The 144,179-nt window shown below is 38.4% G+C and overlaps 1 protein-coding gene across 1 annotated transcript; it reads right to left on the bottom strand.

The window, feature by feature from the left end:
• Positions 1-47,148: 47,148 nt before the first annotated feature.
• CDH11 (cadherin 11) lies at positions 47,149-91,151 on the bottom strand. Its single transcript, XM_069868542.1, has 12 exons — positions 91,021-91,151; positions 69,082-69,477; positions 67,160-67,454; positions 66,270-66,389; positions 65,621-65,788; positions 62,330-62,517; positions 60,553-60,806; positions 59,327-59,463; positions 59,004-59,125; positions 58,131-58,248; positions 51,044-51,295; positions 47,149-50,057 (listed from the first exon to the last, which is right to left on the bottom strand). The coding sequence occupies exons 2-12, from the start codon at positions 69,307-69,309 to the stop codon at positions 49,561-49,563; spliced, it is 2,379 nt and encodes a 792-aa protein (XP_069724643.1). The 5' UTR covers positions 69,310-69,477; positions 91,021-91,151; the 3' UTR covers positions 47,149-49,560.
• Positions 91,152-144,179: the final 53,028 nt, after the last annotated feature.

Raw genomic sequence — 144,179 nt, forward strand, 5'->3', positions numbered from 1 at the left:
TTACGTGGAGGAGAACAAATTCTCAAGCAAGTTTTCCAAAATTGTGAAAGCTTCCTGATAGCAGTATTTTTAAAGGATGACAGTATAGGTGGAATCTTCCTGTCTTTTTTCATGTCTTTTTCCATTTCTTTCTAGCCATGTGTTGCATAATGTCTTTTTATTGTATTCAAATCTTTCATTTTTGAAACTAACTGCACATAAAACCCTAGGCTTCTCAAGCTACTTTTACCACCTGGACTCAAAGTGAAGCAATTTTTCCTGCATCATTTCTCCTTTGTTATCTTGTCTTTCCATCAGATTCTCCATTAGCTCAATTATAGAACTGCTACAATTTTTACTGCTACTATTATGTAGGGACTATTAAATAATTTACTATTCTCCCAAACATATTTGTGTCTAAAGGTCTAATTTTGAAAGGTTGAAAACTCATCTCAACATTATCACACTGGTAATCAAAGAAGCAATTGCACAAAATAATCCAGAATAAGATGCACAGTAATTTAGCTTTAGGGATGCAATCTATTTGCAGCTATAAAAGATAATATTTGTTTATGTGGATGGTTATTTTTCTTCCTGTGATTACCTTGAGGTCTGCAATATGGAAATAAAGAGAACTCGTAGAAAAATATGAGATGTTACTATAAAATTCACATCATATTGGTCGTCAGGTAATTTAATTGATACACTTTAATAAATTGTATCTTCACCAAACGATGAGTATTTGAGCTGTGTTTGATGCAATTCTCCTGTTCCTCAGTCCACAGGGTAGGAACAAATTAATAACTGCTGCAAATCCTTCCCTGAGCAGAGGGAGCTGTGGTGCAGATCCAGCAGAGCTCTCTTCCCTCCTTGCCTCAGCACTCTTGCAAATGTCCGCAAGGAATCAGTGGAAATCTGAATTTCCTCAGCTCAGAAAGGAGATAGAAGAGACCTTTTCTTTCCCATCTGCTGCAATGTGCAGCATTCCTAATCATGCTGTTAACTGCTGAAATCTGTCAGGTGCTTCATGCTTGGCAAAAGGCTTTGTGCAAACAACAAGGTGTGTCATTATCACAAATATTAATTGCTCTGCTGTGGTACAAATACAATGCTGTTCACTTTTTTAGTCTTCCAAAGGAGACATGAAGTGGGTGGAATTGACTCTAAGCAGAAAATTTCCCAATGAGGCCAAAAATTCTTGAAGGACTGAGAAGTTGTGAAATATGTTTGAGCCAAACTGATGCACAGGAAAAGTGACTCCGGTTACATTCTGCAAGTGAAAAAAAAAATCAATTTGTACCCTAGTAAGCTTGCATAGCAGATGATTTGTAAAATTTGGTACAATGTGACTGTGGATATGCACGACACAGGCAATATTCATTGTAAAATGTATGTATGATTCTTTCATGAATTGACTTATTTTATTCTTTTTCAAGTGGAGGTGTTCAAGGCCAGGTTGGATGGGGCTTGGGCAGCCTGATCTAGTGCGAGGTGTCCCTGCCCATGGCAGGGGGTGGAACAGGATCATCTTTAAGGTCCCTTCCAACTCCAGCTATTGTATGATTCTATGATATATTCCTGTCTGCTTCAAGAGCAGCAAAGAGCAGAAAAGTATTGCAGTTCTTTGTTACTTTATAACACAATGAAAATTAAAGAATATATTTTAATGGAATATAAACATTATCAGTATAGGGCAAGATATAATGTGTTGCATTGCAGTAAGCTGCTAAGTATAATTCAAGGTAATATATTTTTATCTGTAAGAGTTTATTTGGACTTGTTATACCATAGCAAATAAAACAAAGGAGCTCTGCGAACCAGGGTATATTGGCTTAATGCTTCATATAGGTTCGACCTAGATTATTAAGTAAAGTAAAATACTAATTATTATGGTTTTTATACATGGGGAAGAAAACATCTTCTTCCATATCTTTGCAGGGTGATGTACCCCAGCTGCTCACATGCACAGTGTTTTAGAAACAATTGGGCCCTACTTTCACAACATACTTATGTTGACATAGTGTCGCTTTTCAGTTGTTCCCTTAAAGAAATTCTTCTACATCAATTGTAGAATTAGATACTTTGCAATTTTGTTCTTGACTTCATAAAAGTCACAGGTAATTTTTTTGCATGTAAAGACAATGTAAAAGATGGTCAAATTTTGCTCTTGGATATCTATACATTTTTACTTTCTATTGTGTGAGTAGTGTGGAAAGCATATAAATGTTATGAGACCCTCTAGGAAACACACTGAAGTCATTGGTCGAAAATGGATGAACAGAAATATTTGCTTATATCTAAATGCATTTGTTGGGTTAAAGCATAAATGTAGCTTTACTGCTTGTAAACCTCTGATTGCATAATCCGGAATCCATATTTCAAGGGTAAAATTTTGTCCTTTATGCCATTGATTTCCATATGCTTGTGGTTTCTCCAAAGAGGAATACTCTTGGAAAAAAAGGGTGGTGTTAAGCAGTAAAGTGCCATCACTAAGAGGGTTTGCTCATAAAGGTCAAATAACGATATCTGACCCCTCTCTGATTAATAGGCTGTGGTGTTAGTAGATATTGATTATATTTAAGAGCCTGTGGGTAAAAGGCAATTTAAATTATCTTCAAGCAACCGTACAAGAAATAAGAAATAAGGTTAATTTGAAAGTAGATGCTAACAGGTGCCATTGCTGTTAATCCAGTTTGAGGAAGGGGGGACAGTTTGAGGACATTTAGCCATTTTGTAGAAACTGATTGTAATCACTGGTGCAGGTATCATGAAGACAACAGTTGCCAACCATAACCTTTATTCTGCCTGTGGTATCCGTTACAGCAGGATGTCTGTCCAGCATTTTTTCCATTTCACCACCCACATTCAAATCAAAGAGTGGTCCTCAGCTTTTGACATCTGAATGAAAAATACTTTTGCTTCAAGTACTACGGGGAAAAAAACAGCAAACAGAATACCTGCATCGCCCTCTCAAATGCTTATTCAAACTCTTTTATGTAATTTATTGCTCATTTACGTTTTATTTATGGCAACAGAAATTTATCCTTCTGGAGCTGATGTACGATAATGATCTGCGCTCATCAGATTTTGTGTTACTCATCTAACTGCATCAGTTTCAAAGTTAGGTTTTTCTTTGCATAAGGTTTGCAGATGTTTAGCAAATATTGTATAGCATAATTGAGCAGGAGGACCCTGGATCTTTGTTTACAGAAGGCAAAGCTGTGATGTTAAAACTGTGGTGAAATATTGGCTCCCAATCCTAACAATCTATAATTGCAATTCCATGCTAGTAAGTATATAATTCAAGTGAAAAGCTATTTTTGTAGCAGGAAAGTCTTACATAGTTTTAACACTTACTTCTATTTGCAGACAGCTATCCAAACTCTGCTGTTCTGTCAATATAGAGAGATCTGCTATTGCTAAACATCTGTATATGGCGTGTTAAACTTATTACTGTATTTTAATGAAGATATTCTTTTTTTCAATGTTTATTTCCATTGAGAATCATACATAGTCTCTATTATTACAACTTTCAAAAGCAAACTCTCGCAGTCTTTCTGTTTTATAACATCATGATTTTTTGCAACTACAGGACTAATGTGTCGCTGTTTGGAAGTTGTTAAATAAATAAACCAACCTGCATAGGGATTAAGTATGGGATTGTCTGAATGGAAAGAGGAGTATGTGAACACGATACGTGTGAAGACATCTACGGACACGTATATCTGAAACATTCGTCTGCATACACCATTTCTCAAATATGCATGTTATTATATGGTAGCACTGTTTTGACTGTTAAGCATATTAAAACGTAGCTTTTATGCCAGTAATGCTGTCTTTGTGGTCATAATCAGCTTATTTAATTAACTAGAGTTGCCTTACCCCAAAACAATCATTCACATGAGCAGAATCAGTAAGATTTTTTTCTTTTCAGAATGTTGAACTTAAACTGGCTGGTACAATTTGTTACATTATTTTACAGATTACTTCCAATGTTCTGAAGATATGCATACTTATATGTAGATGTCGCTTCTCTGATATTTTAAGATAGTATTTGGGCAAGGAAATCACACTTCACATCTTACTTCAATAATAAATTTTATGTCTTATTTAGAGTTCCTCTACGACCAAAATTATGCTCCAAGACTGTAAATTGATTTTACAGTAGTAAGTTTAGTGCAAAGGGCATTTTGAAAGCTTCTCAGTGCTATGTTGTTTGTTCTTTCACAGTAACAGCTGAGTTCCTATTCAGTTTTGTCAAATCCATCAATCAGTAATTGTCCACACACAAAAAGTCTTCTAATAAAATTTAGGCAGCAGCTGGATACATTTTGGGGTTTTACTTATTTTTTAAATGAAATACAAATGTGTCCACATACAAGCTAAACAAAGGGGAGGGTATACAATTTGTTCCTGATGCAGCTTAGTATTATTTATTAAAACGAACAATAGGGCACTGGATTGAAAACCAGCAACTTTTGGAAATTGTTCATATTAATTATGTAAAACAAATGGCAGACAGTCTGAAAGTGCAGCAGTATTCTTATGCTTTCATAAAAATAACAAACTCATGATTTATTTTGTGTGTTATTTCTTAAATATTCCCCACATCTGGCTGAGACAGACAGTGAGTGACTTACAATGATAATATGATAAGACACTGGATTTCTATTAATTACTAAAACTGTTTTGTGTGTTTGTCTCATGAATTAAGCATTTTTGGTTAGATTCTGATTATTTTTTCCACTTCTCATTTCTAATGCAACATCGAATCATTCTCTCTAAAAAAAAAACCCAAGACTGATAACCATTTAACATCAAGAAGGTGTGTTTCTTTACTTACGAATATTTTTGAGCATGGGGATAATGAAAGTACCGACAAATTTCGTGTTTCATTGACAAGTTACTTTGAATTTCAGAATATGCAAGTATTTAAAACAACAACTTACTCCAAAGTGTTTTGGCATGCCAAAGAAAAATTAATCCCGTATAACTATTAATAATGTTTCTGATCTGTCAGATCTGCTTTATCTGCTGCTCCAGTGTTTCAAGTTGAAATAGACTGGATTTGTTTTAATTTTTAAGTATTTCTTTGAAGTAATAAATCACATCCATGTGTACTAATACCTATTCACAGTCTCCAGTCAAAGATGATAAACTGAGCAAACTGATCCGTTTGAAGATGTTCCTGCTCATTGCTGGAAGGTTGGACCCAGTGACTTTTGGAGGTCCCTTCCAACCCAAATTATTATATGATTCTATGATTCAATAACACATCATATAATAAAGCCTCACAGTGATATTTACCTAAGGATATTTTAACAGAGAATGGTAGATTTTCTTTTTCCGGTTCATTAAGAGAAAAGGCTGTAAATGTGCTGTGCTTTTTTAACATAGGTCCTAAATCATCACTGTTTTCCCACGCCATGCTCCAGCCTGGTGCATTTCACAATCGAGGGATGATGGTGATGATCTCCTAATCAAATACAGTTTATTCATTAAACTCTATCCCATAATCACACTGAAGATATATGTGTAAATATCAACAAAGTTATTAATGCTTTGATTAGTAGAAGCCAGTTAAATTCCATTGGGAAAAATTGACAATGAGACTTTTTTTCTTTTTTGCCTATGAGTCACTTAAGATAATAACTCACAAGTTTCTCACAAAGGATCGCTTCACTTACCAAGCTGCTGAAGAGCCAGAAGAATTGCAGAGATTATATGGAAAGATAATTAGACATTTCACACAAGAAAATTAATACTGAAAACCAGAAAATGGCAGTAGGTGGCAAGGCAACTGGAATGCACTTGAGACACTTAAATAGAGCTGGTTCAGCCTTGCTGAATATCTTAGGTTGTAGAATTTTGCAATAATCCAGAAGTTTTATTGATTTACCATCCACTGTTACAGATATGAAGCTTCAGGAATTTATTATTATTAATTGAAAATGTGAATTTTCTTCTGACCTTAAGTGGAGGTGGAATGCTTCTGTTCCCTGATGATTATCAAAAGTCATATTGGGAAACTTGCTTGGTTAATTTGTATGTTTCCAGTGAGGCAATGTGGGACCATTTGTGCAGAGGAAAGTGACGTCAAGTGACACAAACAAGAGGATGATGAAATGGGAAATTATTGGATTTAAAATATGAAAACCTGGATAGCTCTTGTCCAGGATTGTAGGTTAACTCAATATTTTATCTCTTCATTTACACTGTGGGTAATAATGGAAAATAATAGGAAACATTTTGGGGAGTTCATAGTCAGGGAAATATACAAGTTAAAAAATAAATCTAGATTTTCATTTTATTAGTTATACCTCCTCTCCATCTACCGTCTAGTCAAAGTTACTGTACAAATCTTTCTTTTCCATCTGTGTAGTGTTAGGATCATGCCTCAAGCACAGTTTCTCCAAAGGAAACAAAGGAGTACTGCATAAGATTAGCAACCTTGCCTACTAATGGTTATTTATGTTCCATATGGTCACAGATAATGTTTAACAGTCACTGTGTTACAAGGCACTTTTGATTCCAATCTTAAAGTAGAAAGTTTCATAGACGAAACAATTCTGGTTTGTTCTCCCCAGATGAAGAGCCTCAGTTCTCAGGAAGTGCCACGGGGCCTTGTGGAGGTGCTGGTGTAGAAGTGGGAATCATTTCAGCTACTTTTCGTCTGTAGTTGGGGTGTATTTCTAAATGAGTCGTGATACTTAAAAAGTAGATTTAGCTGATGGTAAAGAAACACTTGGCATTTCAAAGCACACACACAAAGATTCAACTTCTAAGTAACAGCTGCAAACTTCTAAACCTGCAAAGCTGATACAAACCTGAATGATGGGAGATCAAACTTCAAACTGAGTAGGTTTTTTCTTGTTATTTGTCTTAGTAGGGCATTAGCTATAACTTCTGTCTAAAGCAAGCAGTTTGAGGAGAAGAGGTAATCCACCTGCTGAGAGGTTGAGATATCTCAATTAGACCAACGTGTATGGAAGTATGCTTAACAGTGTATTTATCGTATGAATTTGTTAAACTGAGTTTGTCTTTAGGAATACTAGGGTTGCAAAGATGATCGGAGGGCTGGAGCACTTCTCATATAAGGACAGGCTGAGAAAGCTGAGATTATTCAGTCTGGAGAAGAGAAGGCTCCAAGGAGACCTTAGAGCAGCTTCCAGTACTTAAAGCAGCTACAGGGAAGATGAGGACAGACTTTTTAACAGGGCTTGTTGTGACAGGACAAGGAGTAATGACTGTACACTAAGGGAGGGGACATTGAGGCTGGATATCAGGAAGACATTTTTTGTGGTGAGGGTGGTGAAACGCTGGAGCAGATTGCCCAGGGGAGTAGGGGAAACTTCATCCTTGGAAACATTCACAGTCAGGCTGGATGAGGCTTTGAACAACGTGTTCTTGTTGAAAAAGTTCCTCCTCCTGAAGCAGACATGGACTAGATAGCCTCTAAAAGTCCCATCTAACCTAAGCATTCTATGATTCTATATTATAATACTCCAATGAGTGTAAACTATGGCATTAGGACTGTGGAAGAGCCATTGCTATCAATTTTCCAAACTTTCTTTCAAAAGTGTTCATTTCTTTGCTGTTTTATGCTATCCCCTAAATAGTGTAGAATTTTCCTTTCTAAATTCTAATTCTGTCTCCTTCCAATGTCACCTTCTGAGAAAAAGTTTTTCTATTTATGTTAAGCACAAAGTTAACTGTAGCTTTGATGTGATGTTGTAAGTCATCATGTATGAAGACATTTTGCCAGCAATGCTTAAGGATGACGTTTCATTACAAGGCCTTTAAAGTAGCAGAGGTACCACAAACGGCTGTTATGGAAAATTTTCCTTGATTATTATTTTTCTGCCAGGCTTTTAAACCATACAATATCAGCTTTCTTTCGACTTTGCTTCTTAGTTCCTTTTATGGTAAAGCTTAATACAAGTGAGCATATGGAGCAACTGAAAGACTGCCAAATGTTTAAATGACAAGGTTATAAATATAGAGACAGCATGGCTTTTTCCCCCCCTTTAATGCATAGACCTGTTGGCTTGAGCCAAAGCAGACAATAAATCAGAACGTATAACTTGTTTTGCCACTGATTTTATAGATTTATAATACGTGGGCAGTGCCTTAGTCTAATAGAATGGCACAGTCACACAGAGTTTACATAACTGCGATGGAATGCCAAGCTAACTTCCATGGAGGACACCTCGGATAGTCAAAGAAAAAGTTAGTATTTGAGTTTCATTTTACAAAAAGTTCCTAACAAAACTCAGTGGCTAGGAATGTCCCTTCTTCCTCCTGCTTTGGTCCTCAGCCACAGGCTGTGCTCATTTACTGATCTGCTCCTTTAGGTGGAGAAAAACTGCCTTCTGCTTTGCCTTTTTTTCCCTGCTTTCTGCTATGCATTTTTTTCAGCCAGTGAGAAAGAGTCTCTCAGAGCCTGAAAACAGACTTCTTCACCGTGCCTTGTATTTTCATCTGAGCAGGCAATCCCTCCTTCCTCTACTTCAGTGTTTCGTTGCAGCTATTGTTATTTCCCATGGCACGCGAGGAGACACGATCAGCATCTCCTACACCACTTGGACACTAGCATTTTGTTTTGGAAGGAATTAAATTGTTGTTTGTGTGAGTGTCAGAGAAAGCAAGACTGTGTAAGGTACCTTGCATGTGAAGGGGAAGGGATGCTTCTTATGAAAGCCACTTTTCTTTTGCAGTAATTCATAGTATCATAGAATCACCAGGTTGGAAAACACCCACCAGATTATTGAGTCCAACCATTCCCATCAATCACTAAACCATGTTCCTCAGCTCCTCGTCCACCTGTCCCTTAAAACCCTCCAGGGAAGGTGACTCAACCACCCTCCTGGGCAGCCTGTTCCAGTGCCCAATTCCAGTAAGCAATTCCAGTAAGGGATATTTAAAAATTAGAAAGCAAAAGCTTCTGCATACTAAAATCTTGTATATGTTATCTGCACCTTTGCTCTCTTAATCTGCTATGTTATTTTTTGTTGTCCAGATTTTCTGGTTCCATTTAATAAGAAACGTGCGAATGTAAAGCTCTTGTATTTTATCAGCAGGATGCATTAGAAGTATATAAAGTTTTGTGTTTGTTTTCTACCAGAAGGAAAATCTTGTTCTCAGCCATCCACTACTAGAAGAGAGCTACCCTACACCAGAAATATAGCTATGACAAAATCAACACTCCTAAAAATAATAATTTGGATTATTTGCAAACAGATGGCTAGAAACACAAACACTTTATCTTACAATCATCACTTATCCCTTTGGCTGCCAATACTCAACTGCACATGTCTTTGTTGCTGTATGTTAATAATATCAATTGAAAGGACTTGGAATGTCAGCTCTTACCTGCTACACTCAGCAAGGGAAGTGCCAGCTGGACTATTCAAGCAAAAAAGAATAGCTTTGCGGTTAAAGCATTTGGTTTGGGCTCTGGAGAGTTGTGTTCAAACCAGGGTTCTGCCATAGATTTCCTGTGTGACCTTGAGCAAATAACACTCTCGTAATCTCAGCTGCCCATCTGTTAACATAGAGATGGTAATTATGATGATAATGAATTTTGCTTTGTGACAGTTCTTAAGGTTGCAGACCCTTCATCAAAAGTGTAGCTCAAACCATAGCCCTGAAGACAGATTCCATCTGAGAACTGGTAGTAAAGGACAAGGTGTTTTCCATGGTGTGACCTTCTTGTTAAACTGATAAGTAAGTAGTGACAGGAACATAGTAACCTTAAGGCCGAGCTCGTTTCTCAGAAGGCCCACACTGGGCATCTCTGTTCTGTCTCTTGGCATCGTCATTGTACTGTTGCTTCCCTCTGGAGAACCGATATTTCTTTTTCTTCAGTAAGTTCATCCCAGCTCAGGCTTTGTGACTTCCCTTGCAGAAGGCAGTGGTATCTTCACTCTTTCCTCTGTCCATTCTTCACTTTCTAGTTTGTGAGGATTGTCTACGTCTATAGCTGCAGCTGTTTACATCACAAAATTAGCTTTTTTTAGCTGTTTAATGTGTCTGAGTACTTTTGGGTGATGTGCAATCATTGTTGCAAGAGCTGCTGCTTCATAAGATCAGGACTGTGGGGGACAGAGCAAAGAACACAAGGGATCATTGTTAATAAGTGAATATTCTATCAGATACAGCAAAACACAGCCTCCAAGCAGCTAATCGCACTTGTTAATTTGCCTGAATTAAGCAGTCATTGGCCAGATGTCCTCTTAGGTGTGAGACACAGACTGAAGGTCCTCCCCCTCTTCCCAACTGGAGCGCTGTCTTCTATAGTTTTAGAACTGTGCTGCCTGTGAGTTAACTCTCCTCAGCTTCTGTGTGAGTGTGGCCAGTGTAGCCTGGGCTTATCAGACCTTGTATTACTGACAAAGCACAATGAAACCATCCTAATCTCAAGTCACTTTTTTCCACTTTCCTATGAAAGACTTCCATTATAAACATCATTTTGTTTTCTAAGGAGGGCTTCGACAGCATTACAGCACTTTTGGGTGTGCTTATAGCTGAGGCATCACCATTGAAGTAAAGGGCCTGGCAGCCAAAAGTGGAAGGAGGATTGTCATTATACCCTTTACCTAAGATTTCTGTAAAACTGAGTCATCTGGAGCACCTCCCATACGAGGAAAGGCTGAGAGAGTTGGGGTTGTTCAGCCTGGAGAAGAGAAGGCTCTGAGGAGATCTTACAGTGACCTTCTAGTACCTGAAGGAGGCCTACAAGAAATCTGGGGAGGGACAGTTTACAAAGGCTTGCAGTGAGAGAACTAGAGGGAATGGCTTTAAACTGGAGAGGGGCAGATTTAAACTAGACATAATGAAGAATTTCTTCGCTATGAGAGTGGTGAGGCACTAGGACAGGCTGCCCAGGGAGGTTGTGTCTGCCCCATCCCTGGAGGGGTTCAAGGCCAGGTTGGATGGCCCTTGGGCAGCCTGATCTAGTGGGAGGTGTCCCTGCCCATGGCAGGGGGTTGGAACTAGATGAAATTTAAGGTTCCTTCCAACCCAAACTATTCTATGGTTCTATGATTCTAAGTATGAAGGATGGAGTTTGACTGTTCAGTGATTCTGGGCAGATTCTGGTTTTCAGAGCCATCCTGCTGGTGAAATCACAGCTTGTAGAGATGTTCAAGGGGACTATATGACACCCTATATCAAAGTGTATAGTGGGGAGGACAGAGACTTCCTCATTGTTTTCTAAATATACTTTTGTGTGGTTGGATGCTGTGTTGGATTTCGTCTTCGTTTTATGTATTTAAGTGAATAAAGAATTGTTCTGAGCTGAATGTTAGCCTGCTGGATTTTAAATAGACCAGAGTTCAATTGGGTTTTGGTTCACAAGTCAGTTAGCACTTCAGGGGAAAACTGTCTGCTTATGTTTGCGTCTCCTGAGTTTTGCTTAGAGTTTCAGATTCAAAGAAAATGGAAAGCTCAAAGGAGAACGCAGCCTGAATTGCCGACACCACCTAACTTGGAGTTGGAACTATGCAAAATCTCTATATTTAGCTTAGTTTCAAATAGCTGCCACAAATCTTTATGCAGATCTCAGGAGGTGCTTTAAAGTTAGCTCAGTACTTACCCAAGTTCCCTTGGAATATTTGGTAATTTTGGATTTTTTTCACTGTCTGCCAAAATTTTAAGTTTATAAGAAAACCTGATATAAGCATCTCTTGCTTTTTCTCTCCCTGTCTCTCTCTCCACTCCTCCACACCCCCAAACAATCATTCCACTCAAGCAATGCACAAAGAGCTAAGATTGACTGTGAGTTGTATCTTTAGTATAAAGACAGATGTGGAGTGAAACCCTGAGAGACTACTGCCCCTGTTCCTCCTTCCCCCTCCCATGCCAGTTTTCATCCACTTCAACAATATTTTCTTAAGTAATAACCAGCATGGTCTTGGCACGAAGTCCTTTGGAGGCTTTTCTTTGGATCTCTTTGCAGAAAAGTATCACAAAATAGACTGTGATGTGAATAACCATGGAATGTTTTTCTTGAGCTGGGCTTACCACATACAGAGCTATAGCAAGACACATATATTACTAAAAATAATAGCCTAAAACTATTCCAGTGTCATTTGCTCATTATTAAGTCTATTACCTCTGAAATGAGGCTGCAGTACTCAGTCCTTTCTTGTTCTGCACAGAGCAGTTTATTAATGATCCCTTTGTTTGAGAGGGATGACACAGGGAGCTGAGCGGAAGGCTTGAAGCTGCTCAGCAGTTATGAAGCAGCTACTAGGGACTGTTTAATATCTTAAATGATTCCATGCCCATAAATCAGCCAGCTGTAAATTATATTTAATACTGAAAAATAACCACCCACCAAACAGACCTTTAACCTGTAAATGTTAATTCTGTTTGTTAATACTTAGTGGCTCCAGCAGTGCTCTGAGGCTACACAAGTTATTATTCATTTTGACTTCACTCCAGCCCTTTGCAGAAAAGCCTCTCTGAGAGCTTCCTAAAAAAGGGAGCTGCCGCAAGGCACCCACCATCGGGCAGAAGCACTGTGGGAATTGTAGAGTCAAAAATTTAGTTCATACCTCTACAGCACAAAACACCATTTAGAAACCCTGAAAGGTGTGTGGATGGAGTATTTCGTATCCTAGAAGAAATATTAGATGGAAGCTGAATTAGAGCAAACCCTCTGCTTGAGCTGTCCACTGTTGGGTGGCTTTGCAGCTGTTTGGCCGTGTGATACAGCAGCTACTTGCCCCAAGCAGCTTGAGCCAACTGAGATGATTGTGCTGCCCCATGGTGTGCACTCTCACCCCACTCCACTGAGCATGGCCAGGGCTGGTCACGGCTGGGATGGGGTTAAGAGGGTTGCGCTTGCACTTGTGAGTGTTCTGAAGTGGAAAGTAGGATAAAATTTCAGGCTGAAAAGAGAAGGATTATTCCCTTCCTTCCCTGTCCCATTTAATCTCAGCTCTACGCCCCTCCCCTTCTCCAGTGCACTGTATCTAGCCAGCACTACAGCTACTAATCCCCAAGAGTTTCTTTGGTTCTGGCTTTGAGAGGAGCGTGTTAATTTTCCTGTATGTCAGCAACATGATTTTGGTCACTCTAGCATGGACGTAGGAGAGAGCTCTTGATTGGTTGGTGGAGCAGAATATCCTGGGAGAATAGCCAAGGAGTCCTTCCTTGCCATCAGTGACACTTAATATGTGACTAGGGCCCATTTTGCTTTGATGAGGCACAAATTATTCTGTGGATAAAATCCTATACATCTGATGCTCTTTTAAATGTTTCATTGTTGTTTAAGTCAGTGAGAGCAGATGATTCAAAAACTTCAAGCCCTTATCATTAGGTGTCTATTTATCTTTATAAGACTGCTGTTGAAATTCTTAATCTATATTGTTTGTAATATTTTTTGCTTCCAGTTTTGTCTATTGAAATCAGTATCTCCTTGAGTAAAACTAATCCTGTCTGTGAAGACTGGGTTTCTTTGTTTTTCTTGGCAATGTAAAGATCAAAGATTTTATAATGCAAAATAATTTGGTACATCAGTATACCAGATGGACATTAAATCTCTTTTGATTTGATTATATTTTATTATTTTGTCCCTGCATTTCACCAACTATAAATGTTTTGAAGAAAAATTAGTTCAAAGATGAACAGGTAGTGAGCTTTGTAATGAAATATTTTACCCACATTTGAAAAAATTTAAAAATCAATAGCTAATTTTGCATGTGAATACATATGTGCACTTTATTCTCATGTTGGTGAAGTACCACTGTCTTGGGGTAAAGGTCTTCTTCCTATTTGGAATCACAGACTCATAGAATGGTTGGGGCCAGAAGAGGCGTCAAAGCCCATCCAGTTCCACCCCTTGCCCTTGTCAGGGACACCTTCCACTGGATCTAGTTGCTCAAAGCTCTATCCAACCTGGGTCCAAACTATGAAGCTGAGGTTTGTCCTTTATTTAGCTGTAGACAGTATTATCTACATAGTTTCTTATTCAGTTTAATTTTATTTGTGATGACAATTAACACTATATATATGAAATTAAAGAGGCATTTTATTTCTGAAAGTCGAAATATTTGCATTAGAAATAGATTTATCACTAAAGTTACATTTCATTGCATAACATAAAATGATGTTGAAATAGATACTAGGCTGGATCCGAGCTGCTGTCCAGCAACAAGAAAAACACATTCATTTTTCTCTTTTCTGAAAATATGGCAGCTCAAAAAATAACAGTAGAATGAATAATACAGAAACTGGGCAGACAATAAAGTGTAAGTGGGAAACAAGTGTTAGCATTCTACTTATCAAGCTCTTACAAGCAGAAGAGAGCATGTAGAATGGTAATTAACACCCACTCATCCCATTCTTTTGGAAGATTAAAGAACGGGTCCTAGCCTCAGTACTTACCTTTGCAAATATAATCTCATCAATTAATCTAATTCAGAAGAGAATGAGCTTTTTATTTTAGCTCACTTAGCCAGGTTCTTTTCTCATTAGACTGTTTTTCTTATTTACCACACAAGAATCCATATCTCACTTAGAGGTGAAAATTCCTTGACCTTTAAAGGCACTCGGTTAAGTCTTTGCAAAAATAGATGAGATATCACAGATGTAGGAATTATGAGAACAGGGTTTATGACGTATGATAAAGCTGAATTTTAGCTCCTGCAGAATGTGCTAGTTGCATACAAAAATCTAACCATGGAAGCAGAGCTTTCCACTTTCAGGGAGTCACATCATTAACAGTGCTAGATCAACAGCTGTTTCCATTGAGAGACCACAACTTGATGTCCCAAGGAAATGGCACGTAACATTATTTTTAATTTGAATAATTTAAAAAAATGTATTTAGTTAGTTGTTCAAAATGCAGGAGTTACCTAATAGCATGGTTGCTTGGCTGCCCAATTTATGAGAAGTTACTTGCACAGCCAGCAGATAAATATAGATAAAAGTTTTATCTGTGTATATATAGAAAGAGGATGTACATGTTCTAGACTTCAAGAATATAAAAATTTATCCTAAGGAAGAGCCCTTACTAGCTTTAATATCTTTTTAGTTTTTGTTTTCTAAGCATATTTCTTTAAGGGTTTTCAGGTTTGCTGGTTTCGGCTATGCTCTGCGACTCTAGTGTAACTGGTTTTATTAGCTAGAAATCACAATCCTTTAATATACAGTTCATTTACATCTGGCAGCATCCAGCACTGCAAGCATCCTCTCAGTCACGAACCTTTTCTCAGTGTTATCATGCAAATACGCAATCTTGCTTAGACTTCAGCAGCTGCAGATATTGTGGTTTTGGTTTATAAACCTTCCTTTATACGCCTTCCATGTGAGCCCAACAGTGAGAGCATCTACTTTGAACTGGAATTGCCAGTTCTTGGCCAGGAGGTATTAGTTGAGCACTGGTAGAAACAGATGTAAAAAGGCAATGAAGGTGATCATTAATGAATTTGTATATGTTTGCTGGAGCAAAAATGAAAATTTCAATTTCCACATCACTGGGAGCCTGAAGAAGTATAAAAATGCATTTTGCAATCTTCACTCAGATAAATTATTGCTGCTCTCAAACCATTGAATAGTTTTAACAAATGATTACTGGCTAGATTCCACCATTTGACCGTCGCTTCAGAAAAACTGTGCTATTTAAATACATAAACACAGATTGTTAATGAAACCATTGTTTATATCCCTTCCACAGATCCTGGTAGAAAACATTTAGTTACATATGAATGGAAAATTGAACTGATACTTCTCTAATCTCTATATTCTGTTGAATTTATAGATATGCTCATATTGATTTATTGCTGAATTTTCTTTTCCTAAAAGCAATGGTATCACGGAGCTAGAATGACGCATGAAATGTAGCCCAAGGTAAATTAAAGCACTTAAACACAGTAGTTATCATCTGATTATAACTAAGTACATTAGACAGCTGAGTATCCTTGCAAACACTTAATATATTAAGATGATCAGTCATCAGCACAGTTCTCTTCGTCTTGCTGCTATTATGAATCACTTTTAAAAGAAAATGAGCTCTTGATTTCTATCTAGGTAGGGAGAGTTCTAAAAATATGAACAGTCAGTGCAGTTATACCAAGAAACTTATTGCATTATTTCTTCACTGAATTGGTGGATACTACCGTGGTGTGGAATAATAAGGATGCATTAACCTGACCTTTGCAAATTTGAGTGTGCAACACAGATACCTGTAAAAAATAGTAGGGCAATATGGAACCACTAGTTTGAAAATGGCATAGCTGCCAGCTGCACACACAGAAATATCTTTCTTCACCTGTCAGGAAGAATGAATATCTTGTTCACCATCAAATGGTAAGGCAACAGGATGTATCCTATCTTAAAAGTGTGAAAAACACCAGGCACATTTCCATAAGCATTGTAATTCCACTACACATATGCATTTGGTACTAAAAGACAGAGAGAAACTTCCTAGGAACGTACCAGGTCCTGTGTCTTTTCAAGTTGTTCATCAAACACTACTGTTATTTGGTTTCCAAATATGTTAATCCCAGAAAAGCGCAAAGAGAATTTATATTCTATTTATTTCTGTTTATATATAATATTAATATTATATTAATTATAAACGTGGTATAATGTTTTATATATTGTATTATAATAACAACACACATCTTCAGAAATTGTAGTTTGAACAGATACGATGCCACTCAAGCAAGTTTTATACCTGCTAAACTTTTCAGATGAGAGAAGAGCAGACTGGGAACTGCTAGTTTGTTGGTGAACATACTATTCATTGCAACAAAGTCATGTATGCTTTAGAACATAAGAAAAGATTGAGTCATCAAGGTTACTTTCTTTTCTCCACATCATTTTTAGAAGCTGAAGGACAGACCTTCTTCTTGGTCTATTTTTATCTGAGCAACAGCACAGCCATCATAAATGGTTAAACTAATGTTATGATGAGTTGGAAAATTAAGAATGGGGGAGGAGAGATCAGAAGGGCATAAAATTGAACTTGGAGTCTGAAAAGATACTTAACATTAAGAATAGTGTAGCACTGTGGATACTTCCGAAGCAACGGGAGTTAAGAAAATATCGTTCAGTATGTAGAAAACCCTTTTGGATTTATATTCTGGGATGACAATTCTGAGAAAGAAACAAGACTCCATCTCTCAGGAAATACTAATTAGAGGTGAAATAAGTATAGACAGTGGCAGACCAAGGAACTATTTATATCCAAATCTTGTTTGCACTGTCCAGCACCGTATTATCTGTGTTTCTTGCCTGCAAATGAGAGTATATTGGAAACCACTGTGCAAACCGCAATGAGCTCCCTTAATGACACATTCCTGTCAGCCTGCTCTGAACTCAGAGTTGGAAGCTGAGTCACGGCTGCATCACAGCACATAGCACATGTGTGGTTTAAATGAATGCTCTCTTTGTTCAGATCGTTATTATCTTCCATGTTTTCTCAGAGGTTAAGTACAGGCTAGGGGCAGGGGAAGAAAAACTTTTCTTCCACAGCACATTTTTACAGTGTCACAGTAATTGGCTGGGCTGCGTTTGAGGGTGTTAAAGTGGAGGAGGTATCACACACAGTGTGCCTGAGAAGCCAAACTGGCAAAATACTTGAATTTTTTTAACATTAACCACAAAAATAATCCCATCTCTATTCATAAATACATCACCATATTGAAGCAGAACCAAAACTAAACTGCTTTCCCCAAATGAACAGTAAGATTTGGTGTTTGTTATTCACTGACAGAGATGGTCTCTCTCTTTCTCTCTCAATGTGTTTGAATAATATTTCTATTCTGGGATGGATATGTACGATACTCCTGGTAAACGGCTTTCTAAAAAGTACAAGGTGACATATCTTCTTTTAATTCACTATTTGCACTGTGTTCTGCTTTTAATTAATTTAATACTTTAAGTTTGCTGTTGGTTTGCACTTTAAATTGCGGTTCAATAAGAAGCGTATTTCTTGTATTGATTTAATTATTGTTTTAGGGTACAGACAGGAGTTGTTGGCTGTGAAGCAGAAAAGACTGAGGAACAGGAACAGAAGAATTCCAGTTTTATAAAACCATTTCTTCCCTTATCGATAGTTCATCACAGATAAACCTAACTGATATTACACTTCAATAATGCAAAAGTATACATTGCCTTCTTTTGCTTCTGAAGAGAAAAAGCTTGATAACAGAGCCATCAGAAAACCTCAAAAAGTAAGTTGGGTTTGCAAGATACAAGAGTTTGTTTACAAGTCTGTTATCAATAATTTAAACTTCACCTGTCAGAACAGAAGATGGATCTGGATGCTGTTGTGCATTTTTCTTATGTGTTGCATGCGCTAATCCACCAGCAGTCTGCCAACCAGGTATAAAAGGTATTTTCGTTTCTGAAGGAAAGTTGCCTCAAACTTTCAAGGTTCAAAGATCTTTAGAAATTGTGATTATTTTTTTTTTTATATTAACTTATGCTGAATAGCACACTAACAGAGAAACTAAAATGTTCGTTGTTTTTCAATGGCTACAAAAGGCTCCATTGTTGTTTTCCTGCTGACTGGAACAGACAAAAGTGAATCTGTTGCAGCGAGTGCTCTCCCTGTACTGTTTAATCTGTCTGACGTTGGAGAAGGCTTCCAGAAAAAGTTCTCTGCAGGCTGCTTTTGAGCCCTGCATCTTTTTTGAATGAATTCCAATGAAAGTGCTTTGTTACAGAAATTTCAAGAGAGGACATGTTGCAGTTCTTCTGTGCATAAAAATTCTCTTCTGTGAGTCAAAGGTGATTGATATGTCTGTCAAATCCATAGAGAGAGCACACGGTACTGCAAAATTAACAGCTTAGTCTGGAAAGCTGTGAAAGGAGTGTGGGGAGATATTTCAGAAGGTGTGTTTTTTAAGCATTATTTTCAAGGAATAAAAAGTACATGAGTGAAATTCCCTCTCCTAGTGGTTTATTGATGTCTGATCCAAAGGGACTGCACAGCTGGGAATTACCACAGCTCTGCTTGCATTTCTGCAGTGCCCAGTAATATACCCAATTGCTTTTAAGTTGATAAGAATTGATTTTGACTGTTATTTTCCCTTATATTATTACAGGAGAAGGAAATCATTCTAAACACCGGTCTTAGTAGATGTTACCCTCCTGACTAGTGAAGAACACAGGAAACCAGAGTGTCATGGGGAACATGAGACATTTTTGGTCTATCACCTCCCTACTCATATCTGACTAAGATGTGGTATTAGTCATGGAAGGAAAAAGTAGTGGGATCAGCAGGTCACCCTCTGACTTACATGCTTGACCCAGTAATGGTTTAGCAGAAGGAGCTTACATTGACTACTAAGCATTAGCTGCATAAAGAGCTACAAAGGGAGTCTCAGCTACTTTCTGTCTCTCACACTTCCAGGCTATGGAAACCATTCTGTTTTATCATCAAGCAGACAAAAACACATACTACAAGCTCTCTCTTTTTCTTTTTTCCCCAAACTGAGTAGTCTGCTTTTAACTGACAAGGCTTACAGGTAATCCGCGACAGGGATATGCATTGGTTCCTCGCTGAGAAACAAGCAGCCTTTATTCTTATTATTGAGAATAAGAGACACAAGATTTGAAAGAGGCAGCATCAGCCCATAGATCATGGTGGCGGGGGCAGAGCAATGTGCATGCCCTTTCTCACTGTGCTCTCTTCTGCAGGGAGATGCTCTGTGTCCCAGTCAGGCAGATTGCTTGTAATTTACAGATCCCTCTGTCCTAGGTTTGACCCTTTCTTTGAATGGCTACAAGATGAATATTAATTGTCCAAACGACTACAAGCTAAGAACATCAGATGAATTTAAGCAGTCAGCCGTCTGACAAAGAGATTTTCATCAATATTCACGGTACTTAGAGTGCAACAGAGCAGATATGCAATGTGGTACTGATCTTATTCTGGCAAAGATGTAGCACACACACTTTTAGAAGAGAGGACTCTTCATATCAACCATGCTTTCCGTCTCAGGGTAAGGAAGTGCATGTTGATGTAAGTACAGTATATGTACATACTTATTTGTATGTACCAAGCCTAACCTTGGTAAGGATGTAAACAGTTGTTAAATATAGTTCTCCATGGAAGATGGAAAGACCAGAGGCTGTTTGGTTACCTTTTTGAATGAAGATAAAATTTCAAGATGAAAGATTTTCTAGGTTGGTCCTGGTTGGTGACTGTCATTTTGAAGGAATGTTTTTTACACGTCTGAATTTGCTCCGTAAATTAAAAGGCAGAAGAGAAGCATAAAACTAAGACAAAGGCTTCAATATTGTGTCCTGGTATATCTTTTTAACCCTTAGGCTATTGGAGATGCCCTCTTTCAAGAAGATAATGAAGAAAAAGATGGTGCAAAAAATACCAAATAAGGATTGGCTGAGCATTGAAAATCAAATGGCATCTGCAAAAAAGAAATATGCTCAATCATCTTGTACCTGCCACAGATCAACCTGTCTCATTAAATCTCTGTTGCTTAGCAAGTGACCAGAAAAAGTAATCAGGAAAGGGTACTTGGTAGAGGGCTTTTCTTTTGCCCTGTATTTTTAAATATTTAAGGGTTTTTTTTTTCATTTGAGTTGCTTTATATTTGGACCTTGCTGCAAATTTAACACTGTTTCAATTAAGAAAGAGGCAAGTTTTCCAGACTGTTCAATGTTCCTTAGGTGGATTTCTCCAAGATGTAACATACTTATTGGTGTTCTCAAGTGAGCTTTCAGCAGGTCTGAATCATTTAAGGGTTCACCCTCATCTAGTTAAAAATCAGTGTTTGAATATCTATCAGTATGCAAAACATTCATTTGCTAGTAGAGTTTGAGCTCCTTATTATACCAGGAAGAATTTAAGTTTTAATTAGCATTTCCTCTGGTGTATTAAACCCACTGAGATTACTACACTTAGTAAAATTTAATTAACTTGACAAAAGATCCTAATTGTTTTCATGCCACTAGTCCTTAGTGGGACTAAAAATAATACCCTTCAAATTAAGTGTCTACAACCAACCTTCCTTTTGGTTGTCCTATATACAGAAAATTCGTTGGCCTACATATAATTATAGTCGGTAGAAAGTCTTGCCCAATATGGAGTCAAGAATGTTTGCTTGAGGATGGAGGTGTTTATGGCAATGCACAATGGTAAAAGCTTGTTAGTCAAAAGACCTCAGCTAATATTAATTCTTCCCATCATCTTATTGTGTTTTACAAGGGAGATGTTTATTGATTTATCTAGGTGAACAGACTAATCAACGAGATTCATTTAAATCAATATAGTAACGTAATATTGGCAAGAGAAAAGAAGATAAATGTACCAATAACATAACTACGTGTATATATTGCAATATGCCTAGGAGAAATTTGGGAATAAAATACTGCCTGTTCAAGACTCTTTTTGTACCTTTACTTCTTTCTCAAACAGAGCTGCTCACAGAGTTCCAAAGCTTTAATCACCTTGAGACACAGATCTGGAAACAAATATGTGTGGAATGTGTTAGCGTGAAGACAGTCTTAAGAGCACTAGGGATAGTTTTCAGCTCAAGAGATTTGTTAAAGAAGTTTATAAGCAGAAGACAAGAAGACGTGGAGTCCAGTGAATCCTTTGGCTCTCGGTGTCTACAGAAGAGATTTTAAGTAGAAGGCATCATAAGAAAATACATAAGTTCTTCTGCCAAGGTCTGGATTTCCTCGCTCACATCCCCACATTACAAGGATCAGATATGTTTGTCTAATAATTATCTCCAAAATTTAAGGAATTAATCAGCTTATCACCCTAGGAAATCAAATCAATCAGTTGTTATTTCTGTACTGAGCTTTATTGGGACTGAATACCCTTGATCATCTTAGAAACTGCTGCTAATACAGCTATGTTTTTGGCAACATAATCCATTATGTGAATGCTCTTTTTTTAAAGAAACTGAGTCTTCGGTAAAGCTTTAACTCCCTCCCCTCCTCAAATAAGACAGTTTAAACTGAGGTTTTACTACTAAGAGTCCAAGAGAATATTAACTATATGCATTGTTAGATCCTTATAGTGCTGGGAGGGGGAAAATGTGTAAATCTCTCTGCATCTAGAGTCTTCAACTTCTTTTTTTTGCCCAGACATCTGGCTGCTTTATAACATTTGAATACTAAGAAGATTATCTTGGCTGATGATCCCTCCAGATTGGCTGTTAAACACCTCTTATCTGCTTTCCTTGCCAAGTTCCTCCTTTGTTTCCTTCCCTCTCAATTTAAACCAGGAGGTGCTCTTACAGGCCTCAATCACCATCAAGATTTATTGATGCGAGCTCAAGATATCCATCTATTCTAGTTAAATTATTAGAAATCTTCTGAATTTATGTATGTAAACAAACCATTTTCTATGAACAATTCTATAAGGAATTCACATTGATAACTTTTGCCCTGATCAACAGAACATGTATTATAAGCCTTACACTCAAAACTACCTAGTGTGTGTGTTTAATGTAGAAAAATATATAAAATTACAGTCCGATTAACTTGTATTAAATTGTTAACTCTGAAGAATTGTCAAAGGCTTAAGTTGAGTACATAAAAAGCAAAGCGAGCCAGGTATACAGTAGATAAAATGGAGACTATGGGAAAAGCAGTCCACAAAATATTTGCCACTTCATGCATTTGGAAGAAATCATGTTCATGTTTCTAGGAAAATGGAAATACAGTTCATCTTTGTTCCTGTTGATGATATATTTAGAGAATTAAAAATCTTAAGTAAACAGTTGTATCTTTGGCTTTTTTTTTTGTTCGTATGTCTTATGAATCATTGGCAACAATAGATAAAACATAGGAACTTTATCTCTCTGGTTTAACAAAATGTGAATAACAGCTTGCAAGACTCTCGTATGCTCATCATCACTTATTAGAATGCATTGACTTTTAAAACTACTGTTTTCAGCAGTTTTTCATGACCTGACCTGCTGTTCACCTCAAGTATTTAGATACTTAATATCTGTAATGAAAAAGAAGGATTTTTTATAAAACAATTAATTAAGATACAGCTTTCTGATCCAGCATTTTCACACAACTTTGTAGTTTTACGTTACACCGTAACAATTTATGCATTTAGAAATTTGAAGCATAATTGAAAATTATAATGTGTAAAAGCAATTCTGATTAACATAACGTAGAGGCATGTTGTAGGAACATTAAATACTCGAGAAAGAAAATAAAGCATTTCGAGTCTCTGAATTTCTAAGTGTCTCTGTCCACAATACAGCCTATTAATAACAATACATTTTTGTGAATGCTAAGGACACTTACAAAATCCTCTCATTATTTTTTGTAGAGAACATTGATAATTGCATTTGGATCTAGTCTTGCTCTGCTCTAATAGGCTTTGGTTTATTATGTAAATATATATTTTTAATAGTGTATTTTTAATATTTTATTTTAATGTTACTTTCAATTCTAATGGAAAAATAACTCCTCGAAGAAACCTGTAGTAGATTCAGAATGGTCCTTTTAAAAAAAAACCTTTCAAAAGAATTTGAAATGAGCCTGAGTGTTCTTAAGTGCACTGCTGTTTCTACTTTTCTGTTGCAAATTTAAGGCTTGACTCTATCTAACTCAAGCAAAAGAACAATTTATCACGGAGTAATTTGTCAGAAATATTTTTTTTGCTGCCATTTGTTGATGAAAGATATGTCTGGTACAATTCCCCTAAATAAATGGAGAAGAGAATAGTGTTAGAAAAATCTGAGCTTTGGTTTGGGGTTAGATTTTAAGGAGGTAAAAAGAAATCCTGGTGGGATGAATCTCTGATATTTTTCCATGAAAAGATTTTGTATAAGATGCTGTTAACAAATTTTAAATGTCAGTATCATGAATATTCATCTCCTGCTGGTTACAACAAAAGCATTTTCAAGAAAAACCTGAAGAAGGTAAAGCCTTAGCAAGTGGTAACATTTCCCTCCTGAAATCAATTGAGCTCTACTGATTTATATAACGAGGTCTAAAACACAAAAAACATACACTTTTGAAAGAAAACTAACTTTTACTTTCTTTAACTATACTTTGGAATGCTGCAGTGATGGATCTTTCTGGGAATGAAACACAGCATCAGGCTGGATGAACATCAGCGCCATGAGGAAGGAAAAGCTATTTTGTAAAGCTTTACCAGGCATAAGCATCATATACAAGACAGAAAAGACAAGTTAATATTTTGGTAAGAAAAATCCCAAACTGATGGAAAAACATCTGCTCCATTTAAAAACTAATGGAAAATATCAGTGCAATAAAAAGAAACAGTGCAATTTGAAAAAAGGAGAATGCTGAGGGAATGTAATTTGTGGAAAATGTTTAACAGCTTTGTACATCTATTGAGAATTGCTTAAGCACTTCTCTCCAATCAAAAGAAATCCAATAATGCTCTAGTACATGCAAACAAACTGTACCATTTTTAAAGCAGATCTACAACTCGATGAAGTCAGCATTAAGTCATAGCAAACATCACAGCCCCAGTGTTTCTGCACTATTCCTCTTGGATTTTGCAGTAAGTAGGAGGGACAGACTGTATCTGTACATAAAAAGTAGTAGTAATGTGACTTTATATAGTAGCAACAACTATGAAGCAATGATATTTTTCTGACTATGTTGGCAAAAATTGTAGGATTCTTTTAAAGACTTTGTAGAATTCACTGTGTTTTGTATATGCACAGCCTAGTTTCAGTTACAATGTGATTTAGGATTGAAGAGAACTCATTCCACACTGATTGTACCACTCTTTGTACAACTGTAATTCTATAGACTTTATCGGGGAGTGTAGTGATAGGACAAAGGGTAATGGTTTTAAGCTGAAAGAGTGGAGATTGAGATGAGATTTCAGGAAGAAATATTTTCCTATGAGGGTGAGGAGACCATGGCCCAAGTTGTCCAGCGAAGCTGGAGGTGTTCAAGGCGAGGTTGGATGGGGCTGGGAGCCCCTGATCCAGTGGGAGGTGTCACTGCCCATGGCAGGGGGTTTGGAAGTAGATGATCTTTAAGGTTTCCTCCAACCCAAACTATTCTATATAACAAAGGTTACAGAGCTGTAATATGAAAATGAACTAAGGAAAATCCATTTAGAAACAGACATGATTATTGACCCCAGGTTATCTATAATTAGTTTGGAAGCTGATAACAGAGTTAAGGCTGCTTTTTGTCTCCCTGTCTTCTTTCAGAGCTTGGAAGTCCTGAAGACTTTGATCTTTCTGTGATCTAAGCCCAGGGCTGGTCTGGAGTCCATGATGGGACCTCACCACTTGTCTCTGGCTGAACCATCCAGTTTCTGATCTGTGATGCACAATGTGGATCAAAACTCAACTAAACAATATACAGCTTTATATTCTTAGTAAATACGTGGGCCTAAATCCAGAACATATCAATTCCCAATGATTTAAACTTGCTTGACTTGAGTCAATTCACTAGTCAGTGATGAGAGTCAGTGTTTCTGACTAAAACCCTGACACTAACTGGTTCAAAACAGTACTTGAAAATCAGCTTCAGGGGTTATTGAAATATCCTTAATCTAATCTCTAATTAGGTTTTACAGGAATCCTTAACCATACAAAAACCCAAATAGTAGTCTAATCATCATAACTCAAGGCTTCTATGTGACCATGAATACTGTAGTAAATATCTAAATATTTTGATAATGACCATTTTGTGTGAGAATAAAATACTTTATTTGCATACTCTAACCTGCAGGGAAAGTTTTAGATGAGATTTTTTCCAAATTAATGTCACATCATATGTCCTATTCAAACCTTTAATTGCACTAGATAAGAATATTAATTAATTCAAGAAATTGCTTAGTTAGGAATGCATTCTTCTATTTGTACGACCTAATTAGATTTCAGTATTAACATCCGATCACCACAAATCAGAAAAATCTCTGATTTGTGTTCAAATATTTGTTTTAGTCTTGCTTTTGCATGAACATTTCTCCATGATGGGGATGTCAGGGTGAGGCTTAAATTGAGATCATGTATACACTACAGAGGCTTTTCCATAATTGTCACTAGTGCATAAAAGCTTTACATTATCTGTGGGTTTAAGGCACTTTCAAGGTCCTAAGTGCCTTTACACCAACTCAAATGTAATTGGTGAGGAAAGAGGAAAAACTGGTTTTTTGGGTTTTTTTTACAATAGGAAATAGTAAAGAAAATCTTGTACCTGGAGAGGAAATTTTAGCGTTTTATTCTTATGATTTTTAATGTGTTTGCACAGTGCTTTCAGTGTTAAGAGAGAGATTTGTTAGTATTCTGGCTTCTTTGTATCAGTGCCTTATGTCAGATATTTCCTAGAGAATAATTCCTTCTATAGTGTCAGATATTTCCTAAAGAATAATTCCTTCTATAGTCATTCCACACATTAAATTGTCAGAAATACGTGATACACGGACTAAACAAGATTTTCCATATAATTTTCATCCACTCTGCTTTTCCACCTCCCTGCAAGTGTATTAAATTGCAACAATAAAGTCTTTGGAAGACTTCTTTGCATTAGGTGGGCACATGCTGACCTTCTTGAAATATTGATTAAAAAATGCTGGGATCTATAGACTCTAATTCAGATAATAACATGACTCGATAGGCAGAACCGTGATAGATATATCCAACCCAAATGAGTATTATAACAGAATTTATGGGCAGAGCTAGAACAATAGGATGTATGAATCCAGGTTCTTTGTCCTGTCTTTGTCACCTGATGGTATGTGATGTTACCCACATCTCTTTGGACCTCAGTATTTCTAAGCCAGCCACAGTCCTGCATTCCCTTTTGTCTCCATTTTACTCCGGTTTTACTAGCTCTGGAAATAATTTCTTTTGTGATTGATCCCTCAACCAAACACAAAGGGTTTTCTGACTCTCAGCGCTGATTTCCAGGGGGATGGTGGCTCAGTGTTCTCTTGTCACCCAAGACCCAGGCCCATAAAACAGTTAGACATGATGCTAACTCAAATTCCAATTTTATGTATTTTGCTGAAAGACTAAATATGGAACATAGCTGTTCCCAAGAAGATAAAACTGGCCCTGCACTCCTTGTTATAACATTGTTAAGTTTATCATGCTGTCTATCTGTCTATATTAAAACCAGACTTCCCCAGTGGAATGTTGAAGTTAGAAAATGAGCTCAGCAGAGTCAGGAAAAACACAGATAATGCTCCACTTTACTTGTCACAATCTAAGCTGATCCTACCATTTGCCACTTCGTAAAAGATACAGATCTCACAATGAGCTGTTGTAGGGGCCAGATGGGCAAATCTTTCTCTGTAGATAAGTGGGTTCTCCAAGTCTTCTGCCAAAACAATGTCTGGAATGCTGGAAAAGGAGAGCTCTACACTGACCGGGAATGAGACCCAACAGGCTCTGCAGGGCCCTTGGAGCTGGAGAACTCACTCAGAACTGTGAAATTGTGGTTTTGTTATGCAGAAAGCCTGGTCAAGATTCCCTTACAGGAAGGTCAAATATTGTGGAGGGAAATGCAGTTTGAACCAAAATAGAAGGGAGGGTGCTATCTTCAAAGCAATGAAGCCCTCAGTTGAGAGTTTATGTTAGTTTATGTTAGTTTATGTAGCTCATTTTCAGACATCCCAGAAAGGCATCGGGGTGCTATCAGATCTCAGGTCAGATTCTGGGCTTCTGTTTTCTGGGCTCACTTTTTGAAGTTTAATGATAGATCAGGGAAAGGGGTAGACAAGGATAGTAATGGTACAAAAGGAAGCAATTAATTCTTATACTTGGAATTTTGTATCTAAAGTCTTGTTTCTACATGAAATCAGCCTTTCTGAACAGTTACTCAGAACATTTATGTAGGGCAGAGACTTTATATTGGCCTACACAAAAGAAAATTCTTACATTTAGTGGTGTTTCTTTGTTTAGTTTATGCAGATCACGTAGCCAAATACTTCATATTTTTAGCTGAGTTGAAAAGACTTTCTCAGTACAATGTGGTTTAGAAAAATCCATTCAGTCGGAAAAAAAAAAATAAAGGTTGTGATGAAACATTCCTTAAAACCCAGCAGTTTAATTTAAAAATGTCTTGTTTCTTCAGTCTGTTAATCCTAAACAAGCCCTGGACATTTTTGAACTATGCAACTAATCCTGAGAATGCTTGCTTATGCAAATTGTTGCTTAGAATGGGAATAAAAGATTATGCTGTCAGGTTTCCTATCTAGGATATGTAGGACTTCACATTTTAGATTATAGAAATGTCACTACTCTTATGAGGTAATGAAACATCCTTTAACTTTACACAAGAACAGCTTTACTATCATTAAGGTCAATGGAAGGAATCATAATCGCAGTATTTGACCTGTTTAGGATGGAAGGCAGTATTTGTACCAAAATGGAGTTTGTAAAACTGATATTGGCCTACAAGAAAGCTGGAGAGGGACCTTTTTAAAAGGGCATGTAGTGATAGGAAGAAGGGGAATGGCTTTAAATTGGAAGGGGGAAGATTTAGATTAGACATTAGGAAGAATTTCTTCACTCTGAGGGTAGGGAGGCCCCGGCGCAGGTTGCCCAGGGAAGTTGTGGCTGCCCCATCCCTGGAGGTGTTCAAGGCCACTTTAGATGGAGCACTGAGCACCCTGATCCAGTGGGAGGTGTCTCTGTTTGGAAGGGGGTTTGAAACTGGATGTGCTTCAAAGTCCCTTCCAAACCATTCTGTGATTCTGTGATTCTATTTGATTTAAAAATCTTTAAAGTGTATTAGCATTCCAAAAGCTATGAAGAACTCATGGGACTTTTAAAAAGGCATGAGACTAAAACTTCCTCCAGCATGTTTGACATTTGTGTGAGTAGAGGATGCCTTACGATGGAAAAGAGCAGGATTGATCTGCTAATAGAATTTTTCCCATTTCTTCTTCCTCTGTATATATGGGTCTTCCAGCCACAAGCTCTCAGACATGGTGGGTACATTACATTTTTTGTGGGAAGAGGAAAAAGGAGATAGATCATAGCCCTAGATGTAGTCATAGTAAATTATTTATTAGTGTGATGTATATATAGCATCTGCCTTAAGTGGTACTTCAGCAACATGAAACATGACAGGTTGTTTCTTTGTTTCCAGTAGTTAAATAGACAAAAAGCCTGAGACAACCTCTTTCTTCTATTTCACTTCTTTTGTGGTTTTTCCTCTTCCCTTTTTTATTAAAAAAAAAGTCATGAAAATACACTTTAGTTGAAATAATATGACGAAAGAATGAAGATGGCATTTACAGCAAGACAGCACTCCTTTTCTAATACGCTATGTAAAGCACCTTGCATGCTTTGACATTAGTCCTTTCATATAAATCTAAAATATGTATTTCAAAGCTTTCCCATGCTTCTAAATGATAAATATTTAATTCTCAGTATTATCATCAATCAGGTTAGATGATCTATGAAAGATATTGGTGGTAAAACCTTAGTGCACTGTTTGCTCTAGACCTCCGAAAGCACTTCAGGTTCACAGAGAGCTTCTAAGGAGCTGATGGCAGAGGGGGATTGTTGATTAATGGCTCCCTGGGACACTCCAACACCTCTGCCTGGATCAGAGAGATAAGAGACAGACAGAGTCAGCCAGAGAGCACTGCTTTATACAAGAGAGGCAAAGGTTAGCAGCACAGAGGAATTCCTGCAAGAGCTGTGAGATAGGCAGCTTCTTCTGGGGCAGAATAATGGTCTGCAAAGGGGAATAATAGAGTGAAGGATTGTTTTGTAGTACTCAAGCAAAAACAAGAGACAAGACAGGTGATGTTAAAGGGTTAGAATAAAAGCAAGACTAAGAATCCGCAGAGAAATGAAGCTAAAAGTATGTAAAGTTTGTTTGGTTGTTTTTTTTAATGTATAGTCTAATTTATCATCCATAGAAGAGGTCTTTTGTCAGGAGGATTTTGCTTATCCATTCTTTTATATTATAATTTGCCATGCTAAACAAAGTGCACTTCTCCATTGTAGACGAAGGGTATCACCAATACACCTAACAGTACAGTCTTTATTCAGCTAAAGTGATGTTCACATTATAGTGGTGAAAGGAAAATTCAGATACATTAGCTAGAGCATTTTGGTCTGCAAATGGGTATTATTTGTGTTAATCGGCACAAAACAGCTATTGCAGCAAGGCAGGTTCCATGACCCAAGGACATTGCTAGCATTTCTTCCATGTAAAATACAGCTGAATGCAGGAATTTGCAATGCTCAGTCATCCATTTTTCCCAGCACGGTGCCTTTGGAAGTGGCCAGAATCGCCTACTGCACAAGAAAATGGAATAATTTTATTTTAGGTCTTTATCTTTTCCCTAGACTGTGCTTAGAATTCAGGGTACAAAGCAAGTAGTCTTCTTGTAATCAATTTCCACATGAAGTCATTGGAATATTTTTCTTGAGTAAAATGTCATCACACAAGTTGCATTTCTGACCAAGCAGAGAGCTTTGTTATTTACAGATCTAACTATAAGTAAATGCCGTACATAGAAATAAAGGTGGCTTTAAACTTTGCAAATGTCATTTGCAAAGAAAGGCATAAGACAGCCTTGGGAGGATTCTGTAAACAGGGTTTGATCCAGAGAACCTGGGAATCATTGGTGAAAAAGAATAATTTGGCTTTAATAAATTTTGGCTTAGTATTCAAAGTAGGACATTTTGATGCATATTGGAGGATTTTGCATTCGCACAAACGAGCCAGACGAGCAAGTCTTTAGAACAGGACTTCTTTCAAAATTATTGTAGGCTGACATCACTCACTGGGTTTAACTGTGTCCTTTTCAGTGGGAAAGGTAAGGGGTAAAGTCCCATCAGTGCCTGGTAGTATGAACTTGAGTTCAGCATGAAATCTGAAAAGGACAAACATCTACAGCATCTTCCAGATGTGGTGGGCAAAGCCTAGAAACAGTTACTAGAAGCTCCTAATCCCATGGATCCTCTGCTACACAATAAACTGTATTAATTGGTGGCTTTGGAGAGACAGCTGGAGGTGGAAAAGATGAAACATCAGGTAGGTGCTGCTTGGCATGGAGGTAGGTACATAAGTGAAAAATCACCTGAAGAGACTCAAGAAAAAATGTGTCTTTGAGCCAAGAAAAAGAACTTAGAAAGTTCCTCAAAGAGCTTTTATGAGAAGAGTCATTTGGAGAGGTGTTTTGAGACTACAAGGAAATACCTTTCAGTTACATCAAGTGCATTACTCGTAAGATATCAGACACAACCCGCAGTGTAGCACTAATTTTCAAAATGCTATAGGACAGCAACAAAACATAAATGTATAAACCAGTGTTGTTTCATATGGAGCTGGTCTTGCAACAAAAGAGGTAGATTAGCAAATATTGTTCTATAGAGACAAATCTTTGCTGCTTGAAGCAGCAAAATAAATATGACATTCTTTCTATGAAAGGAAATAAGTTAATTTATTAACACTAATGTCATTACTGGCATCTGACAGAGCGGACAGAAGGTATCAGAATGAAAGGTCTCATTCACTACATGGCATAATGGCATAACCAGGCGTAACTGAAAAAAAATGATTGTGCCACGCTTACTTCCCTTGGTGCAACAGCTCTGAGAGGCACCAGCATAATCCAAAAGCACAAGATTTTTTAAAAAGTATTTAAGATTTTTTGGAGGACAAATGGGCATCTAGTAGAATTTTGTTGCCTATAACTTTTCATAAATCGCACTACATACCCTAAACCAGTGAAAGATTTGTAGGGCCTCTTCTTCCTCCCTAGGTCTGTCAGATGTTGACCATGACTTTCTTATGGACTTAGGCCTTTACTCTCAAGGTTACAACAACTGAAAAGCAAATCTATGTGGGGAGTTTTAATAGTTTAAAAATCTTAAAAGTGCAGTCTCACTAGGGAGAGAGGTTTGAAAATAAAGGGATAAGCTAATTATTTATAATTAGGTCAGACTGGGTAGGCTGATTGCCATAATTAACACTGCCTAATGACTGTCCTCAGGGATTTTACTTGGATGCACCAGGTGAAATCTGGTAGCAGTGGATATCTTTTCTGGCGTGAGAGCATGTACAGCTCCTGACTAAAGCAGCCGCGTGAGCAGGGATGTGCTGGGAGCGCTACAGGCACAGCACACACTGCGGGTTGGAGAGATGTAGGTTAGTGTGCTGGAAGGCTGAGCAGACTGGGTTAACTGGAGCACTCTGGGGAGGGATGTGTGGGCTGGAGAAACGCTCCCGAGCTAGCAGTGAGGGAGCTGGGTGAAGCTTGTAAGAAGTTAGAGATCTGTGCATCAAAGCCGACTGCGGCATTTCTTAATTGAAAGGAATCACTAGAAAATAGAGAAGGCGTGTTCCTGTGGCTTAAATAGCTGGGGGGGCTTCTTACAGACTGAGTGAACCAGAGGTACACAGACTGTGCACATAAATATTTCACACAGTAATAATGAGCCATGAACATTCCCTTCCTATAGCTTCTTCCAGGATAAGCTCAAACAAGCTCCTGTGGGATCCCATGCTGAGTCTGTGCTGGCAGTTGTGCCTGACTGGACAATGTTCTCCTATAGCACATTATTTTCCTACCTGCCCTCTTTTCTCTATAGGAACATTTCCTTCCTTCATTCTGGTTGCTATACTCTTCCCCATGATACATATAAAGTGAGGCCAAATAATAGCCAAATGGACGCAAGAAATAATTAATGGCAAAGAGGACAGAAAACAACCAGAGGCAGAATTACTTCAAGCCTACTGAGGAAAAGCACCATACACACCTTGAAAGACAGATAATATAAGCAAAAATTCTGCCATGCCCTTGTGCAGCTTTACACCTGGGTGTTCAAAATTTCAGGCTACATCCAAGCCTTGGCCTCCACAAGCAGTACCATGCTGGTAGTCCTTGTTCATACTACTGGGAAACAGTAGCTCAAGTGCTTTGTTGATCAGATGGTAATTGCCTGACGAGGAGAAAAAGATATAAAAACGACTGGTACATAATCAGAGACAAGACAATTTCTCCATAGAGAGACTGGAAGGCAGGTGGTGGAGGCTTATTGGTGTCGGCCTGTTTTTAATATCACCCGTAGCTCAGTTAAAAAAAAAAAACCTAACAGTTTTCCACCTCTGCTGGTCTCAGGCTCAAATGCTTTTAAGTCCTCCAGGTCTTTCATAGGCATTCAGTGGTACAGGAAGAGCAAATACATCCAACTGTGTTTCTCTGATTTGAGCAATATTGATGCCTCACTACTGTCACTTTGGAAATGTGATTGGGTGTGTGTTTTTTTTTTTCATTCAGAGTTAAAGTGGTTGTCTGAGGTAACAAAATGGTTAGAAGATCTACAAGACCCACAGCTATTAAGATGCACAACCAAAAGACAGATTATTACTAAAACTGTGTGAAAAATGCAGACACTTGACATTGATGTGCAACTTCAAATCACATATCGCTTTCATTGAAATATTCATGCTCCAAAAAAAAAAAAGACAAACCCAAAGCTTTACAGAAATCAAAACTTTTAGCTTTGACAGATTTTAGACACATTTCCCTGTTTCCATTTGCATTAGTTTCCATTTGGAAGTTTATTTCAAGTTCATGTAAACTTTCCCTCTGAACCATACAAAGGTGTTCTTAAAATACTGATATCCAAAATGAAGTGTTCATTGCAGAGCAAAGTAAATGCTTTCATTCTCTAATAAACTTCTAACCCATTCCTGCCCCCCTCTAACTTTAAATATATTGTTCTGACAAACCTGACTTTTTTTTTTTTAACTAAAAACACCCCAGTCAACCACTTAATTTGAAGGCAACATGCACAGCGTCTTGATCAAACACAGCCAGACACTCCTAGTGCCACAATTTTACATGGGCATCTAACAGAAGATCGGTTGTTAAAAATGACCTTCATATTGTGAATTACCAAAATTTGGTAATCAACAACTACTTTAATTACTGTGTTGGAGAGGAAATTACCCAATGAAAAACAATACACTGTTGTGTTACAATTATAGCTCATTTTTAAGAGGCCCATTGTAAGTCTGCGGTTCACAGGTAGGGCTGTCAGCCTGGAAATCCCACGCTGATGCTGGGTTTGCAGCAGTCACTGGAGGAACTGTGAGCTAAATGAATGAGTTCCATTGAAACTCACGCTAAAAGAAAAGACTCATGCACTCTTAAACAGCACAAGATTGTACCTCCAAAAAATAGGACCTCCACATTTTAAGCTAATGATGACTTTTAGGCATGGTGTAATTATAGCACCAGTGGGAACCCATATGTCACCGAACTTTCAAATATAAAGGTTGTGCCTACAAAATGAAGCCATATATCCCCATTAATTGAAGCAGTTGATTTCCAGTTACACAATATTAGTTTTAATGGTGAGACTATTAGAAAGTCTATGAATTTCTTTTTGCTATTGATTTGTAGTGTTAAGGTGGAACACTTTCAACTGATCAAAGTTGGTGAAAAGGTGACATTGGTGCCAGCAAAGTTTTAAATATAAGTGACTCTGATAGTTGTCGTCTGTAAGTTAGCATTAGAATAACCTTGAATGCTTTTTTTTTTTTTTTTTGCGCTGTCAGCACAGCCTGCACAGCTAGAGGATAAAGGATTAGCAAGAGAAATTTTGATGAGGGTATTTACTACTAATGACTGCCTTCAAAATTGCCTTTTATCTACAGCTTTCAAAGCATTTTCCATTCATTAAGCCTTATAAAACCTTTGTGAAATTGGTAGAAGATATAGAAATGCAGATATCTTTTGTGCCAAAACACACAGTAATACTTTGATAGAAAAGGGCAGCAGTACACACTAAATGTCTAAAATAGGAATTGCAAAATTTTGCAGTGATGTTATCACACCATTAATTAGAGTTTGAACAGAACAGGGGAACAGTCCTGCTCTTAAGAAAAATGGTGTGGAAAAATTGGTAAATAGTGCTCAGGGCTTCTGTTTTCTGTTGTAGCAGGAAGACAGATGTATCTTATGCAGTGATAGGTAAAAAAAAAAACAAACTTAAGAATATGAATGGCACCTGTTCTTTTATTGTAACAAAATCTGTTACCCAACTGCCAAACCCAAGATCAAAAGCCTACCAAGTCAGGCTTACCCAACTGGTGAGCCGAAACCCCTGAGATTTTAAAAAATAATAAATGTATTACTTACATTGTATTATTACAAATTTTTTTTTGAGGTCTTTTGAACCTTTAGTGTCATATTTCCATTCCTCTGCAGCCTTGGGGGTTATAAGGAAAGAAGGAAGGGAGGAAGGGAGGAGGGAAGGAAGGAAGGGAGCAAGGAAGAGAAGGAAGGAAGGAGGGAAGGAAGGAGGGAAGAAAAAGAAAGAAAGCTAGTTAGCTGAAGTCATATCCCTAGATGTATTAAGTTTATTATTGTGTGTATATATATATACTCTGAAGCAGCTGCCAGGACTAATGCAGCTGCTTCAGAGTGCAAAAGCTGGAAAGAGAGGCTTAGGTTAGCTGTGCTAGTACTGGGTTGTACTGGGTTGCAGTGGTGAGGATACGACCTCAGCCTGGCTGCATTAACTGTACCTCAAATGTGCAGATAATCACATTTGTTTTTTTAAATGAATTAGTAAAGAGCAACACATGGACCAGAAATTAAGCCAGTGGCTACACAGTGTGGCCTAAAGGCCAGCTCTGATTGCATCAGTAAGGTCGCTTGTGTCCCTAACACCTTTTAACTTGGGCAGCTGAAGGTTAACAACTTCATTAATGATCTGAGTGATGGATTGAGTGCACTCTCAGCCTCAGCAAGCTTGCAGATGATATAAAACTGGAAGGAGCAGCTAACACACTAGCTGGGTGTGTTGCCCATCCATGGGGTTGTAACAGGCTGAAGAAACTGGTGTTTGAAGACTCTCTAATGGCAGGGTCAGGATAAGCAAAGTTTAGATGTGGAGTTTTTTGGTAAGCCCCTCCTTCCCTCCTTCCCTCCTTCCCTCCTTCCCTCCTTCCCTCCTTCCCTCCTTCCCTCCTTCCCTCCTTCCCTCCTTCCCTCCTTCCCTCCTTCCCTCCTTCCCTCCTTCCCTCCTTCCCTCCTTCCCTCCTTCCCTCCTTCCCTCCTTCCCTCCTTCCCTCCTTCCCTCCTTCCCTCCTTCCCTCCTTCCCTCCTTCCCTCCTTCCCTCCTTCCCTCCTTCCCCTATACCAGTTATTACTTTTTTAATGATGCAGTAAGTCTCAGTGTTGCTGTTGAGATTTCTGGTTACTTGAAGCACCTCAAAATTCATCAGTTGCTATAGGAGCTCTATTTAAGGACAATCAATATAATTAGTCAGTCCTGTAAAAAAAAAAAAAAAGAAAGTAATGTAATAGCATATGACTGCAGGCTGCCAAAATACACAGTAATCTGTTGGAAATCTGAAGCTTTATGTACATGTGTCAGTGTGAGTCAATGAATGATATGTACATTTTAAAAAAAAAAAGAGAAAAGAGGTAGCAACACAGTTTTACTTGGAAATGACTTGTGGAACAAGCTTCACAGTATCTCTGAATATTTTTAGAGGGAAAAATGTAAAAGATAATACATGGGATGACTTGCAGAATCAGTCATGCACTGTTCAAAGGGCTGCAGGTATTTTTTGCATCAGTAAGTGATAGTATCTCCCTGCAGTGATCAGAAGGCTTGGTAAAAATGAAAGGTCATCATCACCATGAGTAAAACATTGCATCCAAGTTACGTGGCTTCCAGGAAATGTTGTTATTTAGTTAGTTTTCCTATTGCTTTATCATTTCAGCTCATTAAACGAGCAATTTAACTCCGTTTAAAAAAAAGAAAACATTCTGCCCATTGAATGGCACAGAAGAAGGTTGGATGAGCACCAGAGATGCTACTGAGAGTGTGGGGGAGGCAGCAGGAGGCTGCAAGAAGGCTCTTTGGAGCTTCCCTCCCCCCCAACCATGTCAATAATGGCTATAACAAGGTTGTTATCAAAAATGAATGAAATATTTTCTAGATAACTTGGCTTCTAAGTGCTTATGAAGTAGCCTTTTTTTTTTTGTTTGCTTTTTAGTGCTGCAAAGTTGTTGACTGAGGAATTGCTTGTTGGGTGTGAAGAAGAACTGGAAGTGGAACTCTCATTCCAGGGTGGAGTGCAGAGAGCTAGAATTCAGCTTGCAGTGGTCATTCTGGTTACAATATTCCCATTCTGCTGTGTTAACCTGTTCTTTAGTAGTCCAGCTCTGGACATTGAAATTCATTGTAGGATATTTTTCCATCCAGTCTGATTCACAGCATTTTCAATTATTATGGTAGGAAAAAAAACAAATAAATCAAAAATTGCTTAGTTCCAGAAGAAGATAGAAACTTTCCCATAGGTTCACGAAGCACTGATCCTTTTACAAAGCGGATCTTAGGAAATGCTTTAAAAAAAAGGACACTTCAGATTTAAGGTTCTTTGAAGTTCTGTGTACCAACAGAACTTTGAAGTCTTTCAAATGCTTCTTTTATACATAATTGGCACACATCTCAGTTAAAACATTGCGCTAATTTTTAATCAGAGATATGAAAAAGCATAGGATAAGCATGTGGATTTCTTTTTATAAGGCTTTTTGGCTATCGGATTACTGTTGAAAAAAGACAGTTGCTTTTCAGTACTTAATATGACTGTAGCAACTGCATGGCCACTAACCATTAGATTCTTGATTTTATAGGTAATTAATTTCCAGGGAACATATGTTAAGAGAATAACATATTTCCCCAGACCTCCTCCCAAAAAAATGGTAAGCTTAAGAAAGGATTCTTACAAAGCAATGTCAATGTTTTGTATTTACTGACAAAAAAAAACCAAAAAAAAAAAAGAAAAATTAGAAGAATGAGGTTTGAAAGGAATTATAAGAATTATTCCAGTGAAATTAGTTCTAGCTCATTAGAGGGGAAACAAATATTACTAGAGTTTCTGGAAAGTTCCAGAGGAAGTCACGAGGGAAAAAAATGATTTGAACTAACATACTGCGAGCATTAAATGTTTTATCACTGCTCTCTGACATCTGAAAAATGAGTAAATCAGGTTCAAGAAGTGACTAAAATTTCTTAAGAAAACAAAACTTGTATAAATGTCTTCAAAATAAACAAACAAGTCTATATCCACCCCTCCCACATCCTGTTTTAGTTCTCTTTGTGGGCAGCTCAAGCTCATCCATGGGGGCTGATGCTGAGCCTGGGGAGGGCAAGGACAGGATCAGAGAATTTGCTGCCCAGACTCTTCACAGAACTTAGGTGCCAAGTTCTAACAGGTCTTCACAGAGCAAATGCACATTGAGAGGGTTTGGTTTTCTTTTTTTTTCCCCCTAAAGCTTATATGTTTTCTCCATTTGGACAGGTTTTCTTAGGGAAAGCTGAGTGTAAATCAGTGATGATGCAGTTATTCCCCTGCCAGTTTCCACATCCCTGCTCCAAATCATAGCGATGCTGAAACTTCATAACAGAAACAGTTGTCAGGCTGCTTTTAATCTTAGCTGTAACGTTTTTACTAAAACTTTTCACCTACTCTATTCCTGCAAAAATGTCACTTTTTTTTTTTTTCTTTTCTTGATCTAATCCAGGAATAAAAGTGAGTTTAAATAGTTTGTATTGGATAATTTACTAATGCATGTGGGTGCATGTGTGCACACATGTGTCTGTCCAGTGTAGATCGTGTAACGTGAAGTTACAGTGCTGTCTACAGGACTTCTCAGCAGCATTTTCAAGGGTGTCTTAGGTCAATGTAAATGTTTGAAAAGTAGTGAAAAACTAAATCTGTCTTTAAAACTCCCTATTTATTATGTAAGATTTCAATATATGGGCTTAAATACTAGAATGGAAGTCATCTATTTCACCTGTCTCATAAAGAGGTATATGTAACAGCTATAAGAATATAAGGGTTATATAAAATTACATCCACTATTTATGTATTATTGTATCCAACACATATGTCCTTTCCATATGGGATGTTCTCACTGTGCAGAACATGGTCGGTTCCAAGTATAACTCAACAGAAGCATTCAACCTTTGATTTTAAAACTGTTATCATCTCCACTTCAACAACCCACGTTGAAAGGAAATTCCAGATTGTGGAGGGGAAATGGCTGCCAATCTGAATAAGGAGGAACATCGTCAGATGGCAGGGAAGTATTTGTACTAGTTGTATTAACAGAAGCAATGACCTTTACATACTCCAAAACAAGCCATATGGGCCTTGGATCACAGCAACCGTTTGTCAAGCAAAACTCCTGAATCATTTCAAGCAGTGTTCAAACACAGTCGGAAGACGCCGGAACACAAACCGCTGTTATAAAATGCATCTCTGAAAGAGTGGAGATGCATCAGATTTTGAGGTAAGTGCTATTTAAACCTTCAAATCTTAGAGCAAATTGATTTTTTTGCATAAATTTTAGTCTATCCATTGTTGGGGAAGGGAAACAGATGGGCTGCAGTTTAACACTGCAGCAAGAAACCAAATTCAATTCTCTGGCTTGTTCTTAGGAGAGTTAATGAAAGTTGAATAATATGCACTGGCAGCCCCCAAAACCCTCTGTGTTTTTCATTTTCTTTTCTTTGGCAGGGTGAGACTATTCTGCATTAAATTCGCATATGGCCACCTTCCTCTAGTGATTCCTCTGGCCTTATTTCTGATGAATACGGATGCTAAACTTTACAAACTTCACCGTCATTCCTTAGGTAAGCTCTATACTCCCTATTCCTCCTGTAACTGAAACTGAAGAACCTGTAGAAGTGAGCAGTGTTTTAGCATTTATCTTATTTATTCATTAAACGGCTAGGAGTGACATTATGCTCCACCACGACACAGCCAATCTTTAACTGAAACAAATTAAACTTGCACTGTAAATTTTCTTAACAGGGAGTAATACACTGAGTTCTGGATGCTTGTGGCAATGGTATTAATGGAGTACTCAAGGTAGCAAGAAGATCTCGTTTTAAATGTAACCAAAAAGCCATCAAGAAAGAAAAACATCACCACCAACAAAAAAAAACAGAAATCAAATGCAGCATGTGACCTTTCCTGTGAGTAGCATGAATAGAGGCAAAAGAAAGCATGCTGACCTCCCCCTGGAGAACAACAAAGAGATGAGGAACTCGTGTCAGAAATCAGGTATGATAAAGCCATGCAAACTATGAGGACTTCCGAGCTTAAATGTTGACAGGATTCAAAAATGACAGGCAATGACTAATTCTGAAGGTTCCTAGAAACCTTCTCTTTGACAAATAAATAACTCTTAATTTAGCCCATTAAGTGCAACAGTTCTTTTACCTGCTGGACATCCCACTTCACTGCTATTCAGCTGCAAATGAGGAAGCTTTGGTGAGTGAAGCACTTACAAGGATAAATAACAATGCTCTGACCTGTCTCCCCCACTGCAATGACAGCAGAGATGAACTAAACCAACAAGGGAGTCTTGGATCACGACACAATTGGAAAGGAATTCAGCAGAGAACAGAGGGAAGTTTATTGGGGTCTGTCACAATTCTTAAAGATCAATGGGGTTATGAGAGAAAGGGATTCTAAGAGCTGCAAGGTTACATCTAAAGTCAGCAGTAGTCTTGATTCTTTAAAGTGGCACCCTCAAGAGACCTGCAGGTCTCCTGAACTGAGCTGTTCCCATCTGCCACACCTCAGAGCAGTACTCTTTTTCTTCTAGCATAGAAGCAAACTTTTTCCCCACGTTGATTTGTCTCCCCTCTCTGTGCTTCGTCAGGACAATGCAACCAAAGTGTTGGTTGGAGAACGGGGACTGAGGTCAGCCTTGAGAAACCAGTCCCTTTGACACCTTCATAGGTGCCCAGATGATCTTGCTTGTCTGTAGGCTTCTATTTCTCTCCTTATATGACATTGTACCAACCAGGCACAAAAGAGTTTGCCTGGATCTTCTTTCTGCTCTTTCCTGAAACAATTTTAAGGCAAATATTAAAGTAAGTAGAGGGAGACCAGGACGGTCTAAGGCGAGCTCCTCCTTCTCCCCCTGCTACCTTTTCTTCAGCACCTCTTCTGGCCTTTACACGCGGGCAGGCAGCCTTCCTAGAAGTGCTTCTTTTCACCAGTTTCCTGACTCCCCAGACTGAAACATGGTTTTCTGCCCAGAGGGGTGGTGTTTTGGTCACAGCATGTTGTTCTCTTGGCAGATGCAGCCCTGCAGTTGGTAAATTTGCACTATTCTCCAGACAGTCTGAGTGCCCCCTGTGCTGGGCAGGGAGCCCTGAATCTCTGGTCCATCGGTGACTATTCCAGCTCGTGACTCCCAGGAACACCTCATAAATTTTGTGCTGAGACTCTGCAGCCAACAGAAATTGGTAGCAAAGAATGATAACGCTCGAGGCTTATGCAGGAGGTCACAAGAAAGGACAGAGCCTGGGCTCTCCAAGACGGATTGTTGCAGTAACCTCCACAGTGCAGAACAGCTGAGTGAAGTTACTGAAATTTGGCTCACCTCTCCACGTGTGATGGGAAAGGGCCATTTTTGCAATATATCACTGGCATGTGTTGTGCAGGAAGGGTTAGTTTAGGTTCCAAATTTTATAGGTGCAGTGGGAGTCTAATGCTCTTTTATTAGCACGACTCCATGCTGATCTCCGTGCTAAAAAAAGCAGAGACTTTTGTATTATCTCATAATCCACCAAGGGCAAATAAACGCTCAGAAAGTCTAGCCTTTTCTTTCTTTCCCAACTCTCATTAAAACTGTGGTCCCTGTTATTATCATACAGACATTTTACACTAGTTTTTTATTACAGTTCAAGTACAGATGCCCTTTTTATTTTGAAGCAGAGTTAATAGTGAAACTTGCTTGCTAAAGTTTCTGATTATCCACTATGTCTGAGAGCAGTTTACCAACACAAGTCTCCTTGGACTATTCAGGATTATCATAGAATCACAGAATCAGAGAATAATCAGGTTGGAAGAGACCCACCGGATCATCGAGTCCAACCATTCCTATCAAACAATCTCATTCTTATCATTCCTTGTTAAATCCTTTAGAACTCCAAGAAAAATGAGATTATGCACAGAACTTAATTCTTCAAAGAGTTTGGGTAATAAATAGCTTGTTTATATTGTGATCTCACTTGAAAAGCAACCAGAAGATTTCTGAATAAGCTCATCCACTTCTTCTACCACCAAGCCACTGATGCAAAAGCCGTGCCTTGTATTTACAGATCGATTCAGTTAGTATCATGTGGCTTTACAATGGACCACTGGACACATCAAAAAAATGCCTTGTGCCTATGTTCTAGGTGCTGGCGTGGTTGTGTGTTCAGTAAGACGGCTTCTGACCTTGCACCTCAGCACTTGGAACAAGCTTAGTGGGGAGGACAGGGTAGCAAGAAAGACAGACTTCTGTTTTGACCTACGTGTTATAGTGGCTTGATAGGGGGTGCTGACCTTGCTGGCGACTTACAGGATCTCTCCATACAATGAATTCCTGCTGCTTTCTTCTTGCTTTTTCAAAATATTCTGAAGCAAATCCTATGGCTTTATTTGTTTTCCTCTTCTAGTCCCGCCCTGACTACAGTTACATATTGTTACTTACATGAATGAAACATGCAATCAGTTCTCTTTGGGTGGCCATGACAACAACAAAAACAAGATGCCATTTTAACAGTTCTTAGTGAGATGTTTAGGTGTTATTGGAGGAATTTTTCTCCATGAAAGGAATTTTACGTGACACCGGCCACTTCAGAGCAGTCTGCAGTGCAGTGGCACTATGAGTAGGCACATAAAGTGTTCATATTCTTTCATTTAATGATGTTTCAACACAGTGCTAGATATTAGCTTCCAGTAGCATGGGAGCACTTAGATTACAGTAGTGTTACCTCATTATACTTACTATTATGAGTGCTACCGTTTATTCACAGTAGTAAACATTGTGCTAAATAGTAAATGTATACAGGATCTAGGCGTTACAAAATAATACCAGAATTATGAGCACTGAACAATCTTGGGAGGTTGTGTTTGGTGAAAAACAGCTTCTGGAGCACTGTGCTAGCTTGTCAGAATCCTTTCCCTTTTGAAGGTTTCTTTTTTTTTTTATTTTTGCCCCAACAGATAAAATCTGGAAGAAATTAAATGTCTGAGATTAAAAATGATTCATTAGCGACCAAAACTAGAGAACCGAGGGCAGTCAGCCATTCTGTTTCTGACCTCTTCTGAGGATGTTAGCAAGGATGATAGATAGTTGCATGATGGGTTTTGAAGTGTAGATTTCTGCTAAATTGATGGACAAGATATGTCAAATTTCTAGTAATTTTCAAGAGCTTCTGCCAGGACCCCACAAACAGCTACTCTTTCATTCGCTATTGCACTCTGAGACACATAAATTAACATGAGAGAAAACTACATTGAGTGAGTTTTTATAGTTTAATGCAATCAACTTTCCATTTTAGAAAGTGAAGAACATAAACAACAGTTTTGGTTATATGTCTGGGTAACGTACAACAGCTCCATAATCAATAATAGAAAATGTTACTGAAAGGCCTGATAGACCTCAAAGAGATAATGTGAATCGGCCATTAACAGTAAGTCATTATAGAACTTATTAAGTGAAGCCTTGGGGCTGTCATAGAGCCTAAAGGTTGACATAAATTTTTCATACACGTTGAACTTTGCTAAATGTGCTTGCATTTGATTAATGACGACTTTCTTCGGTGTGCTAATAAGAAAGAAGGAAAATATGAGCTTGGGCTGCAGCGGGGAGAAGAGTCTCCTGGAAGGAAGGCCATCTTCGGCAGCAGAGGAGCAATGGGGCTTTCTAAAGACACCCTGCCAAGCATGAAGGAGTTTATTACTCCCTGACAAATTGCTCCTTACCACCCAGAGACAGGGCATTGAGTGCAGCACGCGAATACAGAAAGCCGGCTTTGCAGTTGTGGAAGTGAAGTCATCACAGCTGCAGACCAAAACCAACCCTCGGACCTCTTTAGACCTCCACATAGTGCAAAGAACTGTACAGAACTGCTTCATATTTATAAAGCAGCCCTGTGAGAGGAGCCTGCAAGGCCTGCTGGTGATAGAGCTGGACGAAATTTGCCTTGGCAGCCGAAGTAGTGAGTCATGAATTCATGGAATGATTTAGGTTGGAAAAAAAGACAATAACAACAACAAAATAAACACCCTTCACTTGCAAAGAGGCCTGGAGAACAGCATATGGATGTGGTCAAGTAAAATAAATATGTTTTTCATTTGTTTAAAAGGAAAAGCAAAAAGAGAGCAATCAGTAACCTTAGTCCAAAGCAGTCACAAAGTCTAAGTTGCTTTTACTAACCACCAAAAATGCTAAGCGTGTCTTAAAATACAGGGGATAGCAGAGAAAGTTCTTTTTAAACTCTTAAAGGACAAATTATTGAGCATTTATTTTGATTTATTTTAAAAGTACACTACTGTAATCAAGAATTTAATAAATAGCTCTCCCCAAGAGGATTCAAGGTAAATCAAAAGTCTTTTCCTAGACATAGATAGATAATTAGTAATTAGCTATTTGTCCTGATTGTACAAACATAAAAGGAAAACAAATTGCAGAAAACATGAGCTGTGTCTATTCCCTCTCACCTCCTGGCTGTATGGGGTAGAAGATGATGCTTCATTTCCCATCACTACCAGCAATGAATTTGCTAGTTCCAAGCTGCTGCTCCGATGCAGATTTCCCCGCCAGCCATGGAGTGCTTTGCCCCAGCCTGGCTGGGGATTCCACTGTTGCTTCTTGAGGCAGTTATAAACAAAGGGGCAAAAAAAAATACTATAAAGAAAAGAAAAACAATAATCAGGGTTTGAGTTTCGCAGTTAGAGAACTCACAAGGACTCTTATAATACCAGGTTCAATTCCCTGACCTGGTTAATATTTAATTATTTATAGAACAAAAATCGGCTTCAACAGAAAGTCTGAAAGACTCTTGTAAAGGACACTTCTTTGACCTGGAAAGAGATCTTAAGAATCACACACAGCCCAAGCAAGTCTATCCCTCTTTGGACATCTATGGTCTCTTCTTTCCACACGTACAGCCCTCACATGGGTAAACACTCACCCCTGGTCTTTACAACCCTCATATCTGGAGATAAGAGGTCTTGAGCATCAACAAAGTTATTTTGTGTACATAGCGTATGCACACATGCAGTTATCATGTAGTAAATGGCAAAGCTGCTATATATGAAGTCGTAGCTCCTGCATTTCCTCTGAGAAGACAGAAGACCTAAATTTGGAAGCAGGGTTTGCAGTTACTAAGGGAGAGAGTCACAAATACTGAGTTAAAGCTGGTGAGCAGGCAAGGCCCAGGACTTTGTGCAGAGCTACAAGCTGCAACTTTTTCATATTACTATGAATTTTCACTGGAACAGGTTGTCCAGAGAAGTCAGAGATGCCCCATCCCTGGAGGTGTTCAGGACCAGGCTGGATGAGGCTATGAGCAACCTGATCCACTAGAAGGATTACGGGGTTAGAAGTGGATGAACTTTAAGATCCCTTCCAACCCAAACTATTCTATGTTTGTACGATTCTGTAAAATCTCAGTTGAGGTCAGAGTTTGTTAAAATTGTTCTTTTTGTGACTGAGATGTTTGTAGCCAGCCCAACTTGATCAGTCAAGGATTTAAAGCAGCCCTCCTTGTAAAATACTGCAGTTAATGATATTAAATAATGGAAAACTTGCTCACTAGCAAGCCAGGGCTTTGAATTCAGTCAAACTGCTTCATATCCAGTCTCAGCCCAGATTAGTGAAAACAGTAGCACAGAGACCTGCATCTAACTAATTCTGACAAGCTCACTTACTCATTCTCCTTCACAAGCCATCCTTTTTTTCTTCTTTTATCCTTTTTTTTTTTCTTTTAAACACAGAATGTAATTCTGATGCTGATTGTTGAGCTTTCTTTACAGTAGCTCAATATTTTGAGCAGAAACCAATGTGGAAATCCCCACAGGGTCTACCTACATTTTTCTTTCCTGAACCTTCCAATGAAAAGACATAATTCTGAGAATGCTGGTGGATGACGAAGTCATAAAGGAATTCCAGGCTTTTGGGTCCCAGAAAGCTAAGGTAGCCTTCTTGTGAGCCTGGTTTAATTTTCCATTCTTCTTTCCTGGAAGCTTATCAGCACCAACATGGTGAAATTCAGCATTTTACTTCACCAGTCAACAATGTGGAGCCAAGAAAACAAGCAAATTATGTAAAAGCTTTTCTCCTCTGTGGTGGGATCAGCTTCTGAGGCATGATCTTGCACAAGCTCACCTAAATGTTGGTGGCAAGCTTGTACCCCTTAACACAGTATCAAAACCTGCTTGACAGAATGACAAAACATGACAGAGGCAACCTAAAAAACCCCAAACAAACCCTCCCCTTCCTTATCAGTGTAAGTCTTGAGAGACCCCTTAGCAACCAGCACTGCACTTGCATACTTTATCGCTTCTTGCCAGTGATGAGAAAAATTGTGTACCAATGCCCTTTGGATATACATGACATGGAGGGCACCTCAACCTCGCCCAGATGCGAGTTCTTCTGGTGATAAGCAGCTAGACGAGGAGCTGAGTATTTTTGTCAACAGGAGCAGATAGAGGTACCCAGCTCACGAAACAAACTCACATCACACCATCTGTTAGTGAGGGTATTTGGATGGGTTTTGTTGTTCCTCCCAAACGATGTCTCAGGACTTGCAAGAGAGGGGGGAAAAAAAGAGGCCAAAACTTCATTTGAACTTGCTGCTGTCCTTTACCTTACCTGGCTCAGTCGTGGGGATCCTCCTTTTAATTAGGGTTTGTCTTCAAACCCACCGAAGCTGTAATTAATCTTTCCATCGCCTTCCATGGACGTGAGGCTCAGTCTTTCCCTGAGCTCAGTCAGGAAGTCAGTGTGACTATGCTCAAGTGAAAGAAAACCCCTTCCCAGCACGCTGAGATCCTTGGGAAGCACTGTGACAAACTACAACCCCAGCCCACAGTCGTCTTTAGGATTTGTGCATGGGACTAACCCAGTCTGGACTGCACCAGGCTGGTTTTTACACCCTCAGCTTATAAACCTGAGACTCCAGTGACAACTACTGTGAAGTTTAACACAAATAAATGTCCTCTTTGTTGTGCAAAAACATGCCACTCATTGGGGGTGTTGCAGATGATATGTAATGATCATAATTCCCAGCGTTTCTGAGCTAGCATTGACTGAGATTAGCAAGCCTAACTTAATAAAGCACTATGATAATTGCAGATTCACTGGGAAGGAGAAAAAACAATCAAATGAAAAAGGACAAAACCAGCAGGGAAAGAAAATTTATTTCCAAGCATCTATGAGAGTGCTACAAACAATAGAGACTAAAACTCAAAGCATTTAAAACTATCAAAAAAATGTAGTTGACAATGTCCTCCTTAAAAATTAAACATAAAAATATAGAAAATGCAGGTTTTAATTCTAAAACTCGCTCAATAGTGAAATAAACCCAGATAGCATCAATGAGGATGGAGTCCTACAAATGACTTTTTTTGACTTTATTTCCATTTGTTAATTTGTAAATTGATACTCGTTTCATTTTTTTAATGTTTATTTAAATTTATAATGGAGAAATGTGCAAATCTAGCAAAATATTCTTTGGATTATAAACAGAGAAAAAATCAACAACCAAAGAAATTTGAACCGAGTTAATAATAAACTATAGAATTATATAGAATGCATACAGCTATAATAAAGTGAAATATTACAATAGACATTGTAGAGCAAATCTGCTGATTTAGCAAACTCTGCCTTATAAAACATAGGGATATAAAGGGACAAGTGAATATGTTATGAATATAGAGCTGAAACGTCATTCATAATTTTAACGAGTTAAGTTTTAATCTAACTACATATATGGGGGTCTTCAGAAAATCAAAACACCAGCAAATCAGATTTCCTTTCAGATCAAGCAGTTTGGTACCTGACTGCAAATGAAGGACAGGGTCTGTAAAATGAACAGTAGAAAAATGTATATAATTTCTATTTATTGCCTTTTCCCATATTGCAGCTGCTGATCTCTGACCCTAAACAGCAAACTATATTAAATTCAGCAGAAGTACAGCTGTACACAGATGCTGAAAATGTTGATGCGCGGAACATATTCCAATCCCTTGCTCATTCTGAACTAATGTAAAAAAAGTTATAGATCTTTTTTTTCGATTAGAAACATACATTACAAAGAACAACTCCGAAAGCACTGTGTATTTCTGTCATCACAAATTAAAATGTCTTCCTATCAGTAGACGATGCTATTCTACTGCAGTAAATGGAAAAAAAAAAAAAAAGAATCACAAGGAAAAAAAAAAAATAAGTGCCAGAATCTTAATTACTGCTCAGGTAAGGTAATTGTCAGGTAGAACAGTCTTTAGGGACCTTATAGCTAAATTGGGTCAGATTTAAGTCTCTAGAACCCACAGAAGCTGAGGACGGATATGGATATTCACAAGCCTGGAGTAAATTGTAAGTACAGAGTACTCCTGTCCACTTATAAAGTCATTTCTGAAACCTCTGAAATTTCTAAGATATAAGATAAATGCATATTACATGGGAAATATTGAAAAATATTACACTTAATTTAATCCAGAAGACACAGTATTACTATATGAAGATTATTACTGTGTTCTGGGAGCAGCCACAAGCTGTAGATAGAGAGGGTACAAAATGATCACCAGACATTACATATTTTTTAAATCTAAAAAACATTTGTAAAATGTACTTGATTTTTAAATAATCACTTAACAAGGCAACAAACCAACTACAAACACATAATAAATAAGGCTATTAAAAGGTCACAATTGTAGTAAATTAGTCAGAACTATAAATGGGACATTAAGAAACACTATGTTTTTCTTTATATGCTTAATAACCAGAACAAGAATTAAAAAAGAATCAGTTTATTTCAAAGTCTGCTTCGTATATTGAAGCACATATTAAAGCAACAGTACAATGTTCATAAAATATAAGTGTGATGTTGTAACATTTCTTACATGTCAGAATACTGTATTTGTATGTATACTAAAATAAGAAATTTAAAATTGTACAAATAGATACATTAAAAATGACATAGAAATAGGGCGCCTCCCACTGCAACAAGACAGAGTTTTTATATCTGGCACGTATTAGTTCAAGATGAAAGTATAAGCAAAAAGATTTACAAGAATCAGCAGTAACAAGATTGATGCTCAAGAGACATAATAATTGTACATTGTACTGTACATACATCATATGGGTTTAAGCTGGCTGAATATTATATTTTTCAAGTTTAAAAATGCACTACCATAGAGAGTGTCCATAGTTTAAGGCGAAATTACAGCTCAGAACTGTTATCTTTTCTAATTTGTGGAAGCTTCTTTGACATAAAAGATTTAGATGTTCATAATACATAAAAGATTTCCCTTATTTGTAGGTTTGCTTTTAGCATTTTCCTTCATTTAAATATTTTCTGTTTCTTAAGTGGGTTTTTTCCCTCTAGTTGGTTGGCAGCCAACTGCTCTACTTGCCTTTTGCAGGAAAAGGTACTTCACAGTATTTACCACTTTTATGTCCTTTTTTTTTTATCAAAGGAATCCTCTCTGTCAAACTTAAATGTTTAAATGAGATTTTTCTTGATTTTTAAAAAAATACCTGCTTACATTTCTTCTGGATTCTTCAGAACTTCGGACACAGTTCTTAAGGCCAAATCTTAAACTTTATTGTTAAGAATCATCATCGAAAGTGTCTTTGGAGCCATACAAGTCTGCAAGTTTCTTAAATCGAGGTCCCCAATTTTGTAGATAGTCATAGTCCAAATCAGAATCTGTTGTCGCTGACTCTAATGAGCTAAGTGAACCAGCCACTGAGCCTCTTCCTTCATAGCCATAGATCTGAATAGAGTCATAAGGAGGAGCAGTTGGATCGTTGTCAGCCTCTTGTATTCTCGTGTTGATGAAATCATCAACATCAACGCTATTGGGAGCTGGCCGAAGACCCGGTCTTGGCATATACTGATACTCAGGCTTTATGTCTTTACGAGGAATAAATCCATTGATGCCATCGGGGTTCTGCAAAGTAGCTATGTCAAAAGCTTCAGTATCTTCCTCTCCTCCACCTTCATCATCATAAGTAATAATGTTCTCTCGGACATCTTCTTCTTCAAAAACAATCAAAGGTTCTTTTTTCTGTCTTTTCAGTGTTACGAACAACACTACAATGACTAGAGAAAAGAAAAGAAAAGAAAAGCAAGTTAGACTGCATTCTCAAAACATAGCTTCGTCATAAATAGATTATTGCACTCGCTGAAACCTTGGCTTTTGTGCTGCAGTTCATCAGGCATTTTTGCTAACATTTGCATTTTTAACATACCTCGCTTGGTAAAAGTATTGATGGTGGTACGCAGACTTGAACATACTGATTTGAGGGTTTCTGTTTGCTCTTACTAACTGCTCATTAAAATTAATTCAAGAAAAGCATTTGTGGGCCCCCCGTGCTGCATGAACACTGTGACATTGCCTTTGAGTAGCCCACTCACATGTATATTTGCAACAAAAAAACCCTAATTTTTATTCTCTCCTGTATGCCCAAAGCTGGACTCTAATTCCAAGTTTATTTTCAATGAAAAAGGAATTTTTCTTAAGCAACACGTTCTTCAGAACTCACATCTTTGTTGTTGTGCTCCTTCTCTCTTTAAATTTCTATAAAATAGCTTTAAAATATATAAGGAAAGAGAGACTATAAGTTACTGTTGGCAAAATAAAACATTTTATATAAATGTTTTCAAATCATCAGGAAATGCTTTACAGCACTTTTTTAAAAGCAGGTCTTCGGAGCCCTTCTTTTGTCTTCAGCACAAGAGGAGTTTGAGGGAAATAGCTGGCAGGAGCCATTAATCCTGGCTGACCTCAATAAGGATCCTGTCATCCAGGGAAGATCACAGAACTTAAAACTGGATGTCATCACTACCTTTAAACACTATCCTTGATTAACTGATATTAGCCCACAAAACGACATGCACTGAGCACATCTAGACAAAATCATTGGTGTTTGCTATTGCAGTTACTGTATATTGTGTTGCAGCCAGGTAGACGCTTGATACTAAAAGCTAAGAAATTAAGATTCATTTATCCACCTTAGAGCTGAAGGCAAGGTTAATTTTTTAACATAAACAAGAGTAGAAAAGCAATAAGTAAAGGAGTTTTTTACCTAACAAAATTACAATGCAAGCAAGAATGGCAATTAAAGCTCCAGTGCTCAATCCAGCATTGAGGATGTAAGCTTCGGCGTTACAGGAGAGCAAGGAGCCGTTGCTGTCGCAGCCACAGACCCGAATGGTGAGGGTGTTGGTGCTGCTCATTGGGGGAAGTCCACCGTCACTTATTACAATAGGAAGAAGGTACAAATCTTGCTTTTGGCGACTAAATCCTTCACGTCTAACGAGAACACTTGCTGTGTTATCTGTTTAAAGAAACGAGATAGTCATCATTATTTTTTCCACAAAGTCTTCCCCTTAGTCAATACTAGAAAAAAATATAACTTGCTACAAGGGCCCTCAATTTTCAGATACATTAGCTTTATTTGTACAATAAACCATACAATGTACAATTTCCTAATGACCCAAGAACAATTATGGTATTGTCTGTCATTCATATACTACCACACACAATTTTAATTATTTTAGGGTGATGAGGCCAACACAAAAATTCTTTCAGTATCACAGCTTAGCAGCCCACTGGCTTTTTGGTTAGTCACAATACTTCATCAGCTATCAGAATGGACTGCGCCTCAGCATCACTGCTTGAGCTGGTTCTAGAATTAAAGCCTTCAGTGGAGGGCAAAACCCCAGCCCCAACTGATCTATTGCTCTTGGTATCAGACCTACAGGAACGGAAGGCAGAGATTTGTACCAAAATGGCTACTAAAATGAAAAGCCAACATTTGCTGTGCATCAGCAGATCTGAGCCTTAGTGTTACTCTGTTCCAACAAGAAACACTAAAGCAAGCAATATTTTATCAGAACCCATTTTTTTCACCCAAACTCCCAAAGCCAGAATTCAGAAAGCTTAATCACACATGCACAGCATGTCTGGACACATCCTGAATTATGTGGAGATGAGGAAGAGATAAAGTATTGCTCCAAAACTATTTCCAGTTGTTCTCACTGGGTGGTTGCCTGCCAAGGGCCTCCTGATGAAGGGGATGGAAACCAAGCCACCATCTCAGCACAGAAGTTCATTTTGGATAATCCTTCACACCTCCTGGGGCAAAAGCACTTGAAAAGGAAGCATGTGACAAGGAACACTGGGATGAGACGCCAGGGCTTCCTGCTCCCAGCTGTGCCCAACAAAGGCCAGGAAACAAACACCACATTTCTTTACTGTGCTCCTTGTTTCCCAGTTCTCAGACTGAACCAAAGTTTATAAAATTGTAAACATCCTGAAGTAGCTAAAATTAAACAATTATATCCGTGGGTTTCAGACCTTCAGAAAATAAATTGGGATGAGGATTTACTTCACACAACCTTTTCCGTTCAGCCATGTTCTTTATTTTTCACTACAGGACAAAAAGAAAAGAAAAGAAAAGAAAAGAAAAGAAAAGAAAAGAAAAGAAAAGAAAAGAAAAGAAAAGAAAAGAAAAGAAAAGAAAAGAAAAGAAAAGAAAAGAAAAGAAAAGAAAAGAAAAGAAAAGAAAAGAAAAGAAAAGAAAAGAAAAGAAAAGAAAAGAGAAGAGAAGAGAAGAGAAGAGAAGAGAAGAGAAGAGAAGAGAAGAGAAAAGAAAAGAAAAGAAAAGAAAAGAAAAGAAAAGAAAAGAAAAGAAAAGAAAAGAAAAGAAAAGAAAAGAAAAGAAAAGAAAAGAAAAGAAAAGAAAAGAAAAGAAAAGAAAAGAAAAGAAAAGTTAAGTTCTTTTATGTACAAAGGCAGGGCTATTCACCTCCAATGGAACCCATTTTATTCTTTCCTCAGGGTATTGCAGAAGATTAATCACATTCCTGTTGAAGAGTCAGCATAAATTCCAGGATTTAATAATGCAAATCATAAAACCTCTCTTAATGATCTAATCACTGCTATTTCCATGAAAGGTTGTGAATAAATTATATCAAAACAGAAGTATTCTTGCTTTATGTTCCCCACCCTTGCAGGCAGCAGGCCTGATATAGAACAAGATCTGAAACTGTCCCCAGATTTGGTGAACACAGGTCACTTTAATGGGATGAGACGTATTTTGCACTAGGGCCCTGCTTATCTCACTCTTCCACTTCTGCAGAAGACATCAGAAAGGATGGACTGCCCCAGATAGGATCTGTTTGCTGTATGCCACGTTAATTCATCTCCCCATATCTACACCTCCCCTGCCAGGCTCACCACCCAGGGTGGTCTCCTCAGCGCAACAGTACTATAGTCTGTCTGATTTTAAAGTCTCACAAACACGATGTCTGGATAGAAAACAGCTTGATAATTTTTTCTTTAGATGATGGACATATACGTTAAAGACAGAGAAGATGATAAAGATCTGATTATTTATTACTTGTGGGTTTTGGAGGTGCCCTTCATCTCTTTTCAGAGCCTTTCTAACCTTGTAAATGTTTACATCCAATATTTGCCCAGCTATGCTTCATAGCACTGGTTTTTAGAGGAACTCGGTGATATCAGTGTCTGTGCAACAGGAATCTTATTTTAGGACTTTAAATTAATGGCCTCTTAACAATATGGTATAAATAGAATTGTAAGATCTAGTATCTATTAACCTATCAACTAATACTTGAACTAATACATATTGATAGAATAAAACTATTCCACGGAGTTCTCTAAAATGCATTTAATAATTCATTTCCTCAATATGAGAACAAAGATCTATTAAATGAAAGAACACAATAGGACAGATTATTCTTGTGGCAAAATATATGAACATTAACAGTGGGCTGAGCTACAACTGCCTAGAGCTGCAAAGGCAATCTAGAAGGAAACAATATGATAAATTAGCATATTTATACTGTTAGTTAAGTTACGTTACGTTATGTTATGTAATGTTATGTTATGTTATGCTATGTTACACTATATCTTATCATATCTTTTTTTTCTTGAACATTGAGAGCTTAAATAGTATTCCTAGAAATAAGAAAAGGATGGCAAATAATGCAGTTATTGTATAGACTGGTCAACTACACTAAGGCTGAATTAGCTCTAATGGTCGATTTACCTGGTTTAACTTGTAGCGATTCCTAGTTCAATATGATTTTTTTAAAAAGAAAAATGCAACCAACATTTCTGGCTAAAGTTTAAAAAGGACTGACCTATATCAAATCTAAAAGGTCATTTTTTACTTTTTTTTTTTTCTATTTATGTTCACTTCCCACATTTAGAAGAAACATAATATCCATAAGAGGTAAGAAACCTCTTTTACCTAGATAAAAGATAACATATAATCCTAGCTAATATTCTCATCCTTGCTTTTTCATTATTTTCGAGTCCAAGGAGAATAAGAATAATCCAGGTATAATAGCACTTTTAAAGACAAGAAACAGAAGTTAAATGTCAATACCAGCTTAAAACTATTACTTAAAACATATGGGAGCTACTTGATTGACAGTATTAACAAACACGATGGGGGTTAACACAAGACAGAAGGAATTAAAAAGCCATCTCAACATCATCCAGCAAAACACGCCGTTGTTTTTCCATCCATCATTGTCTGGCACATCCAATATCCAAAAGTTTTGCAAGTGAAGATTACCTATGTTCTGCATGAAATCTTCACATTGAGAAGTTAGAATTGCATTGCTGCACAGTAATTTTTATAGTGATCTTCATGACCTTTGGCTTTCGTCTACTTCTCTGGTGGTCTTATTTATGGTTTTCCAATTTTTCCTTTACTTACAGGCAAATGTAGCTTAGCTTTTGGAGGCTTCTTAACAAATCTGTTGTGTAAGAAGGTTTCTGGATTAAAGAAGCTGACTGCAGTGTGAACGTTATCACCTTATATCAGAATGTGAGTGCTGATTCAGCAAAAAACCTAAACAATTTCAGGGGTCCAGCTGCCTAAAATCGCTACAAGGCAGTGGCAACTGCTGTAGATAATCCATGGCAAAAATCCTTGATTAATATGAAACTGAGAGCCAGAGGAAGGACATGTTTCCACTAAAAAAGTGGATTTTAGTCACTGCTATTAATGGCTTCACAAACTGAATTTCGGTTATTGTAAAGCACTACATTGTGCATTTGAGAACACGGCTACACCTCCCTTTTGTCATTTGTCCTTGTGCTGCATGGAAAAGCAAGGTGGTTGCAGCCCTTCCAGCAACTCTGGCTACGTGCCAGGCCTCTGCACAAGGTGAGTGAGCCCAAAGAAAGGGCATTTCTGTTTAGGGCAGAACAGGATTAAAAGCAGGAAATCCATTTGCTAAAAATCTGTCTTTGCAGTGAAGTGTCACGAGCCTCTCCTGCTCTTTCGAAGCTTTGACTGCAATGGGAGTAAAATGGAACAGAGCCTGGGCAAACATAATGCTATTTATTTACGTGGTATAATGCAAGTAAACAGCGGAAAAAGTAATTCAGTGTTTTATCACAGCATGTGATAAGCCATTATCTCATGTTTTCTATGGAAGATAGTCTCCGCTGAAAAACTTGGTAACACAGTAGGCTATTAATAGGATGTAGAATGTGATTACGTTTTTTGGATTACTGCAAATTGTGATTACTTTAAGGAGTTGGTAGAAAGAAACTCTATTAAATGATAATTACAGGGCTATATTCACTTTAAAGTTCTGAAATAGACCCAAACATTGGAGCCTTCATTAACTGTCCTCCACAGTTAATAAAGCCATTTTTCTTTAAAACTATCAATTCTCTCTGAAAGTGGTGGCATGCTGTACAGGCTATTCAGATTTACAACCGAACAAAAACAAAATTTAAACAATCATGTAAATTATTTGACTTGCAAACAGTAACACGCTCTTCCCAAGATATTTTTTTAATGGAAGTATGTAGAATTTTAACGTCTTTTGCTTTGCTCCATATTATAATCTCTTTATCAAAAACAGAGGCAGTCAAATTAACATCACTGCACTGAGGATTGCACCAAAAATAGGGAAAGAAAGGATGGATTTCATGACACTATTAATTTCCCAAACATGAAATCATGTGGGAAGATTCAGTCCTTAAATACCGTCTTGCTGAAATAACCTTTTGCAGTATTGTCAGGTACAGTCACTACATTCAAGTTACATCATTTCTACTACAAAATGTTTCTATCCAGGTTAAATTTATCAAGAAATAATGAATTTGCTGCATATAGGAGTGAAGGATTAATGGAATTGTCTGGAGTTAGGAATCATAATACCATTTTGCCTGCAGCTGTATCAGAGCATCTCAATTCTGACCTATGCTTCCTCTGTTAGATTATAAAATCTAATCCATTTTCAGTTTGACATGGTGACATAAAATATTTTTTAAAGAGAAACTTGGCCTCAGGGTCTCAAGCAAAGAATACATTTTTATTTACTTCTTTCTAAAAATACAGCCATCAATTTTTCAAAAATCATGTTTTACTACTTTAAAGAGAATAAAGATATCTCACCTCCACTGGCTCCTTTATGAATTGTTTATGTACGTACAAATGTCAAGCACTAGGCAACAGTATTACTTTGATCCTTGAAGAATAACAGAAGTTTTGTTTGGGAACTCTGATGATAATTACCCTCACTTCAGATGCCATAGAGATATAAAGTGTGCCACAACATAACACTTGAGAGAAAGAAGTTGTTACTGAAATCATGTATCTGGATTATGTTGCCTTTTGTACTTCTGGCAATCTAGAAGTCCCTTGGATTCATTATTTAAACCAGTTCAACGGAGTTCGACATTTCAGAGAACAGTCAAGTTTCCTTCAAACATTAGAGCTTGCTAATGAAATCCAATTTCTTAGAAGCCAGAGAAATTTTTCCCCGTACAGGAAAATGCCACATGAACATTGAATGACAGTATCATATTGATTATAACTAAATAAATAGAACAAATATTTATAATGGCTAAATGTGTCTTTTTTTTTCTCTCTACCACCCTCTGGCTTCCTCATACTCCAGCAAATAAAGTTTACTGATGCTATTAGGTTAGATCATAGAATCACCAGGTTGGAAAAGACCTCTTGGATCATCTAGTCCAACCATTGCTATCTGCCCCTAAACCATGGCCCTAAGCACCTCATCTACCCATCTTTTAAACCCCTCCAGGGATGGTGATTCAACCACCTCCCTGGGCAACTTCTGCCCACAGTGCCCGATGACCCTTTCTGTGAAAAATTTCTTTCTGATATCCAGCCTGAACCTCCCCTGGCACAGTTTGAGGCCGTTCCCTCTTGTCCTGTCCCCCGTCACTTGGAAGAAGAGGCCAGCTCCCTCCTCTTCACAACCTCCTTTCAGGTAGTTGTAGAAAGCAACAAGGTCTCCCCTCAGCCTCCTCTTCTCCAGGCTAAACACCCCCAGCTCTCTCAGCCGTTCCTCATAAGGCCTGTTCTCCAGCCCCCTCACCAGCTTCGTTGCTCTTCCCTGGACTCTCTCCAGAGCCTCAACATCCTTCTTGTAGTGAGGGGCCCGGAATTAAAATAATCAAATAAGATTTGATACTCATCTGTGCCTGCTTTTTTACCCCCTATTAATTTCTTACATCTTAACATCAGTCTGAATGCAAGGCTGTGCTGTATCGCTTAAACAGAAAATTGGTAAAAGGATCAGAATACCCATATCCTGAGATACACACAACCCATGTGTCTCAACAGAAATCCACATATGTATTTCCTACAAAAGGCTAGCATGATGGTGATTTTATTCTATTAGGAATCTAGTCCGTGTCTCTTCTGATCCATAATTTAAAAAACTAGCAAGCAGAGAAAGGTGAACAAATGCAGGAAACCCAACAATTTTCCTGCCTCAGCTAATTTTAGCTTAGCAAGTAGTTTTCTCCAAATCGAGGAGATCTGCCAATTATGTTTAGTGACTGTTTTTGTCAATGTTTTTTACTCTCTTCCTGGGTGATAAAATGGCAGCGATATTTTTCCTGTAGGGTATTATTATGTAATTTAAAATATGTACTCAAGAAAATGAAAGCGAGTTAACAAACACTACATTACTCCAGGAATACCCTTGTATTTCAGCTATATTTTTTCTGCTTTCCTCCCTTAAATCTCTGGAAACAGGCACTGTCAAAGTTAATGAAAATGCTGTTGCACAACATTATGTTGGCCATTAGTTTTCCTTTGTCATTTCCTTGGACACTAGTATAGAGGGAATCTTCACACAAACCTCTATTGTCTCTCAGTGTAAAATTTGGATTATGAATAATTTCAGGTGGTAAACTGAAGATAAATCTTGGTCCATTGGCCGAGTCATCCTTGTCATCAGCACTAATTGTAATGAATTGCTGTAAAAGAAAAGTACTTCGTAAACAAACAACTCCTCCTCTGTTTAGGTCACATACAGACAGCATTCTGAGAAATCTCTTGAACACAAAGAATTTTGAAATAGCAGACCCTCCAAACACCTCAATAAATGTATGCAATTATAAATAAAGAGCAGATTCAAAGCTAGAGCAGGCAATCTTTATTTGCTATTAGATTGAACCAATAATAGATGGAAGAGTATACATCTATATATACATTCTTATATACAAATATGTACTAATAATCTACTTACTCAGTAGACTAAATCAAATTATGCAGAAAATTCAGTGGCTCAGAGGGAGTTAGCACAATGTCCTTTCCAAAATGCTACCCTAACTCTAGAAGTGCAGACAATGTGTAGAGCAGTATTTCTGTACGATATTACCTCAAACACACCCAGCACTGTACTGCATTTTTTCCCATAAGATATTGAGCATTTCCCTAATACTCAAAGCAGGGTCACAACTGGGAAAGCTGCCCCCAAACAACTTCGATTCCCCTGCAATGGTGGATACTCGTGGTCAACACCAGTCATATTCAATGCACAAAGCACTGCACCTACAACTGTTGATAGCAATTCAAAATAAAAACCACAGGAAAGTGGTCCAGTTGTTTTGGCCATATTTCAAAATGAAGATTCATTTCCTACTGCTCATTTCAGCTGCCAACACAAAACTGGGCTGAAACTCTGAAGAAAGGAATTCACGTGCAGGGAAGGTGCTGGGAACGGGCATACCTGGTTGCTTCGAGCGTTCTCACAGACAAACGCTTCATAGGCTGCAGCAAATTTTGGAGCATTGTCATTGACATCAACGACCTTAATCGCAACTGGAACTTTGGCTTCCTGGTGTTGTTTGTCTATGGGAGTAAGCAAAACCAAAATGAAATAGAAGCTGGAAATCGCCTCAAAACAAACAAAATCCCAGCTGTATCCAGGTAAAAATGAAACAGGCTGAAGTATTTCTGTTGGGATTTATTGCAGCTTATCAGACTGAGAAAATTAGAAGACTGGAGAATTTATATCACAGATTATAAAATATCTCACAGTGAACTACTTACGGACTTCAACTGCAAAGACAGATATATTATGCCAAGGAATTTCTTCCCTATCCAAAGCTTTTATTGTCTTGATATTGCCATCTTCTGCATTAATTGTAAAATATCTTTCAAGGTCAGTGTGACGATCTATTGAATATCTGAAGAAGATTGAATGTCGGTAATTAGACAAAAGAGGGACTTGGCTTCATGCATCCAAATTTGTTCTATATTGTTATAAGTAGTACACTTATTGTTACTCTTAATAACATTGTCAAAGGGATGATATGTGGTTGTTTTAAAAGGATATTCACCTGGTTGGTTTCTGCATTTAGAAAAAATACTATGTCAGGATGTTTGTGGTAAATGGAAATTATTGTTCTTTGAGGTCTCTGTATTAAAATGCTGAAATATTATTTGTTTTCTCCTCTTATAAAACACGCCAGAAACACTTAATGCACTATTTATATTTAAAATATAGAGTATATGAAGCATATACTACACATTTTTACAGCTTTATACAGCTTTGGTTTTCATATTTTTACCTTTCTGTTCTTTGAAATGTTAACCATACTCACAAAGCAGAGTTTCACTATTTAATTTAGGCTAAGAACATAACAGACAAAAATAAACGATTACAAGACTACCCAAAGCAACTGCAGCAAGTGTGTATGTATGTGCTTGTTATTAGCAATTAAAGCCTAACAACTGTGAGGAGGCCCTGGCCCAGGTTGCCCAGAGAAGTTGTGGCTGCCCCATCCCTGGCCGTGTTCAAGGCCAGGCTGGATGAGGCTATGAGCAACCTGATCCAGCGGGAGGTGTCCCTGCCCGTGGCAGGAGGGGTGGAACTGGATGATCTTTAAGGTCTCTTCCAGCCCATTCTGTGATTACCCAACATAATCTCTAATCTACTGTGTAGACTTCTACATTTTTTGAGGAAAAAGCATGTTGTGATAACTGCATAGGATGTTTTACATAAAATACAGTTTAGACTAGTGTCTAACAAAGGTGTGCTTAAGTATATTTTGCATAGACACATCTACAGTATGCTTTCCTAGTGACATAGGCTTTGACAAACCAGTAGCTTATGGAACAAGACATAAAAACAACGCTGTATGGTTAAAGTTATTAATATTCTGGGTGAATTTAGAATATTACTATGCTAATTCTATCACATTATCTTAATAACTTGCATAATAATTCTGAGAGCTAATGCTTAGAAAGAAAAAGCCTGCTTTAATGGAGCATACCTTATGGCACTGTTTGCAGCATCAGGGTCTTTGGCATGTACTTTTCCAACCACAGTACCAGATGCTGCGTTTTCTTGTACTTCAAAAATATAACTTGGCTTTAAAAATACAGGTGGTTCATCAGCATCTTCCACTGATATCTTCACTGTTACCGTGTCCTTGAATGGCCCATTGCTGATGAACTTAGGATCAATATGTACATTGGCTGCCTCTACCTTCAAACTGTAGGACTTTTTGGTTTCAAAATCTAAGAGCTGCAAGAAACAAGACGACAAAGCATTTCACAGTTAGGAAAATTAGAGTGTAAAAGCAATAAGCAGTCCCCTAGTATTCAATGACATAAAACATATGTGAGCATCTGTCAACAAGCTTGGACTGAAATGTGTGTATTTAAAAACATAAAGACTCAAATGGAAGGAGCTACATTCTATGTATGGAGCAGCATAGGTAGGCACTTAAAATATCAAAACAGAGCCCTTGTCTTGTTTTTTGCTCACTGTATTGCTCAAGAAATCATCTTTACTGGGAAAATTAACCTTTTCATCAAGCAGTCTTCCAGGCAGCACAAACCAGTGATGGATAGGAAAATGGTTCCCATAAAATGCCAGGCTTGGTCTATCCTAAGCTGGCAGGTGTTCCTTTAGAGACATGGACGTGGCTTGAATTCCTACTAGGTGCACCACAAGATGGGACAAAGAGAAGTTAAATAATTTAGGTAGTAGGGGAAATAAGATGATAGTGTGCAGTGTTTTCATTTCTATAGTTCTTTCCATCTGTAGATCTCATAGCACTTTACAAAGGGGAGGTGAAATAAAGCCCTATGAGGTAAGTCCTTTTGGGAGCCCAATCAAAGTCACGGAATACCTGCATTGTCATTGACATGAAGTGGCTGTGGTGTTGCAGTATCGATAGATTCACAGTGATCATACAGCCAAATATCTGAGAAGCAGGTGCCAACCCCTAATTCACAAAGTATGCTAACACCATAGACTGAACAGTGTGACTGTCCACTCATGTTAAAACAAACATAAAACACACTCCTACTTCTAGAACAAATACCAATATTGAACCACAGTATAGTTTTTGACCAGAGGAGACCTCAGTGACTGCCCCAATGTACAGGACAGGGCTAACTTTGAAATAAATTTGCCCAGGCCTTCTCCTTTGAGTTTTGATTATCTTAAGCGAAATGGATAACTATAAAGGTTCAAAAGGCAAAATAATAATAATGCTTAAATAACACTTAAGATTTATTATTTAGAATTTGTAATTTCAAATTAATTTAAGAACACTTTTAAAGATCACACTGATGAATTGTATATGAAATCACCCCAGTATGTTTGCTGCTTTTAGCATAGCCTGTGACTCCTTCAGAACAATATTGTGGACAATGCACAGCTGAAGAATTCAAACTATAGGGCATGAGGCTGTTCAGACTGAACATAAAGCAACAGCGAATGTCTGCTACTTATCAGCGCTAGGCAAAACTTCATTAACAATGAAGCTGATGGCATTGTATTTTACCGTGACTTTTTATTATGAATTCATTTAGTTTGTGCAATTAATCCACTGTACAGTATTTATGTAACTCTTCTTGGTTATTTTCTTCCATTCCAATTCAGCTAATGGGGAAATGGAATATTAAGAGTTAATCACAGCTTTAGGAACAAATTAAGTGAAATTGCATATACTGACATTTTGTCTTAGGTGGTAATCCATTACTACCAAATATTCTGTCAGCAACAAAGAATACTGCACATTAGTAGGTATTACTTACCTTCTTAAGCTTTACAACACCTTCCTGAGTCTCATAATCTGTTGTAATTTCAAACATATCCATGCCATCTCCATCAATGATGCTGTATGCTACCAAACCATTTTCCCCAATGTCTGGATCTTTGGCCTTCACTCTTCCGACTTCCTCTCCTGGGACAGCTGCTTCCGACACCGACATCTGGTACACACCTGGAGGAAGACCAAAAAGACATTTGCCTATAAGTACACAATCTGCTTTCCAGTTGCATATTTACTCATTTCACTTTTAAGCCTCAAATAAACACAGTCATTTTTTTACATTTTCCAATCCCCTGAAGGAATGTTATGTTTTAAAGAGCTCTGAGAAGTAAGTCACCTGTGAAATCTTCAGCCACACTCCTAATCTGTATAAAATTACCTCCTCAGTGGCATTTTGCACAACATCTGTGCCCCTCTCTTTGCAGGGTAGGGTTAAAAAGACAATCATTCAGAAAGCAGAAATTGCTGTGACATGAAGGTTATCGTTTATATCATAAAAGTTATTACAAAAATGGAAAGAAAAATTCTCTTACACATGACTCATGGTATGACCTTCAGCTCTGTAGAATCCAGAAGTGTTTCTGCTCATCCATTCAGGAGCCACAAATCACATAAAACGAATTGGATAAGACCTCTTTCTGTGCTGGCTAAAGAATAAATCTACTGCTTTCTACTGCTTTAATTTGGAATGTGAACGTATATGAGTGATGACTATTAACAATTAGCATGACAGAGAATACATACCAATTTGTATGGGATTCCATGCCAATTCCCTCAATTCCATTCATTTACCTCATCAAACTGCAACAGGAAAACCATCCCCAAACATCCCACAGATGTGTTGCCACACAGGTTTTTTCATGTGTATTCAGAAATAAATCTCTCTCCAACAATTGTCCTTTAGGCAGGATTGATTCCAGGACCTTCCCAACCCACTCCAGAGTTCAGATAACATAACCTTATCCTAAAAGTACAAATCTATGTCAGCATTTTCTGCCACTTCATCAGCACTAATAAACTGGGGGGGAAAACCAAACTAAAACCAAAAAACCCCATGAGAAAATAAAATAATCTGATTTATCCCCTGCTTCCACAACTGCTCTTTGCTGCTACACAAGCAGCCTAGAAACATCAGGAGACTTACACCAAGCAGGGACTTGGCTCATTACCCATAAAAACAATTGGCACAAGTCATTGAAATAGGTCATTAACTACAGTCACAAAGAACCCAAAATTTAAGCACATAACTCATTAAGGGTTTAAGCAATGAACATGAAAAAAAGAAAAAGGAAAGGACAAACTAAAAAATCAATCACTTGTATGTTTACATAAACAGGTCAAATCCTGGTTTTGAGTTACAAAGCATTCCAATTTAAGGTTTCAAGATGGGGGTGAATGATTAAGTACAGTAACTGCTGTTTGGCACTTCTTACAATTTCAAATATTGTCTCAAAACACTCAGTGGGTTTAATTTGTAAAGAAAATATCCATCATTTGAAGAAGTTACTCAACAAAATCCCAGGGATCCCAGGTTATGATTTGGAGGTGAAAAGGTACGTTTGTGAGGTAGGTAAAACCTGACATTTTAAGGATTTAATACTTTTAGTATTAAAATGGTAGACAAAGCTGACATAGATTTTTACATTTAGGGACTGATAATGTCATTTAAGCTCTTGCACAAGGATCCAGGAAGCTGTGACACTGGAAGAAGAGCTGTTAGAGATGTAGTCGTGTCCAGGATGTATTAGCGTCATAACAGTTGCTCAGAGAAGAAACGGTGGGCTTGGAAGGTGCATACACTGCACTCCAAAAAAATAGAAACCAATCCATGCAGCGATGAGATGCAGAACAGATGTGTGGGTCCATTAATGTACTTCCATCCAACTGTGAAGACTGAATCTGTTAATGTCAGCCCTGATTAATTTTCTATGTGAAGAATAAATAGTCCAGGTATAAAAAAATGACTTTTTTTGACCACCAGCAACACACTTCAACTATCAATTTGAATATCTAATTGTACTAAACTCGGTTTGTATAGTCATGGTAAATACAAGTCCTGAGGAGTATCCAGTCTTAACTTTTATCCTTATGGACATTCACTATTCACTGTGAGTGTTTATAGAGGTAAAAGATGAAGCATCAACACTTAAAATGAAAGGCTATATAAAACAAAAAATTATGCTCACACGCTTGAAGGTCTGTAAAACACCTGAAAGGGCATAATTAGAAGCTGTTAATAGATTGTGCAACAGTTTCATCAAAGGTCAAGGAAAACAAGAGACTTCAACTCTGAGAAAGACAGATGTAAGAACATAAAGTAGACCTGCTTTCCTCTGTCCATCTTCATCAGAGACCAAAGTGGATTTGTTCATTGAAAATGGCTATCATAACCATGCTTGCAAATAGCTATGAGCTTGGAGTACAGAAAGGCTACTTGGAGAGTTCTTTAAAACACTGTAAATCTAACTTGAGACCTTTCTGCTGCATACACGCCATGTCTCTGCTGCACACCGCAACTCTCCCAACACAGAAGAATATGTTCCTACACAATAACTGAGGGGATTTTTGTTTTAACTTCCTCCTATTTCCCTGCAACAATTTCTTAAAGTTCTTGCGGTCTGAGCAGAGTAGTAAACACAGCTTGCTTTTTGTAGTGTCTTTTACATCCACACTATAATTATGAACATAGGAAAGGAAGTAAACCAGCTTATCCCAGCACTGCTGCAGGGCAGGTACATTTTCCAGTTTTTTTAACGTATTTGGTTTGACACACAAGAAAGCCCTCAATAAATGGGGCTTCTTTCTCCATTACCAGAGAAATCCAGACTCTGTCTCCCTGATCATATCATAGGTATATTTCTAATACAACATGATGCAGCAGTTTCAAAAATTAGGCAGAGGGTTAGGAATCTTTGTAATCTAATAGTGACCTTAAAATAATGTCTCACTTTGCAACACAAAGTGAACCATCGTAGATTCATAGAATCATAGAATCGTTTGGGTTGGAAGGGACCTCAAAGATCATCAAGTTCCAACCCCCCTGCCATGGGCAGGGACACCTCCCACTGGATCAGGCTGCCCAAGGGCCCATCCAACCTATTATTCAGCAAATAATCTGGATACTAAATCTAATGTGCAAACAGTATTTATTTATTCATTCACTTATGCTGTGATGGTCCACCAGTTACTGCTTTTTGAAGTTTTGAATATCTCTGGTACTATACAAGTATGTGTACTAGTAGTACATGTGAGTAAGAATCTTGTTGTTACTTACTCTGTGGGAACTTTGGTGGGTTGTCATTGACATCTGTAAGTGTAATTGTCACTTTGGTTGTCCCTGAGAGGCCTCCCATGTGTCCTCCCATATCTTTTGCCTGTATTACAACGTGATACTCTTCCTTAGCTTCTCTGTCCATATTTGGAAGGGCAGTTCGGATAATTCCTATAAACACAAAGAAAATACAGCACATATAAATTTTGACAGGTTTGCATCACGAAAAATCAGATACTGCATCTTTAGCTTGCATTAAGATACAGCAACATTTGCAGTGGTGGTGCAGATTCTATTTTCCCAACACTGTGCATCATGTTATGCAAGAGAAGTAGCCCAAATATTCAACACAGTTGAACACAGAGCAACCCTAGAGAATCACAGTTCAGCATAGAAATCACCATTTCTATCATACCATATCATACCATAAAAGAAATAGCATCAACTTTCTAGTGTGTACCCAGATGCTCTCCTAAATGCCAGGGGACTGACCTACAAAAGAGTTAGCTAGAATCAAGAGAGAAGGGAGGAAGCTTTGCTCAAGCACATCAGTAGATATAACCAACTGTATAGCCTCAGTCAATATGTGTGGTTCTTCATTTTAATGAATTCCAGTTATGAGGTTCAATTCAAATAAACTGCTCAATAATACCTGTTTGAGCTTCCACCGAGAAGTACGGCTGACCTTCAAGAATACTGTAAACCAATTTGGCACTGTTCCCATAGGTAGGATCATCAGCATCTGAAGCTGTTACCTGAATAACTGATGTACCTAAAAATGGAAAGCAAACACAGGAAGATTACAGTCAGAAGCAAACATCTCTGTAAGAACCATGCAGAGATGCTTTCAGTCACATAGCACAACTATTTCTTAACTTTTTATATCTGGGTTTGGTAAATGAAAAAAATTTCCTTGGTAATTTATATACAACAAAGTAGATTCGTACAATCCAAAAAGATTTGTCACCAGCTGTGATGTGGATTAGTGTTCTAAACAGTGAAGATATAAAAGTCAGCAGTCACTCTGTACCATTATGGTTTTTTTTTCCTCAGTAGTTTAAACGTTATATTGCTTTTGTTGTTAAGACAGCTGAACGATAGACTTTTCTTTTTATGTTTTTCTCTGTGAGTTTCAGAGAAATCATTCCTGTAGAAATCTCTGGGATAGACACAAGTTCAAACAGGAGATGAAAATGGAATAGATAGCATGGCAGTAACTCCTTAGTTTTATCACACAGCTCTGCCAAAGGAATACTCTTGATGTTTACCTCAAAGGATTAACACTTCATAAATTCCAGGGGAACTTCATGTTCCCCCTAGGAGGAAATAATCTACCATCTACCAACACTTCAACCACAATAGCTAGTAGCTGTTCAAGGTTTGGTCAGCACATTAGATAAATAAACTGAGTCATTGGCTGAGCATGAAGTAAATTTTAGTTCCCAGAATCCTAGACTACAGGAATTAAACAAAGCCAAGATGTACTGACAAAGCAACACCTTCCGTAAGGCCAGGAACTGAAGTGCATTCATGAGTACTTACCTACGTTTGATCTCTCTGGCACATTGGCATGGTAGTTTTCATGAAGAAATTCAGGTGGGTTGTCATTTATATCTTGAACTTTAACAATGAATTCAGAAGGTGGTTCCAAGGGCCTGTTAGTGTTCCTATCTACAGCTTGTGCTGTGAGAGTGTACTGAGCTCTCTCCTCCCGGTCCAGTGTCTTTGTTGCATGGATGTTCCCTGATTTGTCATCAATAACAAAAATGATTCCTGCTCCTTCACCTGAGAGAATGTATTTAATGTTTCCATCTCCAGAATCAATATCTGAATGAAGCTACAAAATGAGAAACAGAGATACTTTAACAAGATGGCATACAGAATCACAGAATCATTTAGGTTGGAAAAGACCTTTAAGATCATTGATTCCAACCATAAACCTAACACTGCCACGTTAACCACTAAACCATGTCCTTAAGCACCACATCTCCAAGGCCTTTAAATACCTCCAGGGATGGTGACTCCACCACTTCTCTGGGCAACCAGTGCTTGACAACCCTTTCAGTGAAGTAATAGTTCCTAAAATCCAACCTAAACCTCCCCTGGTGCAACTCAAGGTCATTTAATTTTGTTCTATCACTTGCTACTTGGGAAAAGAGATCAACACCTGTCTCACTACAATCTCCTTTCAGGTAGTTGTAGAGCCCAATAAGGTCTTCCCTCATTGTCCTGTTCCCCAGATGTAATAAGCCCAGTTTCCTCAGCTTCTTTCACGTGTTTATGAAACAAAAAAGTTCCTGAAATTGCTATCATTTCATAGTTTTCAAAAATCTTGTCTGACATCAGGCAATAATCCATCCTCGGGCACATGCTGTGAGCACATCTGCCCTGCATTCACAGAAGCTGCCTGCACAGACTTGCGTGCTACAACACGTAGGGTGCTACCGAGACACAAGCTTTAAGATTTAAGGAAGAGAATATATTAGAAGGTAGTTATAACATCTTCTTTATTCAAATGAAGTTGGAAGAGTCATTTTTGCAAGATTTTACACTTCATATGAATCATATCCTAGTAGTTTTTATGCAAAACACCGGTGTGAGAGGTGTGATGTAATGAATGAGCCAGTCAGTGACTGCCAACTAGTTTTTAATTACAACCTCTTTAATATAAAATAAGTAACAGATGCTTACTCCACATTCTTACTTTTGCAACTAATGCACGCTTCGGTGTGATGAATGAGGGAAACATTAAGCCAAATTACAGATTTATTGGTTTTATATTGACACCTACAAATTGCACAATACTAACCATCTTTTAAATGGCATTTCCTGTCATTGATCCTGTTCTCCACTCTTTGGTGCTGGGGTTAAGTCAACATGGTTCTGCTGACCATTTGTAAACTGGCACAAAACTTTTTCGATAATGCATTTATATTCTGTTAGTGTTAGATAGCAACAGAATGAAGAAATCGGTCCAGGATGTATGTACATACACATATGCACAAAAACATATATTTCTCTCTATACATACCTCTCATATATTTAATTTTACTGATAACTTGAAAATTAAAAGATGGAGAGATACCTATTAGGGAATATACTTTTTATTGAGCTGCTGGGTTAGACAGTACATTTTTTGTTACTATTTTTAAAGACCCAAGAATGATACCAGATATTTTTGAGACGTATTATTGCTCAAGTGGTTGCTGCAGTTCTTGCTGGTGTGTTAAATAACAGCTTGCACACCTTCATTCAAAGACTGCTGGGGTCAATGGAAAAATTTCTACTCACTTAGGTAGTATTTTGCTTAGCACCTTAACTGAGCTACAGTTATTCTAGGTGAATAAGTAGCTGATGAAGAAGCAGCTAATACAACAGAAAAATGATGGCACAAAAAAAGTCACAAAATAAAACCATAAATTATTAATTTCTAATGGATGAATGAAAAACAAATTATGTCTTACCCTTCCTACTAGTACAGGATCTGGTCCCGTGTACTCTTCTATAACAAAGAACTGATTCCACACCCAGCCTCTCTTTGAACGATGCAGAACCTGTCCTTCTTTTCCTTTTTCATGGTGACCATGAAGCGATGGCCTTGAGTGGTTCAGTTTTTCTGTAGTTATGGCATGGCTGTAATATAGCATGCCCAGGCAAATAAGAGCGGCATGTAAACAATTGTCCTCCTTCATTTTTGGTTATTTTGTAGGCACAGGAGTATCCGAGAATCTACCCCTTCCACCTTGGAAGTCAGAAAGGTTGGAGCCAACAAAAAGTTTCAGATCAGGTGTTCTGCACATAGGATGCCACCACACATTAAACACATCACCTTAATGCTCTGCAGCTTCCCAACTTAATTCCTGAAAGAAAGTAAAATGAAGAATATTGTCAGTTCTTTTATGCCTTTGAGGTGCAATAATTCTTTTATTAAGCAAAATAACACTAGGATTACCTTGGAAATTTTCAAGACAATAAGATTAAAATATATTAATAATTATGAAATACTGAATAATGAGCATATTTGATGTTTTGTGACATGTTAACTGCCACCTTGTAAAATCGCATGACTTGTTGGTTAGGGCACTTATTTGGAAGCTGAAAGACAGAGAGTAATATTTTCTCACAATCCTTCCAAATGGATTTAGCCCAAGATGTAAGGTAACTGTATGAAGATCTAATTTACATCCAAGTCATCTTTGGAGCTTAGATATAAGCCTTAGATGTAATTCATTAAGCCATAGGTTTAGATATAAGATAGATACTAAGATACTTGCTCATCAAGAACGGAAAATTTCTATGCATTCCTGGAAAAAGTCCTTTTCATGACCAACAGATTTGCATGCTAAAAATAACTGCCTATGTTTTTCCAGGCAGAAGCGGTGGCAGACAGAGCTCCAAGACCTACATTTTCAATTTAGACCCTTGAGGTAGCCCTTCTGCCTTCCTCTGAAGATGGAGTCATCAAAGCAGAGTAGCAGCACTGATTGCCAATTCTGCTGTCTTTGTGCTGATGACAATAAATGCCATAAATCAATAAAAACATTCAAATACTTTTAATAATATAACATCTGATTTGGCTATTTATTTCTTGTTTCCTATGTGATATAAATAACCAGAATTACATTCTAATAATTCTTAAAACACTAGGTCAGAATTAACATTTGAGGCAGAACTTGCATAACACAGTGAAACCAGAACTAAGGTCTATACCTCCAGCAGCTAACAATCCATCATAAAGGCCCCTTTGACTTCTCCCTGGTGTTTCCAATATATTCTCTTTCAATCTTTACAGAACAGGCAATTTTTACAAGGTCCCTATGATATTTGTTTCAGCTTTGAGTATAATTCACTTTACTATTTTGCAAGATACTAACAAAACATTCAATGTTGTATCCACACAGGTATAAGTATAAATATATAGAATCATAGAATAGTTTGGGTTAGAAGGGACCTTAAGGATCATCCAGTTCTAATCCCCCTGCCATGGGCAGAGACACCTCCCACTGGATCAGGCTGCCCAAGCCCCATCCAACCTGGCCCTGAACACCTCCAGGGATGGGGCAGCCTCAGCTTCCCTGGGCAACCTGGGCCAGGGCCTCCCCACTCTCATAGTGAAGAAATTCCTCCTTATGTCTAGTCTAAATCTGCCCTCTCCAGTTCATTGCCATTGCTATACGCTATATGCTACTGTCTTCCTGCAAACAGATTGACTTTTTATGAGAAACAAGGAGATCTCACACACAGTATTTGTAGCAAACAAAATGTGAGTATAGGGAAAAGCTTGAACCTACATCACATTTTCCATTTCCCACAACAGATAAACATCTCAGTAGTACCAAACCCACTCATCCTGGCATGTTTTTCTCAAATCTTCAGCAGTCGCGTTCTCCCATCCCTTTGCCCGGTTACATAACAATACACATCCAACACTGACAGATAGATGTTTATAAATAAGCAAATAAGGAATGCTGTTTATTTTTATTTCCTAAAAAAAGAGCTATTTTTTGCTTATTCTAATAAGAACTGAAATCACATCAATTGGAACACCGAAACATCTCCAGCATAATTAATTAAATGAAACTCACATATGTAGATGACAATATAATCTAGCTTTTCTAAGCATATTTATTAAGTACAATATTTGTTATATCCATGTCATTTTTTACTGTTGTTATATGATGTCAGATTGCAGGTGACTCATAATAGCATGGAAGATATGTAAAAGAAAACAATCTCTACTATTTCGGTCAGAAAAATGTTTTTATCCTGACATGATATGTTTCTGTGAAATATGGAGCTTTAGGTCTGCGGTTTTAGAATTTTCATATCCCCATTTTGCTGAGTAGAAATAAGGTAGGGCTTAATGGACTAGAAAACTGATGTTTAACCTATTTTGGAAGCGGCTTAAATATAGAAAACCTTTAAACAGTAGTTATTACAGCAGCTTTCTATGGCAATAGCTAATTCTAGAAGGAAAGGACAATTTCCACTGCTTAGTTTTCCACAGAAAAAATAAAATCAAAGCCCCTAGTATACAGTATTTACTTACCAAACTTCCCTACCATTTAACTTTATTAAATCACAGCCTTTTTAAACACAAGCCATTTAGTTTTCTAATTACATCCATTGATGTATAATAAGTTTTTCTGTCCTGTCCGGATTTACCTCCTTGTGGCAGGTGGACATTGAACCCCACAACAAGCAGGCTCTGAGCTGTTCGTGGCTGCTTGGTCCGCAGAAAGTTACCGATGTAACCAAATTCTGTAGATTAGGATAAATTCAGTCTGCTTCATAATTGCATTCAGTCCCAACGACACTGCTGTTTCAGATGTAGCTTGCTTTCTAGTGGCCTTTTAGCTGAATGGTCTTCAATGCCATGCCCAGTATAGCTAATTACGCAGAACAAGCACAGTTGCTATAGGAATCTATAGCATGTCACTCGTGTGCAGCAGTTAAAGATGCTTGGGCTCTTGGACTGCTAAATGGGGCCTACATGCTCCAAACAGAAATGAAAGGTCCGCCTAGACAGCTGTGCATGTTTAAACCCACCAGGGAAAAAAGGGAAAGTAAACTGCTTACATTAAAAGATTTTGGATGCATTTGAAAATTAAACTCACTAATAATTATTCTTCATTAACACCATACAATGATCTCAAAAATGGAAATAAGTAAGCAAATATAACCATTATTCCCAGACTTCTCAATACGGTTATGTAAATCAGTAAACACTTTATAAAGACGCTTAACAATAGTGGAAGAACCAAGCTGATACATACGCTGCTTATTATCAGCTATTCAAGTGTGAAGTGCTGGGAAAAAAACATTAATCACACATCCAAGCTGAATTTACTAATAAGAATTTAAAGCAAAAAAATTTTTGCTATCTCTTGTTTTATGCTCTGCATATACATGTACAGAGAGGAAGCAATAAGTTTACATGTCTTCAAGGTAAAGAAAACAATTACTTCTCATCCACTACCAGGTCTAAAAAAATAACCCTTAACACTTTATGGTAATTACTTCTGTTTTGAGTTATAACGCTAAAGGACTCCATGCTAGTAATGAAGTTGGCTCTTTGGTAACTGACCTACTGCTAGGGAGGTTGCAATTAAAGCTAGAGCTGCTGGCAGTAAGGGCTCCCTGGTGTCCCCATGCCCCTCTCACCTTCTCCTTGCTGAAGCTGATACCTTGCTTACTTACATTGTGGCCGCCACAGCAGCAAGGACTCTGACTCCTTTCAGCTTCAGAAAAGCTAATAGAATGAATCAACAGGGCTCCACTGACGCCTGTGAAATCACTTAAATTCCAAACAGCTACAGTTTGGCTTTTTACAAACCACTTTCTTCCTAAAAAGCAAAGCACACCAGATATTCTTAATTTAGAGCTAAAATAAACTTCATTAAATAACAAAGCAGCATTATTAACAAGAAAAAAGTCCGGGTTTTTGGGTTTTTTTCTTCTGTAAGCCTATATTTTCCTACTTCTTCAAGCAGAAAATACGGAAAAACAGCTAAAAAGTTTATAAAGCAATTCCTTTTCTCTTTTGGAACAACACCTCATAAACCTGTAAGCATGGAATACAGATCTGAGGATGGCAACTGCTGCAGCTGACTGGGTGCTGCTCTGATAAGCGTCCCCAAATTCCCTGTGTGCAGCACTAATTCAGACACCACAAAGCGCTACGTAGACAGTGAACTGTCAGAATCACTTGCTGTGAATGCTTCTAGTCTTTCCTTTTTAAAAGAATCACAATCTTGGTGATATCCTAAACGTTATTGTTATTTCTGCACATAGACTATACTCTTGAGCTACAGTAAAGCAAATCTCAATGGGCAGTTGACTGAACTGCAGCATCTTGATTTTTTCCATTGTTGTTTAGAGTTGTACAACATATGATTTTGAAATCCTAAGTTTTCCTGAGAAATTTGTAAAAAAAATATTTTTCATAGAATCAGAGAACAGTTTGGGTTGGAAGAGACCTTAAAGATCATCTACTTCCAAACCCCCTGCCATGGGCAAGGACACCTCCCACTGGATCAGTTTTCTCCAAGCCCCATCCAACCTGGCCTTGAACACCTCCAGGGATGGGGCAGCCACAAATTCCCTGGGCAACCTGGGCCAGGGCCTCACCGCCCTCATTGTGAAGAAATTCCTCCTTATGTCTAGTCTATATCTTCCCCTCTACAGTTTATACCCATTGCCTCCTCGTCCTGTCCCTACAAGCCTTTGTGAACAGTCCCTCCCCAGCTTTCCTGTAGGTCCTTCAGATACTGGAAGGTCTCTATAATATCTCCTCAGAGCCTTCTCTTCTCCAGGCTGAAGAACCCCAACTCTCTCAGCCTGTCCTCCTATGGGAGATGCTCCAGCCCACATCCATAAACACAGCAGATGCCACGTTTGAGCCAAGATGAACAGGAAGAGTTCTGTCAGCATGTTTTCACTGTGTATAAACAAATGCTGGCAGTTTTGGTACTGAATAGCTCTATCAGAGATAGAGGGAGAAAAAAGAGCTAACCAGCCACCACGCAAGATCAAATCACATCAGAGGGGCACACAAATGCAATGAGATTCCCAGATGCTGCCCATGTAAGTTGACAAATGTTAAAAAAATGTTAAAAAAATGACAAATGTTAAAAAAATATGTAGTCCACATTCTGAAAAACAACATAGACAGTGAGGTGTATACACAAAATGTTTGCATGGAAATAGGTGAACTCACTAAATAACTGTGAGAATATGCCGTCAGGCCACTCTAGCTGCATAGATAATGAGTCTGTGTTTTGTACTTGTAGCTACTACTTAGTTCTGGAAATGCTAAGCTAATAAGTTTCAATTTTAACATAAGCAAAATCTGTTCTACCATTAGTAAATAAAATCTGTCAATCATAGAATCACAGAATCATTAAGGTTGGCAAAGACCTCTAAGCTCATCCAGTCCAAACGTCAACCCAACCCCACCGTGCACGCTAAACTATGTCACGAAGTGCCACATCTACACACTTTTTGAACATCTCCAGGGACGGAGAATGCACCTGGGCAATCTGTTGCAATGCTTCACCACTCTTTCAGTAAAGAGGTTTTTCATACTATCCAATCTAAACCTCCCCTGGCACAACTTGAAGCCATTTCTTCTCATTCTATCACTTGTTATTTAGGAGAAGTGACCAATACTCACCTCGCTATAACCTCCTTTCAGGAAGCTGCGGAGAGTGATAAGGTCTCCTGTCAGCCTCCTCTTTTCCAGGCTAAATAGCCCCAATTCCCCCAGCCACTCTTCATAACGCCTGTGCTCCAGCCCCTTCCCCAGCTCTGTTCCTCTTCTCTGGACACACCCCACCTGCTTGATGTCCTTCTTGTACTGAGGGGCCCAAAAATATTACTAATGGAAATATGCTACTTGACTAATTAACAAGATTTCTATTTATAAACCTGAAAAATTATATAGCCATGTCTGCAGGCATAGAGTAGAACCAGGGTCTTTACTGCTCCACAACACTTCAACACCACTCTCTTTGCGCGCCCTCACACTGAGAGACCACAAAGTGTAGAGGCTCAACACACAGCTCAGCACAGTGGAGAGGTGGTGGCGTGGATTATCCCTACTCCAAAAGATTAATCTGAAAAGTCAATCTGCTCAACAAAACTTCAGGCACAAATTTGACTGACTATTTATAGATGACCAATAGACAAAAATAAAGAGCTAGCAAAGATAATTTTAATGACAAGACCAGTCACGGAAGTGAAGTCTAGCCAATTTTAGATTTCTTTCATTATATTTATAGAAAAAATAATCCGAAACATTCATGCTGACTTCCTGTGTGCTATTAAATGACCATTTGCCAAATTATAATAGACTAAACAACTTTTCTGATTTGTCTAGGCCATAACTTCTGGATGACACATTAAACTAGCAACTGTTTTCAGGAACACAGTTGGCAGAAAGAAGTCAAGAGCACAGTGTAGCAATATAATAATGGATGATTATATTCTGAAATGTTTTGCAAAAGTACCATGTAAATATAGCAAACTCCCGGTCCAAATGAGAGTTTAGCTGTAATTAGAACTAGCTGAAAAGATGAATGATTTATTTTACAATAATTTTATCATCAGACAAGGAAATGAATAGGTTTTTAATGACAGAACAAATACTGTATCATACCAGTTCTGGAGTTAAGAAGTTCTGAGTTTGAGGCATAGGGATGGAGGCAGGGAGGAACCTGCTGTGGCCAGGCAACGCACCCAGCTTTGCAAGGGCCTCTCCTCCGTCTAATCAGGCACAGCAAAGCTAACAAGAACCTGGGCATTTTTCTGCTGTTCTGAGCCACCTCAGAGCTCATACTCCATGGTTTAGCTTAAATGGTTGGCTAAGAGTCTTTCTTCCTTGCACACTGTAATCGGGATGATGAAAAATGAGCCGTTCACATGGAATGAAGGTAGGAAAAAGACTTCCAGATCAAACAATCAGTTGAGTCCCACTGAGCTCATACTGGTTAATCCTTAGGGCATATCATGAATTTAACTGCTTTGGGAGTTCTTAATAAAATACACGAATTGAGAGATGTAGAATAGTTCTGTGCACAACCAATTCATTACTCAAGTGCACTGGTGAATGTATGCAGAGCAGTGTGAATGCAGTTCAGTCTGGCATGTATTTTCATCCTTTTGTAGACTGCTGCCTTCAAATACCTGATGCCTAAGTATTTTCAAGAAATTTATATGAATTAACATGAAAATGCTTTTGAAAGATAGTAGTTCTTGCTGCAGAAAGCTCTTCAGCCCTAACCAGTAAGTTTCACATACCATAATAATGGTATGTAACCTACTAAGATGTGCTATACAACATAGCTTGCTTGTGTGACACACATAGCAAAACCAGTTTTTAAAATAAATCCTTTAGTCCTGAAAAATGCCAGACTTTTTGTGACATTCTAGGTACCCCAAATCTGGACAAGACTAGAATTAGGATTACTGAATTTTTCCACTGAGCCTGATTTTTCCTTGATAGAGCTACTTATATGATATGCAGAATTGACAAAGGTGCAACACTGGCATATCACCATTTGCAGGGGCTGTTTTAAAAGGAATGAGCTGAACTGGAGGATGAGACAATATCAACCTTTTTAACTTTCTGCTGCAGCCCTGCAATTAAGGGTTTCATGCATCTCTTTCCAGTCAGGAAATCATCCCATTAGGAGATGGGTTTTTGCTTCCTCAAACAAACCCCTTCACCCAGGGCAGCGTTAGGGCATATTGCTCTATTCATACACCAGCAGCATTCCCTCTCTAATTGTCAGGACCACGGCCTTTACTCATCACATACAAAACAGGAAAATTAAAAACTGAAGGACTCCATACCCAACAAACTGACTTTATGAATATGACTAATATGATATATATGTATCTACTGGGAATCAAGCATTAAAGGCCAATATGAAGCAACCTAATGTAAACCATTTTGTTTAAATTACAAGAGCTCTGATCTGTGATACAGGAAAATGTTTTCATACTGAATAAATAACTGGAAAATCTCTTTTTTCCCAGTGTGCAATTCTAAAACAGACAGCTAGAAACTAACTCCCTGTGAGCCCTTCCAAAACACTGAACCTCTCTCTTTGTTGAAGCATATGAGTATTTCAGGTCTCTCTGGAATGAATAGCAAATAACCCTCATCTGAATGAAAATTGATATAAGGTCTTTTGTGTCGTTCACAGAACATAATTAATCTTATGAGACAAAAGTATTTAGTTCAGAAAAGGAAATTTTTCATATTTAAAGATAGTTGGGATAAAATTCTCATAGTTATTCCACTGAATAACGGGAACCTCACACCCCTCCAATTCATATTCTGCAGTGTAGCATGGGAGCACTACGCAACTGTAAAAGATTATAATCTGATGTTGCATTTCTGCAGAGACAAGTACACGTCATTTCACATATGTTGTGCCAACAGCCAAGATTCTAGAGATATCCTATTGCAGAGGAATTCTAGGTCACAACAAGATTTGTATGTGCTAAATTCATAAATAAAATCTTTACAGAACTGGCGATTTTCATCTTTAGCAATAGAAGTTACCTTAAAAATGCTAAGTAAGTTTTGTAGAATCCTATTCTGAGTTCTGTAGAATCCTATGAAAGGAAACCTTAATCCTTTGCATTTTTAAATTATGTTTTGTAGCACTGTATTGGATTACTGAGATGTTTAAAGCCACTAATCCCCAGCTGCTCTAAAGAATAGTTTTTGAAATGTAGCCATATTTTTCCTGTAGCAGCTTTGAGACTCAGTATTAGGAAACCATAGACAAAACCATAAAATGATGGCCCTTTGAAAATAGAAGTAATTTTGCAGGGAAGAGGAAGAAAAATAACCTCCCAAATAACGTGATGTGATATATCCTTCAGTATCCACCACTGAACTCATTATGGAAGGGAAGTATTTTCACCAGGCTTTGATTTAATTTGTACTCAATTCAAGAAGGGTGAAATTACCATTTGGTGTACCTCATACAAAGCAGGAGAAAGTAGGAAGGCAACTTAGTACATTATGAAGTGAATGACATCAAAATAAGCCTGAGAGAGTGATATTAAAAGGCTTGGGAAATGAAAAATGGCTGTAAACAGAGTTTTACATTTACTTGCTGCCCTGGGGAGATCCACTTAAGATAAATGTGACAGAGGCTGTCTGTTTTTAAGCATAAACTCTACAGGAAAACAACTAGCATAGGAAAGGTAGTCTTATTAAAGAACTGGGTGATTGATAGAGTCATTTGAAGTAATGACTAAGCTCTTGGTAGAGTTTATTTTAAATAGTAATTGTGTTCTTGTGCATCTCAGACAACCTGGAATTCTCATAATTTCCTCTATACTCAAAGGCCAAGGTAGCCACAGTCCATTTCCACGCTAGCTTCAATACAGTTTGCTACTGCGTCAGTGGCTATAAATGGGGGGTTCTGAGGAGGTTACAAACAACAAATAATGTCAACTTACTTCCAACTACTAATACTGGAGCTTTTTCCTCTGCCAATTTGTTCTTACGAGTGGCTAAGTAACACCTGTGCTGTGACTGACGGTCTTTCGGGTTTATGCCAAAAATGAGGCATAAAGATTAAAGAGGGATAACTGAAAACCCATCAAAAACTAATGACTGCAGGCAGGCCTACTCAGCTACCAAATCAAACCAGAGGGAATTCCAACAAGCAATCCATTTCTGTTCTGATCTATAATCTTGCTGAAGGGCTGACAGCTTCCATGAGATCAGAAATCTAAACTGAATCCATGGTATTGTAATTACAGCATCGTTTCTAGAGGCAGCTTCAGCAGTGCTCCTGAAATGCCAAATTATTATAGCATCTTGTATAGCCTTTATATGACTAATGTGTTCCTCTACAAAACATTTCTTCCACGTTGAATAGAATTCTACTAGACTACTGGATCTCCTGGTCCCCTTCAATTTGGTCACCCTCAAGTTGGAAAGTTTCTGATAGAAGTTGGCCACTTTGGAATTGTGTGCAAACCACCCCTGAGAGCACTTTGTTTAAGCAACCACTGTGATTCTCATTTAGAGAGGTTCACATAATTAAATTCTCTGTAATGCTTATCTTTATACAACTTGACAGGCTAGTGACTTACTAAGAGTCTCTTTTTCAAATACGTTTGCTAGAGGAGGAAAGGTGAGAGCTAAATTTCTAATCAAAGAGCCTTCTCTTTTTCTCAGCTTTCTTGGAGCTGCAGAAGGAAGAGTCCAGATCCTTCAGCCATGCACATTCAAGGTTCTTCTTGATAGTTTGCTTAACTGTTCCAGTTCAGTGCAAGCATTTTCCATACAGGGCATAAAAGCCACTTTGAGATTTTTTGAACGAACAACTGAATCAATAATTAATTTTTTCATAGGCGGAGATTGTCTGTGAAGCAACCTCTATAGGCTCGATAGCACGAGATAACAACATCAGAATATTGAAATACATTCTTTATATAGCATCAATAGCTCTAATAAAGGATAATATCACTCTTTGAGTACCTAGTGGGGAAGGTACAGCTGAAAGGACCAAACCAGTAAATTTAAATTATTATTTACAATCCCTTAAATCGTAAGATTATAATTTAAACAACATTTGCATGAGTATCCCCTGAGATGTCTTATTGTAAGTAGTCACCATAGAATATTCTGTTTACCTTAAAAAAACAACATAAACACACAAAAACCCCACCATCTTCATTAGACATGACCTTCCTTTTCGCTTCCTGTGCAGCCCAACATCCTCTGAGCACAAATCAGAGGAACTACCTGTATTTTCAGTGTTCCAAAGCTATAAGGACTAATATAATTCCCAATAATATTATACAAACCCAAAATGCAACAAGAGGTGTGAAGGTGATGCAATTAGAAGCTAAGCATACAAACAGCACAAAAGACAGGCTCATCAGCTTGTAATTAATTTTTTTTTCCATTCAAATGTTACTCTTGCAAAAAAGGGCAAAAGATTCAGTATATTTTGCATGAGCATAATTCATTATGAGTTAAACCTGTTCATTACATATTTCTAACTGATCATATGAAACATTAACACATCCCCTAGGTTATAGATTGGCACTATTTCTGACCTATAATTACAGACAATTGCAACAAAACACTTCATTTCTGTTCTTCTGATGGAAGCCATTAACAGCAATAGTTTTAAGGCAGTAACTTGCTACAGTTAGAATGTTTGGCACTGTGATATCATGCAGAATAGATAAAATTAATATGCTTTGAACCTATAGCTGTTCTTGGATAAAAGCCCTAATTTCAGAACCTGATGTTCCACAGAGAGCTGGTCATTGGAAATTGGCAAAAATGGGCATTTGTTTAATTAGACTAGTGTTATTTATAGATGAAACGATGAATCAACTATAATTTAAATATATTAGTTACGTTCTAGAAGTGCATTATATGTTTTGGAGATACAAATTCTTAACTCTTTGCCATCATTTCTCTGATGTCAAGGGCAAGTCTTGACCTTAAAAGTGCAATAAACAGGACTTGTGCATCTTAGATCACCAATGTCTTTTTTAACAAACAGGACAGTATCAAAGTATTCGAGTGTGAATGAACGTGTGTCCAGTCAGCAAAAGCTTTAGCTTCAAAATCAATAGCAGTTTTCTCCCTAATGAAGACCAGTGAAGTGTTACTCAAAATGAGACTGTGAAAAAGAAAGAGGAAAACAATCTAACACTTGGTAGAACTGCTGGATTGAAAATACTATAATTTTTGGATGGAATGACCTTAATATGAGGCAAGTACGTAGGAAAGAATTTCTAATCATAGAAGAAAAATAGAGGCCAATAACAATGATAAAAATAATTAACATATGTTTGTGTGCGCACACACACACATATATATAAAGAACGAAAGCTTCAGTTGAAAGAACTGGATTAGGCAATTTTTTTCTCATTAAATATACTCTTACATTCAGCATATTTTCTACCAAAATGCTATTTTCAAAAAGTTACCGAGGTGATATCACTATTTCAATCCAACCAATTTCCTTTGAAGTCTCCCATAATGGTAATTAAATAAATTGCTCTTGCAGTAATTAATTTTTTTTTTCTGGAAAAGGAACTCTTAGGATGAAAAGAGATGGGAGAGTGTCACCAAATGTAATCTTTCTAAATACATTGGTACTTGTTATATTTATTTGAAGAAGGACAAAATACCTAGAAAACTTGGACCTTTTCAGTTTTTGTAAAGGAAATCTCGATTTGACAGCTGAAGTAAGAAACAAACCGAAATGACTGCTGACAGTCCTGGGAGTGCACAGAGAAAGAAAATGGAAGTGGTGTCAACAGAAAGCTTTTAAAGATCATATGTGTTAAGCCCAAGAGAGATAGCTTGAATTAGAAGGCCAAATTACCATGTTAAAAGCAAGCAGGCGGTGGACAAAATGAAGGTGACTTAAAGGTCAAGACTAATAAGCAAGAGTATTATATAAAATGGCATTCTCCATGCAAGCATAAAAACATCATATTTGCAAGAGCATGAGGCTTGGAGACCAGGTTACTAAAGTTCTGTTAAGCAGGTTCGGTGTATGGCAGTTCATCAGATCATATACGTCTCATATCAGTGAATTTTATCATCATTGATAGAGAGAAACCAGGCTTTCACAGTTTCAAGTAATTATCAAATATGTAACTTTATGTTTCACCTGTCCTCTTCCTCTTGCTTACACGTCAGGCTAAAATTGTTAGTTGCAGTGTGTGGAGTGCCTCACAAGTTCTGTTCATGTATTTTCTCCAATGCAGTTTTTTTAGCTTTACTGAAGATTCCCCTATTAGTTGTAGATGCCATATACCTGCCATGCAACCTGCAGCATCCATCAATTTAATCATCATCAGAAGCTTCTTTAACTCTCTGCTCTGTTCTCTGGTGCAGTGTGGTATTTCAAACTCCGCAGAATTTAAATGTAATATTGATGCTTGCTGGTTTTCTTTGCATCACAAAGAATCTGGTGCTTTTAATCTAAAAGCCTATGCAAAACTTCATTGGGCATGTTTTTCTTTGTGTATAATGCTGAACACACCCATCTTCCTTTTTTCTTTAAATCTCTTTGGTAAATAACAAAGTTGCATAAGACATACAGATTAGTATTTGAATTTCTTTACAATAACACGTCCAAGGAGCAATATAGTGCTCTTCTATGATGCTGACTATATTTTCCTGCCACTTCAAAGACCAAGATAGTGTTTTCAACCCAAAACCAGAGTGAGCAAAAGGAAAAGGAATGATTTGGTACCTTGTGTACTTCTCCTACAAGCAAAAACAGCTTCCTGAAAAACCAGTGGTCTGAGAGAATAAAGCACCAGACAGGCACCAGCTGGAGAAAGTGGATCTGGGGATTCATCCAAGAACTGGGAACATCTTTCTGAACAGACAGACATATTTCTAGTTCAAATGTAATGGCTGTCAGGGTAAACATTGTCTTAAAAAAACTTAACATAGTTCTTTATTTATTAAAACTCTTTGTGCAAATTTTGTGGACCCCTTCTGGCTTAAGCTTCAGCAAGTGAGCTTAGAATCAAATCCAAACAATAACGAACATCAACTATAAGCAGGAAGAACTCAGTATGAAGGCCATACACAGGCACTTACATTATGCTATGCTGTTTGTAAACACAGCTATAACTAAAACCAATTATAATGTGTGACAAGAATGATTGTATAAGAATAAGATTTCTAATATGGATGCTTACTAAATACCTATTTAATAATTTGGCTTAATTAAATAGTGCAAAACCAATTTTCCATGTGTAACATCAACTTGTTAAAATGTCAGAGTTTTGTAAGCAAGGGAAACAGCGTTACCATTGCTTACAACATGCCAAAGGCTGCATGTGAAGCACTGGTCTCAGGACCCAGTAGGACTTGCTAGGTTTCATCAGGATTGCTTTGTGGTTTGGTTTTGGTTAACTTATTTGACCATACCAGCTTATCCAAGGACCAGGTGACTGTTGCCTAATTTGATTTGGCTTTTTGCTTAGTTTTGGAGCAGTGTGTGTTGTAATACTGTTGGATTGTGTATGTATTTGTAATGAGTAGACTACAATAACAATTTGCTATTCTGTATGGAATGAACTATCTATGACCCTCGAATAAAATGAAGCATAGAGACAGGCATGGGATGCTCTGAGGAGATTCGGAAGTCCAGATACAAGACAATAGTGGAGGCCCCAGAGCTGTAAACTGCTCACCAGGGTCAGCTACTGGCCACTGAGCAAAGGTAACCTTGGAAGCAGCACAAAACCAGTTTTAAAGATAACATATCTACACATAAAACACACCATTCACAGTAAAATTGGATGTAATGTGGAACCGTGGGCCAATGAATAAAGTGCAAAGTGTAGAGGTGGAGCATGTTAGCAAACATAAAAATTAATATAGGTGGAGTCTAGAGTGAGGAGGAAGAAGTATTGCTCTGGGACATTTGGCTTTCCAGCCCCATCCCTGCCTGAAGACACCTGCCTGACAAGTGTGACATGAGAAAAAGGGTAGATTCTAGAAAGTCTGTGTGTATCACTTTTAAACTGCACATAACTCGTGTATGAGCTCAACATGGGTGAATTAATAATTCTTTGGCTACACTGTTAAGATTTTAGGCTGACAGTTCATTATTGGCTTTACATGTAAGTTTTGTTCCTTTGGCCTGAATGAGCTCCACAAGCTGCAGCATAATAAACTGATGGACTTGAGGCTACCCAGACTGAAATCTGGATGCAAAACAACAGTAACTGCTCACAGGCACAGTAGTTCAGTCGAGCAAAAGGCAATTTCTTCTCATGCTAAAGGAAACAGTTCCCGTGCTGAAAGGAGGTAACAGCATGTGGGGAGCAGAAGTAACCTTGATGATGTCTGGGCCAACTGGACCTGTCTCCACCTAGGACAGTTGGTTTTGAACAGTTACGAAAGAAGTCAGGAACTCTTGCCCAGGGAGTGCAGGGACAGGACAAGGGGGAACGATTTTAAACTGAAAGAGGGGTGATTGAGATGAGATCTTAGGAAGAAATGGTTTCCTATTAGGGTGGTGAGGCCCTAGCCCAGGTTGCCCAGAGCCATGGTGGCTGCCCCATCCCTGGAGGTGTTCAAGGCCAGGTTGGATGGGGCTTGGAGCCCCTGATCCAGTGGGAGGTGTCCCCGCCCACGGCAGGGGGTTGGGAGCTGGCTGGGTTTTAAAGTCCATTCCAAACCAAACCATTCCACAATTCCCTGATTCTATTCTTTGCTGGGAAGTTTTCCCACTTAGACATTTAATTGATCTTCAATATTTGCTAAATGAAAGCACTTTATAAGCAAATCAAACCAGTACAGATCTACAAAGAAAAAATTCATTCCGTTTGATGCGAGGATCCTTGAATACACAACTATTGTATTGCTCTGTTTATCCTGCAAGCAGCAGAGTAGCAATAACCACTGGGTCACTAGCTTTACTGCAAAACAGCACAACACTGTCTTTGTTGAGCTTTCCTTGGAGTGAGTCACTGTGATTCACAGACTGTTCCCTGTGAGGGGCTGTTCTGCCTGTGCTTTATGCAGGGCAGAGAGGGAGAGAAGACCTAAGTCCTACCTATAGATATGTAAACAGTAAAGTTTGCCGTTAGTACCCACTCATTAAATGAACAGCTCATTAGCGAGTGCTAAATGTTTGTACAAACACATTCCCTTTAACAATTATGAGAAATATTCTTCTTTCCAATATGCTGCAACTCATACATGTTGCCCGCACTGAAAGTATGATAACAGCTCAGGAGGTCAACTTTCTTGGTCGGTTGGTTATTTTTGCTTCTGTTGAGCCTCAGTTCACAAAATATAGCTTATAGCAAGAAACTAAGCCAAGAGAGTCAGGCAACCTGTCCGAGTGACCAGAATTTTGAGGTCTGTTTTTCTGGGCATTTTTTGAGGGTGAGGAAAAGGAAGACTGGGAGGCCAAGTACCCAAATTCTCTTGTAGATTTAGGTATAAACCTGTAAAAGTACAATGGGATCACAGCCCAGAACAATAACTTTTCAGTATTTCAGGCTGTTATTTCTAAAAAAAGACTGTTTATGAAAAGAACCAAAGAATACCCTGGAGGGTTTGTCTGTATTTGATTCCAAACATTATATTGGCTCAGACTTCCCTCTTTCTGGCCTCTCCTGCTGTCCCGTTGAATTCATTAACAGCTTTTGGCTACTGGCCAAAAGAAATGGTTAATGCACCCCAGAGCCCATATTGTTTGAAATATCTTCTGAGACAGGAATTCATAGCACTTCTATAATAAAATTCAGATTTCAACATTAAGCATAGGTCTGCGTATTTGCAACATGTACCATATAGAAAATCTGAACCATGAAACTGAGGAAATTAAGAAAATATGCAGTTCCTTCAGGAAGAGACTATTAGGACATGGTTATACCTGTGAGAACAACCTTAAGCAAGAGATGAATCTCATATGACATTACACAGGCAGTGGCAATGGACCATTGACTCAAATCCTTTGGCTTTGCCGCACTGAAGTATAGCAATCTTAGACTGGTATAGAGCAGTTCCTACTTTAGATCAGAAAAGATGAGCTTGAGCCCTGATTCTGCCCTCGCTTTGCCCCTCCATGACTCTGCCCATTGCCAAGAATGTGAGCTTTTCCTTTGATGTGGCTGTTCAGCATGTTCTGTTCTATTATCTGTCTTATTATGTTTGTTAATATGCATTCAAAGTATAATGAAATATGTGCTTTCCATCCCCAAAGAGTACATATTAATCTTCTGCAGGAATTACAAAGTATTGCTTTTATAGACAAGAACCTGTATAGCTTTTTCCTGCAAAGGAATAGAGGTATAGACTTTGCCTAAAACCTTGGAACAAACCTTCATTTATGAGACAGGGGAATCATTTTTATTCCACTACATGAATTCAGTGGGCTGCCACAGGCCAGTCATAATCTGTTATTGTTTCCCTGCAACCTTGTACTATTAATTTTTCTTTTTAATGAACTGTCCAGTCTAGTTTAGCTATGGGAACTATGATGGAGCTGCAATATAAATGGTTTATGTCATGCCTTTGTCAGAAGGCTTTCCCCTCCAGCACTAGAATGTAATTGAAAAGCCATTTTAAAATAAAGTAACAGAGTGGTTGCAAATGCAGGTTGTCAGGAATAAAGTGGGAAAATCCTTTGCATTACATTAGATTTTACCAATCACAACTTGTGTGACTTTATTAGTGTTTATACAGATCAGTAAGGCCGCATAAATTGCATATGTTTGTATGGTTATATTAGCAAGTATTGCCAAAAGATACTGAAGCCATTTCAAAGCTGTTTTTCTTCAACTGTGACTAACAACACAGCAATCAGTTTCATTAAATACATCAAAAGAATTAAATACACTAAATTTTGGTTTATTTTATAGCATACAGAATACACCCATGTTTGAGAGAGCAAACTAGCTTCTGAGTAGAATTCAAGACAAATTTTGTTGCATAGGAAGCTTTGAATGGTAGTCATCTTTTTATATATATGTGCAAGACAAGTAATTTAGGGTTTTTTTATGTTTATTTTTTCTAGCCCTGGATGTGTGTGTTGGTTCTTGGAAGTGCAATGGTGCATGTTTTGGTAAGGGCTATTTATTATTATTTTTATCATTATTAAACCCCAACTAGAACAGTTCTAGTTAAAGCTGACATTGATTTTCTCAATACATTCCTTCCAAAATTGTTTCTGAAAGATTTTTATGTCCTCTACAAAGACTATGGAAATTCTGTCAGAAACTAATTTTAACAGAACACGTATTTCACAACTAAACCCCAAATATATGAAGTTGTTTTGAGTCACAAGTGAATGTATTTCTGGGGCTTTTTCTTAGCTGATATATCAATCTTTTCATCCCTTTTTCTCCTCTCATGGCCACCCAGAGCAGTGCAGTCTCTCCTTTGCTTAGGCAAATCTCACCCCGTGACCTAGCCCAGCCCACACTGCAACCCAAAGAGGGCTGGGGGTTCCCAGAAGGCTGGCAAAAGACAGAGATTTGAGGACTCGGTTGTTTCAGCATTAGAGCTGAAAAAATTTTTTGTCACGGAGACCCCGATTTGACTTCAGGTAGAAGTTAGTTGTTTCCAATCACAAACTACATATTTCAAAAAAGTCAAGATTCTTTCAAGGCAATGGCATTTAATGGAAATATCTTTCAATTAAAAAGCAGACAGGAAAAACTAAAATGTCTATATTATGAGGTATTGAGACTATAAGAGATAGAATCATGGAATGTCTTGAGTTGGAAGGAACTCACAAGGATCATTGAGTCCAGCTCTTGTCTCTGCATATGACAACCCCAAAATTCACCCCTTAGGGCTGTGTGAACTTATTTTCCCACTTGGTATCTTTTAGAAGTTTGTATTTTATAGCAAAATAATAATTCCTCTTTGGTATTGTTTGACCAGGATCTATGTCTTATAATTATTCTAACAGCATTTCCAAAGGTATTTTTAGGTCAAGCAAGTCTTGAAGAGCACCAACAAAGCAGAATAAACAAATCTGGACTCCATCTCATTACACAGACTATGTGAAATAAGACTGACTCAAGAACCTTGCTCTTAACATTTCACTCTCAGGCCTTATTTTAAAAAGAACCTAAGTATTTGATGCATGAGATTTTGGAGCATCATGCTAATAAAATCAAAGCCTTTGCCTTCTTATAAGAATCTATTTCATTTAGACTACTAATATCCATCCAAACCCATATGCAATAATCTAATACTGAAAGTGTTTGTTCTGTAATACAATTCTATGAGATGAAGTTGAGAATTCAAAAATTCTGGTCTTAAAACCTAAAGAAATGGCTACTTGTATAGAAGTGAAGTGAGACATGATACAGATTAAAGTAGGCAACTGAAGATGTAACATTTTCTGATCAGATTCGTAGATCTCACAAAATGTGCTAGCACTGTAATAAGAAAGGGTGTTTCTAAGGAACCAAAACTTAATCTTCTTTACACGTGGCATTTCACAGAAACAAAACTACACAGCAATTGCATTCCATGATCTACTTTGTACACCAGGAATACCATGTTTTTCCCATTATAGTCTAGGCTTGCTATATGAGAATTAAAAACAAATAATAAAAAGGACATAACACATGAAAGAGGCAGAGTATACATTATACAACCCTGATGCATTTAGCTAGTAAGTGAACCTGTTTCTCATCCTGTATGAGAGGGATTTTTAAATACAGCAGTACCCTTTCCTGAGGTCGCAGGGATCCTTTATTAATATATAATGCTTTTCAGAGTAGTATAATTGAGAAGAAATTTCTGTTGTGCCTACTCTCATTCTCTCTAGAACTTCTCTACAGAAGATCAAAGCAGTACAGGAAGGAAATCCATAGTCAGGATATTCCCACTTAATGAAGCTCCTGGACACCTTCCTGCATGCCAGAGTAGCCAAGCCTATGTTATAGCTCCAAAGGAGCCCAGTAGTGCCTTTCTGTCTGCCCTGTTGTTCTTTGCTTCATTAGCAATAGTTAAACATGAATATTTACCTCCTCAACTGTTTGATTATCTAGATACCGTAATGGGAAATTTGCATTCCTGAACAGGCACAGCTGGAAACAATTTAAGAATGAAAGATCCTTCAAAAGAAGAGAAAGAAAGAAAGAAGCATATGGATGAACAGCCTTACATGATAATCAACAAAAGCAGTGCTTGTTCCTCCCTTTCTGCACGGAGGCACTTCACACTCCAACCAAGAAGGAACATCCCACAGTCACTCTGCAGGAAGCTTTCCTTCAGAAATGATTTGCTTGAACTCTGAAATGTAAAAAAGTCACTTATCTCATATACTAAGTAAGAGCAACGGGCCTTGAAGTTTTCCTGGAAGGCTATTCCTCATAGTCCTTTAATTTGTAAAAATTACATCTACTTGGAAGCGTAGCTCTGAAGTCAAGAATGGGAAGAGGAGAAATAGGCCTGAACTAAACCATGAAGTGAGGTATGGCAGGAGATGTGAACTGAAACAACAGTAACAAAACTCGTAACTGTGTGCCGAGGGGATACTCAGAGCAACTGAACACATAACTAATTTAAGATATTTTTGCTGTGTCTTCCTGATACCCATATATGAATTTGACACCTACTGAGGGAGCCTGCAGTCAAACCAAATATTCTTTAACTTGTAGAATCATGGAATGGTTTGGGTTGGAAGGGATCTTAAAGAACATCCCATTTCAACCCCCCTGCCATGGGCAAGAACACTTCCCACTGGATCAGGTTGCTCCAAGCCCCATCCAGCCTGGCCTTGAAGCCCTCCAGGGATGGGGCAGCCACCACTGCTCTGGGACACCTGGGCCAGGGCTTCCCCACCCTCACAGCAAAACATTTTTTCCTAAGATCTCATCTCAATCTCCCCTCTTTCAGCTTAAAACTGTCCCTCCTTGTCCTGTCCCTGCACTCCCTGATCAAGAGCCCCTCCACAGCTTTCCTGGAGCCCCCCTTAAGTATGGTAAGGCTGCTCTAAGGTCTTGGAGCCTTCTCTTCTCCGAGCTGAACAACCCCATCTCTCTCAGCCTGTCCTGGGAGGCGCTCCAGCCCTCAGATCATCTTCGTGGCCTCCTCTGTACTTGTTCTAACAGATCAATGTCCTTCCTGTGCTGAGGGCTCCAGAGCTGAATGCAGGGCTCCAAAAGCTGTATTTGAACATGAACTGAACACTTTTCACAAAATTTGGCCCTTGTGTTTAGTGAATGACAGGGTAAGAATCTCACATACCATGTTACAGCTCTTCCTAAGAAGCAAAGGATCTTACATTTTCCCCACCTAAATTAAATCAAATGCTGTTTGTATCATCGTCAAATACACTCTGTTTCAGTCCGATACCAATTGCTGCAGTCTACCTTAACAAGTCAGTGGATACTATAAACACATATCCCATATAGCTGCTCACAAGGATGTTTGAGTATACGGCCCATTTGGCTGCCAGAAATAAGATTATCATCATTCAAGGACATTGCCACAGAAATGAAGCATCTGTCAAGCAGGACTTGAGTGCATTGAATGTAAAAACTGTGAATGAGTCAGCTAGACAAAGAGCTTTAATGTCATGGCTTTGTATTCTTTATCCCAGACAGTTCAGATGGGTTCATGCCTTTGATTCGGTAAAAATGATAGTAGTTATGTATTTATTATCTATTACATTTAATTTGTTTCTGTGTACCCCTCTAGATGGACAATTCTCACCTCTGTGGAATCACTTGTTTCATTAATAGCACAACTGAAAGACACAGAGGATATGAAAAATTAAAGGCATCAGAGCAGCAGATAGAACTACTTTTAGGTCTAGGATTTTCCACAGTGCTCTATTTCCACACTTTCCACAGCTGCATTCTTTGAAGCCTAAGAGTCACTGTTTTTCTAACCCAGGTCTGAACATTTACATTAAGCTTAGCGGTGTTGCACAAATTTTTGGAGAAATAAACCAAATATGGTATTAATCACTTACTTGCAGGCCTAGAATAGGCAAATATGAATCTTTTTGACTGATAGAATCAAGCTGGAAGTCTAAATATTACATCATTCCTTACACTTCTTCAGTGCTACATTGCTGTGAATTTTCAAGAAGATCTCTGATGTTTTAAACAAGAAATGAAATGAGTGTGCTCCAAAATATGCACCTCATCAAACTGCTTTACAGACATAGGAGGTTAGTCAGTGTCCTACAGCATCAGCTCTCCTAAGTGAAAATCAAGATCAATGGATAAACTCTATGAAGCATGAGAAAAACTGGCTGACAGCACATATCAAGCCAGGGATTAGTCATTGCAGAAATGCTCCATATATTGTAGAAATATTGTACATACTACCAGAAAAAGAGACTAGCTATGCAGAGAAGATGCATAAATTTGGATGCACTACTTACCTTCACCCACTGGAAACTTGTTGCCAGTTGATGTAGCATATTCCACACATTTGAAATGCCACTTAATGCGACTACGATGACAACACAGGGGTAAGTTTTCTGCTGCCACTTATCCAGTACTTCAGCTCTGGCTGCAAAGAATGAAAAAGTCCATTTTGAAATCCAATGCAATGTTGGCACCATAGTGAAAAGGAAGTGAAACGTAGCCTATCACAGTAGCCTAAAGAGAGTTCGTAGACTAGCAATTAAATAACACTTGTAATTCCAAGGATAAAATTAATAAATAGCTTTTACCTTAACAGCCTTACTATTGCCAAAATGTTCCCATAACTAAGATGCTGGAGGCCATATCAAAATTCCTTCACATCTTTTTTGTTATCTCCTGAAAAAACAGAGTTCGATGGAAAAATCTGTTCTGGGAACATTATCCAACACAAGACATACTGTAGGGGAAAATGTAACAGCTGCAGATGCCATTAGCCAACAAGATGGGCTTTGAAGATTTCTAAGTGCTCTAAAGGCATATTAGAAAACTAGTATCTTTACCATTATGATGGAGGAGGGATTATATTATTTTAGTAAGTAAAACTACCTCTACAGCATGGAAAAAATATCTAGGATAAGATATTTGAAGGGAGAACATGAGCAAGAGGTGCCTCTGCCTATAAGAAGTTGGTTCAATGGTTAAAATTCTTTCATAAATGGGATAGTGAGTTGAGAGAGTCTGTACAAAGAATACAGAAACAAAAAGAAACCAGTTGAATAATTCCGTATGAGGTGAGGTAAGTCTTTTCTTGAATTTAAATTAGGAAGTTAACAATGCTCACAGTTTCACAGAGCAGTCCCTCATCATCTTGTGCTTCTGACATTTTCCCACACAAGTACAAAATATAGTTAATGGGACTGAACGTAAAAGAAATACTCAGTGTGATCTATTGCTATGTAGGGATGCAGACACTGTATTTCTGATGGTCATTTGATACCCTGATAGACTCTTAGGTGAGTACTAAATGCAACCAAGGACTAGGATTCATCCTAACCAAGGAAATCAGGCTAGATTACCCAGTGCCTTGAAATGTATTAATTGAGAAGTTCTAGGAGGAATTATTGCAAAATAGGCTCTGAAATTTGGGTTGATACATCCAAATGAATAATTTTCTGCAGTATTTGAACTGACATCAATCCTACATTTTATACACACTCTTCACCCTCGTTAAAGCAATCAAGTTTTACTTGCGAAAAAGAGCTCAGCAGCACAGGCCAAAAATGTTGCAGGGAAATGAATAGGCACTGGCTGACTATTACATATTCAATACTGCAACATTACACAAACATATTTTACACTCTGTCAAATGAAGATAAATTCACGTAGCTTGTATTGCCAGTTGTGACTGCAGATAGGTTGACTCACTGTCTTAAATATTTGTGATAAATGTTGAATAAAACCCACATTCCTAGACTCTGAATTTTGCTAAGGTATGTATGCATCCTATGAAGTAAGGTACATTTTGCGTGATAACTGAGTCACCAACAAATAAAAGCACTTGGTTTATAAAAACACACTATGCCTGCAACATATTTGTGCAATTTGCTGTGAAATACATTTGGTGTTTAAAAATGCCTTCATTTTGCAAACAAAGTTTTTTTTTTCATAGCAGAAACTAATTCACAATTCTTATGAATGAATAAAAAGGAAGACTAAAATTTAGTAAACTTTCTAATTTTGATAATTTGTTCAATACCTTTACAGATAACAACATTTTTGCAGGTGACTGTGCAGCTCATGACTCCTTTTTGCCCAAGACATTTGAAGTTGCTTAGATAAGTATTTCTCAAAATATAGAATCATAGAATCATAGAATAACCAGGTTGGAAGAGACCCACCGGATCATCGAATCCAACCATTCCTATCAAACACTAAACCATGTCCCTCAGTACCTAGTCCACCCGTGCCTTAAACACCTCCAGGGAAGGTGACTCAACCACCTCCCTGGGCAGCCTGTTCCAGTGCCCAATGACCCTTTCTGTGAAGAATTTTTTCCTATTATATCCTATATATCCTCTTATGTATACCTATGGTCCTAATTTTTTCAAGACCTGCTTTTGCTTTTAAGAGCAACAAGTAGTTGATACTAGATAGCTACCAGTCCTCAACCTGACCTGCTACACTATTAAGCTTTTTTTTCTATGTACACCTGACCACCAGACAGAGAAGTGTCCCTGCACATAATAATTTAACTGTCAAGGAAAGGCTCCATTTTCCAGTTATGCTGCATTTAAACAGACATCAGAGGTTACAAATCAATACCTTTTATAGCACTAATCATTATTTGAAGCAAGTAAATCTTCATATTAACATCAAACACGGAAACTCCTCCAGATATCAGTTTTCAAGAAGAACATGATTTAAGGCCACTGAACTATTTCCATCTCTACTACAAGACAAGACATAGTTTAGGGGATTGATACATAAATATCAGAACTTACTTCTACAGCATATTATGTTTTTATTTCATTATTTTCTGCTGCAGTTGAATATGGCTTTGCTAGTAAGGTTCTACTAACTCTGTAGTGCTTACAAAGGGAAGAAAAGCCAAAAGAAATACAAATGCTGTATTTACAGAAGGCTATTCCGAAGCCCACTTATAATTACAAGAAAACTCCAAAAAACATCCATTAAATAGACCTAATGCTCCAAATAGATCTAACACAGTGGCACTTTAAATCAAATCTCCTAACAAGATTTTTTCTTTTGGTAAAATAAGCCATGGCTACAGAGTCGGTTTATACAAAGTGACAGCTCGAACAATTTTGCAATGTTGCTAGTTAGAGGGGAAAAAAAAACCCCAACCCCATTGTCACTATGGTAATTATTTCACAATGCTTGATGTTAAATGGGCAGTCCTGTGGCCTAAGAAGCAGCTGAATCCTGCATTGTCCTTGCATGATAAAAAGATTTGAAAGTCTGAAAAGCAGAGGAACGGAATCTCACAGCTTCTTAGACTTCGCTCTGAAAGGGCCATTGTAACATCATCATAAATCCTGGGCTCCCCAGGCACTTGACAACTAAAGCAGTGGACAATAGAATTCTTGTGTTGAACAAAACACTCCTTGTCTGCCAAAGGGCTTATCTGCTTCATTTACAAATGTCTCTCATTGTACCAAAATAATTCCCTATTAGAAAAACTATTAGGAACAGAAGTAAATAAATATTCACAGCTTTGTGGTCTGTTGGCAAAATGAATAAACTAAAACAATCAAGGAGCATGCAAAATATGAGATTTAAGTCAAGGAATCCCCAAACAAGCCAAAATCTCGATTTATTTTCCCCTCTTCCTCTTCCTTCATTGCAGGGAATTACACTGACTACACATTTGTCTCTATAAAAACAGACCTAGGTACATTATACTCACTAAGAGAGATGGGAAACATTAGAAATGTGCCAAGACATCAGATTGGAGCAGAAGTGCATCCAATGTGCTTTTAAAGTTAAATATTTCCAAAAGATCAATTACAGAAATAAACTTGGGAACATACCAGACAGTTTAATGAAATAGAGACAAAATACTCACAATCATAAAAGGATTTAAGCTGTGGATTTTGAACTACATATGTTTAAGCCCTTGTTACTGAGAGATACAAAGGCATTAGGGATCACTTTCTGAAATGAAATGATCACCAGATTATTGCAGCTTTTTCCGAGCCCAATAAAAATTCTGGCAGCTATTGCAGAAATGAGTGAAAGAGACTAAAATATTCTAAATACATATATATATGCAACTTCAAAGAGCATTTGTAACAAAATCAGAATTCCACTGCATCAGCTTTCCACATAAACAGTCACTTGATTCCAATTTACTAGAAAAGTGCTTTCGGAAAGATAATTTACACCACACGGAATTATTAAGGAAAACCCCTGCCACTCTAAAATAGTGCTCAAGTAAACAGTACTGACCATATTCAGAGTGCCAGAATGAGTTGTATGGCTGAATTAAAAACTGAAGAAGTTGAAGCTTTTTGATAGCTTTTGACCAATCATAAAATACTTATTCAAATCCAACACGGAAACCGTGTTTTCACATAGCCCAAGCAAATGGGCTGAGTGGCTGAACAGCCTTTTTTCCGCTGTGTCTAATAATTGCAAGTTTACAAAACCTACAGATATTTCTAACCTGCATATTAAACAGATGTTCAAGTGGGAAAAACAAATATTCAGAATATGTACAATAAAAACATTACAGTTTAAGTAATAAAAGAAAAATATTCTTAACAACATTTAAAATAACACAGGTTTAAGATCACAGTCACAAGAAAGAATCCAAGATTTAGGAATGTGTGAGCCTGAATGAGGTGCTGAGGGACATGGTTTAGTGTTTGATAGGAATGGTTGGACTCGATGATCCGGTGGGTCTCTTCCAACCTGGTGATTCTATGATTCTATGATTCTATGAATTTGCAGCCTAACTCTTGAATATGTCATTTAACCTTGGAACCATTTCTAGAAGTGAACAAAGGTAAGCTATGAAACATTTCACCTATGAAAAATCATAGAATCAGTATAAAAAACAGAGGAAAGAGGCTTGAATTCAGACCTTCCACGACAGCTGAGTACCACTGTTTGGGTGCTCTCACCTTCTCAGTGAATAATTAACTGTTCTGAAGATATAGATATAAGGTCTGATTTAACATAGTTTAAAATCAAGTTCTCATATGCCACTTTTTGATGTTTGCTGTTCTATGCTAAGTATCACCCAAGCTCCCCTCCCTCTTGAAGCTGTTTCATCTGTATAAATATAATTTGCATAAAGTCATTCTGATGATTTAGGCAACTCACAATTCAGGAATATGTCTTCAACAAAATGTTTCCTGCCAGCTCTCATAGTTTTATTCTAGTTCCTACTACATGACACACAACCGCACCGTATTTTTATATAGTCAGTACTCTCTGTTTAGGCATAAAAAAAAGTGAAGTTTAAGACTCTCATTTCAAAACCGGCACTTAGGCCAGCTAGAGAATATATCTGGGTGCATTGACTAGGAGGGCAGTGTCCTTGACTACATATAAATTGCTTCTGCAAGTTATTATCTTACCATCTAAATAAGCTTATGCTTTGAATCTCCTTCCAGAAGAATCTTTTTCCACTTACTACCAGCAGCTAAGCCAAGTGAACCTGCAGTAACCAATACAGCAGAATAATTTAGGTGGGAAGGGACCTCTTGAGGTCATCAGGTCCACCTCCACCACTGAAAGCAGCACCAATTTCAAAGTTACTTTAGGTTCTTAAAGTTGTAGAAATTAGCAGCGTAACCAAGGTCTCTGTGTGTGGACATAAAAGCTTTAAGGGCTAAACTTCTTATTCTGAAAGACATCACATGAAAAGTAATAGAACAAAACAAAGGGCAAGAACTGCATCAGAAGGAATAAAAACACAATCTTCCATAATCTGCTTTACCAAGACACAGGTGTGCAATTACAGGATCTAACGGCAGGTCAGGGCCAATGACTTTGATGACCTTTCAGGGTCTGCAGGGAATTTTCACTACTCTGTGTGTGCTCCTGAGCACCCAGAGCATCTGCAGCAGAACTAAGGGGTACCCTGTGAGGAGCTGCAGTTCTGGAGGAGCGCACATTTCCTCTGTTACCAGCTTCCACCATCACGGCACTTTTACACTTTAGATTGCTTTTATTGCCTCCCGATTCTGAGGTAGGAAAGTGTTAATACGTGTATCGTACAGCACAGAGTTCAGCCCTGGAAGAGCTAAGATTTCAATCTATGATTTGCATAAGAAGCCTGTCATAAAATGAAACTTGAAAATAGATTTTGAACCAAAGAGTTCTGCCATCCTGTACCTTCCTCCAGAAGGAAAGAAGGGTCTGGCCACTCAGGGGATTCCTTGTGGAAGGCAGAACATGTGAGAAAGGCAGGACATGCATGAACAGGATAAGACCCAAGAGCTGCAGAGAAGGTTTCATACAAATGAGGTTTCTCATGAACTATGCTGATTTTATATTATACTCTCTACTAAAATATTTTCCCTCAGTGTTCCTGCCCTTTCACCACACTGTTGAGTGCCGACTAACAGCAGGCTGCAATGCCACAAGCAGGGAATTGGTGAGGCTGACTACTTCCAAATACTGCGCACTGAAAAGTAGTCGACCGTCCTGAATACTAAGCTGCTAGCCGCGAAGGCCACGAATGATGGCAGAAACCTAAAACACACTAAAAAGCAAAATAACTGTGCTCTCACAAGAGACAAACTCACATCTTAACGCTTTTCAGAATATTAACGGGCTGCAGACTAAAGCCCAAATCTCATCAGTCCAAGGCCAAATTAAATAGCAGTAAGAGAAAAGGTTCATGTGGGCTCACAAGGAACAAATTAGCTCCCCTCAAAAAAGCTCTTTACAGATCACATGAGTGCCCTGGCTTTGCACTCACCCAGTACAATATGACTTTATCAGTTTTTTCTTGCTTTTGGGTCAAAACTGCCTGAAGGTAGACGATAGGCCCTTGAGGATAAAGTCTGTATTAATTAGCTTCAAGCTGCTCCAGTCCCATCCTATCCAGGTACTAAGAATACAAGTGGATTGGGAGGCCTGAAGGCAGGTATGTTCTGTCATTTTAAATATCATAGATCAAGACCTCCATTTCAATGTTTCCAACTTCTCTGAGTTTCTTCTAGAAACTAAATTTGGAAGAAGAGAATCTATAGCAAGTAGACACACACTTTTTATACATGCATGTCTATATAGATATATACACCTAGAAATAAATCTTAATTAAAATATTTCATGCAACATTTTATGCATAAACAAATTTTTCTGTGTACTTCAGTGCATATAATTTGAATCCCCTGCATTTGGAAAAAAGACTTCATTTGCCCTCTAAAAGCTTGATTTTTTTCTGTTTGATATCTAACAGATTAACTTAAATGTATATTCTTGAACCATCACCATCAGTAAAATGCTCACACATACTCCCTCTTGGATAACCGAATACATGCAAAGCATACAAAAGCAGTTACTACTATTGCTCTAAAGCCTTCTAAGTCATGCTGGAACTCAGTCTCCACCAGCACTAGATGCCAGAGACTACTAGAGTGGGATCTCAAAATATTTTTATGGCAAGTTTCCCTGCCGATTTCTTTGTTTGTTTCCTCCCCTTGCCATTTTCATCTTCATATTCTTAAGTGCTTTTCTTCTTCTAAACACAAATGGCCAGACCCTTCCTTTCAAGCAAAGACTGTCTCCACTAGCATTTGGTGCTCTATTTATCTTATCTTTCTCTGCTGCCAGTTACAGTAGGCTGTTCTCTGTTTCTTTCCTCTGGCTTTCTGCTGCTCTCTTTTATCAATCTCTTCTAGTGACCTGAAAAGAAAACCTAAAAATTGAGAGCCACTGGAGTATATGTTGAATGCCCCCACTAGTCAAGCTGTAAGGGACACTCAGCACAGAAAAAAATTCAACTAACCTTTCAAAAAATCTTTATATAAATGTTCTACAAAATCATCCTGCTGATTCCAGGTCCACTGGAGACACCCGAGAAAGAATAATTCTGGGACATCAGAGATACCATAAAGGAGAATAGCTCAGAATTCATCCAAGAGACTCAAGAGAGAGACAGTTCTTTGGTCTTAGGGACTTTTTTCCCCCTATCTTCTTCCTTTCAATAATAAATAAAGAAAAGAGGAGTTTTTCAAAGTCGCCACAGAGATCTGATGTTTCTGAATTTCTGTGCGCTGCATTCAACTCACTGAATATCTCTGTCATCCCGGGAAGATACATGATTCAAGCCTATTGCAAGTCCAGCAATGACTCCTCAAACATTTGTAAAGCTTTTTTTAAAAAAAAAAGTTTAATTCAGTCTTATTTCTGGGCTGAATACACCTCTTTACCTATTCCCCTTACTCTCCCCCCAGGCTCCCACAGGTCCTAGCTTGTCTAGATCTAGGAAGAGCAGAAGGAAGAGAAATGGATAGTAAACTCATTTTAGGTCAAACAAAAGGCATTCAGTCTCTGTCTTTCCTAGTAGTCTTTCCTTCATTTCTTTCTGTGTTCTCTCAAAGGACATTACACAGTTGGCTTCTCAATCAAGGACAGGGCAACGACAAACACGTTAATTTGTTCATGTAACAGTCTTACATTGTTGACCAAAGAAAGCTTAAAAAATGAAGACAGAGAAGCTAAACATTACTGATTCCAAAACCAAGCCTCTTTAAAAAACATATTTCAGTTTTCAGGACTGAACAATATACATCAACTGACATCAAAGGGGCCTTGAACAGCCTGGTCCAGTGGGATGTGTCCTTGCCCATGGCAGGGGTGGAACTGGATGATGTTTAAGGTCCCTTCCAACCCAAACTATTCTATAATTCTATGGTGATTCTGTGTTTTGATACTATCATCAACAGTGCATAATTTTTAAGGAGTGGTAATTAAAGATAGAGTGAAACACCAATGAGTAGGTATAGGTCCTGGAAGATGTGAAAGTACTATGAGCATTTCATGATGCCTGGTGTGCAGATTCCACTCACAACTAACACAGCTTTCCAGAATTTCCAGCAATGTTTATAGCAAGAATGATATGATTTCCCACCATCCATAATTGCAGGATATTCCACTCTAGGAATTACAGTATACTGCTATTTTTGATCAAGTTATTTTGTTATTTGGTAACATGCCTACCTATCTGTTCTTGCGAGTCGAAGCATAAACACAGATCTGTATTTCAGCTGCATCATGCAATGAATTGCTCATAACACTGAAGTTCACAGCCAAAATTAACCAGAATATTCAACAATATTAATATTTAACATTTCTCTGCTATTCATTATGCCTCCCAAATACCACAAAGACTTTAATTTTCTGTAGTGTAATTATTATAAGCTAGGAGCAAGTGCATTATGAGGTTTCTTCAAAACAATGATTGTGAAATTGAAATATGCATAACCAAATAATAACAGAGCAAGTGCTCTGCATATTCAGGAGGAACTACATAATTACGAAAGAATTCCTACTGATATCAATGGGAGTTTTGCCTGATGAAGATGGTACTATAAAGGCATGTGCTTTAAATAACAATAAATGAGCTCCAGAGTACTATACCACTAGCAATCATCCAGTATACTGATATTCAACCAACCAAGAAGATACATTTATTAACTACTGATGATAGAAAAAGTAAAAAAACCCAACAACCCCAACCAAACAAATGAAAAAAACACCTAGTTTGTTGAAAACTGAGAATATATCTCTACTATTTTAAATCATCTCAGAAATGCAGCTATTCTTGAAATTTCAGGTGCGTTCTTTTGGGACCCAGTCAAGTGTGCCCAATGTTAACATATCTAGACAACAATCTAGACTGCATATAGAAATAACATAAGGCCTTATAAAAATCAGTGATAACTTGATGATAATGAAATAAGTTTTCTTGCCAACTATGCAGAAATACAACTCTTCAGCAAAAGCATGGAAAGGTCTATTTGTCAAAAACTTATCTAAAAACACACAGGTGGAATAAATTTAATATAGCAGTAACATTTTTCCTTTTCAATTGAATTGGACAGAGATGGAAGTATATTCCAAGCCATAATTTAAGTCTTCTGGGTGGCCTCGGGCAGATTTGCTCAGAGTATCTACACAGTCTATTGCTGGCAGATGTGAGCTTTTTCTGCCCAAATTCCAAGATGTGTTTGAAGCTGAATAAATGTGGTTAGCACAGCACTGTGCCCAACCCACCAAGTCCTGCTGTGAGCCGAGGCATACGAGCTTGTGATCAGACCTGCTAATTCAGATTTGGCACTGTGATAAACATGTTTGTGTAGCTGCGGTGGGCTGAGATTCCATCTGCCAACAATAGACTTTGTCGACATGCCCTCTGCTCCTCGGCTCCATCACTAAACTGGAGATAATAATTAACGCCTGTACCTGAAAATGATATTGTGAAGGTAAGTTAATTTTACTCTCACAATGAAGATTAAGATGCTCTAAAATTAGAATCGTACAGCCAAGGTAGTTATTACTTTCGGGCATAAAACTTTTTCCATATGCATGCTATGGAACTGAGCCAAAATAAGGTTGTATACATATCTAATATTCAATTCCGTGAGCTGTCCATTTGAAAGCTATAAATAGATACTCATGTCTTTGGTATTATCTTCAGATTCATAAGGCTTATGACTATTTGACAGCTCAACATATCTAAACAAACCTGCCATTTTGTTTTCAGAAGGTGTCAGCCTAAGTGAGTTATATGGAAAAAAGTCACCTAATAAATTTACCTAAGAGTGTGGACAACTCTGCTTCAACACCTTGCTGATTCTCCAGTCAGTATTCACAGCAATTATAATTATAATGTAGTCCTTTGTAAGAGACAGCATTCTGTATGCTATGTTATGGCTGAACACTTCAGAAAATTCATTTGAGAAGTTCCATATGACAATAATAATCTTCCCTGCTCCTGCTTTGGAAAGAAATCTAATTATTCATTCTGTCAATCTCATATAAAATGTTCATTGTCTTTACATTATTGTTGACTTATTACTGTAACTAGTGCACAGAGAAAGAGAGAGGATGAGGAATAAACCACAGAAACTCCACTAAGTCAGATTTTTTTCTTTTATATTTTTGTATTTTATTCATATGCTTGATTTATGCTTTTAGTTTTTCAGAGCACAGGAACTCCCCCAACCACATTTGAGAAAATAAACCTCAACAATCCCCCACATCAAGACAGCATAATTTTGTGAGCGGTTACATAAATTATCTTCCAAAACACTTTGTGAAGAAATATCTTGTGGTGTTGAGAAACACACAGTGCTGTAACTCAAAAGGTCAAGATTTCATCATTTAAAAGACTGTCCATGGCAGGGGGTTTGGAGCTGGATGATCTTTACTTTTCTTCCAACCCAAACCTTTCTATGATTCTATGAATATGATACAATAGACCGAAACAAAACTGACCAAAAGTTCCAAGTTTCAGAGCACAATCATGTGCTGCGTCAAACAGATAAATCTAGATGACAGCAGGGAAGCCCATCTGCACAGCATCAGGGCAGAACACCCTTTCAAAATACACTCTAAGCTTCCCCCATGTGTGCTGGTACTGGAACACTGTGTAACCAAGGCAAGGCACGGTCGCATGCTGCTCTCCTCTGCTCTTAGTATACGATAATCCACTAATTTACCCAACCTTGCATGGGTAAAAATCATTTATGTGAGCATAAACCTGCAAAGCTGCACCTTATGCTATGCAGATGTTCATAAGTGCCTTAGAAACAGAAAGTAAAACTGCATATTATCAGAAATATCAACCAGAGTGTTGGAAGTGGAATCAGTAAGCTGCACTTTTTCCCCATAGATTTCTCATACTCAGAGTTTCCAGTACTAAAGTTACCTCATTCCAGAAAAGAAATATTTCAGTTAATTAAAAATAATTCCAGGAAACGATACTTACAGGGAAGAAAAAAAAAATAAGCCAAAGGACCAAAGAGATTTAGGAGCATAAATTCTACTGAAAGTCTAAAGTTCCTATATGATTAAATCACATTGACTTTGAAAAAAACTTGTAATCCTGTGCATTTGAAGATCTCCCCCCACAACAGCAAATTCATAACTCATAGTTACATGTAATAAACCTACATATTCCTACTAAACCATGTCCTGAAGTGCCATATCACATGTTTTTTGAATGCCTCTGGGCAGCCTGTGCCAATGTTTCATCACTCTTTCAGTAAAGATTTTTTTTCTAATATCCAATCTAAACCTCTCCTGGTGCAACTTGAGGCCATAGCCTCTTGTCCTACTACTTGTTATTTGGGAGAAGAGGCCAACACCCACTTTGCTACAATCTCCTTTCAGGTAGTTGTAGAGAGCAATGACGTCTCCCCTCAGCCTTCTCTTCTCCAGGTTAAACAGCCCCAGGTCTCTCACCTGCTCTTCATAAGACTTTGCTCTCTAGACCTTTCACCAGCCTTGTTGCCCTTCTCTGGACACACTCGAGGCACTCAATATCTTTCCTTCACTGAGGGGCCCAAGGTAGGGAGGAGATTGCTATGGATACCCTTGGATGTCCAGGGTGAATAACAGCCTAGAAGATATTCCAGGGACATGCCAAAACTCAGGAGCAGTCTCAAGGGGCACTACCTTGCATCACAGCTGGTTTTTTACCAACCTGTTACCTCTAGGAACCTGCTCTCCCATGCAGGTTAGGGGCCCCATCTGACCCTGGGCTTACTAAACGCAGCTCTGAGTAGAACAGAGCGACTTGTGAAATGGAAAGACAAGTTTAGCTGTCTTGGAAAAAAAAAAGAAAGGAACCTTAAGAACGAAGCCAGCAAGCTTTGAAGAGCCAGCAGGCTCCCATGTTAGCCATATGCCTTCATATGTCTGTTCTGTGGGAGTGTTACAGCTCCTGCTGTTCCATTCTTCACTCTTTAAAGAAAATGTTACAAGGCCACAAGGACTCACAAACATTTGTTGACATTTCTTCTGGGTCAGCCTTAGGAGGCCTGCAAGAATTTAAACATATGGCAGCATTTAGTTGCATGAAGGAATGGGCTGTTTCAGAGAAAAGCAGTATTTAGTTGTAAAACGGTTTAATCCACCATAAAGGCTTTAATTTTTTTGGCCCGAATCCATACTTTTCCAATTATATATTTCACATATTTTTAAAGCAACAGCAGCTTATCAGTTGAGCTGGTATTATGAAATATTTCACAGTGTTTTCTACTGTCCTCCACACAAATAATATCTTGATCTGGAGTTTCAGGTCAAGCAGATTTAGATTTGAAAAGGTGAAAAAAGGAAGGGACCAGCTGATTACTGAAATAAAGGGTGTTTTTTCCCAGACTTGTCAAGGGACACAGAACTGTTTTCATTTTGACACACAAGATTGAGTTGGGCTCTCAACATGTTTCAGTTGCAGTGTGCGTGCATTTGCAAAACAGAAAAATGAGATTTCCAAATCCCATCCAGTTCCACCCCCCCTGTATGGGCAGGGACACCTCCCACTGGATCAGGGGCTCCAAGCCCCATCTAACCTGGTCTTGAACACCTCCAGGGATGGGGCAGCCACAGCTTCCCTGGGCAACCTGGGCCAGGGTCTCCCCACCCTCACAGAAAAATATTGCTTCCTAAGATCTCATCTCAATCTCCCCTCTTTCAGCTTAAAACCACCTCCTCTCATCCTGTCCCTGCACTCCCTGCTAAGGAGCCCCTCCCCAGCTTTTCTGGAGCTCCTTTAGGTACTGGAAGCCGCTCTAAAGTCTCCTTGGAGCCTTCTCCTCTACAGGCTGAACAACCCAATTCACTTACGAATGACTGAGATAGAGAAAAGAAAATTTTAGAAGTTATAAAAGATAAGCAAGGTTATCTAATTTAAACAAGCACACTGCACAAATAAATAAAGCAGCTGGATGAGGAAGTACAGAAGATATAGGTAGTATGCTTTGTATGCACTTCCTCAGGAGTTTATTAGCTGGCAGTAGGCAGGGTCAGATGCATTATTTGTGTTGTTGAATGAAAGTTGCTTGTATGTGTTATTTTAACCCAATTAGAAACTAGAAAAGCATCTAACATTCTGAAATTTAAAATGAGTCTGAGGACAAAACGTTGTCGTTACAAATTGTAAGGACATATAAATGATGTGAAAAAATTCAAGGTCAAGTTACTTTTATCTGACTCTCATAGTCTCAACAAAGCTACTAACCAAATTTGGTTAGAGACAGAACTATCCAGAACGTCACAGATGTGTCAATCCTTAAGAAACAGCTACACATTTCAGCTCATAAAGCTTAGCAGAAAAAAAGTTTTTAGAATTCTGCTAAAATTAATTTGACATTTCCTTGAAGTTACCCAACCTACCTTTTAACCTTTATCCAAAATTACCTTTTATTCTAAACTGTTCAGTAATAAACAGCATGAGGCATTCTGCTATTAAAGGAAGGTAAAACTGAGTTTGAGAATCCAGTTATCGGCAATCATTGCAACCAGGCAAAGAAAGATTACTATGAGTAGGAACCAGTAACTTCAGACAAAATAGTAAATCAAACAAATATCGATTGTTAGCTACCACATAACAAATCCTGATTACTTAGGAGAGGGGAAAGATTTCTGCTCAAAAGCTGAATTTGGCTGTCAAGGAACGTCCTGACTGTATGGAAGACAAGGTGAATGGTATGAAGAAACTAGTGTCCTCAACAGAAATCAGCTGCAAAGATTTTAGTCAAATGCATATTTGATGCAGTAAATAAAAAATCAGCAGCTGAAAACAAATAGCCTACCATGGTAGCGCCCAACCTTGCAGCTGAATTCAAGGTTTAAGAGTATGTGAGCCAGATGCATCAAAAGATCTATCAGCAGCACGGGGAAAACAACAAAACAATGAATAAAAGGGACGGTTATGACTCACTCAAATGTCAGTAAGAAAATGCCATCAGAGAGCCGAAGCCATCAACTTGTGACAATAACTGAAAGGTTAAAAATAAGTTTTATGTATTGAAAGAGTGGCAGGAAGACTTAACCGCAAAGTTTTTGTTGCCTTCAATGGCAAGGCTGTACAGCAATTAAAGCTGGGAATTGTAAAGAAATTTTTATAATGACATTTTTATACAAGCACCTGGCATTAAATTCACATCCTTACTAACTTTATAATAGAATGCGAGACACACAAATCCCTTATTATCTTTGAGTACGGCAAACAATGGAAACATCTTCAGTACTCCATCCTGAGAAAAAGAGGCATGTTAGATCCTTGTGTCTACAAATCAATCACGCTCTTCAAGAAAAGAGAAGTAAAAAGATGAATTCAGTTCTGGATCTGGACAGAATATAAACAAATGTAAAAATAACAGCATGCGGTATGGAAGAGCGAGGCTGTATTGAGTGGTGGGATCTTACAGAAGGGACAATTTTGTGTAGGGTGTCACTAGCACACAAAGGTTTTCACTGTAGAGCACAACCAGTGCTGTAGATCCCGGGTTGCACTGTTACAAATCTTTGTCTTACAAAGACGAGCAGCTGTGCTTTGGACTCTTAGATACAATTCTAGCTACCAGTTGTATTGAGAAAAACTAATTCTGATTATCTGAAAGCCGAGAAGAGTTTGATTCCATATTTAGCTGCTTGCCCTTATCTAATTCATTCATCTTTTAAGTGATAAGAAATCGAAGATTCTCTGATACACCCATGAGGAATTATATAAGCTATGCAAATACTGCCAATGTATCTATAAATATTCATTTCATATCAAATCTTTTTGATCAGATTCATACACTTTCAGATTCTGCAAATATTTCCCCGAATTCAAATTATCAAGCATGTTTGCTGAAATGGCATATTTTAAATAACTATTCACAGCAGACTTTCAACTTGTAATTGCTAATATTCATGTCAGAAACATAACTCAAAGAACTACATTTATCCATTTAGGAAACTGAAGGTTATCACATTCCTTGTACAGCCCATCAACACAGCTCAAAATACACCAAACAGCTTACAAAAACTACCAGAATAAATGCAATTGTACTAACAAAGCATTTTAGTGACCTTGTGCAAGCAGTCTACTGAGATGAGGAAAGCTAATGACATAGACAAGCATTTCCTGAGTGTTTTGCTGAAAGTAACTAATTTTCAATTAATATATTAGGATGTAACTATTGCATGAAGATACTGCAAATGGAAATGCAAGATGACTCTTATTAGATGAATTCTTTGTCACAAGTTAACTGCCCTCCTATAAAAAAAATACTTTAAAATCTTAACTATTTAGACACAAAGCATGGATTCATAATGTTTTCTTAAAATATACAATAAATAACTGAAAATTTAGTTGATGCAGTTTAATATTGTTCTTTGTAGACCTGATGTACCTCCAGCTGAAATCAATGCAAATCAGTTAAATAAATGCTCCTGGCAGCTACTACTTTGTGCCTTAACATAACGGCCACTCTTATGATGAAATCAATATTTATTAATGATCTTTTCACTTTTAAACACCACAGCGGTTCCCAAAACTCATCAAATGCATGCTGTCTTCTGCACAAACATGTCGACCAAGCCCAGTTAACTATCAAGTTCATAATTAGAAGACATGAACACATTTTCAACCCCTACACTTCTATATTATTCGTTGGTCGATATTTGTCTGTCTTCACCTACTCGGCATGAGATAGCGCTACAGCTACTTGAAGAGACTGTCATACAGCAAAGCTACCTCTGAGGCAGCATTTGCTCTTATTGCTTTGTTTTCTTAATGTAACATGTTCAGCTGAACACGCTTCCATTATCATTAACACCACTCTAATGAATCCTGTTGCTCCAAGCCACATCCAACCTGGTCTTGAACACCTCCAGGGATGGGGCAACCACCGCTGCTCTGGGCAACCTGGGCCAGGGCCTCCCCATCCTCACAGAAAAATATTTCTTCCTAAGATCTTATCTCAATCTACCTCTTTCAGCTTAAAACCATTCCCCGTCTTCCTGTCCCTGCACTCCCTGATCAAGATCCCCTCCCCAGCTTTCCTGCAGCCCCTTTCAGTCCTGGAAGCTGCTCTAAGGTCTCCCAGAGCCTTCTCTTCTCCAGGCTGAACAACCCCAACTCTCTCAGCCTGTGCCCATACAGGAGGTGCTCCGCTGGACTCATTCTTACAGATCCATGCCCTTCCTCTGCTGAGGACTCCAGAACTGAATGCAGCACAATTCAAAATCTCAGAATGAGCTGTACTGTACCCAGTTGTATTTTTCTTTTATATGAAGGGTTATGAAACACACAAAAGGTCTAGCTAAGTTTCCTTAGCGGTCTGATTTCATTTCAACCATTTTTAATAAACATCCCAAGATTTTTCTAAGACAGACTCTCTGTGGCTCAATATGTACTAACTTCTTTTTTAATCATTCATACTGTGGCTGCTATATGTTGTGAGCCTGATTCCATGGAGATATACATCCTTGAGAAATGTCGTAACCAAAAAAATGTAAAGCTCCATCACATGTAATAAATGTTACATCCATTTGTTTAATTTTAACCTATAACTTCTGAGGTAAGGAAAATATATGACCATGATTTTATGGCAAGTTAGGAGCATCTGTTAGGATAAACTATAATAATGACAGTTAGAATTTCTCATTGTCTATGTCCAGCTGAATGCCCAACACTTCTGCTGTCAAATCTAAACAAACTGCAGCCCCATTTTCCGCAATAATTAGCCACAATTAGCAGACTTCATGGCTGCCTCAATCAAAAACCACCACAAGTGAGGTTTTGTAATTCCCGTTCACTTCAGCTGAAATAGAGTTTTGGTCAAGATAATTTCCATTGATATGAAGCCTAATGAACTACATCAGCTCAAGCAACTATTATTTTTATTATTGAACAATATAAATGGCTTTGCTGCACTGAAACAGCAAATATAACAAGAGCTAGTCAGACGACATCTGATTTATATTCAAAATCTAGTCCTGCAAAATTAGGAAAAAGGAGGTAAGCCAAACAAAGGTTCAGCTCACTACTGGGGTTCTTAACAAATCAAGACATCCTGATGTATTACTAGTGCTACTCTGTACTCCTGGCACGATACTATCAGAGGCTCATTTTAACGCTTGTATTCCTATTCAGAGCATCTCTGCAGTATTGAGCAAACACTTCATCCTCCTTCATTACAATTTAGCACACTCCCAAATAAATTGTGTACGGGTTGAGAGCAATTTCTTCCTGCTCTTGGGAGGGAAGAACTCCAATCCAGTAAATTGATATTAATCTTTTCACCGTCTTGCATTAAATACTAGCATGTTTTCTGTAGAAGTTCCAGTTCAGATTTTTCTCAGGTAGGTTTTGGCTGGAGATAAAACACCTCATAACTGCTTTCAACAAGAGCTAAGGATTAACCAGCTTTGGCTGGAAAGAAGGCAAGATAAAGGTGGCTGTGTCTTTATGAACAGCACAACTATTTCTGGATGGTCAAAATGCCATTGTTAGGATCCCTTCAGCTGCTGTACCAATGCGTTATCCTCCTTTCATCCCAAGCTTAGCTAATTTTATGTGCTTTAAAATTTATATATTCTTTAAACTGGTCATTTTCACAACCCTAAGTATCTTTGTAGCATCTTCATTGATCATTCTTTTCCTGCTTTAGCCTAACTAGCCTTCTCATTCCTAAAACCCAAAGCAAAGAATGTGTTTTACTTAATTCACAGGATTTTTGTATTTAGAAAAGATGACAAAAGTAATAACATTGAAAGCAGTCTATTAAATTCAAAGCAGTAACAAAAATAGAGAATGCATAAAATTCAGTCAGAACTCTCACATATACGGAAAGAAGAAACTAAATCTACATCCTAGTTTCACTGAATCTAATTTTTGGAAAAAGGACAACAACAAAAAAAATTAACAGGAATCCACACTAAAGGACAATCAACCAAAAAAGAATGTGTTTGCCAAAACTTTTCTCAACCTACCTGCAAAGAAAAGATCTACCACCAGCGGAGTCTCAGTTTGTTTTTATTTGTCCTAAATCCCCGCAGTATAAACTAACAGAAGCATTGCATATAAACCAGTAATGGTGAGGAGAGGAAAAAAACCCACAAAGGCTTCCACAGGAATACTCCTAATATTTGTATCTCATACCACTTGCGTCTTTTCTCTATTTGAACATCTTTCTAAGTGTCTCATTTCTGCTCTAGCTCATGTTAACCTAAGGCAACCACAACCCAGCACAGCTCTGACCCAGAGAATTACTAGCCTGTTGATTTTGAAAGAACAAGAACTTGGCATTGATAGCTTCTCAGCAGTTATCAGCGATAATGAAGTGCTTTTTGCACAGCAGAAAAATGATAGAGCACCGTGTGTGCTGCAGCAATATTAACTTTCTTGGTGGGCAAGAAGCAAAAGAGCTGTACCAACATAGCAGTTTTATCCTTGTCTAACTGCTATCGGCATATCCAAAGACTGACCTGTAAAAAATGGGGATGAGGGCCTTTTTACTTATTTTTTTGTCCTACCTTAAACAATCATACGTTCAGGGACAGAAAAACACCCGAGGTCTGGAGTAAGTATGTTTGAAACTTAAAAACTTATACACAAATACTGGAAAAAGGTACTTAACCATAAGCTCTAAGGGTCGCATCATGTATATGAATGATAAAATTGATCAGTGACATTTCCAAGCTGGGGAGTGCTTACTTTTGCTAATTTAATGTTGATGTATAGAATTAACTATAAGCCCTTTTGTAGCTTCTGAACTGAAGGCCACTCTTGGACATATTCTGGTGCACTCAGGCTACCCATGGGTTTTTAGTCTCCTGCACAAGCCTTTTATGTTAGAAAGCTCTTCAGACATTTTAGATCACTTAGATTGGAAATTATTCTTTGTTTGACAGTAGGACACATTTCCCTAAAGCACCTTGATTTCTAAACCCATGTGCAAACATATTATAAGATATGGGCACAGCCACCCAGGAAGGGGCAAAGAGACGAATGATCAGGATAAAGAACATAAAACCAGTCATTAAAAGAATTCACAGTGGTAGGAAATCAACTCATATTTTTTACTAAGAACCCTCGAGATGACATTAACCCATATATTCAATCTATCAGTCTGTTCTGTCGGTTCTTGGAGAACCTAAAATCCCTTTTCACCTATAGCTTTTTCTATTAATGATATGAATGTTTTATTAAAACTGTGAGTTTAGAAATATATATCTGTATTTTTTAAATGGCAGAAACTTTTGAAATGTCTAAATTAGCAATGTCTCGCTTTCTCGGGCACCCTGAAAATATGGGTCCAGCCTACAGCAGCCAGAGATTTATGCTTTCAGCCCCTCCACACTGAAAATGGTGTAAGACAAAAACTTGATAATAGAAGTTTTTCAGCTGGCAAATGCAAGTCATTTCCGCTATAGGAGTTTTATTCATGAACAGATAGAAGCCAACACATGCTGTGCTTGAAATAAGGATAGAAATTGATACAGATATCCTTGTATAACTATATTAGCAAAAACTTTCTACTGCAGAACAAGACCAAAAACATATCATCTTCACTAGAAATGTCTGAGGTTTTTTATATTCTGAACCACAAAAAACTTTAAACTTAGAGCAAAAGGTTTGGAGAGAGTTAAAGACTTTAAAAGACAGCACCTTTTACTTTTGAAGTTTTATTTTCTGCTACTGTTTTGACCTAAAACTAATTAAAAATACTAATATGAAAGAATAAGTCATTTCAGCCGTCTTACCTGTAAAGACCACCTCTATATTCTGTAGCTTTATAAGTCTAATCCAGTGAATTTTCCCTGTTCTCATCTGCGAAACAGAGACAGCTGCTACTTATGTTACACAAAACAGAAGGCTCACTCACTAACTATATACATTTCCATTTGTCCATACAACTTCCAGTATATCCATATATTCCATTTCATATAGACACAGGAGGCAGACAAAGAAATAAATTTGGAAATGAGCTTCACTCGAGTCCAACTGACATGACGTGGGAGCTAGTGATTCCTCTTAAATTCAATCTTCCATCTTCTCAAAAGAAAGATTTACTAACGACTTTGAAAACTCTTATATGAGTCATTTGCTAAGAATACTAAGGGATGGAATTAATTTTCGTCTGGATTAAAAATTCTAGATTTTTTCTTCATTCCAGGAAAAAAGTATCTAAAATCACAGCAAGTCTGCTCTACCATGATTTTTGACTATATTAGCATCTGAGAAATAATAATTTCAAGGCAGTAAATGCCCTTTCTTTTCTGCATAAAGAATTGCAACTATTTTGTCTATAAGTAAAATAGATACTTGCTAATATTATTCTAAAAGCAGCAGTAGAAAATAATAACAGTTCAAGAAAAAGGAAAATGTCTATTGAAATTCAATACAATAATATCTGGAGAAAATACTTGGAAGAAATTATTAGAACATACCGATTTAATGCTCTTACTTTTGAAAACCTTCACAGTTACTTGGGAGACTATTACAGCCAGACTTATCTGATATTTTTCTCAATCTATGGTACTCTCATCAACTCCTTAAGGAACAGTTTATTGCAGAAATAAAATATTTACATTTCCTCCAGTTAAAATCTAAGGAAAAACAAAATCAGAATTCAACTAGAAGTACTGAACTCCTTGGGAAAAAAATGGAAAAGACCAAATGAAATACAGCAATAAATAGTGACGTGATACACTGTAATGAATTTTCATAAAATGTATTTTTCAATTATAAGGACAAGACTATTGATTTCAATAGAGCTCAATTAATCAAATTTTCTCAGGCTTTGTGAGAGTATAACAAATAACTAGTATTTAATCTGAAATACTACAAGAGCTATTTTATACAGAAAAAAACACTGGAAATAGAGGTTGGTAAAAGCTTTGGTACTCTCTTGCTCAAAGATCCTTATTCCAATAGATTTTCTTCCAACAGATTTTAGAAGCAACAATTCACACCAGGATACTGTTGGGGTAAGTTATTTAATGACTGCAGTTCAGCAGAACCAGGCTGATTTAGTGCATTCAGTCCAGGTTTAGGTAATTAAAGCTCATACAGCTGAATGAGGTGGAAGAACTGAAGCAGCTTTATCTTGATCATTCAACAGGAGAAACTCTTCTGACAACCAGTTAGGCTCAGTGCCACGTAAATATTCTGGTATAAGTAATTGCGCTCTCTTCACTCAGCTTCCTTGCAGCAATCTATGGCCTCTTCAAAAGACTTCTAACACTATTCATTTCTGAAGATGAAAAGATGCATATGATCTGCCTGTTTTAGTGTTTTCCAGATCATTTAGTACTCCCAAAGTGTTCAAATACATAATTATGCTTGCAATAACTACAAACACCACTTAAAAAAAGGGAGGGGGCTAGGGATCCCTGTAGCAAGTGTGCTGGGAAAACTGAACTGAATCTGGGAATCCTCTATACGTGGCACTCCGAACGCTTAGACTTGACTCATTAAAGTTCAGGAGGAAAAATCTCGTTGAGTTCAAGGAGTTCAAGAAGTCGCAAAGAGAATCTGTGGTATTAGTATATTTTAAAATGGGCAATAGAGACACAGGTTAAAAGAAGGATCCTGGCACCGAAAAGATGAAAGACTAAGCCAGATGGGCTTGAAAAGTCAAGAATAAGAATTCATTTTATCTCTGTCTTCTTTAATGCAAGAGGGATAAAAAGAAATTTTATTTGACAGAGTGCCCATGGAGCAAATAAGATCCATGTTCTCCCCAGCTCTGGCACTGCATACTCTGTCTTTTATTTCAGCTCTCACAATGGAGCCCATAAACATAGCTGGCTGTGGAATAAAACTTAACATAAAACAGAGATTTTAAGTACAACACCTCCATGACTTTTTTTCCTTTGCCTATATTTAAGCACACTAATCCATCCTCAAAAGCACTGATTTCTTTGACATAAATATGTGCTAAGATTCCTTTGATATCCAAGAATATATCAAGTTACTCATCAACCCCTATCACAATGCTATCTCCTGCCCAAAATTGACTGATCAAGCTTTAGAAAAGAGAAATTGAGAAACTGATGTCAATAACAGCCCTGTGTTAAATTGGAGTCAAGGGTCCCTTTCCCCACAAACACTTAGAAATCACAGTTTCACCACTACACTCTCTGGAAATCTCTGGAAGGAGCGCTGATGGATGTCCTGTATTCAGTGACATAAAGCAAAGCTGAGACATAATTATCCTCTGAGCATGGAGTCAGTGCAGTGTAAAAAAGGTGCCAAAAATTCCAATGCTGTCATTAACTGCTGCTGACTGCTTGTCATCCAAGAGTGGAGGACAGCCCATCAGCCGGCACGGGAAGATGGGGAGATGGGAACATACCTGTACACAGTAGGATATTTATAAAATCTAATCATGCAGGGAAAAAATAGAGAAATTGCCTCACAAAGAGTTGTAGCACTTATTTCAGTTACATGACATTTCATTTTTCCTCTACAGCCAGCAATGTCAGATCGCTGATCTTTCCCTGATTTAAAACTAAGTTTCCAGAAACTATTAAATACTAAATTTCTGTATAGCCCCTGAACTGAAATAGGATCAAGGAAGGAAAGAAGCACCAAATTAGTGGAATATTTTGTCTACTTGCAGATGATCTATTTCCTTTGAAAGCTGTTAACATTAATATTTTTAACTTTTTTTAAAGCACCCTCTAATTATTAGTGCTTAAAACAAGCAGTTTCTGCTCTCGGTTCTGTATTGTCATGCAAATAAGGAAAGAAATTTGCAATGGTGTCATTACTAAATTAAAAAAAGAAGAGGAGCACCAGATATTTTCTGTCTGACTCCAGCCACACCAGGCAAGCGAAGCCGAAGCACTGCAGAAAGGTGTGTCCATTCAAAAGCACAATCGTATGTGTGCAGGATACAGGTTGCAATGCATGTTATAGTAAACTTAAAACATGCAATTCAAGACCAAAAGCCTATAAATACACTGTACTATAAGAAGAAAGCTTGAGAAATCAAAAGGTTTCACCATCGGTGTAGGTCCTGGAAGAGGAACACATTTGTTATAGAAAAGCCTCAGATGATCCTATATAAAAAAATCATACTCTGTGTCACAGAAAAAGATGAGTACAAATTGAAACACAATCCCAGTGAGTCTGATCTGAGCCTGCCTCAGTCCTGCCCAAATTGCAATATCAAAGAGAAAGGTGAACCATTTCTTCATTCCCCTGCCTGGATGCCAACCCATCCCTCCAGAGATTACAAAGGAAGTGCTGTTGGTCTTTTAATTACCGCAATCTTAGGCATTTCTCTAATTGGATTAGCTATAGCCTTTTCAAACAAAGCGAAGTTTTTGAGTTGATAGTGAAACCATACTTTCTTTTGCAGGAAAAAAGTTCTTCTGTTTATTTGTAGCATCACTGTATTTACAATAAATATATTCACAATAAATAACTTAATCTGCAGTCTCACTTGATTAATGTACATATTATTTTATTTTATCTTACTGGCTGGCCAAGTTCTGCAGCCATTTCAAGAGACAACTTGCTTAACTTGTAAAACATTTTAACTTTATCTGATTTTTCTTTCATCTCTCATACTGAGTTGTAAAACACATTTTTCTTATTCATAAAGAGTATGACAGACACAGATTTCAGACAAAGTCTGATCTACATGACAGCTGCTGAAGCCATGGACAAGAAAAACTATATATCAAACTGAATGAAGTGGGTCGTAAACGATAGCACCTTCAGCAGGAGGTGCACTGCTGAACATTGCACCAGGAAGGCTGGTTGAAATATATTGCTTTGGCTATTGTATTTTATTCTGGTGGCAAGAGCAGATTGAGTGTACCTCTGTTTAGACTTCAGCATATCTTATTCTCCTGGAAAGCTCACAGCAGCAGGACTAAGCTAACTCTGAGGAGCTACTGCATAATGTAAAATTTCACAAACTGAAATCAGTAATTTAATTCATCTGTGCTAGATGAAAACAGAACTTCACTTAGTTCAATCATCCTCCAGGTGCAATTCCCCAGGGTACATCCTCAGACAGTATGAACCGGCATTGTACCTAACTCTTCAGGTACTTCCACCTTTCCTTTTTTCTTCTTGGGCTTTCCAGTACTGAAAGGGGCTCCAGGAAAGCTGGGGAAGGGCTTTTGATTAGGGAGTGCAGGGATAGGAAAAGGGGGAACAGTTTTAAGAAGAAAAAGGGGAGACTGAGATGAGATCTTAGGAAAAAATATTTTCCTGTGAGAAGTGGTGGCTGCCCCATCCCTGGAGGTGTTCAAGACCAGGTTGGATGGGGCTTTGAGCAACCTAATCCAGTGGGAGGTGTCCCTGTCCATGGCAGGAGGGTTGGAACTGGATGATCTTTAAGGTCCCTTCCAAACCAAACCATCCTATGATTCTATGATTATCCACTCTCACCGAGGCAGGCAGGCTTCCTCCAGATGGCCATGAGGAATTCAATAGCTGGACAGGAACAAAGAGCTCTGGTGACATTTCCAACTGGCATTTTTTCAGCTGATGCTGAATCAACAGCAAGATGTGCTGATGCTTGGAAACATCAGAGTCCAAAACCAGGTGCAGCTTTAGCTGAGATTTCAATTTGACAAGAATATTCTGCAAAGCTCAAAAAATCAGTTTGGGGTTCACACAGCTCTCACACACTGCATATGGAAAGGGAGTAATTTAGGAACTGTAGCATGTTCCCTCACAGCTCATACAGCTGGAATGGGCCTGCTATAAGAACAGGAATACCGAGCATATACATTGTTTATCTCTGGGGATGGAACTGGGCAGACAACCATCACTACATAACTTGCCCTTGCTCCATGACTTTGCCTCTAAACCTTCCTCTCCTCTCTGAAAAACTGAAGTGTGACCTGTGTTACAGCTTCGTAACCACTTTAATAGACCCTTTCATCGGTGAGTTCGGTTGCAAAAGGAGTCTCCCCTTTCCTTGGACCTTCTCTCTCTTTCGAAGGTTAACCAGATTTACACTTGTCTTTTGCACCTCTTTGAACCTACTAAGCACTATCTGACTGTCTGTGTATTAATCTTAGAACTCTAGTACCATGAACTTACAGCATTCACTCTCATTTTTATCTATGCAGCGGTATCTACACTGACGTAACACTGTTCAGAAGCATTTTGGCACATGCTGGATGTTAATAGTTACTGTATAATCCAAAGTTTCATTCCAATTTCATATAGAGATTGAAATATTCTCTAATATCAGATTTGTGTCTGCCCCTATAATGATGTAACCTAAAAATGCAAGTCATCGTGCATATAATACACACATTCCCCCTTTTCTTAGCATGGATTAAAATACAATTCAAATACAATACACTGTGATGGCTTTAAACTCTTATCATCAGATTGGGGATTCGATTATGTATTAATAACAATATCTGTGTGAATGTTTCTGTACAGGACTGAAACATCTGCCCACACAACCTCCAGCTAGGAGCAAGACTGTCAATATCTAAACATGTTCTGCAGTTCTGGTAAGAGGTTCTGCAGAGATTTTCTTTGATCAAAGGTACATAACTTCTGCCACCTGAACTTCTGTAAGTCCCAGAACATGGAATATGTTTGTTTATACGGTTGCATTTTAAGATAGTGTTATATAATAAAAGTAAGTGTATATCCCTACATTTTAGTCTGAACATCCTTACTTGCGCAGTCAAAGCATGAGGGGAACTATCTGATGCACGCCACATAAAGAACTCCATAATTCAAAGATCTAAATGATAAATCACATGCTATGGTAGCCCTGTGTCATTCCTTAGACGACCTATGCTTCTAAACCAATAGATGCATTACATTCCTCATGTAAATAAATTTTTAGCTGCTACAAATGTTATAAAGAAAAACTTTTATTTTTTCTCTATTTACTAAATATAACATTCTTCTACCAAAAATACCTTTTTGAGCACCTCTGTTTTCACAAAGCAAAGGTTAGCCTTAATAGGCAACAACCAATGATGGAGGTTTACATTTACAGTGTCTTAATTTCTTAATTGCTTTTTAGTGCCTAACTTAGCTTTGAAAATTTTCATAGAACAGATTCTATCTAGTTATTGCCGCAAAACAAACAAAAAGGTACTTTTTCACTCAACCTGTGAACATTTACCTACAGAATCTTGCCATAGCACACATCACAATGGTTTTCTACCAGCTTTCTCCTGAAATCAGGAAACACAGTCCGGTTTTCAATGTTTTCCCTTAGCTCTTCTCATCTTTCAGTATGACATTTTATCCACCTGTTTATTTTCATAAGAATACTTGTCCCTAATAAATGTGCTACGGAATTCAAAGGCTTGTGTAACTGAATTAACAGGTTTATAGAAAATAAGTTATAGCCAAAATTGCGAAGATGGGGGTGGGGAAGGAAGGAATATTTCAGCAAGATGCAGCCTATTATGTAAATTTGTCACCACATGCCATACATAATGAATAAACCTTGTGCTCTTAACACTTTGATTATAGACTATACAGACAATGCAAATTAAAATTCCTGCTGCTCTATAAATGCAATGAGAGGAAATTATGTAAATTTTAACACATTAGATTGATTTGGTTGAAATGAAACCTGTTCCACTTGATGTTTTAGGGGAAGAGCCACAATTACAATGATTGAGAAAGTGCAGTGTTAATGAAGTGTGTTATTGCTAATCAATTCCTCCTGCTCTGGTAGCAGCACAGGCACGTGCACTGTCACCGCATCACTCACTGGCAAACATAAATGCTCACACCACCAGAGTTCAGATGGCAGAAAGTAAGGCTTCCATAAACTCATGTATGTGGTCCTGTTTACCAGCACAGGTTTCACAGTAAAACTACAGTAGAGATTCAGGAAGGGTACACGTTCTCCTACATACGTGTATGTATATATATTTATATATATATACATCCACACACACAATGTGTATGTTCATATGTGTGTGAAACTATAACTGCTAACTAGAACACTGCTGTCTTGAATGCTACAGTAGATTTGGTGCCATATCAATCAAGTAACCTCACCTTGAGCAAAACGATCACCTTTCTACTGGTGGATCTCTTGGAAAATAAAGAATAGGAATGTCACACTAATAATTTGAACATATTTAGTTAATTGAACTGAAAAGCATGGGTTTTTTTTCAAACTTAAAAAGAAAGTTTTCTGTCCAAATTGAAGATGTTTAAAAATCAGAGTCAGTGGTTTCAAAAGTTTCATGCAAACGATGTATCCTCTCAATAACAGCGTTAGCTGGGAATCACAGTAGGAATCTGGAATTTCTTTACAACTGAATATAGTTGATTTCATTCGGTAACCCTATTGTAAGGAACTGCAGAGCACATAACTGGTAGAGCTGTTTCACAGTTAGCTGATGTGCAAAGCAGATATTGCCTTCTTTACACAAAGCGGAGGAACATCTCTCTCCAAGCATCATGTCACCATTTCAAACAACACACTCTGTAGAGCTCCTCAACAGCAATACAATGAATTGCAGAATACTGCATTGTTATCTTATTTCCTCTGTTATATAATTAATTAGGTTATTTATGATAATTCTGCATTTTGAGGTCCTTTCATTCTATAAAAATTTCCATGGAATTTTTAAAGAAAAATTTTCACCTGCAAAAGGATCCACAGTATTAGAAATCTGTGGCACTTATTATTTCACAGGTAAATATAAGAAGGCGGGATGAGCCAACCCTTTGTATTTTTTTTCTAGTTACATAACTTTTATATTATTCTCGGAAACGTTTGTCACCACATGTAGTGACTGTATTTGTTTCCTGTCTCTAGTGACTTGTCTCCCACTAATTTATTTCTGTTCCTGCTAAGATATAAGGAAGTACACTGCACAAAGACATCTCACTGTGGCTTCAATAGCAGTTTGATGCACAGGAGTGTTGCAGGTCCTGAACACAACACATACAAAATCAAGATAACACAGGCAATGAGAGAGCTTTTATGGAGAAATGATATAGCAGATAAACACACCACACACACCCCCATCCCCCAAGACTGACACTTGCCATAAGAAATGTTAGTATATTATGTTTGGTCCATGAACACGGAAAAAAGAGAAGTTGGGCCCCAGCTGTGAAAGGAAATCTGGTGGACCAAAAGAAGAAAATACAAAAATAAAAGGGAAAGATATAAAGGAATTAATCTTTCCTGGAAATAAAGTGGTGTTTATTTCTGCAGGCTGAGAATCACCCCTTCTTCTATCAGCATACCCATCTCCACTATGTTTAGAGTTTTGAAAATGCCAACCAATTTTTGCTTCATTAAATCTTGAACTAACTTAACCGCCACTGGTGGTGAGAAGCACAAAGAGGGCTGGGGACTGAGCACTGTTTCTTCAGCCCATGGGCTTCTATCACCACCCTAAATTTCTCCTGAATTTTGGCTGGGTCCGCTGGAGGAATCAGCGCTGAGCTCTCTCCTCCACAAACGGGTGCACAGTCTACATCACACAGTGTTAATTAGAACCTCAAAGCACGATGCGGCCAAAGAGCCACTTAGAGCTTGGCAAACCGAGATTTGCAAAACAAAACATGAAAAATCACATAAAATTGAGAAACAGGAAAAAAAATGTCAACTAAGTGAACTTACAGGAGTAGGAGCTAAGCATTTCAGTTTGCAAGAATTGATGCAGATGTTTAGTCATATAAACCAAACACAAAGAATCACAGTGGTAAATATCTCACCCCACAGGAATCGTCTTAATTTCCAGCTCACAAGGATCCTAGGAAACTGAATCTCTCCACACACGCTTTTGCATAAATTCCTTGAATTCAGACTGCTTTGTATATAGGAAAAAGCTCTCTTTGATGTTGGAATATTAGAAGGAGTGAAACAATAAATTTCCTATATTCTAATATCCAGACATCCTGAGCTTGTTCAAGGACCCCTTGATTCATAAAGGCAAATAATTAAATTACCTGAGCTTTGATCAAGGAGTTGCTGCAGTGCCTTTTTGATGTAGAATGTGGCTGTTTGAAGCTCCAGAGAGATAACTAGCCCATATGTTTTTTAACCCTTTTGCCACTAGTAGCCCATTCTATGCAATGTCCCGGCGAGCACCACAGTATAATTTGGTGACGCTGTTCCAATAGGATATTGCAGGTACAGTAAGTCCAATAGGTCTTATATCACAGACTTGATGGGATATTTTTTGAAAGACCCCTCCCTGCCCCCACAAACAAGCTGAAATTATTTTTCACTCTAGTTAACTTGCCTTATTATTATGCTTTGAAGCTCCTCTTTAGCTAGCATGTCACTCAGACACATAAAAATACTTCTGAGAAGCAAGGGAGTTTGCCTTTCAACATAAACGTTTTCATCATGTTCCATGATTTCAAACTATTTCCTCTAGAAGAAATGAGAGTGGGCACACACTCATCTAGTCAGGTGAAAGAACACCCTTAAAATAGGGAAACCAGATAGATTTTAAAGCCTTTTATTCTTCTCTGTCCTCAAATGCAAGCACCTGAATGGAGTCATCTTTGCCATTAACAAGTCCATGTCCTAGCCATGCCACCTGCAAAACGGAACAGAAACTAGAAGTCAATACAAGATGATGACCTCTCAGCTGATTTGTAGTCTTGAATACTACTGAGAGAATTCCTGTCCTTAGATGAGGAATTATGCTCCTCTTCATTCATTCTAGGCTCCTTCTGGGACATGAGGAGGTTGCTAAAAGGGCATAATTAGGAGGCATAATTAATGCCTTACTTAGTTCCCTATACAGCTTCAACAACTTAGCCATATATATACACATATATACACCCTCAATTTTAGCTACAGTTCCATGGATTATGGAAATGACCTCATCAGACTACTAAGAAGTGAGAAAGACAGTTTTGCCACAGGACTTTTTCTTGTATCATTCATGGCAGAAAGGCATCTGTCCTTCAAGGCACAGCTGTGGAAAGGATTCACGTCATTCAGGCTGACAACTCAATTCATAAGGATACAGGCTTAAAAAAGCATAATGAATATGCTTGGCTTGCTATAGGTAACAGGCAAATTATTTTGGGGCATGTGGCTGTAGACAGAATTAATGTCTTCACATTTAAAACATTTAATGTGTTATTAAAAAGTTGGTATATTTCTAATTTGTTGGAAAATAAAACTTGTATAAAGCCCAAAGGGGAAATGCATCTAATCAATGGGTAAGAATGTGAAAGGAAGTTAACGTGTTTACAGCTTTTTGGGTTTTCCATTAAGTCATGGGATCTGCATATATAATGAACATGTGAAACAGGAAACCATCATATCCGAGTGACTCAGAACGCTCCTTTTAACGTTATCGAATAGCATGAAATGAGCTGATCTCCAATTCAAGAAGCAATTAGCATTCATTAATTCAAAGTAATAAACTGCCCAAGGCATTTATGGGTTAAATATAGTCTACTTTTAGGCACATGGAAACAGTTAAAACACAAGTTTTTCTGCAGTTTATTTGCAATTATTTAATTTCGGCTAAAAATGGATTTAACTTCCAGATGGGGTATACCTCTCGGCAAAAACATTCTTCTCTCCTTCAGTATGCAAAATGATTTTATACCAATGGAAAAGTCTTGTACACATTATTATTTTCACTTACATTACTTTATTTTCTTAAATTTTTTTGTACAAAAAGAAAAAAAGTTAAAAGTCAAATTTTTTGGTAGCTCTCACAGTAAGCTTTAAGAATAACTTGCTAGTCATTCATTTTTGAAGGGAAAAACCACAAAGGCTAAGTTGCTCCACAGACTCTCTGCGGTGATAGTCAGATACAGGATTTAACAGCAATGAGAACAAAATACAGATTCACACGCAGTTCATCTGTAATCTGGTACATGTAGACAATCTGGTTTGACTCTGCTGCAGAAGGTGGCCTACAGAACCTCATGAAGGCAGTAATTACAGCAAGCAGACTTTCTGACCTCTAGCTCATCATAGAAAAAGCCAAGGTCATGACAACGAGCAACTGTCAAGTCTTGGTAAGTATCAGAGCTAGCACTTTCTCTATAGACTTGATTGTTTCAGCCAAACTAATTTCTTGTTCAATTTGACTGGATAATTAAACAAATATTAGTGCAATTTCTAACATATGACTGTGTACTGATAGCATTCCCAACGCTGGTAGGACTAAAAACTGGCTTAGCCCTGAAATGCACACCTCCACGTAAACTCTGTTTATAAACATGATTTAATGTAATTACCAGAAGTTCTTTAAATGTCCATACCAAAGATATTGTTCAATAAAAAAAAAAATCAACTATATAAACCCATGGACCCTGATACAGTTTCTCTGTTTTACATCAGGTGGACCAGACAGAATTTTAACCAGTGAAGCATAATGTCAGATAAATAGTTTAAACTTCTCCGGTCACAGAAGCCATTAAAAAAAAAGTCTGATAATAACAATAACAAAATTCTAAGCATAACTTAAATAAAATGGACATTTTCCTAGCCTTCTAAATGTACAAACACATACTGAAAGTCACAATAAGAACTCCAGTTCAACGCCAATCAAAATTAATCAGATTTTTGTAATCTGATGTTTGATTTTCATCATGTGTTTTGGTTGGTCCTTTAAAACCGAGGTCAGCAGCCACTTACTAATTTGTGGTGCTACAGAATCACAGCACATCACTGCAGCATGGAGTAAATCTTTGTATTTCTTTTTTCAATGGAGTTCATCAAGTCCTGGTTACACACAACAGCAACATATTGTACATAAATGGTCTAGTGAGGCTGGTTTCCATTTCCATTTTCATGAGCTTGTCTGAGTATTTCTCAGGTCACAGTACTGTCACGTTATTTAAATGTGGAGTTTTCTTTGTTATGAAGTGAACATATAGGAAGTCATTGAGAATTAGGTTTTATCATATCTAACTGTTCCCTGTAGTTTGACATACACCTGGCCAAAGGTAAAGAAAATAAGATCCCTGCTTGTGGATCAAAAACTTAAGTAATGTGTGCAGATGGTAACTGGACATTACTAACTACAGGACTGCAGTAAGAGGTATGATTATGCTGCAGCCTAGGAAGCCCTTGTTTAGTTTAGGTAGAAGTAATAGACAAAGAAGGTGGCAAGCATTGGGTTAGCCTGACCCAGTCAGTCAGAGAAGAATGTTTCCACATTTGAGGGTAAACGGCGATGGTTGAGTAAAGAATATGAAAACAAAAAGGAAGGCTAGAAGAGTCCACTACACCTGATGAAATGGAGATTACTGGATGGCAGACCAAAGTTTGCGTTAAAAAGTGGGAAACTTAGAAGGTGAAAAGCTTACTGAAAATAAGATTTTGTGCTGTAGAGGAAGGGCAGAACCTAATAAAGTGAGACACAAGAAATATCATCTAAACCTAAGAAAGCTCAACAAACTCAAGGTGATGAGGCAGTAACCTGAGAAATCAAGAACAATGCCCAAGAGCACAGCCTCACACCTACCAAGGTCGTACAGAGAGTAACCTTAAATACTGTATGCATTTTATTTTAACCCAGATCACGCAGATAACTCAGTTAGCTCTTAAGCCTCCAAATCAACCTCGTTTGTACAGATCAGTGGACTGTGAACTGCAGCACAGGATTGGGAATCATTGAGGAAGGGCTCCTCTTAAACTATCTTCATTACAAAGATATAAGCCAAAAATTGTACCATAGGAAACCACACACTAGAGACCACCAAGAAGATTGTTAAATTTAGTACTTGAAACATGACTGCATATTCACAGCTTTTCAACTTTTAGAAATGTATATATTGCAAAATTCCCAACTTTAAGGACAGAAAGAATTATAATGACCTTCCTAAGCCTGACCTACAGCCACCTGTATTGCTACCTAATCAGCCCTTTTGTATGTAAATAGTAAATTGTTTGTATGTAAATGCCAGTGCCTGCTATGCTTCCTTCTTGCTTTAGGAAAAGAAATGCTATGTAAATTGCCACCAGACTGAAAAGAATTGAAATGCATACTAATCGGCCGCACTCTATATCAGCTATAACTGGAAGGATAACAAATAAAGAGGCAACAATCAGTGGCAGACGAAGTTTTCTATTTCAATCAGAGCCCCAAGTTAAACTATTATTGAACTGCTTTTCAAAATTTTGGAAGCTCTTATGTCTGGAGGAATTGGGTTTGAAACAGCAAACGAACAGTCGCTTTCACTAACGTGAAATATTGAAGATCTTCACCGGAATTTCAATTGCAAGAGAAATATGCTGAAAGAGAACAGGAAGGAGAGCTTATCTTTACAAATATCTGCTCCCTGTGTGCATTGGACAAATGTTTGAGTGATTCTTCAGTTACATCTGTTTGGTAATCTCTGTGGTTAAATAATGATGGATACATGTAATATGAAACTGGAGTTTTCGATCACTACGCTGTCCATCTTGAATTAAACTGGCAGCATTCAACTGTGTTAATATTGGCCATTCATCAGAAAAAGCTGACAATCATTTCTGCCCTGGCCAGAAAGCATCCTCTAATGAAGAAATGTACTAAACTCTTGTCTTGAGTGGTGATCTAAAATAAACTGAGCAATACTTAGAAATACCCAACTACATCAATCTGTGGTCAAGTCCACCTGTTGGAAGCGCTGCTTTGAAAAGGGCAAGATTTAATCCCCAAATTTCAATTTTCTAGTGCTAGAAAGACTAGGTTGTTGGTTTTTTATATTTTGTAAAGGCTATTCAAAGTCCTGTATTTAACTTGGTATTTCTCTCAGATAAAGGTATTGTTTCCAAAAATTAGGTATAAACATTTTGAATGTCAATTTTCTCAAAAAAATTAAAGGTTGCATTTTTTACCTGTTGCTTCAAATCAATTTTTCCAGTAACACACTAAAATTAATTTTAACTATGTAACGAAAATATGCATAAATGTGCATAAAGTACACATACGATGTAGGCAGGTACATGATGTTATATAACTCTACAAAGGTACGAGAACCGTTGTCAAGGGACTGGTACAGTTACAGGTATTATGCTCTAGTAAGGAAAATACATTTATTTTTGTTTCACATGCCAGCCAGCTTTACACAAATTCCATTTCTTTTGTTTGCCTTACAATGTCTGCATTAAAAAAAAAATTAATTTATAAAAGATGAAAGGAGTAACGCAGTTATTCATTCAGCAGCCAAGATCTTTGAGATAATTACTTTAAATCAAGAAAGGATAGGCCATTTAAATTTATGACTTAATTCCGACACATGCATGTATTAATAAAACAGTTAGCATTAATGGAAGTAGGGTTTAGTCTCCTGATTCAAATAGAGATATCATTTCTGGTTTATACTGAACTAATGGCTTATCCTTGGCAGGATGATATGTACGCATGTATTTAACTATTTAACTTAACCACTGAGACCAATTAATATGTTTCTGAAGTTTTATTTTATTTAAAAGTATATATCAGTAGCCTCACTGGGATAAAAATTATGTCAAACCAGACTTTCTATGGCACCAGTTTAACCTTAAACATAATGCTTTCACATGGAATATCTGATGATCACACTGTATAAAATTAAGAGTACTGGAATGCAGTGCAGAAGCAGCAGCTCTTCAACGGGATTGACGTCGAGTTAAAGAACTTTTTAGCTTACCCAGACTGTGTGCAGTTAGGAGCTTATAAGAAATGGTGGCCACGAGAGGGTAAAGCATAAACCTAAACTCCATCCCAGTTGCCAGGAGCAAACCTGTGCGCAGCCAGCCAAGCTGGTTTCAAGCAGTGAGGTGGTACTTGCGCCTGCCAGCAGGGCAAGAAAAACTGCACTAGCTGAGGGAGCTAAGCGCTTGGTGCTGTGAAGCTCAAAAACGCGGAAATTCTATGAATTGCATTTTAAAGGGTTATTGAATACAATTCCTTCTGCTCATCACTCCAGCCCTTGCCTGTGTGGGCCTGTGTCTCTGCAGCATCATTGGGGGTTCACTGGAACAGTGTCAACACAAATAAATGAAAGCTTAAGTGTAATTCCTCTCTCAATACATACTTCCTACAGCTGACATTCATGTATCAAAGTCCTGTTCAATTTGTCTTCTTTATAGTACTTCATGATCCACAACTGCTTTTTCTGCTAGTTCATTAATACCGTGGCTTCAGTCTCTCTGTTGATGAACTATTAAATCATCATCATAATAATGAATTATATTTGGAAACCTATTGCTGCATTTTTCACCAATCACTCTGGAAAGTCCTGGCTCCTCTTTTACATTCAGTTACTTGGTCCTTTTCTTTTAGTCCATTTACATTGATTTCTACTACTCCACCGCTGCCTGCCATTGCATTACAATTAAGAATTCTGATGAACTCTTGCTGATTCAGGAGGGAGAGGGCTCTTACTCATTGCCAAACTTTGGAGAATAAACACACAAAAACCCCTTAGAATTTGCTTAAACCAGCACTTTAAAATTGAAGAGCTAAATTATGGCTTGTGGAGCCAGCAGAGCTCAGTGGGACTGGGATGCCTGAAAGCCACCGCACCACCCAAGCAGTGATGGAAGAAGGACTTATGCCTTTGTCAGGCAAAATTAACCATAATGTCACCTTCCCCAAGGGCACTGCTCAGCAGCAGGGCTGCCTGCTCCAGATATTTGTCTCTCCTCTCCTGCTGGCTCACAAGGCACTGCTAATGTCCCAGCCATGCATAATGTTCTCTGGAGGGCCTTGAACATGACTGGCAGCTCTAACTTTTCCACCTACCTCGAGTGCATCTCGCAGCTTAAGGGATGTTCCCTGCCTCGGAGTGCAGAGGATGGGCAGTTAAAGTGTCTCAGATTGCTCTTTGCAGCACACAGTGCTGCTGAGCTAAAGCCGTTCTCATTTTCCAGTGCAGTAGTTACAAAGTCTCTCACCAAGAGTTGTTAGTCTAAGATAATTCTTAATTAATATCCCAAAGGAGGCGATTGACAGAAAATGGTACAGCTATTATGGCACCGTGTTGCCCATTTTTGGCATCAAAGTTGTAGACAAGAATTTCTATTAGACACATTAGCTTCTCTGGCTGTTTATCTGCCGTGGATACAATACAACATTATAAAATTGGATATAATACAATATTATAAACTGCTGCACTCTGTTACAGTACATGTTACTTATAAAAAAGGAATTTGCTTGGTCTATGAGTCTAATCAAAGATCTGTGCAGCCCACCATCCTGCCTTCAGCAATCCCCTGAAGTGCATGTCCAGGGAAGAACATCAGGACAGGGTAGATGGAAAGGAGGCTCCTTCCAAGACTGCAAACTGTTTCAGATTTATACAGTCGCATACGTCCTTCCTGGTGAGCGTTTGCAGTCATGAGTTGTAACATCTCCTTTTATATTGCAGGGCGTTACAGGATATTGAGGTGCTGAGAAACATGGTTTAGTGTTTGATAGCAATGGTTGGACTCGATGATCCGGTGGGTCTCTTCCAACCTGGTTATTCTATGATTCTATGATTCTATACAGAATATGCCCCCTCCCTGGAAATGTTTAAGGCCAGGTTGGATGGGGCCTTGGGTAACCTGATCTAGTGGGATGTCCTGGCCCATGGCAGGGTGGTTGGAACTAGATGATCTTTAAGGTCCCTTCCAACCCAAACTATTCTATGATTCTATGATTCTACGATATAGAAACTATTCCAACCAACCTACTTTTCTCAGTTCTTCAGTGGGGAGCTCCACTGACCTAGATGTGTGCGGGTAAAATTAGACCTGTTTGGCCTAATATGCCCTCTTTTTTTTTTTTTTTTCCTATCAAGGGTGTCTTTATAAGATTTCTCATGCACGACAACATTTTTTTTAAAAAAACAGGTTTTGAGTTGCCGCATCATTTGTTCTATCTTTAAGCTCTTGCATAGCAGGAGCTGACAACGACTTTGAAAAAGGAAGAAAGAGACAGCAACCCCCTTTAAAACCGCTGTGACTGAGAGGACTGAAGTGCTTATTTTCCAGCCAGGCGCTCAGACAATCCGAAGCGACGCGATTCCAGAACTTTGGAGCGAGCACCTAGCGAGCGACCCTCCGCCTAGGAAGATGTTAATCCTGACAAACTGCCTGGGCACCGGCCCGAGCCGCAGCGAGGTTGGATGCCGCCTCCCCCGAGAGCGATGCCGGCGGTAACAAAACGGCTTTCAGGGCGCCCCGAGGAGCGGGCGGCGGGGATGCAGCGCGGAGCATCACTGCCCTCTAGTGCCCGAGCACAGCCCTGCCCAGCGAGACCCCCCCTTGCACCAGCGAGACCCCCCCTGGACCAGAGAGACCCCCCCCTCCCTGGACCAGCGAGACCTTCCCCCTCCTTGGACCAGCGAGACCTTCCCCCTTGCACCAACAAGACCCCCCTCCTTGGACCAACGAGACCTTCCCCATCCTTGCACCAACGAGACACCCCCCCACACACACCCCTCCTTGGACCAGCAAGACCTTCCCCCTTAGACCACCAAGACCCCCCTCCTTGGACCAGCGAGCTGCCCCCTGGACCTGTTGAGCCAAGGTTCAAAGCTCTCAAGCTGGTGAGAACGGCTTCCACAAATCCCGTCTCCTTGAGTAATAACCTCTCCCCCCAAGAGCATCGCATGCGATTCTGCTACCCTTCAGGAATATTTAAATGACTTTAAAGCCCTTACTTGCACAGGAAAAGAAATGAATGGGCTGAAGGATTCTGCATAGGCAGGCTTGCGCTTAAGTGAATCCATAATTTCCCAACCTAAGAGCATCCTGGTCTTCAGTATCAAAACTCAAATGCAGGACTACATGTTTTCTCCTAAAGCACCATAAAAGAGTTTTTATGACTACAATGTTCCTTAGATAATAAGAGCTAAAGCTATATGTGTATATATATATATGACATAAAATGACAATACTTAAGTGTAGAGTAAGTCATCTTAGTTCACATGGACAAAGTGCTTGATCCAAACTGAATTTAAATCAATGGCCACTTTTCTATTTATTTCCCTAAGCTCTGGGTTGGTCCCAACAAAGGGACAACAGAAATTGAAGTGCCATTTGTTTCTAAGAAAATGGGTATAACATTGGAAATTATACACAGATTTTTAGCTTAAAATGTTAGTAGAAAAACTCACACACACACAAAAAACCCAACCAGCTAGAAAGTATGTTGCTACACTGTTTCAAATTAATTGATTCCAGATGAGACCTCTGTTTCCCACACACTGAAGATATTTCGCTAAACATCCAGCTCACAAAATGGATTCAAAACTAGTGTAGGAGGTTCACCAAAAAGAAGAGACACTAGTTTTAAGTTTAAAATTACTTTAAATGTCTATGGCATTTGAGATAACTTCTAAGAACATTGTGGGAAAGTCAGTAATAAAACATTTGCTTCCCAAGTTACGTTTTCTTTAGTTACAGCATTTGCAGACAGCAAAAATGTTAGCCTCAGTCTACTGGAACTCTGAACTTCACATGTTTCTTACACTAAATTAAATAAAATACGTCAAATGTTGTCAAAATAGCAGATTAATTGAAGTTGAAATCACATGATCTGTTTTAAAGCATTTTATCAGCTATATCACAGAAGTCATTCTAATTGTTGAAGTTTCCCATATTGTTACACAAAAGAAAAATTAATTTGACTGTCCTGCCTCTCCAGCAACCGTTTACATACATATTTCCTTCTCAAAGTGATGATGATAAATCACAATGACTTAACTCAGCTCTTGACATACCCTACTGTAGCAGCATTTCTGTTAATGAAGTAATCCAATTCTTACTGATTTTTTTTGGACAGGCAACACTTAGAATTTTAGCAAAGTTAAAGCTGATGTAGAGAAGCCTATAAATAGCATTTTCTCTCCATGCTCATTCTTTGATGCTCCAGTGCGAGGCTGAAGTGGGGGAAAAAAAATCCTATTCCAGGGCCTGAGAACAAGAGCCCGCAGGAGAAAAGATGTCTTTTAGGTAATTTTCTTAAAGAATTCTCAAATCTTTAATTGATATTCCCAAATCTTTCGCTTAGTTCTGTAACTTTATTTTTGCTGTCCTCCTGCAAGAGGGAGGTGAACTGCTTTACAAGTACAGTCAGAAACTTCTGTTTTCTAGAGTGCAGCAGACTAAGAAATACGCTAGAAAAATGCTTTGTGTTAAGGTATGAAGCTTAGAGCAGACCTTCTGCTCTCAGTCTCCCTACTTTTCTTACTGCCCATCTCCCCAGCAACATGAATTGTGCCTCTCTGCTGTGAAAACGCTGTTCATAAGCAAACATCTGCAATTCCACTTCCACATACTCCTATATATCTCTCCATATAAAATCATTCAAAGGATCGAGTACAATCATCGATTTGTTTTCCAAATCTCAGTGGACAGACCTGACTGAGGCAGATGCCACAGTAATTATTGCAGAACTTCTACACTGAAAGCAAATTTATTTATTGTTATACACTAGCCAGCATAGGAAAAAAAAAAAAAAGAGAGAGAGAACAAAGTATTTACCTGGAGAATCACACAGACTTTGGAAAGACAGAAGCAAGCATAAGAGCAAGGAGGCGGAAGAGAGGGATATTCAGTAATGTCTGAGTGCGTGCTTCCCTGCTTCTGCATCTGCTAGTGCTTTCCTCATTCAACAGTTCCATTATTAAATATTTAAAAATATTTAATTTCTTAATAGAGGGGTGCAGAGTCTGTGGAATTCTTCTCGTGCCACCATCACAAATCAACAGGAAGAAAGTCTTTCCCGGGGAGTTACTAGCCACTGGAACATGAAAAAAGAAACGAGCATTCTCCTTATAAAGGGCCAATTTCTGAATTAGTGACCTCGTTTGCTAAAGAGGTTCCTTTGTCATAGATATCTCGGTGGGTAAATACAGTGTTACCCAGCCACACTGCCCTTTGTAGCAAAGGTACAAAGAAGATCTCCTAGCACATACAGCTTCTCTCCCCATCAAATGAATATTTAAAAGAGTAGACAATAAAGGGGGACTTCTCTAGGAGGTAAAGGCATTTCTAGCATGATGTCAGACTGCTATATGTGTTCCCGAAGGGCTGCACAGGAAGCACTTTTATTCTAAAAGTTAATGGTATTTGCAGGGACCTGCAGCCTGCTCTATTTTACCTCTCTTAGGGATGCGCTTATGCGCCTAACGCCCAAGAGCCTTTTGGACCGGTTACCATTTTGGTACCTCGTGAGCAGCACCGCATTTGAAAGCTAAATAAATAATAAGTAAAAAGAGATCCAGATCAAAGTCTTCCCCTTTTCTTTAGTCCGGATAGCGCACCCTTCATTTCACGCACTCCTCATTTCTTGCATATCCATTTCACGCCTGGCAGCTACCGCGCGAGTCCAAGAGCCCCAGTTCAGAGCTGCTCCTCGGGAGGAACATTTTCCAAGGGACAAACGCCCTCCCTCCCTCCCCCCCCCCCACGTCCCCGACAAGAGCTGGAGAGAAGAACCAGCGCTCCCCCTGCTCCCCGCGGAGCCGAGATGCCGGTGCCTCCCGCTGCGGGGGTGAGCATCGCCCCGGCTGCCCTACTCCTCTTTTTTCTTTTCCTCTCGTCTCTTTTCCTCTCCTTTCCTCTCCTATCTTTTCTTTTCCTCTCCTCTCTTTTCTTTTCTCTTCCTCTCCTCTCTTTTCCTCTCTTTTCCTCTCCTTTCCTCTCTTTTCCTCTCCTTTCCTCTCTTTTCCTCTCCTCTCGCCCGGCAGCAGCGCTCCCCGCTCGCCCCAGGCGACTCCGCTCTCTCCTCCCGCTTCTCCCCGCTCACCTGCGGGTCCAGCGGGGCTGGCTGCTCCCCTCGGCCGGCTGCGGAGGAGGGGGAAGAGGAGGCAAGTCCCATTCACAAGTCGGCAGCGAGCGGAGACGGCAGCATCTTCAGCCTATTAGACTCCACCGGCAGCGGCCGCTGAATGAGGCTCCGAGCTAGAGGCAGGAATTAGAAAGAGGAGAGGGAGGGGAAAGAGGAGAGAGAGGGAGGGAGGGAGGGAGAGGGAGCGCGAGGGGGAGTGAAGCGAGATTAGAGGAAGGGAAAAGCTGGAGGCTGTTGCTTCTCCTCTGCCTTCTCCCGCCCCGGGAGGAGCCCCCCGAGCCGGCCCTCCCGCGGGGTCCCGAGCGCCCTGCGATGCCCACGGGGAGCGGGGCTGGAAGAAGCGAAGCCGGGGGGCGAGGAGCACGGCGTGAGCCCTCCCTCAGCCCCCCGGGGACACCCCCCGCCGCAGGGAGGGACGCTCCGGCCCTTCTCCGTGAGCCCCGCGGCGCGGCTGCCCGGGGCCCCCTCGCTCCCAGCGCGGGCAAAGGAACCGCCCGAGCCCCACGGACACAGGCAGAATTTGATGCCGAACCCAGTCGAGTCTGCTTGTCAGGGCCACACGTTTGTTCGGGAAAAGAAAAAGTCCCCCGAGCGCTGCTGGCTTTGGAAAATCTCGGTCTGCGGCAGCTGCCAGGCAGAGGCTGAGGCCGGGCCTGTCCGCTAAGGGCTGAGCCTCCCCTCCTCACACACACCTGAGCCAGGTGCTGCCACTCTCCCTTCCTCCGTTTTCATTACCTAAAGGCTCGATTCCCAGGTGGGTCCGAGCTCTGTCACAGAATCACCAGGTTGGAAACAACCCCCAGGATCATCAAGTCCAACCGTTCCTATTTGCCACTAACCATGTCCCTCAGCACCTCATCCACCCGTCCCTTAAACACCTCCAGGGAAGGTGACTCAACCACCTCCCTGGGCAGCCTCTGCCAGTGCCCAATGACCCTTTCTGTGATTTCTTTTTCCTGGTGTCCGGCCTGGTGGAGCTTGAGGCCATTCCCTCTCGTCCTGTCCCCCGTCACTTGGGAGAAGAGCCCAGCTCCCTCCTCTCCACACCCTCCTTACAGGTGGTTGTAGAGAACAAAGAGGTCTCCTCTCATCCTTCTGTTCTCTAGACTAAAAAAACCCAGCTCCCTCAGCCACCAAGAAGAAGGGCCCTGAGAAAACATCCCCATCCCAACGCAGAGCCCGCCCGCACTCCGCTCCATGCCAGGCACACACCAGCCTGCAGGTCCCCTCTCACCCCGAGGTGGCTGTCAGCGTGGTCAGTGCCATCTGTGTAGCTGCAGAGCAAGGAAATGCAGCCCCTCAAGAATAAAGATTGCATTCGCTGTTGGAAATAACGAGGTACCTCTTTGTGAAGATAGCCTGCCCATCCTCAGGCAACCCATCCAATCGTTCGCCCCCCGTGCCACAAGGCAGCACTCGCACTGCTCCGTGACTGCACCACTCTGCCCTGAAGAACAAGGCTTTTATATTCTGTGGTTAATTAGCTCTGCCAATAACTCCAGGCAAAGTGGAAAAAAAAAAAAAAAGCACAAAAGCTGCCACTGTACAAAGAATTTGGAAGGAGGAAAGCTGATAAACAATGCATCCTAAGGAGGGCAAGGGACACTGAAGTTAGCACAGCAGAGGAGCAAGTCCTGCCTGATGTCAACACCAGGGAAAAGAGCAGGAGCCTCCTTGCTGCAAAGCCTTGGAGAATCAAGGCTGAAATTTGCTGCAGAGGGATGTTGAGAGTTCACAGTTTTATTCACCAGGGAAAGGCCTGCACGTACCATGAGGTGGAAGGGTGCGGGCAGGAGGGCTCTGAGGCAAACAAAGGGTCCTGAGTGCCGATGCAGCATCCAGGACCACACTCCAGGAGCAAACAGGTTGAGTGTGGTGCAGGGACTAAGGAGGGAAGCAGCCCCGGTGTGGAAAACCTGGAGCTTGGGACTGACAGAGAGAACAGTCAACAAATAGCCTGGGCTGAGCTGAAAGCATAAGGTAACGAGACAGCTAATTAATTGGTATTGAAGTATTACACTACAGGCTTTATTTCAATAGGAACAGTGGTGCCAAGAAAACTAGTATTAGGAGTGGGTTTTCATAGAAAATCCAAGGAGTAATGGATTGCCACAGAGAAATAAAACACATAAAGGATCACCCAAGAATGTTTTTGAGGAGACATGGCTGAGGAAGGAGGGTAACACACCTTAATTTGGAATAGTTTTGTCAATAAATTGGTTTTACACAGAAAACCTGAGAGTAAGGGAAATCTGTCTCAAAATAGTTCCGTATAGTCACAGTTCAAATCCATTGCCTTTAATGGACATCATCAGTCTCCTGTGACGCTACTATGAGAATTACCATTTGTTTTCTTTATGGATCCACTGTAGTTAGTACAGCTTAGTGCACTTCTGCCAGAATTGCCACTAAGCTGAAGCCCAGAGCTGGGCAGTTGGCTGAGAACTTTTTCCCTTCTCTTGCTGGCTTTAGCAGCATGGTGGAGGGGATGACTTTTGTTATTCCCTTTTTTTTAAATGCTGAGACTAGATTTTTTTTAATATAAAGGAAATGTGAAAGCAATTTCAATCTAATTAAGCATAAACAATAGGTACCCGTCATATTCTCTAGTCAAAGAGCACATCGATCTATAATGAAAGGTCATTAATTCATTCAAAATTCATTAATTTCATTGAAGGAGGCACGTTAACAAATGAGTCTAGTAACATCTGATCTGGCGAGTGGCTTGTTTGCCCCTTTCTTTCTGCACTGAAATCCCACTGCAAACTAACCCGATTCAGCTATTATTCTTCTCTCATTTGCTCTTCATCCTATAGAATCTATAGATGATCCTTATCTGCAAACAAAATTAAAGCAAAACTCCTGCTGAAATCTATAGTTTTGCACCTCTGTCTAGGTCTCAAGTCTGATTACATTAATAACTACTGTGGAATTAATTTCACCTACCTTAAGCCATTTTAAAACTGAGTATCTAACAGGCTTTCTGTAAGAGTTCACTCCATGTCAAGAAAAAGAAGTCCCTCTAACAGAGCAAGGCCACTAGCTGGAGATGCCTCTCTGTACACCAAACAACTTGCTCAGACCAGAAACCTACCTACAACCATCTACAAGTCTGATGAGATGAGTCCTACTTCTTGTGTTAGATACAGAAAATAAGAAGTGGTCAAACACAAATCAGTGTATGATGCTGATAAATGACAACGTTTGGTATATTCCCTTTAGCCATTACAGTTTCCATTCCAGCAGTTCCAAATTAACCTGCCATCATTTCAGGAGAACTACTGCAGAGAGTACTCACACAAGAAATGACAGTGGGTCTCATAAAAGAGAAGGACGCAGGGAGGAAGGGTGCCTCAGAACATCTGTAGAACTACTCCACTGAATTTTAACCAGTTCACAGCAAGTTAGGCAGGAGATTTTCACGGGTTGCCCAAGCCAGAACTTGCCATTCCTACCATACATGAAGTCAAGGAAAAGTGCATGCGCTACTGCAAATTTCTGCCTTTGCAGGCAGTTTCTACTGATTGGTGACTCTTCGGCTATGAAGCCTTAGGCTACACGGTAACTTCATGAATGGCATGTTGAAGCCAATGTAAATGCAATGTAGACAGTATCAGTGCAACTAGTGGGAAATCTTTCTAAACACAGTTGCCACCTCTCTTCAGAAGATGTTAATTGTAAACAGAAAAGCAGGCCTTAGCTACCCTGCTGCCATGGAAGTCATGGCAGAACAGCGGGGGAGCACAGTGAGGTCTGGAGTCAGCATTTACAGCTGCTTCAAACCTGGTGTCAGAATGAAATCAGCATCAGACATAAATACAGGAAGTTTATACATATTTCAAACGGTATTTGTTTTTGCATATCCATATATTTAGGTTAAGAACATCTGTGATAACAAATCTGGGAAGCCTGAAAAAAGGTTTCTTTATCTACTGTGAGCTTACAGAATCTGAAATCTGTTAAAATTCTGCTTGTTGCTTGGTAGGTTAACCCATTTATCATTTGAGAATAACCTAGCCAATTTGTTTTCTAAGCATCTGAAGGGGTACATGCACTTCTGCTAATTGAATCATCGTTCTAGGGAACACTGCATCTGAGTCCACGAAAGAAGCATAAGCAGGTACATTATATGTTTCAGCTAAACATTTGTATTAGGGGGCACAAAGCAATCTTCATCTGTGAACTTCAGAAACTGGACTCCAAAAAGCATTTTGCAATTTGAAAGAATTTATCAATATCCCATTTGCTCAATAGCTTGGGCACATCTATGCAATAAATATGAAAGAAGAAGCTTCTTTCCATCTTTTGACCCTGTTTTCTCCAGGCTTTACAGGCCGTTTTCCCACATGGCTTCCAACAGGCTGTCTCCCTTCTCAGCTACCTTTAACAGACCTGCAATTTCCTTCACTTTTCTTCTCATCTGGAAAATATGAGAGATTTAAAAGGCACGCAAACAGCATATTGCTATCTGCAGGAGCTGGATGTTCAGGAAGAAGCAACAGAGACAGTGAAAGAGAAGAAGAGATTTATAATAAAGGATATTCCACATAGCCTGAACAAAGTTTTAGTTTTACTGTTATTTTGCTAATGAAAGAAAGCAAAATTGGATTCCTATGTGAAAATGTAAAGGGTGAGTAGGACTGAAGGAGAGAAAAATAATGTTCCTAATGAGTCAAAAAAATGAAAACTAATTAACACCACAATACCAGCACAGTGAGAATTATGTAAGAAGAGTATAACTTAACAAAAGGGTGCATCTTGCAGCAAGGCTTTACACAATGAAGAATGGACAACTCAAAGCAGCCAGTATCTAAAAGCTGTCTTTTTCAGCAACATGCGTCTTTTATGTAGAAATACAAGGATATAACAACATGTGTTTACTTGAGAAAGGTCAAAACAAAGGCAAGAACACTGAGGCTATAAAAATTCTGCACAAAGAAACTGAAATAGAAACACAATCTCCACAAAGTTAACAATGCAAAAAATCTTTCTCTGGCTACTCCAGTGGGGTTATGCTTTAAGCACTGAAACCTGGAGAGAAAAGGAAATCTTCAAGTGGGAAAAGGATTACAGTAAAAACCAAACTGAATGGTGGAAATGCTACAATCATATAAACAGTGCTATGCAGGTGGCTTTTTTTTTTTTTTTTTTGGGAGGGTAGTTTTTTCAAACTTCAGATGTGCACACGGAACTTCTTGGAAGTGCAGTAGCTACACTGATAAATAACAGTCGTGTATCACCTATTCTGAGTGGTACCCAGGGTAGTACCTTCAACTACAAGACTGATGTGCCTCGTATATCAGGGAGTAACCCAAATTTTGGGCTTGGTTATCTCCTTTCCCTGTTCACTACAAAGTAAAGTTCTTATTCCTATACCAGAGCAAAAGAAAACTCATTAATCTGCAAATGGAATCTGGCAATTAGCCTTGTAACCTCTTTTCATGGTGAAGATGAAAATCCTCATCTTTAGTCAAAAGTGGCCAGGCTGAGGCCACAGAAAAAGCAGCTACCTACCCATAAAAGACAACAAAATGGAGTTGCAGTTAATTTAGTCTACAATAGAAGAGAAGTCTATTTTTCTTCATTTTTCAGAGACCTTTCAAAGCTAGGTCTGCTTTTACTAAGGTTGATGAGGGGAGCTACCATACTTTATAAAAATCTAAGGAAGTGGTTTGGTATGTAATGAGTATGCACAATGAGACCTTTCTGTCACTGACCTTTGAGACCATTGTAGTCTGATGCAGCCACGTTCTTGCCAAGATCCCACTTCCACAGCTCTCCTGTGATGTACTGAAGACCAGGAAGGACTGAACAAGTCAGCTTTTATGGTCGGAAGGGTGCTCTCAAGCCTGGGAAACATCCAGGAGCATTGAGACAGCGTTTCGGTTGCCTTGGGTTAAAGATTCGACCCAATCAAGGATGACCAAGCCCTAGCTGGGTGGTTTTTACAATAATGAAGTAGATAAGCAGGGAATAGTATTCATAAGGACATTAACTGAAAAATGCTGTACACAAAGGATCCCCTAACCAATGTGCATTTACAACTATAGAGTTCCAGCCTAGGATCCAAAAATTAGAGTGCAAAAGAATTCAGGGGAAGAAAAAGGCCTGGTAAGTCAGACAGACCTCATGAACTTTTTAATGTATCAATGTCTTTTGCTAATGGGTTTTTAAAAATACAGATCAGAAAATTGAATTTGTCATTGAGATAAGGTATTATTTAGTTAGGAACTTGAGACTCATTTATTTCTGACACTATGCATTAAAAGAAATAAATGCATTCATATGTATATTTGCATGCACACACATCTATGTGTATGGCACAGTCTGCATGGGCTGGCAAGTAGGATGAGGCCTCCAAATCTATTCTTCTAATGTATTCAATTTACAGCTTATAGAATTTATTTTATTAGAAAACAAGTTTGAAACAAATCGCTGCATCTTACTGAAGAGCACTCACAGCTTGTACACACACCATTTGACAGTGAGATACAGCTTAGCTAAATAACTGGTAATAATTACGTCTTTTAATTCCATTTCTGAGTGCCACCTATTTTATGCAGGATGTGATGAACAGTTAATAATTAAACTTCTTCCAAAATCTAAGGAAAAAACCACATTGTCTTCACAATTTTACACTTTTTTTTCCCATTTTCCTGTGCTTTGTTTAAAGACCACATTTGATTTGTTAGCGAGTACTTCTGCTCTGCTACGAATACTCTTAATGTGCATATTGGGTATGTCTAATATCAGTTTGCAAATAACCGAAACTGTGCCCAAGAAGATTTAAAGGAGAAAGTTGTTCCCATAATCTCAGCTGCTAACCCTTCCGTACTGATGAACACCAGGCAGTCGTGCTTATCTAGCACAAAGATCTTTCTTCATTTAATGCCCGCAGCTTGAGACAGTCAATCTTGCCCAGCATGCACCTCAAGTATTTCAGATTGTTATTTGTGATTTTTGTGTATGCCCCCATGCTATTCCAGCTACTATGAGTCGGTGGCTACTTATCTATCCATACAAGGCCATAATCAAAGGCATTACTACATCAGTGTATGAATAAACATGTTGCACAGGTCCAGGAGATCAATCACCATCACAACTGCAAGAGTTTACAAAACAATTATAAATTGAGCTGCTGTACAAACACTAGCAAAATAATGACAAAATTATAAACCTTTAGCCATAAATTCTGCTTTAAGTCATACATAACACTGAACCAAGAGATAAGCCATGACTGCATTAACATCTATCTGCTACTGAAAAAATAACGAAGTGACTTTTCTCTAATGATCTGGAGTAAAAAAGTTATAAAAAGAAATATAGGTTTGCCTGACTATGTAACGTCTGTAGGATTATAATTCTTTAATATTGCTTTTATCAGAAGATAAAAATATAACCGGCTTAGAGTTTGTCAGATGAGTTTGTCATAACTAAAAACATTAGATGATTCATCCAATCAATCACACAACATGAAAACAATCTTGCTATTAAACTTTTAAGAAAAAAGGAGATGACACTGCTTTACTATAAATCTGCCACGTGGTTTAGAATTTCATTGATCAGTATGTAAAAGATTATTTTTTTAAAACCTGCGTATAGTAAAGTAATATTTTGTTTTATTCCAGATAACTATTTAAAGAGTCTGGTGATATCTTTTCTGTATTCTCCAATTACATGAAACCAAGATTGCATAGCATTTTAGTTCCACATACAAGTAAGTCAAGGGTTATAAATCACACTCAGAGAGGTGATGAGAGGCATGCCTGAAAATGATAGGTTTTACTTCAGGAAGTTCAGACATATATTTATCTTGAATTCGAGTCTAGATAGTTAATCTAACAAACTTCCATGAAAAAAATGGTCTCTTTAGGCGTTCATTAGAAATCACTACAAACATTGAGGTTTTATGTCTGACGGATCATGAGATGGGAGATTTCAACTGGGCATGTCCAACAACTACAGAAGTTGGGGAAGGCTTTGCACTGAGAGCTTTAGGTCAGCTGCTTTGCACCATCCAGACATGGGAAAGGGCTGAATGAGCTCCTTTAACCCTTTGACCAAGCAGTAAGCGCTCATGGGAATGCATGTGTTGGTGGGTTAGTCTTCAGCTGCATGGCTCAACTCATCACACAGAACCACTGTGTGTCTATGCTGTCAAACAGCCACTACAAATATACTACCACTGTCTTTGGAATAACGACACAGCAACAATCATGTGCGCTAATTTAAACAACCCTTATATGAATTACATTTTAGATGCCAGTTCAATTTCTGATGTTTCCCTTTTTTAAAAGATAAAATTTCTGTCATCATTGTATTTTATGACACCACTGAAAAATGCAGCTTTTTATAACGCATTTCCTACTGCTTGGTCATTTGATGCTTTCGGTTATTTGTTCTGTATATTTGGTACTGGTTTTCAGTTTTTAAGAAAAATAAACAAAAAACCACAAATCTTCTGTTGATTCAATAGCTGAGTTGTGTTACTGTTACCCTTCCATTTTTCAAAATCAGAAGGTAGATTAACACAGATGCTTAAAGCATCAAACAATGTCAGGTTTTTTCCAAGTGAAATATTGTAGGTGCTAACAAATTGTGGAAAACATGCTCAAACTACGCCGCCACACTGTCAAATACAACTAGAAGAAAAACATATTCCATCTGAAAATCCAATACACCATCCCCATTAATTTAATCAAGAAAGGAAGAAAAACTACATATTTAAAAAAGAAACTAATGTGAATTTCCACAAGGACTAGGCCTCTTCAGCCTATTTTCAGGTTATACAACACAAAGAAATGCTTCACATAAGCATTTCATACAATTTAACACATCTGAATAGCTCTTTCCTAGGAGTATTGGAGAAAATTACATATGTTCTGGATCCGCAGAGCCCTTAATCCATGGAAAATGCTTTCATTTCCATAAGACCTGCTCAGAGAGAGCCTCATCTTTCTCCATTTTCCGCTGCTGCAGTCTAGGAATGTGCAAGTAGCCCTCACTAAACTGTTTAGCATCTAGATGAACTCATTTCCATGGAAAGCAGTACCTGTAACCCTCTCCTACACCCTAAGAGGTTCTCTGTAGCTGCTTTCTGCTTCTAGGGATGTATTCATTACTCTGACTCTCCTTAGCTTTTCTAAGCATGTACTTGGAAGGGGGTTGCCTCCTGCAGCATTTCAGAGAGAAGTGGATATCCTCCTCCATCGCTGCCTGCTCTGTATCTGCAACAGGCAGTGAGACCTGTTCTGAATGGACCAAGATACTGGTCTAAAATTTCAAGAGCATACCTACAAGATGGTAAAATGAGCCAGTTCAGAGATTCCTCAGACTTTAAAATACCATTCTTTCAATGGAGTCTCACCTAGCCTTCTGCATATGGAGTCACGGACTTGCCTCTTAGGACTTGACTTCTGGGCTCGCAGCACAGAAGGCCAACCATATCCTGGGCTGCATCAAAAGAAGTGTGGCCAGCAGGGCGAGGGAGGTGATTCTGCCCCTCTATTCCAGCCTTGTGAGACCCCACTTGGTGTATTTCTGTCCAGTTCTGGAATCCTTAACATAAGAAGGAGATGGAGCTGTTGAAATGGGTCAGAGGAGGCTACAAAGATGATCCGAGGGCTGGAGCACCTCCCATACGAGGACAGGCTGAGAGGGTTTGGGTTATTCAGGCTAGAGAAGAGAAGGCTCTGAGGAGAACTTATAGTGACCTTACAGTACTTGAAGGGGCTACAAGAAAGCTGGGGAGGGACTATGTACAAAGGTTGTAGTGATAGGATGAGGGGCAATGGGTATAAACTGGAGAGGGGCAGAATTAGGCTAGTCATTAGGAAGAATTTCTTCCCCATGAGAGTGGTGAGGCCCTGGCACAGGTTGCCCAGGGAAGCTGTGGCTGCCCCATCCCTGGAGGTGTTCAAGGCCAGCTTGGATGGGCCCTTGGGCAGCCTGATCCAGTGGGAGGTGGCCCTGCCCATGGCAGGGGGGTTGGAACTGGATGATCTTTAAGGTACCTTCCAACCCAAATTATTCTATGATTCTATGATTGTTATGGTGCCATACATACAAGGTGCTTTATTATAGATCTAGATATTTTCTTTCTCAGTTTGATAATGCAGTTCAGCATTGTTTCAAAATTTTAATTGGATTGCACTGCACAAGGTATAATATAGTAGTTGAAAATTTTTATTCAAGAATATCAGAAATCCAGAATTTAAGAATAGTATTGATAAATAAACACCCTTGCGTCCCCAAGAGTTACACGTGTTCACAAGTTAAGGAAAAGACTGGATGCATGGACCTCTTAGCCTTTTAACTATAATATTAAAACTGATAGTAGTCACGGCTACAAGCCTCCAATGAAACCAAGGTAAAAAAATTTGCCCAAATGTTTGAATTTCCTAATCATGCAGAGAAAAGGAAGATTTTTTTTCTTTTATAGCCATGATTCAAGTAATTAGACTAATACTGTTCCTGTACCTTTTCAGTATCTGTTTTGTTGAAAAGTTAACAAAGACCGTGTAAGAGAATTGCGAAATAAATAGACAAACAGATAAGGTAAAGAAGCCAGTGAACTTAATCGATTAATTATTAATGCTATTAGTCTTCAGATCAACTTTTACACTTGCAATTTCAATGAGCTAAAACATAAAGATGCTATGCCAGATTCTGTTCTCAGGCCATAAATCCAAAATAACATCATTGGCTTACTTAGCTTTTGCATTAACTTCAGGAGAGTTACTTTGAATTTACATCACTGTAAGATCAGGATCAAACTGCTGAGAGGATATTACAAGGAGATTAAACATGATCTTAAACAGTGATATCCCAGGAGATCCAAGGATTTTCAATTTGCAAGATTTTACAACTGTCTGAGAGTTGGATACATTTCAAATGCAGTTCCTGATAAGAGCATTTACAGCTGCCAAAAGAACTTGTTTGAAGGACCTGAAAGTTGGCAGAGGAACTGAACCTCAAGGAAGACTGTAAGAGAACAAGCAAGGCTACAAGCAAGCAGAAGGGAATGCCAAGGGCATTTATGAGAGCATATGTACATTAGTGGATTCATTTGACCTCAGCTATTGGAGGTTTATAGGTTTGTGGTGTTCTTCTAGGCACTCATTCAGTAAAACGTCACGTATCAGTTTAAAGGACAGGTATACGTATTTTGATATCAAGGTCCATGTTTAGCTACCTAATCCCTGTCCATGATAGACTCATACTGAAATCATCTCAGAAGATATTTCAATATCTTGATCTGAGTTATTTTGCTTTTTTCCTGGGCACAAGACTAATACACAGAACTTCCATACCCGAATATTGATTTCAGTGATGATGCTTCATCTTGCTTTCCTTCATTCATTAAACGCTACTCCTGTAGAGTTTAATGGAAGAATTCATTTTTGTCTGGAGGCTTGTGCTCTTAGATCTTAGTAGCTGTGATTTGCAGTATACTCCAAAGGCATCAGTAAGATGGGCACAGCAATTTCACCTGTAACTCTTGAGGCAAAGGGTAATTTTCATTTCACTCAAATTAATATCTCATCTGGCACAAAAGGACACAATATCTATCTTCTGATACTCTGAAAGTCACATGCTCAGCTGATAAATATTCCTGAATAAATGAGAATCCCAAAGCATTGATCAACAAACAGTTAATTCTGTTCTAGTGCCGTCATATAGGTAAGAGATTCTGAGAAGAGATTAATGCCACATCCCAAACCACATGTGTAGCTGTGAACCTTGTGTGTCGTTTCAATGTTCTGATACATGTATGTACAAAATGACTAGATACAAATCTGAGTTTCTGAGTACAACGGTAATGGTTCTATACACTAAAGTACTGAATGAAAATCCCCACACGTTTTTTTTGCACCCTTAATGCTGAAAATCAAGGACTGTAAACCATTCTTTTCTGGGATGTGCTGCAGTAACTGAAGTAGGTACACTGTAACGATACCAAAAGAAGAAT

Source organism: Phaenicophaeus curvirostris, chromosome 14, assembly GCF_032191515.1.
Source record: "Phaenicophaeus curvirostris isolate KB17595 chromosome 14, BPBGC_Pcur_1.0, whole genome shotgun sequence".
NCBI lineage: Eukaryota > Metazoa > Chordata > Aves > Cuculiformes > Cuculidae > Phaenicophaeus > Phaenicophaeus curvirostris.

What these genes read in the sequence shown, in the direction of transcription:
- CDH11 (XM_069868542.1), bottom strand. Translation starts at nt 69,309, where the DNA reads ATGAAGGAGGACAATTGTTTACATGCCGCTCTTATTTGCCTGGGCATG. An exon ending in CCCACCAAAGTTCCCACAGA is followed by an intron (nt 62,518 to 65,620) that starts GTAAGTAACAAC and finishes GTCTTCCTCCAG; the next exon opens with GTGTGTACCAGATGTCGGTG. An exon ending in TACACTGAGAGACAATAGAG is followed by an intron (nt 51,296 to 58,130) that starts GTTTGTGTGAAG and finishes TTCTTTAAACAG; the next exon opens with ATAACACAGCAAGTGTTCTC.